Genomic DNA, 136980 nt, shown 5'->3' on the forward strand with positions numbered 1-136980 from the left:
TAGTCAGTTTTGATGACTTTGCAATATTGATAAAATATTAGAATATTAATAATGAAAAATGAGTAGGGCTACGCCAAAATGTGTAACATTTATGTAGCCTACAAAGGAATACAAAAGCCCCGACATAGAGTTTTGACGCAGCTTTAATCTCCCTTTTGGTTATTTCAATACTTAATTGACGACAGAACACGACGTTACATGCTAGTAGTTTATTTTGCGTGATACATGGCGCGCCGCATTTGCGCGTGATTGAAGAGTGCGCGCCGCGAGCAAACGGCTGACACGACAGAAAGTTAGCTTTTTCTGAGTTTTACTGACATATAGCCTGACAACATCTGGTCTGACAGAAGACTGTGCGGCGGTGCTGACTGCGTTATTTTTTTTAATTGCTGTGAGATTGTTTGCTGTTGCGCGCAAATCCTGGAGATGAACTTGGATAGCTAAATCGCTCACGTGGTGCGTCTCTGTGAGAGACAGATTTCAACAATCACCAGTCAGAGACAGCAGCAAAGCCATAGCACAATGAAATTAGGCAACATATGATTTCGGGGGTTTACTATTGTCCGGTTTCATATTTGTCAGTCAACTTTTCAAAATACATTAGGGGCTACACTCAAAACATTCGGGGCTGAAGCCCCGGCAAAATCGGCTGACGCCGCCTCTGATTAAATTAGTTTATTTTTTACAAAGAATACTAGTTTTTTTCTTGCCATATTTGACGGTGACTCCTGTTACGTCAGTTATTAAATTGATAAAGTAAAAGCGCCCTCTATGCTTCAACTCACATATCACACTTCAATACAGGTCTCTATCACACAGCAGTGGTTATGAAACGGAGGCAGTGTAAACCCAGCACGCTATAACAGATCCTTCCTGCGGCGAATGGGTATTGATAGTTTCTGCAGTTTGGACGGTTCTGATCCGTTTTGGGTAAGTAAATAACTATTCTGCCGTCATGAACTATGTTTTACCGACGATATTGTTTTCAACAGATTGCCAAGGTTTGCCGGGTTTGGGTCCACACAGCATGAGACCCTGGCTGTGTCTCAAAACATAGCGAACTGTCTACATAGACAGCATTTTTTGTGCGTCTTAGGCGCGTTTGAACGACCGTATCGAGGGCCAGATAATTTCTGGACCTCAAATGCACTCGTGAAGAGTTCACTTCGGATTGAATGCGCCTATAATGCCGAATAATGCTGTCAAGGTAGTAGGCACTAGGCAGCTCACTAACGTTAGGTTTTGAGACGCAGCCACTGTTGCTAAGCTAACCGGTTAGCCACACATCAAACTAACATACGCATAACTCTCCGGAGACTTCCATTCTGTAGTGTTGATATTCCTCTATGACAATCTAACCGTCGCATATAAGAGCGATTTATAACACTGACACCTACTCAATGTGTGTCTTTATCGCCATGTGAATCTTAAGAGTTGACTTGTCACTGCTCTGACTTGTTTTTGTTTAGCTTATTCCTCTCATACCAGACAGCATTCTTTTAACTAGATAACTTGTGTCATTATTTGTCATATTTATAAATGATTAAGCTTTGTTTTTTGTGTGTTCCAGTTTGTGGAAGGTCTGACTGGTCAGTGGATTAACAGTATTAATTGTAGTCTGACAGGTTTAGACAGTCAAGTTTGTCCTTCGCGATCAGAGGGCCAAAACATTAAATAATAAATCACTCTGACAGATAACATGCATGCCAAGAAAGCGTGTTGCTTCTTTTGAAATGCTCTCAGATGTTATGTTTACAAAGTCCTTTGTTTGCCCAAGGGGTTAATGCAATGAAAGATTTCCAAGTTTGTGAATGTATTACAACTTGTATTAAAATGTATTAAAACGATTTAAGTCATAGGGCGAAATAGTAGTAATAGAGGAATATATAATTACATATTTTACATACACAAATGAAAGAATTTTAGGAACAAATGATCACAACCATATTATGACATTATTTTAATGGCAAGTCAGCACATTTGAACTCTTTACTTGTTTTGTTTTACGTACAGCCCCCCCTCCTCCCCTCTCATTTTTGCATTTCGTAAGTTGATTTTTTATTTAATTTATTTTTACCATAATCGGAAAAAAATAATAGTACAACTAATACTGTTATGTGGTATTTAAATAATTTACAACTTAAATAACATATTATAATTTTTATTTTATTATTCATTTTTCACATTTTTCCTTGTCATATTATTAGGAAATTGAGGGGAAAATGTGTTTTTTTTGTTTTGGTTTTTTTTGCTTATTGTTTTTTCCATATTATTTATTCAGTAAAATTAATCTTTTTACTGTAGTTTAAGTGCATCAAATACTGCCATGACACACAATATAAAAAAAAAAAAAAACTTTCTTAATTTCTTAATGTTTTTTTCTTGTTAAAGTGCTGTGTTCAGTTCTTATTAAAGTATATTTATGTAGCTTTTTTTTGTTATACTTTCTGGAATAACTTTGCTATAATTCAGTAAATTCAAATATATTATCATTTACTTTAATCAAAAATATGTTTTTTTCCTGGTTACAGTAATGTGAATTTGGGGGTGAAATATGTTCTTGACAGGATTTGAAAGATTCGCATGATTGCTGTCATTAAAGATGATGATGGCAGTGCTGTTCAAATGCATTTAGTTCAATAGCTCAAATGTCAAGAAAATCACATTTCATGTCCTGTTCTTTTTATTTATTGATCTATTATTCTCTTGCACATATTGATCTATTTTTCCTCCTCAGAGACAGGTTTATGGGAAGAGATGCTCCCTACAGAGAACAAGATTAGATTTTCTTTGTAAGAAAAGGTTCAGTACATTTTTTTTAGGCATGTTTTGGATGTCACTTCTTAAAGGAGACTTTTTTTGTCAAGAGGCTGAAGACTTTCCTCCCTGCTCTATTGCGCAGAAAAGATCCTTGACTTTGGTTCTCTGAAAGATCTGCTCAAGAGTTCTAGAGTGTTTGTTCCTTGCACACATCATTGGGTCGTCTTTGTGTGCTTTACCATTCGGCCAAGAGCTCTTTGCCTACTCCAGTTGTTACTTTGTTTCTAAGTTCCGTCCAAAGAATCTCCAAAGATGTAGAATAGAATGAAACCCCCCCTTTATACTCTCATGTTTTCAGGATTGGAACCGGACATGGCAAACACACAATCCAGACCTGACACCATGTTTCCAGAACACACTGCTTGTTTGGATACCCTGCCTCTACCTCTGGCTGTTTGCACCGTTCTACATCCTATACATCAAAAGCCATGACCGTGGATACATATGCATGACCCACTTCAACAGAGCCAAAACAGTGAGTTTTAACAAACAGGATTCCAGTACAACAGTAAACAACTTGCTTTTATCTAGCAGCGTGCTTTATGACTGAGCTGTTTGAAGGTCATGTGACTCTCCTCCAACAGGTTATTGGGTTCACCCTATGGCTTATCTGCTGGGCAGATGTTTTCTACTCTTTCTGGGAAAGAAGCTGTGGGGCTACAATAGCCCCAGTCTACCTAGTCAGCCCCACAATGCTTGGCATTACAATGGTGAGATCCATATCCTTTTATTTTTCATATATTAAATTATAGTACTTTGCTTGTAATTTACTCTTTGCTTTGCATTTATTTCATATTCAGATGACATGAATGTGTTCCTCTTTTCTTGCCTCAAGGACTTTTATTTGCCTGATGTTTACAAAGTTGAAGTGTTGTGTAATTGAACGTGTTGTTATATGTTTTAGTTGCTGGCTACGTTCTTGATCCAGTATGAGCGGATGAAGGGGGTCCAGTCCTCAGGGGTGATGCTCAATTTTTGGCTGATCGCCATAGTGTGCGCTACAGTCACCTTTCGCTCCAAGATCATGCTTGCATTGAACGAAGTAAATATGACTTTTGTGTTAAAACTGACAGTTTCTGCAGTCAGTCCACATTCATATTGTGATATGTCAGATTTTTTTGGTAGTAGTTTCTTTTGTCATTCGAAATACAGTATGTGTTACATATGTAATATCACACAAATTGCGTAGCGTCTGAATACACTCATTTTGGTTAATTCTATCCTCATAAATTTCCTCATGTGATGTTCACTATGTCAAGAATTGTGCATGAGTGAATGAATCAGCAGTTTTGAGTCCAGTATATTCACAAATGTGTAAATGTGTTGCTTATGATCTCTCATGTGTCATATGGGTTCTGCACCGCAGCAGAGGCCAAATTTCCTGTTTCTTCCTACACACTCATCAGTTTCTGTAGAAGAAAGTCTCTCAGTATTACGCAGACTGTTACATCATTACTATAGCTACCAACACATGATTAATGATATACAGGATGTTGAATAAACTGGACAAATGGATCATAGTTCACCAATTTAAAAACCAAATCAGATTTGTCTGTAATGCGAGCAAAGCCTTAAAGTGTTGTTTGATCCAACAGTCTTTCTTTTCAGCCTGCCAGTGTGGATGTGTTCAAATATACCACATTCTACATATATTACACCATGCTGCTCATCTCTCTGATCCTGGCCTGCTTCTCCGACCAGCCTCCACTCTTTTCACAGGCTGTCAAAGATTCGGTTTGTGAACTTTACTTAATGAAGGTAAAGGAATGCTTCATTGTATGGATGTTGAATAGATGGCTAATACTGTGAATGTTTGTGTACAGAATCCATGTCCAGAGTTGGGAGCTTCGTTCCTGTCCAAAATCACTTTCTGGTGGATCACAGGGTAAATAAGTAAAAATAATAACAAACAAATTACTGCGCTTCTAGAATTGCCTAGTGGTTAGTGCATTGCCTCTGACGCATGGAGGTATCTAGAAGTTGTAGTCTGACTCATGTAATTACTTGATCCCATTTGTCCTATAATTTTCTGTATTATTATTCTTAGTATCAATATCAGAAAAATAATTTCTTCTGAGTAGGATCCTTCATTTTGCTGATGTTTTAAAGGGTTAGTTCACCCAAAAGTGAAATTTCTGTAATTAATTACTCACCCTCATGTCATTCCAAACCCGTAAAACCTTCGTTCATCTTCGGAACACAACTAATGAAGATATTTTTGATGAAATCCGAGAGATTTCTTGACCCTCCGTAGACTGCAATGTTATTACCACTTTCAAGGCTCAGAAAGGTAGTAAAGACATAGTTAAAATAGTTCATGTGACTACAGTGGTTCAACCTTAATGTTATGAAGCGACGTGAATACTTTTTGTGCGCAAAAAAACAAACAAAAATAACGACTTTATTCAACATTTTTTTCCGTGTCAGTATCTGATGCTGTTCACGTTGTAAACACAGTATAGCTCTTCTGGGTTCTACGTCAGAACGCTGGCTCAGTATTAGCTGGCTCCCTCGTCAGCATTACACACGTGTGTCATGGTGCTCACGTGAACAGCGTCAGACACTAACACAGAAGAAAAGATAATCTATAATTAGAAATTAAGTAGTTATTTTCGGGGGGGTTTGTGCACAAAAAGTATTCTCGTTGCTTCATAACATTAAGTTTGAACCACTGTAGTCACATGGACTATTTTAACAATGTCTTTACTACCTTTCTGGGCCTTGAAAGTGGCAAGTTGCAGTCTATGGAGGGGTCAGAATGCTCTTGGATTTCATAAAAAATATCTTAATATGTTCCGAAGATGAACAAAGGTCTCACGGGTTTGGAACGAAATGAGGGTGCGTAATTAATGACAGAAATTAATTTTTTTGGTGAACCAACCCTTTAAGCTTGTATTCAAGCTGGATGTTGTTTCTTGATAGTTAATTCATGTCCCATACTTTTCCTCACAGATTGATGGTGAAAGGTTATAAAAGGCCTCTGGAGGAGAAGGATCTGTGGTCGCTCAACGTGGAGGATAAATCTCAGAGAGTTGTGCCACAGCTAGTGCGGCGCTGGGACCAAGAATGCAACAAGGTCAAAAGGTTAGACTCAAGGAGTTACCTTTTTTTGTATTACCTCCTCAAGGAGGTACTTTTTAAATGAACTGTGTGGGTTTGCTGCTCAAATTACTAATCATCTGGTTTGTTTATGGTTTTTGTGCTAGGCCAGTAGATAAGACACTCTACTCCCCAAAACGAGCAGCAAGGGCAGAAAAGAAGGATGGACAACCAATAGAAGAGTCGGAGATTTTGCTTGCGAAAACCCTTCTGAAAACTGGCGATCCGTCCCTCTTCTGTGCTCTCTGCCGAACCTTTGGACCCTACTTTCTTGTCAGCTCTCTTTATAAGATTATTCATGACATCCTGATGTTTGTTGGACCAGAGATTCTCAGGTATGAATCTACAGCATCAAAATGAGCTATTTATGTTTTCCAGGTGTAATTATTCCCATCTGTGTTGTGTTCAGGAACAGTAGTACTCTGCAGGGGAAAGTGCAAGCCTTCCCCCTGTGTTTTCACAGTCATGTGGTTAGAAATGACTTTAACTCTGTGGGAACGACACAGTCAAAACAACAGCTGTGGCTCTTAAAAAGAGCTCCAGTGAAGAGTTAGTTTTGGCACGCTGGAAGTCGTGCCATCAGATTGTGCACTGGACCATGTTCAAATCCTCTCTAATCTTCTTAATATATCACCTGAACTCTTGGCAGTAAGCCTTTATCCAGTTTGCCCAGTTTCCTCACTTTCCTTTCGCTTGAATCCAGAAGAACTGCATTCTGCTGCATGAAACATAATTGACGTATCAATTTTTACTCACGTGAGTTCTGTCTTTCTTAGGCTGCTTATCCAGTTTGTGAATGATTCAAGTGCCCCTACTTGGCTTGGCTACTTCTACACCACCCTGCTGTTCGTTTGTACCTGTTTTCAAACCCTCATTCTGCAAAAATATTTTCACGTTTGCTTTGTGACTGGCATGAGGTTGCGTACGGCCATCGTTGGTGCCGTATATAGGAAAGTAAGTGGACTCTTATTTGATAAAATGTGCATAACATGGTGTAATAAGGTGTTTATGCACATTTGGTGTGTATTTGTTACATCACATTTAGACTTCAAATAATGCATTGTCCAATGTGAATGTGTCATACTTTAACTCTCAGAACACAAAACATTTTATTTATTGAAATAATAAAAAGAAAAAAAAGAAATGCAATACAAAATCTGACTTTTAAATTGCATATACACTGCAGTTCAGAAGTTTGGGATTGGCAAGATTTTTTTTTAAATGTTTTTGAAATAAGTCTCTTATGCTCACCAAGGCTGCATTTATTTGAACAAAAATACATGAAACAATTTATGCCTGTGGTGCAAAGCTGAATTTTTACTCCATTCTTCAGTGTCACATGATCCTTCAGAAATCATTCTAATATGATGATTTGCTGTTCAAGAAACATTTATTATTATTAAAGTTAAAAACATTTGTGCTGCTTAATATTTTTGTGGATGATTGTTTTTCAGGATTCTTTGGTAAATAGAAAATTCTAAACAGCATTTATTTGAATTAGAAATTGTTTATAACACCATATATGTCTTGAATGTTACTTTTGCTTTATCAATTCAATGCATCTTTGTTGAATACAATTTTCTTAAAATAAAAAGCTTTTTAATGGTAGTGTAGATTTATAATGTTCTCCTTCATTTTGTCTAGGCCTTGGTTATTACCAATGCTGCCCGTCGAACATCCACGGTCGGAGAGATAGTGAATCTGATGTCTGTAGATGCACAGCGGTTTATGGACCTCATCACCTATATCAACATGATTTGGTCGGCACCTTTGCAGGTTATCCTGGCCCTGTACTTCTTGTGGCAGGTATGTGCCCAAACAAAGGGGTATTTGCATGTTTAATTTGTGTGCTCATTTCATTAAACATCAGTAATACCTGTTTGTTTGTTGTTGTTTTTTGCTCTCTTTTTTTTATTATTAGAATCTGGGTCCTTCTGTGCTTGCTGGTGTTGCTGTGATGGTGCTGATGGTTCCCATAAATGCAGTCATTGCCATGAAAACTAAAACCTACCAGGTTTTTAACCTCTTTTCCTTTATTTGCTTCCATTTCATTAATCAAATCATCATTGTTTAATCTGATACACTCACCCACAGGTTGCCCAAATGAAAAGCAAAGACAATAGGATCAAGCTTATGAACGAGGTGCTAAATGGCATTAAAGTGCTTAAACTCTACGCATGGGAACTGGCGTTCAAAGACAAAGTGTCAGCCATCCGGGAGAGTGAATTGCAGGTGCTGAAGAAGACCGCTTACCTTGGTGCCGTGTCCACCTTTACTTGGGTCTGCGCACCATTTTTGGTAGGTGGTGCCTTTGAGTGAATCATTTGACCAGACTTCCAATCTTTCATTATACCCATTGTTTTTGATGCTACCTTATGGTTGTTAGACATTCACTCATGTGATCTTGTTTCTTTCACAAAGGTTGCCCTCTCCACATTCGCAGTATACGTGTTAGTGGATGAACATAATATTCTGGATGCACAGAAGGCTTTTGTTTCTCTGGCTCTGTTCAACATCCTGCGCTTCCCTCTTAATATGTTGCCCATGGTCATCAGCAGCATGGTGCAGGTATTCCTGTCTTTCTCCTTCTTTCTCTCTCTGTTACTCTGTTTTTTTTAAAGCTGCATGTAAACCTTATAATAAGAATGTGGTTTATGTTATGAGAACTCAAAAGGTTTTGGACCCCGAACACAGAGCACTTGTGATCTTCTCAAGCAAGACCCAGGAAATCGTTGTCTGCCTAATTTTGAATTATGACCACAAAATCTATTGTTTCTTTAGGCCAGTGTGTCTTTGAAACGTCTGCGTGTATTTCTGTCCCATGAAGAGCTGGATGAAGACAGTGTGGACCGGCCAGCCATCACTGGATGTAAGTTCAGTGATTCACAAGCAGTTCAAATCTACAAAAGACCCAATGTGCTGTGTCCTGTGTTGTGTTTTTTTTCTAGGATGCTGTGCATGTTTGACTCTCAAAGCTCTGCAGTCCCCAAACTGTTTCAACCGACAGGGGGGAAAAAGGATTGTATGAGAGAGTAGCACAGCTGTTCGATGAATCTGTGGGTTTAAAGTCATCTCATGTGTTTTGATGTTCACTTAAGAGACTTCATTGTTGTTTCCTGCTCATTCAGCTCCTGACTGCATTAGGATTGCGGACGGAGCTTTCAGCTGGTCTAAAGGCGACCCCCCTACTTTGAAGAGGTAACATCATTTTGCAAGTACTGTATGGTACAATGAATAGCATCTTGTTCAATGTTATAGAGTACTAGGGATGGGAATTGAATGGAATTTAAAAATCATGCTTCCGATGAACGATTCCATGAAATGTTTTTAAAATTATTTAAAAAAAGCACCACCCTCCCTCCACAATTAGTCCTAACTAAACAAATACAATATATTTTTATACTATTTGTTACAATAAAGAACTGTTAACGTAATAATGTCATGAAATTCATTTGATTTTGGTTCTTTTTATTTGGTTCTCAATTCCCAGCCCTATGTAGTACTCTACATAAATGTAGTTATACTATATTCAATGCATCAAAATGACTTTTAGCATTGACTTGAATATTGCGGTTACATAGAGCAGAACTGGTGAAACGGGCTTCTGAGGACATGACAGGCAAGTACATGTGCATGAACCCCGATACAGGAGAGCGTCAATCGGCAGAGGAATTGTAATCTGGTGAATCTCCATCGATATTAATGAGAATGATGAAATTTGGGTTGCCGAATTCCTTTTAATCTTAGCTTGATTTCTACCTCATCTACTTCAAATCATGCATTAAACGGTTTAATTTGTCTTGCATTATTGTTCACTGTAAATCCAGTTGTTAATATCAGTACACTAAAGGATTTGCCCATAATCTTCAATCAACAATGAAGTGAATTAAGAAATCCTAATGAATGAATGAATGAAACTCCTTTATACCGTTTTGACACAATGCCGCCTGTGTCCACATGATGTTTGAACTGTTTGTTGTTCATTGTATCTGCTCTTGTGTCAGCGTGTCTCTCTCTCTCTCTCTCTCTCTTCAGGATTAATGTGCGTATCCCTGAGGGGGCGCTGGTTGCTGTGGTAGGACATGTGGGTTCGGGTAAATCCTCTCTGCTTTCAGCTTTGCTGGGGGAGATGGAGAAGCAAGAAGGAAATGTGTCAATCAAGGTACAGACTCAAGCTACATATCTGAAAACAGTGGCTCTTTTAAATATATAGTGCAATGTTGTATTCAAGTTTAACAGAATATACACTGGGGCTCAAACATTTGAGACCCCTAGGGAAAATGCTTATAATTTTGCATTATTATTTTAATATGTATTAAATGTAATTTATTATATATTACATATATTAATGTTTTATATTAAATATATGATTATAATATTTTTCATAGTATTTTATTACTTTATTACATTAAATTAGCTTCACATAAATGTAATGAAAGTTGAACTTTATGTCTCAGTATTTAATTTTTTCCCTTCTAATGACAGCAGCACTTGAGCTGCATAAACTCCACATGATTTGAAAATGATCCAAAAAGCATCTTAACTTCAATGGAAGCAAGAACATCTGACCGTCACATAATCAATGTCCCAAATATACTTATTTGATTTAGAATGGTGCAGAATCTGAAATACTTGTTATTCATTGTATGTCATACATTTCTTTGTTTTGATTTCTTAAAGACAATGTCTTAATGACATTTAAGGTTTAAATAAAAGATAAGAGCCAAGGCTTTTGGAACCCTCTGTGTATTTGGATAACTGTAATAATGGGATAATAAAGAGACACATTGAGTGTCTGACTGTGTTTTTCAGGGCTCTGTGGCTTACGTGCCTCAGCAAGCATGGATCCAGAACGCCACCCTCAAAGACAACATCTTGTTTGGACGGGAAACCAAAGACAGCTGGTACCAGAAAGTGGTGGAGGCCTGTGCTCTCCTACCTGACCTGGAGGTCCTACCTGGAGGAGACACTACGGAGATTGGAGAGAAGGTAAACAGATTTTAGAATGATTCCTACAATTTTCTCTTAACCAAGTACGATAGAAAAGTGATTGAAGCTACATACCATCAAAGGCTGATTTTAATGCAACAGTCAAGATTCTATAGACAATACATGCAGTATGCACGTTTAAGTGTTCGTTTTATTACACCTCCTCTTCATCTTCTAGATTTAAATTACAACACATCATTTATAGGTCATTTTATCCACCTTATTCCAGACGAGCTTACTGCATTTTGAATTATGGGTGGAACTTCCATTCAAAAAGACTGAAACAAATCATTTTAAATCATAAGGTTGCCCTACAAATAAAGCTGATCCGTCAGTTTTCCTTCATGATTTATTTTCATACATAACACTTAGCATTTTAACATGACATGTTATAACAAGAATATTGGCAATAGCTCTTTTCAGTCACTGCATTCTTTTCCTCATGATTCTTTTCTTTTTTCCCTTTGCATTCCACTGTAATATGTAATGAATGAAAAATGACAACATCTACTGCACATTTGTGGTCTGTTCTCCCGATTTAATTTACGATATATCCCATTAATAATTCACTGGAATGCACAAAGAATCTCTCGTTTTTCAAAGCATTTTTCATGCAAAGGTCATTTTCTTCCTGCACCGAGCCGGAAATCTCCAGTTCATTAGCACTTGCATATCTGGTAACATTTTATTCCTAAAAACATTGTGAACATTGTGCCTGTTGACAGTATTTTCTGATTTATGGAGTGATAAAAATGGACATCCAAAATCAAAAACTTTTGCTTCTAATATTTCAGCAAAATGAAACGAATTTTAAACCTGGCTTTATACAAAGTTCAGATTTCTGTACTAGAAATATATGCAAATTAGTGCATATTTATTTAGATAATGCATCATATGCATATTAAAACAGAACATTTCATAAAACTTGGAAAACATAACAATTGTGTTAATGTATTGCGATTAATGAATTGGGAAGTATGGTGATTTTCTTTTAATTAACATTTTTACCCTATTGACCTGTGGTGTCTTGCCTTAAAAAAATAATGACAGATAATTGGGTTAATCGTGTGACACTGTGATCTTAGGGTGTGAATCTGTCTGGAGGTCAGAAACAGCGGGTGAGTGTGGCCAGGGCTGTGTACTGCAACTGTGCTGTGTATCTGTTGGATGACCCGCTCTCCGCCGTGGACGCTCATGTAGGAAAACACATCTTTGAGAAGGTCATCGGACCTCAGGGCTTGCTACAGGGCAGAGTAAGGCCATTTCCCATGCATTATCAAATATGTATACATCTCTTATAGACATTTCACATCACGCATGGTGCTTTTTTCAGACTCGGGTTCTGGTGACCCACGGGCTGAGCTTCTTGCCCCAGGCTGACCTGATCCTGGTGATGGTGGATGGAGAAATCACAGAGATGGGCTCTTATGCCGAGCTTTTGAGCAGACAGGGCGCCTTCGCTGAGTTCCTGCATATCTACTCCAACAAAGAGCAGGAGGAGGAGGAGTCGTCAGGGGGAGGTGAGGCTAGCCTCCTCATGTCTGAACTTTTATGCTTTCATGCATCTGTCCTTTCACAAAGCCATTTCCTCTGAATGATTACCATTGTTCACATTGTTGTGATCTTTTCCCCCCCTAAGTAATCCATGTCTAGAGATAAATCTCTTTTTGTCTGTGTGTATACATGTCTTCATCTCCTTGTGTTCCTATTTTTTGTGTCCCCTCTGTCGGCTCTTCAGAAGAGGCAGGGGAGGCAGAGGACGAAAAAGGGAAATCTGAAGGTTTGAGGGTGTAATTGGTCCCTGGGCCATATAAATTGAATAGGTTTGCACGTACTGCATGTTAGAGTAGGGCTTATTATGCAGGTCTGAAATATTTGAGGTTAGATTATAGCTCACAACCATTACATATTTGATTGAAAATAGAGGAAAAAACAGCAATATTGTGAGATGGTATTACAATTTTAAATGAATATTTTCTATTTTTAGATATTTTAAAATTTACAAAGCTGAATTAACATCCGTCTGAAATCATTCTAATACGCTGGTTTGTTGCTCAAGAAACATTTCTTATTATTATCAATGTTGAAAACAGTTGTGCGTCTTAATATTTTTGCGGAAAGTATGATAATGTATTTTTTGATGAATAGAAATAGAAATATTTTAATAATTTAAATATTTTGTAATTCTGTACTATCATTTTTGATCTATTTAATGTGTCCTTGCTGAATAAAAGTATTAATTTCTTTATAATCTATTTTTTATAATTTCTTTATAACCCCGAACATTTATACATTTGTATTTTAACATCAAAAGACATGTAATTCAACATCGTATTGCCTTCACATGCTGCTTTTAATGAAATGTTCGGAAGTAATTTAAATATATAAAATACAAAGTATACAAGTTACTATATTTGATGCACACGATATTTGTAAATAAGCTAATTTCATTTCAGACACACAGGGAAAGGTCTTATAGTATGTGTAGGACATTTACACTCATCACTCTGCTAGAATGGAGCACTGTGAATGTGCTTCAACCTTTGACCTTCACCAGTCTTGTGTCTGTCTGGTGTCTGAGATGCTCGGCACTGTTACAGCGCAACCTGCTGGTGATTCTTCTAACTGTGACCCACACCTCTGAGCCTAAAAACATTGCTTTAGCATTTGTGTTTTGGTTAGACGGTCTCTCGTTTCAACTGGCCTTAGAGATGTGGTTGCTTAGAAGCAAATTATTATAGTCTTTTACTGCTATTTTAAATATAGACATTTGTACTCAAGGGCACACTGATGCTCTAGTTGCTGCTTGATTACAAAAATTCTTGCAAACAATTGTGTTGTTGCATAGGTGCTTTTGAATTACATGACTTATAGATAATAGTGAGAAAGGTTGAGTTCTGTTAGTGGTATAGGTATGGACATGGAATGGCATGAAGCATGCAGGAAGATGTATGTAATTCTATCTGATTTAGTCAATATTTTCTCATCCACAGATGCAGTCCCACGGAAAGGACTCGAAAATGGGGGCCCTGCTGCCCTGTTGGGGTAAGGAATCGCTGATGTCTTTTCTAACTCATTTCTTTGTTCTGAATAAACTCTGTGTCCAGACCTGTTGCGACGGGACCTGCAGCGAGTCAATTTTACTGTCTTGATTTGTACGCTGCATTCTGTATATCCTCCTGGGACCCAGGAATAGACTTTTGTCCACTGTAGTGGCCATTACATTTTAGTGAATTTCTCTGACACCATACATGTCACATTGTATGTCTGGATGTCCTGTAAAGAGCACATTCAGGGCTTTTCAAAGATACCAAATGTTTGGAGGTTTTACCATGAAAACAACTTCTCTTTGGTCTTTAAAAATGACTGACAATAATTTAGTGATCAAAATTTTGTACTCCTATGGAAATATGAGAATATTTTGTAATTATCATTTAAATCTGACTAATTTTCAAATTGTTAGCCCATAACATTTTGCTGAAATGCTGATTTATGACAATGTCCACTGTAGAGGACATCAGGACTTAAAGCATGTTTATCAGGCATTTTTAGACACACAGCAAGTGAATAGGGAATGAAATTATACATCAATATTCCTATGAAGTATTAGACAATATTATGAAAATGTTGCCAATTATTACTCGCATTATTACACCTTTTTTATTACATGTTGCCCCAAGAACAGATTAATATGCAAATTAGATACAGTGTAAAGATACATTGTATTGAATGGCACTACACAATTATGCCCATTTTACTCACATATTGCATAAAGTAAAATGGTATATCAATTCATTCCATAATATCTTTCATAACATAGTTTAGAATCATCTTTATAAAAAGTTTGGTTAAAAAAAATCCTGAAACCTAAAAATTGATTGGTGAATGAAAAAAGAAATCCCATTGTTTTTGCCTATATACATGTCATTTCATGACTTTTTATTCCTGGTGGACATAGCATAACATATGAATAAAATATATATTTTTTTCTCCAATTGTTTCTTATGTTCTAAACAATGTAATGACGAAAAACTTTTTCTTTCCTTGGTCTCAGAAGAATAAGTCTTTTGAAGTCATATGACAGCTTTGTGTGGGAACTACTAGTTATTCACTGATAATTTCATTCTCCGTGAGAAGAACTGTTGTGGCCAAATCAGAGTCAGTGAATAAGTCGTTGCTATACCTCTCATGAATTCCAAATTCTGTCCATCAGAATGAAAACCAAGAACGAAACCATGTAAACCAATGTCAGATGTGTGCACTCGCTCATTTGTGCTAGATTCTAAAATGACTTGTGTTAAGGTTGATTAGGACACCGTCTAATATGTAACAACCATTTAACGTTTAAATCAAGTACTAATAATATTTTGACATTATTGACTAGCCTGGTGTTTCTCTGTGTCCTGTAGAGAGAGTCTGAACTCTCTAAGTGCAGCCGGGACAGGTAAAACACAGAAGACTGAACCAAACGATGCTGATGCTGCAAAGAAGACCAAATCTGCAGAATCTGCCCGACTGACCGAGGCAGACAAAGCCAACACTGGCAGGGTATGAATCCACCGTCTCTATGTCGGGATGTGAGAGCATGATTCCCTGAGGACATGTTATTTGTTTTTGGTTATGGTCAATAGTTTCTCTCAAAATCATGCAAAGCCTTAATTTGTGTCACTTGAGCTGACTGGTTCCTTTTGATTCTGAGATTTAGTGAATGATGTTTGTTGTGCAGGTGAAGCTATCTGTGTTTTGGGAGTACATGAAGGCTATCGGCTTGCCCCTGTCCATCTTCAGTATCTTTCTGTTCTTCTGTCATCATTTGTCCTCTCTGGGCTCAAACTACTGGCTCAGTCTCTGGACAGATGACCCTGTTATCAACAACACCCAGCCCAACAGAGAGATGCGTTTAGGGGTTTATGGAGGCCTGGGACTCTCACAAGGTGATTTTAAAAGAACTGACTTTTAGTTGATTGCATTTGATTGTATAAATTCACATTTTAAATTCCTGAAAACTGTTATTAATTTAGCTACTTGTACTCAAGGTCCAAGTGCATTACACAACTTCTTAAGAAGTTTTACCAAAGTAAAGCTTTTAGATGTAGATATATATGCATATATGGATATATGTATATACCATAGCTATTTGGAATACTAGGATAAAAGTCTTTTGAGACCAAAGACCATATTGAATTGCTCTAATTGAAATATATATATATATATATATATATATATATATATATATATATATATATATATATATATATATATATATATATATATATATATATATATATATATATATATATATATGAGACATTTAGCCAACCAATTTGGAAGTTGCAGTTTAACGTGAATATTTCAGGTCAAGAATTCCGTTTAAAAAGTCAATAAAAAATGTAAAATTTCTCTATTTCATCAGCACTGCCAATTAATAATGATAGTACAATTTTTGAATTCATTTTTAATGATAAAATTGTGTAAGAAATGTTTTCAATTAAATTTTTTACCAGTGGTCAAATTAAAAGTACAAACATGTTAAATTACAGCCCCTAATATTAATGTTAACACTAGAAGTGCCAGAATTCCATAACTACTAGAACTGCCGCAAGCGGTCATTTTGACCGCTAGATTCCAAACTCTATATCTTTAATTATAAATACCCAATTGAGAGATTAATGCATTTATTGTATTATGATATCTTTTAAAAACAAAACAACACCAAACTGTACATTTAAACAAGTTTACATTTATAAATAAATAATATCCGTAGATGTCCTGAACAAAATGACGGAGTAGCCTATGTTTTCATGTTTCCACTGTTCGATCGCGCCCGCGCCCGCCGACACACACACACACACACACACACCATATTCCAGCATTGCAATCTTGACATCGCAGCCTGTTCATTATAGCCATAATAAAATTTAATAATAAAATAGTCAACCTAACATATAAAAATTCCACTGCTCTGTTTATAGTCAGTAGCCTATAATTCGTAGCCTACCATTTTGCGCATGTGAAGAGGATGATTTTTTCCGTCGATATTGGACCGTGAATGAAGTACAAAGCCTATAATAAAGAATAGTTTACCATCCAAATACATCGCAAATGTTGAAACATTTTGCTTCTAATTAGAGAGTTACGTGAGCCCAACGCCGCTTACTTTCACTTTCGCTTATAAAGTATTTCATTTTGGCTTGTTTATAATTATTTTTTCATTATTGTTCTGTTCTGAATATCATTACATTTAAATGATTTGTTGTTGAATATGTTTTGTGTATTTTTTACCACATTTTATTGTTGTGTATATTGATAATAATACCGCGAAATTCAGTGCGGTCAATCTGACCGTCTATGGCCGAAATAGGTAAATATGTTCATTTGTTTTTTTGCCTTATGAGTAATTTATATGAAAAACATTTTAAATGAAAAAACACACACTTTTAGGAAAAGTCAGGTACCAGCAGGATTTTATTTATTTTTTCAACAAAGTTATTGCAGATATAAAATTCAAAACGGTCAAAATGACCGCCATGGCACTTCTAGGGCCCTATTTTAACGATCTGAAACGCAAGTGTCAAGCGCAAAGCGCAAGTAACTTTGTGGGCGGGTCTTGGGCGCTGTTGCTATTTTCCCGGCGGGATAAATGACTCTTGCGCCAGGCGCAAATCTAAAATGGGTTGGTCTGAAGTAGCTTCATTATTCATAGGTGTGGTTTGGGCGTAACGTGAAATAAACCAATCAGAGCGTCATCTCACATTCCCTTTAAGAGCAGACGAAAAGAATCTATCTATTGTAATAATGTATGATTTGCAAAAATGAAAACTGCTGCTTCTGTGTAGATTAGAGAATCAAAGTGTATGCGCGTCGTGCACACGCTACATTGATTATGGCCAAGCATGTGCCCTTAAAATAGTGCCCTTAAACTATTTTTTCCTGGTTAGTGGCGCAATTGTTTTCTAAACCTGCAAAATAGCATGAAGGAACGTTTGCGCCGGAACACGCCTCCTTTTTTGCGCTGAACCGCCCAGGGAGCGCAAGTTCATTCCCTAGTTTAGCGACGTGATTCTGTGGAGGGAAAAGCGGGTGCAAAATAGGAATGATACATGCGTCGGTGTACAAAGTCAATTGCGCTGGGTGCAAGATAGGGCCCCTAGTGTTAATGCAATGCGGGTTTTTTTTTTTCAGTAAATGCAATTAAACATCCTTATTGTATCCAAATTTTGTTTTGTTTTACTTCTATATAGCTGTATAGGTAATTTTTATGTAAATGTATATTTTATTGATTATTGTTTTAGTAAATTGGTCCAGAAACTAGTTTGATTCTGAAAAGTCAGCTTTTTATATGTTTTTTTTCTCTTCTTTTCTCTCTGTGGCAGGCATTGCAGTGTTCTGCTATTCTGTGTCAGTGTCTATTGGTGGGATCTTAGCCTCCCGCTACCTGCACCAGACAATGCTCTACAATGTCCTGAGATCGCCCATGTCTTTCTTTGAACGCACACCCAGCGGCAACCTGGTTAATCGATTTGCCAAAGAGACAGACACCATTGACTCGGTTATCCCTAGCATCATAAAAATGTTCATGGGCTCACTGTTTAATGTGCTGGGCTCATGTGCTGTCATCCTCATCGCCACGCCGCTGGTAGCCACCATCATCCCCCCACTGGGTCTGCTGTACTTCTTTGTACAGGTCAGTCAGTTATTTTACATTCTGAATGCTTGTTAGTATAGGCTTTACGGTAAAATACACTGTTGTAGCAGTAATATACATTTAAATAGAAAAGATTTGAGATAGAGAGTTGCTGCTCTAATGTGTCTTTCCATCTTTGTTAGCGTTTCTACGTGGCGTCTTCCCGGCAACTGAAACGACTGGAGTCTGTGAGCCGCTCTCCGGTCTACACACACTTCAATGAAACTCTGCTGGGCACCAGTGTGATCCGAGCGTTTGGAGAGCAGCAGCGCTTCATCAGGGAGAGTGACGGCAGAGTGGACCACAACCAAAAAGCTTATTTCCCCAGCATTGTAGCTAACCGGTGAGAACTCACAGAACCTCACTAGATTTTAGGTCTCTTTTACTTGCGTATATTAGTGTTTTGTTGTTTGGAAAGTTGAAGTTTTCTGTGTGTCCTTGTGCCTCTGTGTCTTGGAGATGGCTGGCGGTGAGGTTGGAGTTTGTGGGGAACTGTATTGTGACATTTGCAGCTCTTTTTGCTGTGATGGCCAGGGACAGTCTGAGTCCAGGAATCATGGGGCTTTCCATCTCCTATGCGCTGCAGGTCAGTCTGACATCTACAAATGCTGAGATACAAGGCAGATGAAGTTCTTACTACTCTTGTATTTCACACAGGTCACAGCATCTCTGAACTGGTTGGTGCGGATGTCCTCTGAGCTGGAGACTAACATAGTAGCGGTGGAGAGGGTGAAGGAATATGGAGACACAGAGAAAGAGGTCAGTGCACCAGCAGGCAGATTGTGTGTGATCATTCTGTACTTCTGTAGAGTCCAATCTGTGATTAGCCTGGTTTCCTTATCTCATACTGTACTAGAGAGATAAGGACAGTTAGCGCACTGGGAGGGGCGGGGACTAGTTTATGTCTACAAGATGAGCCACTCGTTTCCAGAAAGAATTTGGTCTCCATGGATTTTTTCTTTGCCATTATAAGGGTTTTAGGTTAAAATGTATGTGAATGTATAAAGGGAATGTGTATATCTGAGATTTTGTAACTGTTAATTTTTTTACCATTTGTCTTTTGCTATTTCTAAAAAATAATTTCTTCACTAGTTCATTATAAATGGACCTGCAGTGTGACAGATAATTTTTTTTTTTTTTAAGTACAAATATGCTATGTTCCTTTATAATTATTACATATAATTATTAAACGTTACATTAATTGTATACACTACCATTCAAAAGTTTGGGGTCAGTCATTTTTTGAAATTAATTTATTCAGCAAGGATGCATTAAATTGAGCAAAAGTGACAGTAAATACATCTAAATGTCACAAAAGCATTCTTTTTCAAATAAATACTAGTCTTTTGAACTTTCTATCAATCAAAGAATCCTGAAACAAAAATGTATCACGTTTCCCACAAAAAAAATTAAGCAGCACAACTGTTTTCAAAATTTGATAATAACAAATGTTTCTTGAGCATCAAATCGGCATATTATAATGATTTCTGAAAGATCATGTGACACTGAAGACTGGAGTAATGATGCAAAAAAAAAAAAAATCACAGGAATAAATTACATTTTAAAATATATTAAAATAGAAAAGGTATTTTAAATTGCAGTAATATTTCAAAATATTACTTTTTTACTGTAAAATAAAGGCAACCTTGGTGAGCATAAGAGACTTTAAAAAACATCAAAGAATCGTACCAACCCCAAATGTTCGAACGGTAGTGTAATTAGCAAAATTAGCAGATTAAAATAGTATTAGATGTCTGCTATGAAATGTTATAGTTCATGTCAACGTTAACTTTATTTACTTTCAATCATTTGTTTCAGTGTTAAAGATGGATTGTTGAGATGTGATTGGTCTGTGCTGTATTGATGTCCCTGTTCACAGGCTGAATGGAGGTTGGAGAATTCAACTCTTCCTGCTGGCTGGCCGACCGTTGGTCACATTGAAATCCGCAACTTTGGCTTGAGATACAGAGAGGACTTAGAGCTGGCTATTTGTGATATCTCGGTCAACATTGAGGGAGGAGAAAAAGTGTGTGAAACCATTTCAATATCCAAAATCTGTTCATACTTTGACTTTATCAGTAAACAATGTTCATTTAGGAATCTTTTCACCTACAAAGTCAATCATGTCTGTATGTTTTTGTGTGTTTTTCTTAGGTGGGAATTGTGGGTAGGACCGGAGCAGGAAAGTCCTCTCTGACATTAGGGCTCTTCCGCATCATTGAGGCAGCTCAGGGAGAGATGTGTATAGATGGAGTGAACATTGCTGAGCTGGGCTTGCATGAGCTACGATCCAGAATCACAATCATTCCTCAGGTATCGCGCTTGAATAGACCTGAACACTCATTTAAGTCACTCATTTGCTGTTATCAATAATACAGTTGTCACATTGTTGGTTTCCTTTCAGAATATATATTTTTTTTCCCTGTTTACTTGCCAGTGACAATTGAACTATGCTGTTTTTGTTTGTTTTTTGTTTTTTCTCAGGATCCAGTGCTGTTCTCAGGTTCCTTGCGTATGAATCTGGATCCCTTTGATGGCTACACTGATGAGGAGGTGTGGAGATCTCTGGAACTCGCACACCTCAAGAACTTTGTGTCTGGCCTTCCTGACAAACTCAACCATGAGTGTTCAGAGGGTGGAGAGAATCTCAGGTACAAACTCTTGACAAGATTCCTCCCTCTTTATCACTTGACTAATACCTGATCTGATTGTTTCTGACTGGATATTTTGGGCTTCAGTTTGGGTCAGCGGCAGCTGGTTTGCCTGGCTCGAGCTCTCCTCAGGAAAACCAAGATTCTGGTTTTGGATGAAGCCACTGCAGCTGTGGATCTGGAGACGGACAATCTGATACAGTCCACTATCCGAACTCAGTTTGAGGACTGCACCGTTCTGACCATCGCACATCGCCTCAACACCATCATGGACTACACAAGGTAATCTGCATACTTATTCTTTGTTTTTGTTCTATGAATCTGCAAAAATATCAAATAAAAAATACATAATATAAAACAACAACAATGTTTTATTATTATATAATAATATTTCATAAATATTTATGCAAATAAATACTTTTTTTTTTCTCAAGGGTGCTGGTTCTCGATAAAGGCAAGATGGCAGAGTTTGATTCTCCATCCAGTTTAATTGCAAAGAAGGGAATTTTCTACAAGATGGCCAAAGACTCAGGTTTGGTCTAATAATTAGAGGGGCTGAAGAGCCCTCTGTTCATCTAGGACATTTCACTGAGTAGAGCCCATGGAGAGTGGACCTGGTGAGATGTGGACTCTGAAAGGTACCTCTTCTGTGGGCCTGGAGCTCTTACACACACACACACACAGTGTGAATATGACACCACTCCCTTCTTCTGCTCCTCAGCTGCTGTAGCCCTCCGTTTTTTAATCGCAGAAAGGTTTTGCAGCTTTTGAAGTTTGTTTGATGCCAACATTTGGGATGTTTGAAACTAGTTTGATTTCCTCATCACTGTATTTGTTGTCAGTTTTCATTTGAAAGACTTGTAATTTGAACTCTAAATCATGCTTTTTCTGGTAGTTGTTTACTGATGGAAACCTTTGTTTGCAACATTGTTTCACTTGAAGGAGTAAAGAACAAAGTTTATCTGTGCAGTGTACCTTTGATGCAATGGTCAGTTGTATAATGACCAAACAGCTGCTGTGAAATCCCTCCATGAGCATCCTTGAGGGGCTTCATCCCACGCCAAAGTTCATATTTGAAGCTATTCTCATCATCAAAGTTAAGTTCTGTAAAAAGAGACATTTGAGTTTTTTCTCCAGATAGCCATTGTTTTCTCTCAATTAAACTTTATTTATACTTTAAGAATATCTGTTACAATATATTTCTTTTCTTTCATATAATATTATTTTATCATATAACATATTTATTACTGGGTATTACCCATTATCATGCAGTAGAGGCTACATTGGCCTACTGCTTTCATTCGTGAATGTATTTAGCTGCCGTATTTGATTTATGATCTTTGTTTACTGTTATTGTTTTTCAGTGGTCATTTTACCAAAAACAATGAATGCACTTATTGTTCTGTGTAAAAAGGTCAAAACCAATTTAAGGTCAGATACCCAAATTGTAGTAGTTCTGTAAGGACAGGTTGTCTTGCAGATTGCTGTACCTGCTGAGCTGTGTGCTGTGTGCTTCACTCGGTGTGCAGTATACCATATATCTGTTGAATGTACGCTTGAGTGCACCATGTTGTTTCATTCATCAGTTCCTCCACTCTAGATCATTTAAGCCTTTTGAGTTTTTTTCAAGGCCAATTTTGTTTTTTTTAAAAGAACTGATAAAGACAGACTTCAAATGAAAAAAAAAAAAATGTTACATACTTGTATGATTTGTATGTAAGCATAAAGGTAATTATTTGATATTTGTATACATGCACTAGTTTTAAGTGTACTTAGTTTCCTAAATCAAGCTATGTAAAGGGGAAATATGAATAAACTTTTGTAAAAAGCCCATAGTCTGTTTTTCTTATCTTTTATCTCATTGTACTTAACCGTTTAAGAACCTGTTCTTCTGAGAGAGAAAGAAAACAATTACTTTAATCAATACTACCAACATTTATTTTACTGAAGCGGTCCAGAGAATACAAATAGCATTTTCAAGTCTGACAATCACACATGAAGTGTGCATGGAAAGGTTATAAATATATAAAAATACAGTTATCATACAGTACAAAATACATAAATACTGACGTAAAGTTTTAGAGTATTGAAAACGTACTAGTATTAAAACAGACAAATTCTTTATAAGGATGACTGTTGCATTGTTTTTAACATAAATCGATGTTTCTCACATCATAAATAGCTTGCATCTTTCACCTCTATAAGAATTTAGGGTTTAATGTGCTGACATGATGATTAATAAACTCCTTCAAGTAGAATTGTGACTAGTTCTATAGCTGTGTCTTTTCAGGATCTTCTACAAAACTTCAATTTGACAGCAATGAGAGATGGTGGACATGGCTATGCATGCATACTGTCTGACCATCTGAAGTGTGCATTATTTTGACCTCTGCAGTACATTAATGTTACTCAAGTCTTAATTTTCTGAGATGAGAATGTTGACGACATGAGAGAATCAGTCTGTTCCTTTAGCATCTCAGACGTCAGTTAAAGATTCAGCAGGATAATGCTGAAGCACACCGCTTCTGTAATACTGGAGAAAGTGTGGACACCTGCTCTTGTAGAACGGCTATTACGGACAATACCTCTTCATCCTGAGCTTTGTGCTTCTCTTGATTGAGAAGGCAAGACATGCCCTTTGGTAAGTACTGTGATGAAAAGTTTCAGGTAGTCTCAGAAGGTGTATTGGTGAGATGTTCTGCACCATTATTTTCATAGTCTCTCACGAGTGAAGAGTTGATTCTGTCAAGAACCGGTGGTTCTTTTACAGGATCACACTAGCCCAGCCTCGCGGCACATTCGGTAGAACTGACCACGCTGAGAGATCAGATTGGATGGGGAGTCCATCTCTGTGATGTGCCCTCTGTCCATCACAATCACCCTGTTGGGAACAGTTGAATAGGACTGGGTTAGAACATTGTCATTAATCATAATAGTATTCTACTTAGAAATACACATGCACTTTTTTTGCACCTTGTGTAGTCCATGATGGTGTTGAGGCGATGTGCGATGGTCAGAACGGTGCAGTCCTCAAACTGAGTTCGGATAGTGGACTGTATCAGATTGTCCGTCTCCAGATCCACAGCTGCAGTGGCTTCATCCAAAACCAGAATCTTGGTTTTCCTGAGGAGAGCTCGAGCCAGGCAAACCAGCTGCCGCTGACCCAAACTGAAGCCCAGAATATCCAGTCAGAAACAATCAGATCAGGTATTAGTCAAGTGATAAAGAGGGAGGAATCTTGTCAAAAGTTTGTACCTGAGATTCTCTCCACCCTCTGAACACTCATGGTTGAGTTTGTCAGGAAGGCCAGACACAAAGTTCTTGAGGTGTGCGAGTTCCAGAGATCTCCACACCTCCTCATCAGTGTAGCCATCAAAGGGATCCAGATTCATACGCAAGGAACCTGAGAACAGCACTGGATCCTTGGGAAAAAAGGTGTGGTTGTAATTAAAGCACTCAATCATTGAATCTTTTTTTGAAAGTTTGTGTCATTGCTTTGCTATTAAATATTTTTCCAGTTTCAGATGTACCTGTGGGATGATGGTGATACGAGATCTCAGTTCATGCAATCCAATCTCTGCAATGTTTATCCCATCTATGTAGATCTTTCCTTTTGCTGCCTCAAGGATCCGGAATATTCCGAGAGCTAGGGATGATTTTCCAGCCCCTGTTCTTCCCACAATTCCAACCTGAGTGGATTAGATGAACGGCTTAGTACGTAATAAAAAGTAAAAACACAAAATGTGTTTATTTCCTCCAGATGTTATATTTACTTTTTCTCTCTCATTAACACTGAGGGAAATTTCTTTCAAGGCCCAGTCAAGACCCCTGCGGTACTGAAGTCCATATTCCTGGAATCCAATGGATCCTGATCTGGGCCAGTGTGACGGGAGTGGACTGTCCTCGAAGGTCCACGGTGCCTGCGACAACCCAAGACAGACTTAGTGACCTCAACAATGAATGTAAAAATATACTTTGGGGTCACTTTGCATAAAGGAATTTATGTGAAAAACAAAGCATTTAAACCAACATTACCTCCTTTTTTGTTTCGGCATATTCCTTCACTCGCTCAACAGACACAATGTTGTTTTCTACATCAGTCCATGCCCTCACAATCCAGCTCAGGATCCCAGTTACCTGAAATGTATTTTTCTTGAGAACTTCTTCCTTAATAGGCAGAAAATAGCATGCATGGCTTTTTGACTTGCTTAATGAGTTCCTTACCTGGAGAGAGTGGGACACAGCTAGCCCTACGATTCCAGGGCTTAAAGTCGCCCTTCCCAAAACAGAGAGGATAGCTGCAGCAAGGACCAGCAAGTTACCCAGAAACTCTAGATTTACTGCCAGCCACCTTTTGGAATAACATTGAGGATATTGTACAGAGTTAAATTGAAGGGCCAGGACTAGTAACAAAGAATGAATAAGACTGAATCTGACCTGGTGGCCACAAATCTTGGGAAATAAGACGTTTGATTGTGGTCCACTCGGCTGTTAGCCACTAGGATGAACCTAGGCTGTTCGCCAAAGGCCCGAATCACACTGGCTCCTTGAACTGTCTCGTTGAAATGAGTATAGATGGGTGAACGGCTCACCGACTCTAGTCTACGCAACTGACAGGACGTGGCCACGTAGAAGCTCTGAAAACACAGGAGAATAGATGTCAGATAAATGACTGGTGCTCCTTGTTATAATACTCTTGCCTGCTGAGCAATCTGTAGAAGCATACCTGAATAAAGACATAGAAGAGAGTCAGTGGCAGTATGATCACTCCTGCAAAAGGAGTTGCCATCAGCACGATAATGCAAACCTCCAGAAGTTTGAACACATAGCCCAGCATCATCTTTAGACCATCAGGGATCATGCAGTCAATGGCATCTATCTCTTTCGAGAAACGATTGAGAAGATTACCACTGGGTGTACTCTCAAAGAATGACATGGGAGAGTGAAGTACATTGTTGAGAAGGTCCAAATGAAGATGCCGGGAAGCAATTATTCCTCCAAGTGAAATAGCCACAGTAGTCCCAAAAATTGCAGTTCCTGCAATAAGACATCACAGTTAATGATCAAGAACAATACAAAGCCCAAGGATACTCCATGAAGGTTGAGAAATATAAAGGATATTTAACCTTGTGCAAAGCCGAGAGCTCCAAAAACACCAAGCTTCAGATCTGTGTTGACCTGAGTTCCATTCACAACCGGCTCATCTGCCCACAGGCTTAGCCAGTAGTTGTAGGCCAGGGAGGCAGCCTGCTGAAACGCATAGAGGAAGATGATGGGGATGATGAGGGCCAGGCCAATGGTCCTGAAGTACTCCACATACAGCTCCAGTTTCACCTGTGTGACCCATTATGAAGAATGTGTGAGGAACAGTCTGGATGATATAGTGCACTTTCAAGCTATATTATGGTGTTCGGAACAATGAAGGCCAAAGGCCTGTAATCAGGGGTTGAAATTAGATCTTTGTGGTGACACAAGAGCATCTGAAACGCTTGACGCTGTAGCTGAACTTTAAAATTGACCTTCCAATCCAATTCTCTGGCTTTTGGTTACATATGAAGGTATATTTTGATGTGTTTACCCATTGTTTGCAATGCCTGTGGATGTATCTCTATAACTTACTCGGCCTGTATGGGCTTTGTCAGCCTGGGTCAGTCTCCCAGTTTCCTCTTGGTCCTGCTCCTGTTCTGTGTCAGATATGGCCTCCATGGTTTGTATACTGGCACTTCCCATGTCTCCACTTCATTAAATAAAATTGACAAAAAGGTGAATATGTATTCTTCAACAACGGTTGCATTTGCATTTTCAAAACTTGGTTACCTGATGAGTTGCTCCTGGGAGAGGTCAATTGAGAAGTCTGTCATGCTGAGACGAGAGACTGATTTCCTGGTCCCTAAAACAAAGTGAATCTGCATTTTTAACCGTGTTAACATGAAAATAGTGTTGTAGTGTTTAGTCATTTGTTAAGCTGCACTCCATCTTTTTTTATCTTACCTCTGTGGGTGGCACTTTCCTTGCGTTCGCTAACAGAAAAGGCTTGAACGAAGTCAGCAAAGGCGTTTTGCCTGCTCAAAAGCTCGGCATAAGAGCCCATCTCTGTGATTTCTCCATCAGCCATCACCAGGATCAGGTCAGCCTGGGGCAAGAAGCTCAGCCCGTGGGTCACCAGGATACGAGTCTGTTTTAGGGAGCATTATTAAATAAGCTAGTTAGTTAGTTTGTTATTTTACGCCTGTTCATGTCTGTTGCAGGGTTGGACAAAATTCAGAATTGAAGAACATTCCCTTTTCATTTAAGAGTTGGAATTCAAGTTAAATTGTCCACATCCACATAAAGTTTAATTGGAATGACAGGATGAGAAATTGGCTAAACTGCAATTCAAAGAAATTCAGGACAGGTAATCCTATCTGTCTGTCTTTGTCTGTCTGGCATGTCAACCTTTAAAGGTTTTTATTTTATTTTATTTTTATCTAAACTTGCTTTTCTAGTTTAAATTCACACTTTGCATTTTGAATTTCAGTTTATTTTAATTCTACTTGCATTCAAATTCAAATTGCGATTCACCATATTTTCCTACTTCAATTTAGAATGTAACATTTCACATATTAGTTTTTAGGGTCACATATTTTGTTACTCATCTTACTCATATTATTTTAATTTTACCTTATTTTTAAGAACTCCATTAGGTCCAATGACCTTTTTGAAGATGTGCTGACCCACATGTGCATCCACAGCTGACAAGGGATCATCCATCAGATAGATATCAGCCTTCTTGTAGACTGCGCGTGCCAGACTCACTCTCTGTTTCTGACCTCCTGACAGATTCAGCCCCTGCGAACATTGTAGAAATGTAGTGGGAGTTTTACTCTGCTGGTATCCCTGCATATTTGAAATTTAAAATAAATGTCTTTTTTTTTTTTTATATATAGCTTTACACTTTATTATATCATGTCTGGTTCAGACACGGTGTAACAGTCATTCTCAATCTATGTTTACCTTCTCTCCAATCTCTGTCGAGTCTCCTCCGGGTAGGATCTCCAGGTCAGGTAGGAGAGCACAGGCCTCCACCACTTTCTGGTACCAGCTGTCTTTCCTTTCATGTCCAAACAAAATGTTGCCTTTCAGAGTGGCATTCTGGATCCATGCTTGCTGAGGCACGTAAGCCACAGAGCCCTGAAAGAAAGTGCTACTAAAATTATATGTGGAATATGTGAATGATGCCAATATATTTTTAATAATGTTCCTGAATGATTTACTGTTACTGTGACGTGGCCACTTTTCTTTTCCATCTCTCCCAACATCGCAGACAGAAGAGAGGATTTTCCACTGCCCACATGACCTACCACAGCCACCAGTGAACCACGTGGCACTTTGACATTGATCCTGCAGAAATTAATCGTTGCCAGATTATCGTCTTCATATGCTTAGAAATGGTGGATCTACAAATATGTATTCAAAGTCACCTACCTCCTGAGACATGGTGTACTATCTTTAGACCAGCTGAAAGTGCCGTTGTCAATAACAACACCATCGACATCTGACAAAAGAAGGAAATGAAAAGGTGAGCTCATGTTGTTCCAAACCTGTATGACTTTCTCTACTCTGCAGAATATTTGAATACATTTGGAAGATTTTTCCATGCTCTTTTCAGTGCAGTTGCAGTGAATGAGAGTTTTCAAGCTTCAAAATACCATTAAAAAAACATAATAAAAGTGTTCTATACAACTCTTGCACAATCACATTATATTTAAAATATTTTGAAGACATTTGAGCTTCATGGAAGCTTCATGGCTTGAAGTCTATGGAACTTTGTGAGAGACATAGACTAAAATTATTTTCACTGAAACCACGAAAATGTCTTGTTCATGAGAGAAAAAGACAAATTTATAATGCAATAAATATATTAAGTCAGGTCTTTTCTAAGAATCAGCTAACCCGTTAACCAGAAATGTACTGAATCTGAATTTTTATCACAAATCACACTGATTCGGTTTTCAAGTTCAACTCACTGATTAAAGAAGTTGATTCTTATGAAGCCTGTTGCAGAAGTTAACAGCTCACTGGCACATTATTCAGAATATTTCCTTTTGGTTATATGGAAGAAAGAAAGCTATACAAGCCATGAAGGTGAGTAAATTGACAAATTAAATTTTTGGGTAAACTATCCCATTGCATTTGAGGCTCATAAAACTATACCACAAGTTAATGAGGTAACAGGATGATGATAATTATTTTGCTTAATACATTTACATAATTCTTTTACCATCATCCATGGGATATTATTGGCTTGTCCCCAATATTCGGATGAAGTAGAGAGAAAGACACAAGCATTCTCACAAAAACTTCTCTTTGACCTTTGATATAAAAAAAGTTGCATTTTAAAATGTGTCTTTAACACACAAAAATGTGGAAAAAGTAATATAAATATAATTACAGCTCCAAAGCTGAAAATCCCCTTCCAGTGACCACTGCATGAAATCATCATACGCATTTCAGCCACTACCAACACCCACCTCCTAGCCGCATAATTTCCTTGTAGTGTTTGCTGAATTACAGCATTTAAATGAATGTTTCTGACTGACTGACTGCCTGCACAAATGGCCATGTCTTGTATTAGAACTGCAAAAATATTCTTCAAGGTGGGTCTTTTTGGCAGATCAGTAACTCATTATTTTTGTTTTTTGAATGTCGGGTTTTGTTATGGCTTCCTGCATTAGGATTCCACCATCACATTGATAGGGAAAAATCTCTTTACTGCTCAACATGTATAACAATGTTGGTCATCTAAGGCATATAAAGCATTTTATAAGCTTCAGGAAAGTTTGAAAACAATGACAAGCTAATGCACTCACCAGGATTGTAGGGAGCTCTCTCCACACTATCTGGTTTCAACTCGTCTTGACAGAGAAACTTTCCGAGACGTTTGAGAGAAACCACAGCCTAGGAAACAAAGATAACTTCTTTTTGGTAACTGACTTGAAAATACACAAATATATAAATACATAAGCGTTCAAATATTTGAACTGCAGTAATGCTGCTCACCTGCATGGTGGTGCTCATTGCGAAGGGCAGTTGACTGAGTGGAGCTTTGAGAATATTGATGAGAGCCATGGACACAAAGACCTTCTGAGCATCCAGAACATGCCTATCATCTATCAACACGTACACTCCAAACATGGCAAATGCAATCTGAAGGCAAATTGGTGTACAAGGTTACAATTTTTCAGTTGTTAGGACTATATTCATTTGTTAAGATGATGAAATCATCCAGGAATTATGAAATGTACCAAGAAAGTTGAGGAGTTGAAGGAGGCGATCGATATTGAGTAAAGGATCTGAGACTTCTTCAAAGCATTTAGCTCTTTTTCCCTGTAGCCAAGAACACGTTCTCTGAAAGCATTCTCCCAGGCATAAAACTTCAGGATCTTTATTCCGCTCAAAATCTCATTCATAAGCTTAATGCGGCCGTCCATGTACTTCATCTGGACCTCCTGAGAGCAGAAAACAGGTTAAAACGCATGTGAATTGAGAATCATGCAAGCCAAGTTGTTTACAAAACCAGAAAGAAACCAATATGGGCAAGTTTCAATTCTTTAGATGTTTCAGTCAAAGCTAATAAAGACATTTCAGTTTTACAACAAATACTGTGGTTTTTATGGACAGAACTGGACTGACTGGCCTCATGTTTTAAATTATCAGTAGACATGAAGTTCCTGGGATGACGCTGTGTAGCGACACGACCTCGCCACTGCCCGAATATTATGGAAATGTTATTTGACTCCATGGAAAAACATGGATGATACCTGGAGCTTGCTTCTCATTTTGGCAATTAACCCATTTAAAGGGAAGATGAGAATCACAGTGGCGATGCCAGCCAGCGCAGATGGGCCGAGATGCTGTACGGAGATGAGACATTGAAATGAATGAATTTTACATCTGCACTGTGCAAATATTTTAGGACATCTTAATACCTTATTTATCCCCAAAACATTAGTAGTAGCTTTCATATGAACACATCTTTATTGCTTCTCTTTGTAGAAGCATCACTTCTCACCTGCCAGAGGAAGAAAAGGCATAAGGCGATTTCAATCGGGGCCACCCACACTGCATTGAAGTACACCACGAAATCCATGAGTTTCTGGGTGTCAGCCGAAACCAAGTTCACTATCTCTCCGACTGTACATGTTCTACGGGCTGCGCTGTTGATGACCAGAGACTGTGGAGACAAAAATGAATGTGAGAACCATTATATGCATCTTTGCATTTCATAGTAAACAGTTCAAAAACCTACCTTCCTGTACACTAGTCCCATAACTGCAGTTTTAACCCTCATGCCCACCGTGAAGCAGGTATACATGTACTGATGGTTGAACAGGGACTGCAGACAAGACAACAGGAACATCAGAAAGGCAAAGAGGTAACCCTTCCACAAGGGGGCATCTTCATCCCTCACAAAGCCGAGCAGCAGGCTGAAGAACAAGAAACAGACATTGTTATGATTTACTGACACCCAAACAGTAGCATACCATTTTTGCATATATAAGTTACATTTATTTTAATTTTGTCTTTATTTAACTTGAGATACAACAAACCCAAGCCAAACCTTTAAAAAAAACTGGGACTGAACAAATATGGCTGAGCCTAAACAACAACCCCGGGCACATGCATCAAAGTTTCTCAGAGTGCACAATCACTGTAAAGAGGTGTTTTAATGGCCACGGCTCCTGTGGTTCTGGAGCAGTGAACCCGCCACACTGCTCTTGGCTAGTTATATGCCAGACGAAGTGGCTTAATTTGATGATCCAACTGCAGTTTCTTTGCATTTTTAGAGCTAAAGCTCAGCCACAAACAATATGATGCTGCAGAGAGTAGACTTTCTTTTGCGTCGTGGTGCATGGGACAAAATTAACAGTGTGTGGCTATACCGCAGCAGGATGTGGGGGGTGTTGGGGGGTTGGCTGAGTGTGAACTCAGTATTGAGTTCACACTCAATACTGAGAAAGGGCAACAAGTTCATAGACATTTAAGTTTCCCCTTACAAATTTCTGTTTTTGCTGCACAACACTTTAAAATGACGTGCCAAATTTCTTGCTCTACATTTTCACATTGGCCTTACATACTGTAGATGTTTTGGTTTTGCGCACAAAGAAATGAATAGCAATGAAAAATATTTTTAAAAGGATACAATTTGATGAGATTCTACATTTGAGCTCGTCTTGTGCAGTAAAGTTTTGTAGTAAAGAAGTCAACACATTCTAAACATTCACATTGTTTGTTTTTTTTAAATAAATGAATACTTTTATTCAGCAAGAATGCGTTAAATAGAATTTTTATGAATGTCTTTACTGTCACTTTTAATCTATTTCAAATAATGCTGTTCTTTTGAACTTTCTATCCATCAAAGAATCTTATAAAAATGGTTTCCACAAAAAAACTAAGCAGTACAACTATTTTCAACACTGATAATAATAAGAAATGTTTCCTGAGCATCAAATAATCAAATTAAAACTATTTCTGAAGGATCATGTGACACTGAAGACTGGAGTTATGATGCTTTGACTTCACAGCAATAAATTACATTTTAATATATATTATAATAGAAAACAGTTATTTTAAATTATAATAATATTTTTACAATGTTGCTGTTTTACTGTATTGATCAAATAAATGCAGCCTTGGTGTGCAGAAGAGACTTTTAAAAACATAAATAAAATCTTTCAGACCCCAAACATTTGTACAGTATATGTTTTGCACTATGTACAGTATCACTGTATATGCCATGACAGAATTACAGCCTCTCTCACCTTAACACTTGTGGTATGGAGAACATGAAAGCATCTTGAATGACCAAACAGAGAGTCCCAGTCAGAAAGTAGGGGCCAAAGTTTTTGGCTAGTGTGCGTAGCAGACAGAGGCCTGAGCTTTGTTCTGTATGGAGTTTTCTGAGCAGCTGCTTCTGCTCGCTCAGCTTATAACCAAGAGCTTGTGATCCTTTCAGAGAGCTCCCTTGCCTGTGTTTGAAGGAGAGAACACAACATTTGTAACCGTACTTTAGTCTCTGGAATGGCATTGCTATAGCATTGTTGCAACAGTAAAAAAGTTGCACTTTGTTAACTAATAATACAAATAAATCAGTAGTTATGAGCAGGCAAATTATGGATGTTACATATTTTACTGACTAAATCTCATACGTGTGCACAGTATAAATCATCATCCCAGGATGGAAAACATGCAGTTAAGGAAATAGCAGGTGTCTTACTGCTGCAGTTTGGCGCGTTGCTTGGCCCACTCTTTCTCTAGATCACAGATGATTTTTTCAGATGTGTCCTCTTCACGTAGAGACCAGAGGTCTTCAGCTTTTAAAGGTGAGCGGTAGCCCTTTACCACCAATCTGTGGAGCACAAATATGTGTGTTTCTCTATATCTCAGTGGGTTTTTATTCCCCAGACCTTCACAAGAATCTCAGAAGTTCATGTAATGAGAGACAAAAAGATGACTCTACCTGCCGTACCACCAGAAAAGTATTTTTGAAAGGAATGAAGCATCCTCAACTGGACATGGATTCTAGTGCAAAAAAGCAATATTTCCAGGTATTATTTTTTGACCGTTTTCCAAATAATAGTTTACTCATGAAAATAAAAGGAAATCAACATTGATGACACTCTACCTTTACATATACTGGTTTAGAAGTTGCTGGGCGTTTATCAGCAAAACAGCTGAGGATGAGCTGAGCCAGCTGGAGAGAGAAGAATGTGAAAAATGCCACGAATCTCATCGCATCCGCAGAGAAACCCTGAAACACACATGACTGGATATCAGTAGAATGTAGACAACAGTGTGGAGAACAATACGGTCGGTGCACTGATTTTAAGTTGGAGGCATAAATGTTTCTTTTTTCCATGCTTTTTTGTGTGGTGATTTTAGATAAACTAGTATAAAACATAACATTTCATAATGAAAACTTATATTTAATTTGTTGTGGTAAAAAGTATTTTTAATCAACTAATAATTCACCTGTAAAATAAGTACTTTTCATGCTAAGTATATATAATTGCTTATATTAATATATTATAATAATATATACATATTTTGTTTAATGCATGTTTTCATTTCTTCATAAAAAATTGATCAAACAATAATTTTTAGATCCCCTGTAGACCTGCCAGGCAGTACTGAACAAAAAACCCCACTTGATTTCTTAGCACAAATTGAATTATACCACGATACGATGAATTATTAAATAACCCTGCATTCTGTGGAGATGCCATACCCGGCACATAAGTGATGCATACACATTTGCCAGGGATTTCCCAAGGAGTCATTCACCACATAACCTGCATGCTTCCTGTGGGACTATAATCCGTATTTCCTCTTCTGCCTGCCCTAGTACCAGGGCTGATCTGAGATCAGCCGCCCACTTTGTCTCACCGCAGTGTGCAGAGGCGGGACTGGTGGCTGATGTGGGGGAGTGTTCTTTTGGGGATGATGCCTGCTGTTCCCCGCCCTTCCTTTCAAAGACCTCAGCTTATTATAATGACCTAAATGTTCCATCAAACTAGGATTAATGACACAACAAATCTATTTATGAACACCTCTAAATCATGGTATAAAAAATACAGACCACAGAAAGATCTTCATGCCAACAGACTGAGACTCTTCATTCACAACCTCTAATAGTAGAAAGTTATTGGTAATGGTGTTCAGTGAGTATTCAATCGCACACTGGCCTATGAAGCTATCTTGTCATTTTTCTCCTGGTATCCATGCTCTTGTCATATTTGTGCAGCCTATAGGAAAAATTGCACATTTTATTCAAATATTAACTTGTTAAAGATTTTGTTAGCATATTGCATAGTTGTGTTCACACAATGAAACATGCCAGATTGTGCAGACATAGTTTTTGGGCAGGCTATCATACAAAGAAATTATGAACAAGTATATTTATTTAATTAAAGGGGTGGTTGATTATGATTTAACTTTTTTAACTTTAGTTAGTGTGTAATGTTTCTGTTTGAGCATAAACAACATCTGCAAAGTTACAACACTCAAAGTTCAAAGCAAAGGCTGGTAGGGACTACATGACATTCCTCCCGGGTTAGTGACATCACCAACCCTAAAATTTACATAAACCCCGCCCCGGAACACAATTTATGGATTATCAAGACAGAATATGCTAATCAATGACTAGAAGATAACTACACATAAGCTACATAAATTCATCAACTAACCATTCAGAAATGTCCTGCTGCATTCTACATGTTGTCACTTCTTCTTGAGTCTCTCCATCATTGTCTGAATCCGGTTTGAACATAAAAGGCTAAAAGTTTTAGAAATTTTCAGTGCATGTCTGTATGAGTGCAAGCTGTTGAAGCTCTGCCCTCTGTGCCGGGAGCATCAGCTCATTTGCATTTAAAGGAACAGACACAAAACAGTGCGTTTGTGCTCACCCTCAAATATTTACAACTTTAACATGCTATATAAAAATATCTGTGGGGTATTTTGAGCTAAAACTTCACATACACACTCTGGGGATATCAGAGACTTCTTTTACATCTTGTGAAAAGGGCATTATACCACCCCTTTAAAGATAATATTTATGAATTATAAAACACTTTTGCTTATAGAGGAATAATGCTGATGTTTGTATCATTGTATTACAGTTTTCGCATTTGTTGTTTGGGACAAAGTTTTACCACCCAGCACTTGATCTATGTGTGTAGACAGTGCATAATACAAGGTTCAAGATTTGTTAGAGAGAAAATATGCTGAGGCCTGGGATCTGCTGCTGAAAGTTTTACAGGGGCCACAGAAGGCATTCATTCCCATGGACTTCTGACAGAAATGGTGTCAAATGGCCAAGCTACAAGAGAAAGTGGCAGCGCAGGCCTCTTAGAGTATGTAAACACAAGCTTCACTCAAACGGTCACAGTCCAAACTCTGGACACCACAATGCAGGATACTGTGATTATTTGCCTGCCCCACTTTATGCTTAAACAGTTTAGAGAAACTCAAGGGAACATATCCTCCCACAGTGTGGTATGAGAGGACCAAGCACCAGTTATTTTGCTGTTTCTTTTGGACCTGCTGCTCATTGCCAGAGGGCTCATTTGGGGCACAACAGATCCCACCACAAACCAAGCTTCAGTTCCTATGTAAACGATGTCATCACTGAGCTGTACGCGGCTTCATTACCTTTTTTTTTTACTTCCTTACAGTATGTTTACTTCCTTACTGTACTTAATTAGCCTAGATTTTTCAAGTTTCTGTTTTCAAAAGTCAGTATTTTAATTTTGGGAAACTCACTTTTACTACATGTAAAGAGGGAGACCTGATCTGGCGGCAGGATGACACACACATTCTAATTGCAGGTCTCCCTCTTTACACTACAATACATTCCAAAGCATAATATCTTTGAAAGCGTACATTTATTATATTTTAAAATCTTGCAGTTTTGGTCCATCAGACTGTTGTAAAGTGGCATATGGGTTGAGCCTGTTTTGTTGCCAACTTTTGTTGAGGGGGCCCCACGGTGAAACGGACCAAAGAGGACCCCACCCAAATTAACCCCACCCCGGAACGCAATCAGACCGAGGGAGGGCCCCTCTTCCGCTACCTCACACTGGGCCCCGCCCCATGCTTGGAATGGCCCTGCTGGTAGCCACATAAAAAATATAAATATATAACAAAATATAGCCCTAAAGATTATACATTCCAAACTCAATATACTGCCTCGGCATGTGAGCTACATATATATTTCCCCTTCCAGTGTCAAGCTATTTATTGTTAGTCTGTGACAAGATGCAGTGACATAATTATGGATCATCACAGCAGACGTGATACAGACAGACCGATGAACACAGTAACAGCATCCGCAGACGTATGCGGCTTCTCCTATCTGTCCCGGAAAAACACCAGCGGCGATTGTGGCTGCTCTCGCCACTGCCTCAGCTTCAGACAAAGAGGGCATTGAGGGAAGTGGAAAGGGAAAACCGACAGGCCTTCCCAGAGAAGAGCACCATCTGTAAGCACTCTGTTTACACACCGCTGTGTTAGGCTCTCAGACACAACACAGTTCAATTTAGAGAGTAAGATTGAGTAACATTCATTTGAAAAACCATTCGAGGGCCCGTGTTACGCATACGTAAAGGGTGAACAACAAAGTTTGACATGATTCCGGTCTTGTGTTCCCCTTGTCTTGTGTGGACTTTTATGTTACTTTCCTGTTCTGTGCCATGTTTTGTGGTCGTTTGTAGTTTTTCTTGTTGATTAGTTCCTGATTGTTCCCAGGTGTGTCTTGTTTGCCAATCTCCCCTTGAGTGTAAAAATACCCAAGTGTTTCTCATGTTCTTTGTCTGGTGTTGTCTTTAGTGGATGTTTTGTGTGAGTTCTGTTTTACGCCTTCTGTGTTTGGATTTACTCTGGTTTTTGCCTGCCCCCTGTTGCCTGGATGTTTTTGTGTTATTTTGTTAATAAACTGCCCTACTGCACTTGGATCCTCCTCTTCCTTGTTTCTGAAACACTCCGCGTTACAAAAGTATAGACATTTTGTATTGCCAGAAATTCAGAGATTAAGGCAACAAGTCAAATTAACTCATTTCTCAAAGCACCATTAATGGCTTTTATATTAGAAACCCTACAAAAAGGGATCCAAAAGTTTGTGACCACAAGTATAAATGCTTCTTTTTTTTTATTTAATCTGTTTTATTGCTTATTATTATTAGTAATACAATTATATTGTCAGCAGCACTCCTAAAATAGTGCAGAATCTTTTTTTAGATTCCTAAAACTTTCTGGGGTTTAAATTAGATTTCAAATTCGAGATTTTTAATGTACTATCAGACATTTGAGCCCCTTAGTACATATTGGATGAACTCAGGTTAACTGAGATGACAAAATATCTCTCAATTTTTATTTTCACTAAACTAAATTAGAATATATGCTTATAATACATATTTTTTACAGTAGTTTGGTATACTAGGGATATACAAACCTCGTCTATGATGGCTTGTATGTTGGCTCTGAGAGGCACAAGCGAGCAGACGATTGCCAGCGTCCAAAACAGGAAGAGAAAGACAGAGGACCGAAAGCCCCTCAGCCTCTCCAAATGAATCACCAACACTGCCAGTATCTGAGGACACAGTTTATTTCAGTCAGTGTGCAAGTTGAGGTCAATAGAGAAATCCAACACTCACTAGAAGAAGAGGACCATTAGGCAGTTTTTGTTGATACATTTTGTATTGATTCTATGCAGGTAAGCATAGACTACTGTGAATGTTTAGTCTGTGTCAGGACTTTAAAATGGACTTATCTTGGGGGGGGGAGGAATCATTTACTACAACCACTGTTGACACTGCTGTCTGCTGTGACCAGAGGTAAAAGAAGCTTATTTATCCTGATCCCTTCAGGAAACGTCTGGCAGACGTCTAGCCACAAAGAGATTTCTTCATTCAAGCTTAAATATAACAGATCATAAATCTTAACTATCCTCTATAAAAGAGTTCATTGAAAAAATAGAATTCCAAACATATATTTGGACCCTTATATTTCTGAAATCAACATGGTATTTCATAACAGTCCTTAATGGAAAGGGTATGTTCAGGAGAATATTAATATTGTGATTTACCATGGTAAGGCTGCGAATTATAGGGCTCAGGAGAAAGACCATGTGATGCTCGATATCTCTGCTCCTTTCCACCAGCAGATAGACCATCTCCAGGAAACCAAAGGAAGCCAGACAGAGACCCAAACCCTACAAGACATGAACACAGACTTGTAAGCATTAACTGCAACATTGTGGTGTCATGCATGCCCCCAAAAATTGTTATTAACTTGCATTACCGATCACAAGTTTTTAAAAGTCTCTTATGCTCATCTAGGCTGCATTTATTTTATTAAAACAGTATTATTGTTACAATTTAAAATAACTTTTCTACTTGAATCTATTTTAAAAGTAATTTATTGCTGGGATGTCAAAGCTGTATTTTCAGCATCATTAGATCGTGTCACACGATCCTTCAGAAATCATTCTAATATGAAGATTTGCTGCTCAAGAAACATTTCTAATTATCATCAATCTTGAACAGAGTTATGCTGCTTCATAGTTTTTGTAAAACAATCTTTTGTAATATTATAAATGTCTTTACGTTCACTTTTGATCGATTTAATGTGTCCTTGCTGAATAAAAGTTTTTTCTTAAAAAAAACAAAAAAGAACCTTACCCCAAACTTTTGAAATGTTTGTGTGCTCTATTAGAATTGATTTACATGTCAACTGGGTCGTATGAAATAATATGATCTGTTTTTCTTCCTGTAGAACCATTTTCCTGCCTTTTACATGCTCATTAATGATGTCACTTATTTCCAGTGTTGGGATAACTCATTACAAGTAACTTGAGTTACGTAATCAGATTACTTTTTCAAGTAACTAAAGTGACGCATTACTTTTAAAATTTACAACAAAATACCGAGTTACTTTTTCAAATAAGTAATGCAAGTTACTTTGTTTTCCCATTTAGTGACAGTTCTCTTGTCCCTCATGTTGAGACAAATCGAAGTGCAGAGGCGTTGTGTGTAAACATGATGGTTATTGTAGTAGACTAAATGTGAGCATGCATTTACTCATCTCACTTGCACAAAAAAAAGATTCAATATCCCTCAAAATGAATAAAATCATTGAAATGCAGAATCAGAATACTATGCAAACCTCCAATAACTAAATATGTTAAATAAAAAGTTTATTTTTGCTCAAGCTCACTTTATTGACCAATGTACCTCAATGCTGACCTTCGATGATTCAATTAAACCATAAGCAAAAATGACTATAGATTTTTTTGTTTTTATTGGTAAAGTAAGTGTTAAACTTTTTTAAAACTTGTGTGAAGGTGTGAAAGGGTCTTTACATTTGCCCAAAAATATAACTTTTTTGTTATAAAAAAACAAGCCCAGCCCAGGTGAAAAAAGTAACGCAAAAGTAACGTAACATGTTGCTTTTCTAAAAAAGTAACTTAGTAACGCAATTAGTTACTTTTTAAGGGAGTATAGGCTAACGCAATATTGTAATGCATTACCTTTCAAAGTAACTTTCCCCCAACACTGCTTATTTCTACATTGCCATGCACACAACAATAGCCTGTGGGTTTTTCAGGTGACTGATGCTATATTCAAGTCAGGGTCTTAGAGAGGTGGTAACTAGATTTTAGCCTCGATGACCGGTATGACTCACCGTCTTGGCACAGCAGAGGCTGGATATAGATATGCGTCCATTGTCGTAGAATTTGAGGTACAAGCAGTAGAAAGGGGCACAAACCCAGAGATAGAAACAGGGGAACCACACCAGTATTGTGTGCTGGAAACACTGGGTGAGATCTGGATGTAGTGTGTACCATGTGACGTTCCAGTCCTGAAAACACAATGTTAAACCATTAGTCCTCTTTAACTTGTTACATGAGTGATTCTATAATTATTAATAACTAGGTGCAGTTTACAACTTATTCGATTTTATTCACTCATAGTGAATTACTTGGTGAACAAACAATTCATCAGATTGCTGAACGTTCATTGATGTTCCCCAGTATTTGTTCAGTCCAAATGGCTCTGTGTATTTGTGATTTATATTAGTTGTCTTGCAGTGTTTGCAACAGACAAATTGTGTGAAATTGCAGAGAGGTGAAAGGTAAAGCTCCTGTAATAAATCTTCACTGTTTGCCAAGTGGGTTTATGATGAGCATAGCTGGATTTGTCTTGGTTGTTATAAGTCATGATAGGAAAAAAACCTCTATGAAAGTGCACTGATCCTTTTTGAGGCAGTGACTTGACATGTCGTTCAAATGTCTAGGTGCATTGAATATTTTTTTTCTTTGTTTTAGCCCTAGGAACTGAATATAACTTTTATGAAATATGTTTCAAATATTATAGTCATAACAGGATAAAAGCTGCTTTATATTACATCACAGTCAAATACAAATTTTGTAGATACCAACACAACCAGCACTTTTAATCTGCAGCATGTATTATCCTAGTTTTAGTTTCACAGCTTGTTTACCTGTAAAGATAATGAGGACAAAGTGAGGTACTATTAATTTTCCCATTTTCTGATTGTAGAAAACCACCAATTTCCACAAATGTAACGTACAAATAAACAAATTAATTTAAAGATTTCACTGTTGTAGGCAGATATTGTTTCCACTCAGAAGCATTGCAGCAGAACAAAAAGCATGTAGTGTGTACAAATATTGACATTGTAGAACAGTTTGTACAGTTTGTACACATTTGATAGATTGATAGTCTGAAGTGAGTGTTGCTTTCTTTAAACTGCATTATTTAAAGTAAATGCTATTTACTTAAAAGTTGGACAAACTCAGTTTGAAATCATTGCCAACACTTCTCTCTCAAGCTGAATTTCACAGGCTCGTTCTATTCAGACATCAGTAATTCACACAGTATCTCTTCAGTTATTTCTGGCTTTTCTATGTTGGAAAATAGGCTGATGTCCAAACGTAGCTGTAGAGCTGTTATGTTACGTTTGTTTTTGGTTTTTTTCTTCAAACTTTCTCTGGACTAATGAGAACTTGTTTGGCTGTGCCTTCTGCTGTGGTTATTCCAACAATGGCACAGCTCTGATAAATACTGCATGCTGGTTGGAAGGAGTCTTGTGGTATGGCAGTATATAAGAAGTGCACCTTTGACAAGCCACAATGTAAACCCCATATACACCATGAGAACGGCCATGAGCACCAGGCTCAGCTTTGTTTAAGCTTGTTTGCTCATGTACATACAATTGGCTGATGGAGAAGTTCAACAGATTTCTGTCCAATAGGTCTTATTTTTCTCCAGTGCATTATCTGAACATATTTTCTCTGCCTTATGTTGTTCCCAACCCCATTTTTCCATGAAACACAAAAAGAAGATTTTTGACTGATTAAAGCTTTTACACTTCGAAAAGGATGCAAAAGCACCATAAATATTCTGAAGTCATGCAAAAACTTTTTATGAGGAATAGACCAAAATTGAACTTGTTCTTATAATCTCTCCCTCCATTGATCTGTTCACTGTTGCAACCATATTTTTTGAGTTATTGAAGGCTCAAGAACTGGATCAGATTCATACTGGTTTTGTGAACTGGATGACCTGATTCTATTAAAGTCTGAATCAAAAGTATGATTCATTCACAAATAAAACGTCTTAAAAATTTTTGCTCATGAATGCACCAAGGAGAGTTGTCAAGATTTTCAGTTTTGGTCTTTATTTCACATCAAGTTTTGTATGATTTCAGGAATGTGGAATATAGTGCGAAAGTCAAATGGACCACTTTTATGATGCTTTCTTGGTGTATGATATGATACTCATTATACTCTTGTATGATATTTATTTAGACTAGTATCTATAACCCTGCAAGTGCAATCCAAACACATGCTGCAGGTTCAAGATGAGACACTCTGTTCATTACATTGTTGTTTTGGCCAGGATATGTCCTCATCTATGAGGGGGTGTACTGTGGTCTGGGCCCAGGAAGGGAAAGAGATTCTCATTCATGTGGCAGCGCACAGCACAGTCACAGTTTTCCACAGGGAGTTCAATGGACACCGTCTTCTACCCATCCTACATCCTCTAAGACTATGTTTGCACTGGTCTAAACCCAATGACAACCACATTCTCAGGAAGTGATTCAGAGTGGTGTGTGTACCCTTCCTGCAAGTGTAGGAGTACAGACTGCCAGTCTGCACAAAAAAACGTTTAAAAATTACACTGCTGATGTTTGGATTTATGTAGAGGAAATTTGTAAGGGTGGCTTGTAGTTCACAAATCTCAAGTTATTTCTTTTGGAAACGGCCATAAATAAATGTTATTTTGATTGTGCACAAGCAGGTCAAACAGTGATGCAGTCAGACATTCTTCAATAGACATGAGCTTACTCTTCATCTCATTTCACATGCTTTCCCAGCTAAAAATGTAATGTTCTAAGAATGTTGTTCTTATGTTCCCATTACATTATGAAAACGCTATTTCAAAAAGTTCTGAGAATGTTCACAATGTTGTTTTAGAAACAACAATTTTTTTCTAGGTTATATGAACGTTCTGAATAATGTTCCATTGGGTCAGGATTGCATAAAATTATATTCTAACAACAGTAAAACAAAATAAGTAATAGAACTAATGAAACGCTGTAGACTGTAAGGCAAAGTCCCATTCAAGGAAAGTCAGTTCATCTGCGGCCATAATTGCAACTCTTATCTACTTGAATGGGGAAATAATCACAAAATCTCACTGTTAGCGATCGCCCTCGCGATCAGAGGCATAATAAGACCAATGTGACAGGAAATCCCAATTAAGGTGAATTTATTGTGAAGACAGTGCAAATCCAACGGCAAAACCAAAAAAAAAACAAAGAAAAAGAAAAACTACAAAAATAACATAAATATTTACAAGTTTTTGTGGGAAGGTAGCCACAACAGCAGTTGTATCGTTTGGTTAACAAACTTTCTGGAACAAGTTTCTATGGATTTGCTTCCACTTCACACAACCAACCTGACCCTCCTGCACCATGCTTTCTGGCAGCCATTTATAGTCTAGGCCACACCCTGGAATGTACCATTCTACAGGTAAGTTTTACTTTCTAACATATGTACTTCCAACCACCTAATGCATATTAAACAACATCCATAATTAAATTACACAGTAACAAGAACATGCAACTATGATGCAAAACAATGAATTAACAATTATAAACCTTGCTTTACAGGAACATTTGGAAACCCTGCACCTTGGTACAGTATATATAGTCTTCTGATTACAGTTTTTCTCAGTCGCTTTGGTGCATTTCTCAGTTCAGAAATGAAATTCTCAGAATTGTTCAACCTCCACATCATCTAGTCACTTGTGCACATCATAAAAGCAGTTTCTCATTCTTTTGAACAAGTTGCGATTGCTTTGGTACATTCATGCAATTGATTATGTCCAATTGTCTGTGGTTTCCTACATTATCAGTTGCTAATGCCATGTTGCTCAAAATGTATTAAATAGTTCTCTGTGCAATAGTCTTACCCCTCAAAACATCTAGTCATTAGTTCATCGTATAAGTCATTAAATGCAAAATGGTTGATCTAGTTGTCATAAACTGTCAAGCATATTTTCTACACATTTCTATTAGACTTTTTGTAAATGTGCCATGAATTGATGAATTGTGCAGGTGAATCTTGACATTCACTAATGAAGAGAATGTAGATCAACCAATGAGAAACCAGTTCTCTGAAATAGCTCAGTTGCATCTCATGAACCTTCAATTGGCAAGCATATACCGTATGTGCTGCATTCAAAAGCAAAGTTCTGCCTAAGAGGTCTTTCCTGTGTTTGCCTTTCTAATGTTGTATTTTCGCCTTTGTGCCCCTATTTCTTTTTCTTTTCTATATCACAATAATATTGGAATGTTGTTGTTTTTTTGTCAGACCACTAGTAAAAGTTTAACTGTGAATCATATCCAGTCTCTTTCAATCAATAACTTTTTAAATGGATATATGGCATACAGAAGAAGCGCAGCTTTGTACATTTCAATACCAACGCTGTCATCCAAACTGTTGCCATTGTTTACATACTAACAGAGTGCAGTGTTTCATTGACAACACGCATTTTGACTATCTTGTTTGCGAACAATGACACAAGGACTTTTCATTCTGATGCCACTGATATGTTCATTGACATAAATACTTACTTTTGAGAGATGAACTAAAGATTTTGAGTAAGTTACAGGCTTTTGCAGGTAATCCAATGTGTGGTGCTGTTTGTACGAATTGTTTTGAGAATGCACATACTTCTTTGCAAATATTAAGGATGAATTGAGAAATGCACCAAAGCAACTGAGAAAAACTGTAAACTAAACTTGATTCATTAACTGTTGATTCGTTATTATAAAACAACAATGGTCAAACTTTTCCCGTAGTGACTTTGAAAGAACGGTGCACTAATAATGTATTAATAATGTATTAATAAAGCCCAATATAGCGTTAAAAGTTTGGTCTGTTAATGTTACTGCAAGAACGTTTTGTTTGTAAATTTTGGCAACTTTCTGAGATTGTTCCGTTAGCTGGGCTGCAACTCTAGAATTTTAAAATCATCTACAAAATGTGGCCTGTTACTTATTGAATGTACATAATCTGGTCCACAATCATTGGGCAATGGTAAATATTGCTTAATGATTAGTGTGTACCATGGAAGGCCCTTATAAACCCCCTCATCACAGGGCCTGGGACAAAATTCTCTTGATGGCGTCTCACACACACACACCAATATCATTACATCTGATTTTAAAAGTATAAAAAGTATCTGTATATTCATTAATCTTTTATTTATTAACCTGAATTTCAACACTGGACATCTGTAAACATTGTTAAAAATATAGTTTAAAGTCCAGTTACATCATGCACTGCACACTTGCTGATACCAGCTGTTTGAATGTAAACACACATTTAAAGCATGTCAAAAAAAAGCTGTAAAAATATTTTCACACATTTAACAAATGTTATGTGTGAGCGAGACAGAATAACCATGAAGATTAAAGTTTTGCATTCTGTCCTGCATTCAATCTCAGTCAATGAATGAAAAATTCCCGACTCACCCCAAATGTCTGTTACAGTGTCAAAAACAATGATTTTTCCAAGAATAAAGGGGCATAAATAGCAAAAACTGATGACTGGATACAGTTCTTTTTAAGCAACCTTCATATATTTGTATCTCTGTTTTCATTGGCTATTGAAGTGAGTGAGTTTATTATTCATCTGAGACTCACCCAGAGAGGGTCCAGGCCACTGAGACTGCAGAGGGTGTCCATCCAGGTTCCTCTCTTCTTCACTTCCTGTAGTAAATCCCTGCTCCCTGGACTCAGCAGTGTCCCACTCTCCTCTCTATGTAGTCTCTGTTGGCAGAGTAAGTGTTTTTGATAGTAACTGTGCCTGTGTGTGTGCCTGTTTCAGCCCCTTTTTTGTAAGCCAGCCTCCCTTCTCCTGACTTGCGTCTCGTCAGAACTACAGTCTGAGGCCAGGTTTGTGTAACTGTCCTGTTTATGAGTGCTGGCCTACGAGGTGGGTGGAAGATTTGGACTATCTTCCCTGCTCTCTTTCGTCGCTCTGGCCCACGTGTGCCGAGGCCACAGTACCACAAACACTCCCCTGGAGGAGATGAGAGCGCCGCAGACGTGGCCACACCCCGCTCTCCTTCAGGTCTTGCCTCTGTAAACTCCCCCAATCACACCCTCCACCCTGGTTTTCAATAGAAAGGGAAAATGTTTAATGGCAAGTGTGATTTGTATTCTTCAAGGAATGTGTGTAGTTTTTTAACAGGTGGTGTTAATTGCATTTTATGTGGGGTTTAGTGGGGCTACAGGTCTCCTTGAAGGAAAATGTGATTATTTATTTCTTTATTGTTATTATTCATTCGGGTGGCACAGTGGGTAGTACTGTCGCCTCACATCAAGAAGGTCCATGGTTTGAGTCACGGCTGAGCCAAGAGTCCTTTCTGTGTGGAGTTTGCATGTTCTCCCAGTCCAAATTTATTAGCTACATAAATCTGTATCGTTTAAAAAAAAGTATTATAATAAATTTTAAATAATTTTACCAAAAAAACTTAATTATCCATCATAAGGACTGCATAGTAACAAATAAGAATAGTGATTTTGGAGAAAATAAATTCAAAGGGCCTTTAAATGAATATGAAATTTCTGTCATTAATTACTCACCCTCATGTCGTTCCAAACCCGTAAGACCTTCGTTCATCTTTGGAACACAAATGAAGATATTTTTGATGAAATCCGAGAGCTTTCTGAACCAGCCATATTAGGCAGCAACGTCATTTTAACTTTCAAGGCCCAGAAAGGTAGTAAAGACATAGTTAAAATAGTCATGTGACTACAGTGGTTCAACCTCAATGTTATGAAGCGACGAGAATACTTTTTATGCGCAAAAAAACTAACAAAAATAACGACTTTATTCAACAATTTCTTCTCAGTGCAGCTCTTCTGTGTTCTACGTCAGAACGCCAGCTCATGCGTGTGATGCTGATGCAGGAGCCGGACAATACTGAGCCGGCGTTCTGACGTAGAACCCAGTAAAGCTGCACTGTGTTTACAATGCTATCAGCGTCGGAGACTAACAGGGACTAACAGGGACTAACCCTTTAAGGAAGTCTTTTCAATATTGTTGGCTGTTGGTGAAGATAAATAATGAATAAAGAATTTTTTTTGTGCTTATTATGTTGTGTATAGTGAACATGTGAAGTATTATATCTTCTCCAGCACAGAGATGAGAATGACTCAGATGAAGGTGTGTGTGTCCAGAGGTTCCCTACACACACAGACACACACACACACACACACACACACACACACACACACACACACACACACACACACACACACACACACAGAGAGTTCCCCTATTCCTGTACATATGGTGGAATTATGACATAAGCTTCTGTCTTTATTTTTCATTCAACTCCGACTTCACTGTACAGACAGTCATCAAAACAAACACAGGGATGTTAATGGTACGTTGGAAAAATCATAATTTACAAATGAGAATAGCGAACATTTGGTTGGTAGTAACATTTTATATTTGTCTAAACATGTTGATGTGGAGCAAATAACCACAAAAACATTTAATTTTCAGTGGAACTTATTGCTTATAAGTGTTTTTACAGTGAGACATTGCTCACTATTTCTGTATTCATTAATGGTTACTGTCACAGCCTGTTTCCACGCTTAATGAATGGTCATTTCAGATGACAATGGAAACTTTCTTTTGCAATCATTTTCAGAAAGCAATGGATTTATAGGCTAAAAATTTAAAATGTGTGAAACGATAATTCTTTCCAGAATGCCCAAAAAATATGCAGATTTTCATACACACGACTAGTCAGCGACTTTACATATGCAGTCACTGGAATTTTCCTCATGATTTATTGTGATGAATACTTAATTGTATGGCAGGGTAACTATACTGCGTTATGTTTATAGTCTGGGATGCATACATTTACAGCCAGCATTCTCCAAAGCTCGAGGAGATGATTGTTTGCTGAGGCACTGGCCCGTGCTTTTGGCATTGTCCACTGAAAATGAAAATCACAACAGTGAAATATGGCTGAAAAATTGCTTTGTGTCTTGAAGTAAACTGCAATTTCTCCTGCTGATTTTCTGTACAAGTAGAAACAGGGATAATTGCAGGCTTTCTGACAAGTTTTCAGGTCAAAAGAGTCAACAATAGGTTAGTCTATTTAGCTTTTTGTCTGGTTTTCTAGCTTTTCTGAACTGCTTGTAAAAGTCTATGCAGCCCCATACATCTGAAGACAATGTTGCACAACCTAATTTTTTTTAAACCATAAACAGGCCTGGAAAGTGTTGTATGGTTGTCAGCTGAATGGCATGCATTCTTAGGATGCTTGCTTTGAAAACCTCATTACTGAACATCCCTACAGGCCAGAGGGCAGTCACTTTACTTAAAGCTTGAATATTTAGTTATCGTAATTGATAATTTCTTGTTTTTTGCATTCACTATATGGAAAAGAGCAACTTCAAAGTAACACAAGTTTTGAATAACATGAAGGCGAGTAAATGATCTTCATTCTGTCCAAATTTTTGTTTTTGGCTGAACTATCCCTTTTAACACTTACAAGTCTTATTATGGTTATACAGTTTCAAAACAGTGTATTTCCATGTTTATTCTGGAGCAATGCCTTGCCTTAAAAATGTCCATTGTAAGTGGAATACTGTAAATATGTTTTTTGTTTATTTTTACAAACTGCAGGGCAAATCAAATGTGCGTATAAGAGCTTGTATCAGACATTTCTTCCAAAATACCTTTATAATGTACTATATATAAACATAATTCAGGCTTGAAGTAAAGTGTTACTAAATTAGTCTTCCCCCCACCCAGAATGAGCTCCATGACCCTCGTGCTCTTTCTGTCCTGTTGTTGGACCCCTCTAATGGAACATAATGCATGAGCACTTCCCAAACCAAAGCAGAAGGAGGGAGCAGACAGAGGAAGTGTCAGAAACATACAGACAACTGCCTCAGAGGCCTCAAACGCGAGCTCCGCAGCGGCCTGTTTGCATAAGATGCTGTGGGAGGACTCACTGACTCTGGGGATGCAATGAGGAGATAGACTGTTTGGATCCCTGCCACCTCCACATTTTCAATTACAGCGTTTGGCTGCGGCACTTCTGGCTGGCCGCGAAAAAAGCGGCCTCCGCCAGACGGTCTGGGAGCAGCAGCCATGCAGTGGTAAACCAGACGCAGATCACCTACACTTCCTCTGGCTTCTCGCGCTGCAGCAAACACTGTCTAGTCAAAATAATAGCGTATGTTTCTTTTTGAGTTCTCAGACAAAGTGTAAATATACTCACATCAGATAGAGACAGAAAGACAATAATTCTTCTCATGAACAGAAAAAATACTCATGTCAGAAAACATTGTGGTCTTTTAGACCTCCGTTACACGGAAGTCATTGTACTGCTGTATTGAACATTAGACTGCAAGTAATCAGCCAATATATTGATATTCACAGACCAACAGCACAATTGCTGTAAAATTTTGACAGTTCATTAAACAAACAAATTTATGTTGAGTGAATAGATCCGACAAAATTGGGCCAGTTTGTATATTTTTCTCTGGCCCACCACAATGAAAATAGTTAGGGGCCATTCTCACAAAAGACATTGCTTTTCTCTGTAAGCATGTGCTGTGTTTGTTTGACCATTACACTCCTCTTGTTGAGTGAAATTTCTCTAGACCTTGCGTTCTTCTTTTTTTTATTACACTTAAATGCAAAAATGCGTTCTGTGTGAATTGAACCTGAACCTGAATTTAATCTATTGGCCTGCTTGAGGACAAATGCTAAAAGTCACATAATGTAGGACAAAGCACATGAGATGATGAAATATAATGTTGCTCAACTAAACGAGCACATGAATGTAGTGTCTTTTATTATTCCCATTTGTGCTAGCTTACTGTAAGTACTCCAGAGTTCATTTCATTACTCATCCTGTGGTTTTCAGTGATTTGCCTGCCAGGAAGAGGTTTAAAGTGGGGGATGTAAAAAAAAAAAAAAAAAAACTTAAAATGTAAGTTGGACTTGAAGGATAAATTCTAATGTACTTCAAAAGATTTACTCTTTCATTTGGACCTATATTCATTTATTCTTGGTAAACAATAGTTACGTTTAACTCAAAATTCAGAGTAGTGGTCAACTGGTTTGTTTTTTAAATGTGGGTTCTTGAATTATTGCAATAGTTCCCCCTTCATTTTGAACATGATTCAATTATTGATATTAAACACTTCTGTTTCACTGCTCATTTCTGTCTCCAAATCTTTATATCATCATAGGACATTTTCTGCTTTCTGACAGATTGTTCCACTAACAAAATATGCCCTTAAGAGTAAATGTCCTCACAGTTCATGCTGTGGTGCATTTTATATAGTTTGACAACTGTTAAATGAGCTCTGAATGCTAAATGTGGAAAATTATTCTCTAGCTAATCAGTGGTCTTGAGACTTTGTTTCTCTCATTACTCCTAATGTAAGACAATCTCATCTCCTCAAAGAATACCAAAAGTATCTTTCATTCTCAGGAACTGGTGTGTAGATGATTTACAGGAATTTGGAGCCCAAAGGCAAAAGATGATAATGCTCTTGTTCTTTACAGAGGATTTCAGAGGTTCAGACTAAATTTCCCTTGAAACTTTTAAAGGAGAACTCCGGTCAATTTTAACATTGAGCTCATTTTTTTGTAAATTTGGAGTGCTGTCAATACAGAGAACAATGACAAAAATTGGTGTTGCCTACACCGTGTTATCCTCTTTTTAAAATCTGCACCCTGTTGACTTCAATGGAGCAAGTTTTAAACCTGCTTTTAGCCTCTTAACATCCTTGATGTGTCATTACAAGTGCACAGCCATGTGAGTGATTCCTTCAGAGTGAACGCGGGTCAATCTGACTGCAGTAGATGTGAAAGATATGAATAAAAATGATGTTATTTCAGCCAGCGCACATACCTGTATTTACATCCTGTTTTCGGTCGAAGTCCATAGTAATCGATTGTCGAGTTCACACGCATAGGTTTAGTTACCTATGATCACGCGCGTGAACTCGACAATCGATTACTATGGACTTCGACCGAAAACAGGATGTAAATACAGGTATGTGCGCTGGCTGAAATAATAATAATAATAATTATAATAATAATAATTAGTTAAATTTATATAGCGCTTTTTCTGAGACCTCAAAGCGCTTTACATAGAATGGGGAATCTCCTCAACCACCACCAATGTGCAGCATCCACTTGGATGATGTGACGGCAGCCATATTGCGCCAGAACGCCCACCACACACCAGCTTACTGGTGGAGAGGAGACAGTGATGAAGCCAATCAGTATATGGGGATGATTAGGCAGCCATGATGGACAGAGGCCAAGGGGCAAATTTGGCCAGGATGCCGGGGTTACATCCCTACTCTTTTCGAAGGACATCCTGGGATTTTTAATGACCACAGAGAGTCAGGACCTCGGTTTAACGTCTCATCCGAAGGAAAGAAATAACATCATTTTTATTCATAGAGATGTAATACTGCAGTCAGATTCACCCGTGTTCACTCTGCTCTCCTTTAAGACAGTGCCAGTAACTGACTACAACAAAAGCTATTTCATATGAATTTATGTCCAGTATTCTACACATTGTATTAAGCGGTACATTTATATGAGGTGTCGATGATTTGCTTCTTGTTAAATTAGTTCTTGTTTGACTGATTGGTCATTATTTTGAATTAAAAAAATATATATAACTAAGGTTATTATATTTATCTGCTATATGCTTTTGAGCTGGTATTTTAAAGGTAGGGTAGGCAATTTCGGGGAGGCTAGCAATAGCAAGTTAGCTTTGAAAGAATAAGATCCCACCGTCCCTTTAATTAGAGCACTCATAAATGCACATGGCATAGTCTGCAAAGCGTCACGAGACGAGAGACGGCATTAAATTACCTCATGTCTCAAAGCACATAAGATTACAATAGTAATGAACATAACAACTTACAGAGCTTTTACTTGTACCACCTGACTGCTGCAGTTTCATTTCGGCATTGATAGTACTGACATAGATGCACATAAATTCGAGTCTGAGGACGTGAACAGCTCCAGGTTGTCCCGAGAACATCACGGGTTGCCATCTTGTAATTACAGTTATGATATGGTGTGAACGCAGCATAAGGAGGAACTGTAAAATATTTTACTGTTTGTTTGTGGCGCTCACTGTGTGTCTACAAATCTGCATAGTCTCATGAAATGCGCTGATGATGTGTGATGTCTGTGTGAGCAGGGTGAGCAAACACAAACACAAACACATATGTTAAAAGGCAGGTAGGACATAGTATCATTGCATTTGGACCGAATGCAATGATTGGATGAAATTGTTTGGGTTTTTTTGTCCAAAGACTTCCACAGAAGATATATGCACATATTTTAATATTTAGACAACATCTATCATCAATTGCTATCAGGATGTGAAGAAAGTATCAACAAGTATAACTAAAAATGTGTTCATAAAAAAATTACCTACCCTACCTCTAACTAAACTCGTGTTTTATATGACAGCTGAAAAATTGTGTTAGTGGTGTGTGTAATTATATATAATTATTATAACAGCAAAATGACTGCAGGCATTTACGTGTTTTTACAGGTAACGCTCCACCACTCACGCACACCACAAGAAAATTGTGATAATGTATGTATTTAGCTCACTTTAGCAACTTGCAGAAGAAAAAGAACAATACTTTTGTAGTTTTAGACAAATTTCTGTTTATATATGAGTAGCTTTCATTGTTCAGCTAATCTTTTCATTCATATGTGCATACCTGTACTTCGTTATGTGCCTCTTCTGTTTGTTTTCTTGTGCTCTCACGTCATAAGAGTGGGAAGACATATTGTGTAACACCATGACCATCAACAAATAGTTCCTAGCATGCCATTGGTGAGAGACATTTTCGCGATGTGGCATCCCACACTCCCCCTCTGACCACTGCTGTCTGTCTGAAACCACCACGCCATGGTCATTGTCCAAATGAAATACACTGGCTGACCTCAAGCCAGACCACATTTCACACCAGCAAAGCCGACAACACTCTTGGCCTCTCAATGGGTAATTGCAAAAACAGTCTAGTTTAACACATTGAAACACTAAACACTCTGAGTGTCTTTATAGACCTTGGTCTGACATACAGAACTTGAGCATTCTTCCGCTTTTTAGTGTCTGAACTCTGACTGTGACAAAGTGTGATCCGGTTTTCTGCCAAATAATGCAACCTATGAGATTGTGCTACACCAACACACTATTTGCATTGAGATTGCTCTTCCACTTTTTGAATTAGAAATATAATTAGTTATACACTGAATACATATGGCTATAATTGGCTGCATATTTCTGTATTATTAAAACAACTATAACAACAAGCAAATGCAATATAGAGCTATAACAAAACTAAACACTAAACTAAAACTAATTTCTAAGTTGTGCTGCCATCTATTGGCACAATAGCTACATCCTAAGAATTAAAGAGCTGCTCAAAACCCCTAATGATTTTCAATCCTACAACTACTTCAGGAAAAACACTTAGTTGAATATTTTTCACAAACCTTCATATCTTTCAAACCATTTTATATAATCTATGCCATTTGGATATATTGAGGATGCTGTTTATAATAGCTTTTATTTACTGTTGTGTGTTGTTTTACTTTAATTTGACACAACAACTTTTTTTTAATGTCAATTGTAGTCCATTCCCAGGCTAGGGGTCAGCTTAGCCAGCCATGCAGAGGGGTAAGATGAACCATCAGCTCCTTGTTTTCCATATGTAGTAACCTTTAAAAAGTTTAGAAATGAAATGGGGATTGAGGATGGCAATAACAATTATTTCAAACAAATAAATTACCACTCTAAATTCATGCAAAACATTTTAAATGCCCATGCTGTCCATTTATACTCCTTGTCTTGACACAAGTTTAATGTGAGTTGGGTCAGTCCAGCAAACAACGGGTTGCTTCATCAGATACTAACAGCCACACAAATGTAACCTATGGCATTACTGTTATATATAACTGCAAATTTGTGGATAAACAATGAATCACATAAATTGGGTTAATATGAACAAACTGTTTCTATTTGCAGACCATAACATCCATGTTTGGACTATATAGGTTACACATACACACACACACACACACACACACACACACACACACACACACACACAAAGTCCACATCCTTTTTCATCTGTTCAGATATGTATGCTGAAATGGGAATGCAAGCAGGAGAACAAGAATGACAATTCCTCTGGTAAGTGTCAGAAAATGTATTTTCAAGATACTGTATCAGTGTGCCGTTTTAGGTGACATTGCAAAAAAAATACAACAGCACTTACAACACAACCATGCTGGGGATTCATCAATATATTCATCAATACACAACCTTTTTGAATTTAATTACATTTCAAATTCTTCTTCATTGTGTCTATCTTCACTTCATGTTTTTTGAGTATGCTTTAATCATTCTCTCCATTCCTCACTTTTTGTTTCATGTCTTTTTTCAAATCAATATACAATGTGTATATTGTATATAATCAATATGTTTAACTTTGAGTAGTCTACTTAAATAGTGTGAATGAACATTGTTAACATCTGTTGAGCTATGAAAGTTTTACGAAGAGCTCCCCAAATATCGAATACCACGGTAAAAAACAAGGCCCTAAAAATAATAATAGAAATAGAAATAAAAATCTGCTAATGCTAAACACGCTTTTAGATGGTCTTGCATCTCAGCAACATCAAACAGAAGACATCAGTTATTATTTTGGTTGTGACCTTGTGCCTTTAATAACAAAAATAGTGAAACAGTTTAGAAGTTACTCATTCAAATGAACACTTTTGGCGAGATAACATTTTGATATTGAACATAACTTTTTATTGGATTTGGATAGCTCCAGTTTAAACCACTGGGTGGCAGTAACGTCACATAAATCTTCTCTATTAACTCATTTTTAGAGACGTTTGTGTAAATGGAACAGAGAAACGAACAAACAAGTTAGGTCTTATTGTCCATAGCCGGTATTCAAATTTGATAGACATGTTTATTTTAATATGCATTCAAATTAACTGTATAAAAAAATAAACCGTAGCCTAATGTGAATCCTGTAGCCTATGTAAGGCCACTAACAGAATAAAACTGGTTAGCCAGAAACTCGTGAGTATGCACTGCAACTGTAAGATCGCTGGCCAGGGGAGGGTACAGATGTGAATCTGTGTTTTGGATCAGTGCCGGGGATCTGGCAGTAATGAAGGCCAGGAGCATCTGGTCGGCTGTGAATGGCTGATTGCTGGAGATGTGAGGTGTGTCCTCTCTCCCGAGACACGTGAGAGTGACGCCGGATTGGGTGATCTGTTTGCGGAGGGCGTGGCCTGTGCCTGATCTGAGCCGGAGGAGGACGAGGATGAGGAGCAGAGCCGAAGAACGAGACAGAGGAGGAGGAGGAGGGTGATTACTCTCGTTCCCACCACACCCTGCCAGGCCGAGTCCCGACAAACACATAATGTTTCACACAAGACTTTGAGTGTGTGTGTGTTTTTTTTTTTTTACAGTGGATTACTAACTGCTCTTACAAAACATTGTAGTGAGCAGCAATATACCTGCAGAAAAAACATCTTAAACTGGTTTGAGAGAGGTTTAGCAAAATTGTTTTTTAGGCTGACCAGGCTGGGAGACCATCTTAAACAAATAGGGGTGGTTTATGTTGTTTTTACAGCAGTGATTTCATCTTAAATTCAGTTGTTTATACTATGAACAAATAAGACCTTGTATTTTTAATTGACTTTAATAGAGTTCACTGGAACATGATGTAAGACTATAAACAGCTTCTTCTTTCTTTCTTTTTTTTTTAACTCTCTCATTCCAGCATTTTCCTCTCCAACATCAACCCTTCTGTCTGAAGTGTGAGGGTCATTTTGAATATTTGAGCTCTCTGTCACAAATCCTTTCCATGTGGAGGCAGCACAAAACATGATATATTATTAATATGGAAGGTTGCAAAAAGGACACTTTTACTAAAATCACAATGATAGACTCCAGGTAAAACATGTGGTTTAATTATAGAAAAACATTTTCAATCAAAGTAAAAGGTGAAGTATAAAATTATTCACAGGCTCTTAAAGTGGTTCTGCGAAGTACATTATGTCCATTAAGAACACATCTGTAGACATACACAAAAGAATTCTAGTATAAGTGATGTGAAAACATAGATTTAGAGAGAAAACATGCTCTCCTTCACTTAAAATAATCCATTATTGAAATAATTATAAAACACAAACAGAAATCTCATTCATGTGGCCACATTGATATAGTAATTATATTGCTAAGTAAATTACAATGCAGTTCTGTGTAAAGGGCATACAATTATAAAATTAGAAAAATTAATTGGACAATGCAAGTAGACATTACAATCTATATAAACCTCCCTTTTCTGACATCCCCTTCCCTCTCAGATGTTTCTTTATTTTTTATTTCCTCAGAGACATTTGTACGTCATTAACTTATATAAATAAACAGATATTCAATAAGCTGCCTGTTGAAATGGACACTTTCATTTGGCTTTGTTTTGTCATGCATTTGACTCATTTATGCTTAATTCTTCAATGATTGTCACAATAAATTTAAAAAGTCAATCTTTATGACTTGTGTCAAAATAGAAACGAAAAGACACTATGCTCAGAGTCAGCTAAACAGCTCTTGTCACCAAACTAACAACGGAATCTACATTAAAACATGGGTTAAATATTTCATACAGTGCATAAGGTGGACTCAAATCAGTTTATGTTCTGTGTTGTGATGTTTTGTTCACCTGGTTACGTATGCAGTGCATTTGACTGCTGCGAATGAACCTTTTTTCCATTGCCATTTCACATTTTATATTTCATTAGATTATGCATTTACATCCTGAAAACCTATATGTGCAGTTTGTAGATGTGATTGTCATAACAATGCCTTGAATAATCTGAAATGCACATAATCTGTAGGTTAATGATAAATATACGTTTCTAACCACCAGTTATTTCATTGAAGTACAGTAACATTTTCCAGTCAGAAGTCACCCCTAGAACAAATGCTCATCCTGCATGCTGGTTTATTTGAACCTGGAGTCGACCAGGTGCACATTCACTGCAGGGGAGTGTTGGGCCAGGACATTATCCCGAAGTGGGATACCACCCCGAATGAAGAAGAAACAAAGCAGAATAAGGAATAGGAACAAAATCTTCTTGCACCTGGAATCTTCTCTAGGACCTCCTGTCTCCATTTTTAGTCTTGAGAACAACTAGGACCACCATGGCAGGGATTAGGCATATGGGGGTCATGACAAGGGCAAGGATGATGCTGGGAGGGGGGTCCCTCAGTGCCTCTGTGGGGCATTCTTGAAAATAGGTGGCGTGGATATCCACAAATATGCTTTCAACAAACTTATTCGGCCAGGGAATCAGCAGACATTCAGCAACAACCTCAGTACACACAGTGAAATTGTTGTATGCACTGCCAGAGAAACAGACAAAAAGAAAGCCACCAATAACTATCAAGCACATACATTAATATATGGCATTTGATAATGAATCCTTACAAATTACCTTTTTACTCTCTCCAAAGAACACCAGTCAGTACTGTTCATAGAATTCATAGCCTCTTTAAAATTATGTCCACAAAAGTGTATTGCCAGCAATTCATAGCAGTATTGAGTTTCATTCGCCGGCAGGCTCACACAAATTGAACAGTATGTGTCACAGTTGCTCTTGTTAGCACAGCCTGTGATGTAAATGAAAAAAAAATAATAATAATGTGTGATATAAGTCACTTATAGTGAATTATCCTGTCATACATAATGTCGTTTTTGCATAATGTATCTTTTAGTTGTCACAGTCAGGTTGATATAAAAACAGTAGGCTATTTGACAAGTAATGTAGGCTACATACCAAATGTTCCTCCATCTCCACGGCCATGATCTAAAAAATATAAGTAAATCTTATATCATCATTAAGTTCATCCTATATCATATTCATCTTTATATATATATATTATATATCCGATTTGTGACATCTTCATCCTGCTGCAAGCATAGATTTCTCATGCACTGCTAGTGTCTAATTTAGGTTAAATGAAAGCTGAAGTTGTATATCGACGCACACAAAACTTACCACAGAGAAAAGACAGAAAGATGCCAAAGAAGCTGAAGGATACCCTCATATCAGAGCAAACGAGCGCTGGCGAGATGGTCGAAACCCGCCACTGAATGTGCCTGAACTTTTACACCAAAGAGCGCGAGGCATAACAGGAAACGCGACGGGTGGAAGCGTGATGCGCCGTATCCACATGTGGAACCGGGGTTACCAGATGTTCAGATTTAGAAAGCTGCTGACCGAAAACGCTTTAATTTTCCCACGTAATAATGCTCCACCTCTGGCCGCCTCTCTCTCTCTCTCTCTCTCTCTCTCTCTCTCTCTCTCTCTCTCTCTCTCTCTCTCTCTCAGACTTGAACAGAAAAATAACTAAAGAACTTGAACTAAAACTATTTAATGCATTTTCAATTACTTTTAAAGGAGGCATAAATAGGCCCTATACAATCCATTAATTAGCCATAACTAAATATTGAAATATTAAACAGACAAAAAACGTGAATGAGATTTCAGTCATAAATTTGTTCATTTTTAAAAAAATACTATACTTACAAAACTCTTAATGTCTATATTAACTATGTTTAGCTATGTAACTATAGGCTACCTGTCAGTTTCCATGTGTCTCACAACGAGCCTTCACAAGTAGGCCTATAGGCTGTTATAGCCTCTTGGTTCATTTGGAGTTGGACATAATATCTTGCGTTCGACAGCGATTGTAATTCTTAAATGTGTTTTTGATAAAGAACCGCTTCATATGAGTAATCAGCTCGGGAATCGGGACCACACGGCTCTACTGTATTTTTCTGATTCACTTAAACGAACCGTAAGGGCAGCTAGCTCACACAGGACTGAATGTGGTGCTCATTACACAGCAAGGTTTCTTCCTAGCTAGACTTGTTTTTTTCTCTAATGTTTTTAGTGGTAAATTTTGCTTTTGTTCCCAGAACGTTTGCCTAAAAGGTAGGATAACATTCTCTAACAACATTCTAGTGATAACATTCTAGTGATAACAAGCTTCACTTATTACAAACCAGTTTGACTTTATTTCTGTCACACATGCTCAAAAGTTCTAATTGAGAATTAACAGAGGTTTAGATGTTTATGTTTTATTGAAAATAACAGTCTGATGTCACCATTTTGGTGATCAGTGTTTGCTTTAGTTGGGCGACTCTTTACCTTTTAACTTGTTTTTGTTTTCTGGTTGCTGTAACTGTGTTTGTTATGGCCAGAACAATAAGAGAAAATGTGATCAGATGATGCTGGCTACTTATTGGTGATAGAGCTATAATCATCAATTCACTGATCTCATCCAAAAGCTAATCTTTGATTATGTAGATGTTATTAAAGGAACATGCCACCGTTTATTGAAATAGGGGTTATTCACCGTCTCCCCTACATTTAGATTTAGATTAGGTGGGCAAACGCATTTTTGTCTCAGTGCATGCATTGTCTTAGCCTGGCAGCGCCGCCACTAGCTTAGCTTAGCATAATGAATGAAATCCTTTGTTGCCGGATAGCATGTCATGAGTAAAGCACAGGTGTGATATCTCTGCGCCCAAGTAGCAGTGCTTCGCCTGTGCTTCACCTCAATATAGTCCCAAGTCAGTATCTGCCTATAGGAAATCGCCTAGTCTTAATCTGCATCGCTATTTGTACTCGTTGTGAATACGCAGGCCACAAGAAGTAATTAGTTTAGGGTGACCATACGTCCTGTTTAACCAGGACATGTCTGGCCAGGATTTCGAGATCGCCCAAAATGCCCGGGATTCGGCTTTTGCTTTCTACAGTCACCATTCATTATGTTTACATTATTACATTATTTGACACTGACACGTACGTGCCAGCTTTGCAGGTCATGCATTCTGCTTCACACGGATCCCGATCGAGACGAAAACAGGAATTTTCTTAGCAATGCTAAAACGCACATCAACCGATCACTTGTTTAGCGTTCATGTAAACACTACATTCAGATTCACCAATCGGAATTAATTCAGTCCTACTGAATCAAAAGGTGTGCATGTAAACAAAATGAATGGCGACGATAAAGCAAAAGCCGTATCCCGGATATTTTGGGCGATCTCGAAACCCCGGCCGGACATGTCCTGGAATATGGTCACCCTAAATTAGTTTTTTTTTAATCACTTTTACTCATGACATGCTATCCGGCAACAAAGGATTCTATTCATTATGCTAAGATAAGCTAGTGGCGGCGCTGCCAGACTAAGACAATGTATGCACTGAGACAAAAATGCGTTTGCCCACCTATCTAAATGTAGGGGAGACGGTGAATAACCCCTATTTCAATAAACGGGGGTGTGTTCCTTTAAATTCACGTGATTGATTATAATAAACTTGCGAAAGTAATCCAGCATGAGATCCAGCAGTTCTTTAATCATAATCTGAAGCATTAAAAAAAGCCTGGTTGTCATCTGTCGTCGTCTTTTCATAGCAGCACGCATACGCAAAACAATGCTGACAAGGTGCACAAACTACAAGATATTTGGTCAAGAGGCCAACAGCGCAAAAAACTCTTTCTCACATAAATTCACGAGAGAAATTCATGCGATTACGAGATTTTTTCGTTTATACCATCTGCACTGTGATTGGCTGGATTTGTTCCACCTTGTCGTTGTATAGAGTGGTGCAGGTATGAAATCACGCTGAATGCCAAAACACGGAAACGAGTTAGCATTTTAGATCTTCCGGTTCCATCGTCCCGAAGTCAGTGGGTTTTTTGGTTAAATGTCTGAAATAAGTTATGTGGTGAACACAAGCTCAAGACACTTTCACGTTTTATTCTATGACATAAAATACATCAGTATTACCCCACTCGTGATTTTTTGTTGCTAAGTGGCTAAATGGGACTGTCTAAATGGGACTGGCTGTCGAGGAGATTAAATGTCATCACGCCGAAAAGGTAAGCTCAGTCCGCTTTTACAGCATTATCATTGTGCTCTTACACTTGATCTGTTGATTGTGCAATACTACAAGTTGGAACTAATCTAGCCAATCACAGTGCAGATGGTATAAACAGAAAAACTTTGCTTTGGTCTGCCTCTTGACCAAGGCTAGCTGCATCTGAAATCACATACTTCCCTACTATACAGTTGGTGAAAAACAGTATGTCAAAAGAGAAAGATGTATGTCCAAATTCACAGTACTCATAAATGAGCCCTAATGTCTTGTAGTTTGTGCACCTTGCAGCGTTGTAGTATGCATGCGCACTGCTATGGTAAGATTACGACAGATGACAAGAATCCTTGTTGTGTAGCATGAGCTCCACAGCAATTCAGGTAGTCCACAGTCCTGTAGTGTGAGCTTGCTCTAGTTGTGCTGTGGTGAGTAGTAGAGGGAACTTTAAGAAAGAGGAAAAGTTAACTGAGCTTCATGAAAGTCCTTCTTGTTTTAATGGAAATGTTTCTGCATAAGAACTGGTTCTCAGTTCTAGTCTCGACTCATGATAAAGCACTGTTGTGTTAAAGGATAGCTGTTTCCCCGAGGCGCGGATCTTTTCTGAGCCGAGCACACCCAGGCCAGATGCACATCTGCAAACGGGTCTCCCCCTTTAAAAAAACCACTCTGTTTCTCTCAGGTTGATTCCTCGTCGGCTCAGTGGTTTTGATTTATTTGCATTTTTCGCATCTGTTTCCAAACAGGAAACATCAGAGCAGGGCGGCTTGATGGAACGGACACTTTTAAGAATAACTGGGTCATATTAAACAGATCGAGTTCGGGAAACGATATAATCAGAGTTTGCCATCTGTGCTTGAAGGGCCGCACTTTTGGTTTAAGACCAGCTGTGATTGAAACAAACTCTCAGCTCACTCACTTCAAAGTAAGAGAAAGAGGCGAATCCAGGGCCGAGGGAGGGCTGGAACAGTTTATGTAACACTTCTGTGTTTGTGGATCTCATGTTGACCATGTGAGTTTGTCTTCAATCGGTACCAATAGATTAAGTCTACAGGAAACCATTTAGTGTAGCACTGATTTTTTTAAAATAAAGTTTTGATCTTTCAGTTTTTTTTACCAACCCTATTAATTTCAGATTTTGGACGATATATCACCAATAATTTTTTTTAGCATCGATTTTTAACTCTTTTCCCTGCCATTGATGGAAATTTCCGTCATTTATGAGACAACGCTTCCCCGCCATTGACGGAATTTTCCAGCTTTCCGTGTTTTCACTGTTATACGGTAGGGGGCGCTATGAAACATCTTCTGAAAGAGTACTGAATGCATATGTCAATATATGAAGAGTTCAGATGCAAAAGCCTCTAAGTGCCATCTGAAATTTTCTTCTAGAATGATAATTTTTATATTTAAGTTAAGTAATTTCACTTAAATGACAATTAATAGATAATCTTCATTGCCATTTAAGTGAAATTACTGAACTTAAATATACGAGCTTGATAAAAATGATCATTCTAGAAGAAAATTTCAAATGGCACTTAGAGGCTTTTGCATCTGAACTCTTCATATAGATCGTCAACATTAAACAGCATAAATCAAAACTGCCTAACATTACTGAAGGAAATGTTGACCCAGTTTAAGAGGTGAGAATAAAGACCAAAAAAATTCCTTTGTATGTGTGTTAACAAAAGCAAACAACAGAGAAAGACAACATTTATTTATGTGAATATGCTTTATAGGTAGCATGCCGTATGCTGTATGTGTTGTTAAACGTCATATGTGTGCGACACTCACAGAACAATGCAGTCTTTGTTTCTGTTTTTGGATCCTTACAACAGGCCAATCTAAATCTCCCCTGAGCCCATGTGTTTATCCAAATATCAAACTGAAGCAGTTGGTTTATTCTTCGTTCCAGAGACTCTCCCATGAATATAAATATTAGGGGAAAAAATCTGATTGGAAGTGTCAACAAAATCTCTCACCGCAGTGTAGAATTGCGACACAATATTCTTTACACCATTATTATGCTGTTACCTTCCTAGCACTGATTGTCTGCTATATTCTTTGTTATACGTGCTTATATACCGTATACATTGCAGCACATCAGCTGCTCAAAATGGGCTCAATTCAATCCATACACTGAAAACAACTTCACAGTATGGTTTATTTGGACATACAACTCAGAAAAACAAAAAATTAGCCAACATGTCTGTCATATTTATACAGCTGTATCCCCCTCACCTGCTCTGGTGTAGGCAGTGGTTTGTACTTTGGTCGGTGGGGTTGATGCAGTTGGCCTCTATAGGGCACAGAAGAAAAATACATTTTAATGAGAGACAGAGCATGGGTTTACAAAAATAATGTTTTGATAGCCAATAGAATACTTAAATAGAACTTTTAAAATGTGCATATTTTTATCAGGAAAAATTTCAACACAACTCACCACAGCGTGTTTCTGTTCGTTTTGTACAAGGGTCTGCAGAGTTGAGACCATTAGACACAGACAGACTATCATGAAAAATAAACTTTGTATTATACACATGAATCACACTTAAATTCAGAAACACACTGGGATTTATTCGTCATTATAAGACAGTGAATTCCAGGGAATATTGACAGGCATGGAAAAAGATGCAGGAAGGGAGGAGGTGAAGGGAGATGAAGTGCACATCCTCCCTTTGTCGTGTCCAGTTGGATCATGACAGTCATTTCCTCAGAAGTGTTCTAATCCCTTATTTATCTATATCTACCCAAACAGAAACTTAAAACATAATTTTGAAGAGGTCAACAGTATAATTCATCTACATGATATTCCATTATATTTTCTTTATGGTCACAAGGGCAAAAATGTAAAATATGAATTGGCTATACAATTCAATATGATATTTTCCATTGAACTGTTTCTAATGAAAGATTTAGAACAATAATTCCAATGTGTTCTCTAGTGGAATATATTTCTGGCATCGCCACTGATGTACATTATATTTTCTTTACGGTCATGAGGGCAAAAAATGTTAAAATATTGACACATTTAGAATACAGTATAATATATATATATATATATATATATATATATATATATATATATTCCACTAGAGTTCACATCAGAATTGTTAAAAATATATTGAAGATAGCTACAGTACTTCTTTTTAAGACCATTTTCTCTTGGAGAATGCCTCTGATTTTAAGTTTCAAGCACATAAAACCAAACTTTTATTCTGAAGGTTCAGATCTTACCCCAAAACAGAAGAGTCCCGTGTGGTTTTGAAGTAGCTATAGATATGTGCGCCATTATGCTTTAATCCTGGGATAATTCTGTCTGTCTGTCCACCTCAGCTTGCACACATCACATGTATGAACTCTTCAACAGGAAGACTCTATTAAAACAACAGGATGTGCTCATTTCCTTAAAGGGGTGGTGGATTCATAGACATTACAGATAGAGTGGGCTGTCTAATATATCCCAATGTTGTCACCATTTGTCTCTCTGAATTTCTATCTCCACCAAACATTTCTGGCTCTTCCAAACATGTACTGATGTATATACTAAAATATGTATTATCATACTACATAAAGTCAGTGTGTTTGTCACTGCACACCTTTGTTTAACAGCATTTCTGTTGTTTGTGTACATTAATTTTAGGATGTTGTATGTTTTTTCTCTAACACTATACTCTCAATCAATTTGAGAAGGAGAGTGGAAGGACTGAAGCTTAGAAATCAACAAAGCATGAGCCTGATTTTGCTTTTACTTAAAGCATATTTATTTGTTTACCGTGTAGTTCAGAGTTCAGATGCAAAAGCCTCTAAGTGCCATCTGAAATTTTCTTCTAGAATGATCATTTTTATAAAGCTTGTATATTTAAGTTAAGTAATTTCACTTAAATGACAATTAATAGGTCATTTGCATTGCCATTTAAGTGAAATTACTGAACTTAAATATACGAGCTTGATAAAAATGATCATTCTAGAAGAAAATTTCAGATGGCACTTAGAGGCTTTTGCATCTGAACTCTTCATATATATATATATATATATATATATATATATATATTATGTGATGAATTATGTTTTGGTCAAAGACCACGGCATTTATTCAGAACTGAGGAAACAGTGCGGAAATGGAAGAATCTGGTGTACAGGATGCTTTACATATTGCTGTTTACACATATTTCACTTATTAGTTTCATTAAAAAGTTGTATTTATTAACAAACTCTCTCTCTCTCTCTCTCTCTCTCTCTCTCTCTCTATATATATATATATATATATACCTCTATCTACCTATATAGATATAGATATATATAACAATTGAGGAATTGCGTCCTGCTCGCCACAATATACAAAGCTTATATCTTCCTCATATTGCTTCTGTATGGACAACTACAGGCAACACATCATTACATTTTTATAATGACATTTCTTTCAAATGTTAAACCACAACTGGCTTCTGTGGTAGGTCTCACAGTGTTTATTATTGTAGAGTTGAGTAAGCAGCCTCAATCCAAACAGATTGTTTCTTTGAATGTTTCTGGCTGGGATTCGGTTAACCTCATCGGGCTCTACAGGGGGTCTTACCCCAGGTGCTTTGGAGAGTGAACTGTGCTTCAGTGAGGAGGGGAAAGATAAAGACTGATGACAAATCCACCCCCTGAGCATTGGCTCAGAGGAGTGTCTACCCTCGCTATTGACGTACATAGAGCTACACCACTGCCATTGACGCATGTACACTACGACCACCAGTGGCGTGCACTCGGTACAGCTCAGGAGTGATGCAAGAGGAGAAAGTATCATTCCCTTAGAGTTTATGCACACACACACACACACACACACACACACATAGCCACAGATGTACAAGTCAACGTCATCTGGCAATCCCCCCTCTCTCACTCAGCTGGACTTGGTCTGGTGCCTTGTGAAGTTCTGACGACCTAAATTACTTCCACATTTGATTCACATTAGTAAGGAGAGGCTTGTTTTTCACCCTTAATTGGTTTGCTCTGTTTGTAAAGCAGATTAAGTTAGAGGGACAGAAAACACAGGGTTTATTTACCAGTTCAGGACACTTACATTTCACAAAATTGGAGCTCCAAAAGGCAAAATCTGAAGACATACTTCCTGATGTATACAATAATGAATTTTACACATAAGAATAATTCGAATTCACGCAAATGAAGTTTAATAAATTCAAAAGTCATTTTTCCCCTATAGAAACACATGAAAATGCCCCTCAAGTCTACTGTCCTGCAATGGGATAAGTCAGTTGTTTTCAAACTATGGGTCACGACCCGTGTAGTCCGATACATGAGACAAATGACTCTTATTAGTCTGTTATTTTAATGAATCTTTCAAAAAGACAATCTCAGGAGTTTAGTTTGAATCCTTTACTGAATGAACTCTGAATCAGTGAATATTTAGAAACTATTTCCTCAATTGTTTTTTTTCCCCCCATCTGTATTTCAAAAGTTATTTGTTTGTTTGTCATTTACTTTGTTAAAAGTTTAAGTGGGTCCGATGAATCAGTTTGGGAACCTCTGTCTTAGGTCATTGAAGAGGAATTTAATGGTAATAATGCCACATTATTATAATATAAAATATGTGCCTTTTGTTTTCATATATCATTCTCATACAGAAAGCTTGTACACTTTTGCATGTACATGCTTTAAAGCCTCTGTATCTGGAGCTGTAAATGTCACAGCCCCTCTGATATTTCATCTCATCCTCTAAACTCCGACCTCAGAGCAAAGAGGCCATCCCTCACCCTCAGTACCTCACACACCGGCTGATACTAATCTTCATTTGACGAGCCAAAACCAACATCCAGGGTTTACACTGCACATAATTAAAAACTTTCCATAGATAAGACCTCCCTCTTATGTCTATCTTTCTGCCTGTGCTTGCTTCTGTTGTGAGGTCCAAGATAAACACCGGACTGGACTAAGAAAACCCTGTTAGGATGGGCCCATTACTGAGATAAGGGTGTGAGGAAAAATTGTGTTACCACTCTATTTATCATCACATACTGAACTGATGAGCAATTCCACCTCAACCCTACACCGACAAAAGAAGTTAAAACACCTGCACATTGCCAGTCTTTAGCCAAGTCTGCATAAGCTCAAACCAACACACACACAATGTCAGTATCAGAAAGTTTTAACTGTAAAAGAAAAGAAAAAAAATCTGTAAACAGTACAAAAACTAAAAGTTCATTACAAATGTTCAGAATGTATCCTTACTTAAAGGGACAGCTCACCCCAAAATGAAAATTCACTCCCCTTTATGTTCCAAACCTGCATGACTTTCTTCTGTGGAACACAAAATTAATTTTCTGAAGAAACAGTTTAGGCATTGACTTCCACTGTATGGACAAAAAACCCTGAGACAAAATCTCTTATGTTCCTCAAGAAAGAAAGTCATACATTTTTAGAAAGACATTTTTTTTTTTTTTTTTTTGTGAACTTGTCTACATCTACACTACGTCTTTTCTAGATGTAGGCCTATGAGTGTCACGGTATCATGTGCACTAAGCATGCAGTTTAAAGTGCATGCTCCACTACTGTCTATTTAAAAAAACTTTTTCCTAAAGCTATTGATCTGCGAAACCAAACCAAATACCAATTGTTCCTGCAACCATGACAACATTTTTTTTTTCTTAGTAGCCTAATGCTATATAGGCAGGGAACTTATACAGTCAATGGGATATTAAGCCAAAAAAAAATATTGAAAATAAAAATCTCTATGTTTCAAACTTGACTTTCGTGAAACACAAAAGGAGCCCCCATTCACTTTCATTGCATAGCCTATATGGCTATTTTTCCATGCAAAGAATGGTGAATGAGACCGTCCGTCTGCCTAACTTCTCCTTTTGTGTTTCACGAACGAAAGAAAGCCAGACAGGTTTGGAACAACTTGAACTTGAGTAAGACTTTTTATTTTTGGGTAAACTATCGCTTTAAAAAATAGGACCGAGATTTAACAATAAATGGCTATATGGCGACATCTAGCGGTATAAAAGTACAAATATCACAACATCTGTCTGTCGAAAGCATTCTTTTATGAATCACACGTGAGCCAACAAGAACGCCCTCGAGAGATAGCAACGCAGTTTAATAGTAGCCTAGATTGCTATATCCTATACATCCTATATTCTATATCCTATATCCTATACATCCTATATTGCTACTGCTATTAAACAATAAAATAAATAAATAAACAATAGTATAGTGAAAGCGTAGTAATGCAACAGCTACACATGCAACTAATAATAAAATAATGGATTTTATATATATATATATATATATATATATATATATATATATATATATATATATATATATATATATATACACACACACACACACACACACACACACACTCCTTATAAGTTGCATGTGTAGCAGTTTGCATTACTACGCTATCACTCTACTATTCACTATTCTTTTTTAATTTATTTTATTTTTTAATAGCAGTATATAGGGCCTAGCCTACTATTAAACTGCGTTGCTATCTTTCGAGCGCGTTCTCGCTGGCTCGCGTGTGACGTGCAGAGAAGGGCAGAGTCTTCAGTGTAGCGCGGCGGGCGGACCTCACGCAGTATGTATGGCAGGTGGTATTGGCATGTAAAACTATGGTTTGGTTAACCATAAACATATTTTAGATATTTACAATTGTATTTCGACAAGTCATAGTTATATTTTGACTAGTCGGAATGATAATTAGAGATATCAGCAATTATAATTGCACTATAAGAAATTAAATTTGAGATATAATTTGAGAAATGTCTTCCTAGTCAAAAATCAGATTGAGATATCCATAATTACATTGCTGATGTATTTAGATGAGATTTGACAAGGAAGAATTCCAATTCAAGATTATGCCTAATCAAAAATCCAATTCAAGATATCTACAATTTAGTGGCCTGCACCCTGCAGTAGCTCTGAAATGAGTAGGCAAAGTCCTCACAGTTAAATTAATTATTTTTTATAAATCAAATCATATCTAAATTCATGTCCCAGACACTTAATATTGTCACATTTTCCTGGTTAAATATTACTTTACATTACATTAAAAAGATACAATTCTATTTTGTATGTAATTCTTCTGATTAAAACCAAGTATAAATCTCATCAAGTTAGTGTTTTAAGCATTTTTATATTTATTCCAAAATAATAAAACAATATTTTTATTTGTGAACTGATGTTCAGCTGTTCTAAGACAACTTATTTTCAGATCATCAGTCATGCTCAGTAAACACTGGTCACAGACACGAAGATGTAGGCCTAATTTCCCCAAGCTGATTGCTCACTAAAAACCCGCACAGTCATCATGTTTTCAGACCATTTCAAGTTTGATTTCGGCATGATATAAAGCAGTGATATCTAAGTGAAAGAGCTGTTAACTTACTTTTTCATTAGCCTTCCCATTAACACCATCATTTTGTTCGTTCAGACTGATTCACGAACACAGAACACGCTCGAAAACAAGAGGCGTGGTTTATCGCGTGAACCAATCCAATCATAACGCTATGGAGGCATTGCCTCCTCTCACGTGACTTTCCCCCATTCATTCTCAATTACCCCCATCAAATCCACTGCAGGCTTTAGGGGGTCTGTTAAAAGTCAACGGGCTCAGGGGAATCAAGAGAGACGCCGGCTCCCGCTGTAACTTTACCTGCTGGTGTCGCTGTTAGACAGTGTTACTTTAGAAAAACAAGTGATTAAAACAGTCTTTAATGTCACACTTTGTTATATTTGCGTTGTTTTATTTTTGCAATATGGATTATTTTCTCATCCAATTTTTTGACTGTCTCCCTTGACTCTTCGGAGGAAACGCCCCTGCTACAATTGTAATTTGACTAGTAATACATTACTTTGAGATAAATTTGAGATATCTTTAAATTAGAATGATTCCTAGTAAAAAAAAAAACAATTATAGATATCTTTAATTACAATTTCTACTAGTTAAAACTAATTTCAGAAAATAGTTTCCAATGGAAGTCAATTGGAGAATATGACTATAGTGAGAATAACATTGTCGGTATTTCAAATGTAGGCCTATTATGACTTGTCAGAATCATGTTGTAGATATCTTAATTCCAATTACGACAAGTCAAAATTGCAGAATAGATATCTGGATTTGGAATTTTGCCTGAATTACAACTAGTAGAGCCAGGAATATTAGGGATATCTTAAAAATAAGATATTTTAAAGAATGTCAGTAACCTAACAGTTGATGGACCCCATTGACTTCCACAGTATGGGGAAAACACATCAACCGTCTGATTCTTCAAAATATCTTCATTGGTTTTCAGCAGAAGAAAGAAACTCATACAGGTTTGGAACAACTTGAAGGTGAGAAAATGATGACAGAATTTTCTTTTTTTGGGTGAAGTTGTGAACTATCCCTTTAATGCTAAAACAGCTTGCCATACTCGCTGCCCTCGCTCGCTCTCTGGAGGAAAACAGTACATGCTATGCTGCGGATCTCAAAGGAACCGTGTCAAAACAACAAGCATTGGATCCTCAAGCCAAGCCCCTTTGCGCGGAGACTTCTGTCTCTGCATATATTAACATCCACGTGTACATATCACGTCTATACATATTTGCTATAAAGCACATTACTTACTTAAATGGTTTATATGGCAGCCGTTTTTTTGTCACCAGCACTTTCATATTTAAAATACTTAAAAAAAAAAAAAAAGTATTGTAATAAAGCACGCTTTTAGGGTCTACTACTACTACTACTACTACTACTACTAATAATAATAATAATAATAAATATAAACATATATAATCATTATTATCATTCGGTTAATTATCATTTTAAATTCTGACAATTAAATGTCAGAGCTCATGCATATGTTTGTATTTAGTATCTTAATTATTCAGAAAATAAGTTGCATTATTAATTTCCTCCACAGTGCACTCGCAGCCTGTGGTCCAGCCAAAGAGAGCTGGAGTATGTTCATAATAAAGACGTCACCCTGTGCTTTGACCGTGCCAACCAAGTGCGCAGCTCTTAACTGTACAACTACAATCTCGACATGCTCACGGACGACCGAGGAATCCTCACATCCCCTGCGCTCGTCAACACAAACATTCTGGCACCGATATCTGCAGTGGGTCGGTAGCCAGGACACCGTTTTTCACTATAGGACGTTTGTTTTTGGGCACGCGGACTTCTTTGCTGCGCACTTGAAGCCGAAGCTGATTCGCGAGGATTTAAAGGAAGGAGAAGCCAGGGACTCTTAAGGTATTTCAAACTGCGACAGCGATAATAAGTATCGTTATCCAGCATGTGCGAGAGAGAAAGACCACGTGCGCACGACATGTTTAAATCGTCTCGGCGTGTATCGTTTGCTTCACAGCGTCTCGTGCAAATATTTTCAACGTGTGGCGTTGTTGACGCTTAGCGTCCTTCATTATGAACGCTTTCGCTCGTGGCCCGTGTAGCCTTACGTTATTAATTTTCAAACCTTTCATATTTCATTTTAGTTTCTCGAAAGTTCGAGAAAACAGTATTTGAAGGTTAAGAAATGGTGAAAAGTGTACTACGCACTTATCCGCACCGTGGTGAAATGAGCTCGCGAGAGAGACACGCCCACTTCCAGTGTGTACGCGCGAGGAGCGCGTGTTTTTTAGTGCAGTGTCACTTGGATGCTGTTTGCATAACCAGTTCTGCTCTCTGACAGCCAACGCGTTTTTGCCATTTAAATTAAGTGATTATCGAGTTTCGTCAATCTTAAGTACTAATCTGAATTGGAGACCTTTAAATGGTGTATAATGCGGAATGCTAGTTGTGTTTTGTGAACTGCAGGGGGCAGTGAGTGAGTCCTATGTCGAGTCACTACTGAATGATAAAGTTTGAGTCATGAATGCGATTTATAGGTCCCTTGAGTGTGTGTGTGTCTGTGAAAGAGAATGAGTCACTTCTGACGGGAACCCTTCTGGAAGGTGCTGTTTATCACATCCCAGAGAATATGTTTCACATGAAGATGAAGATATAGAATCATGCGAATAAATATGAATACATTTTATGCACAATTATTATATGTATTTACAATTTAAATATATATTTTTTGGACTGAAATTTCTGGTAACTTGGTTAGGGTCCAATTATCACTATTAACTGGTTGCTTATTTGCATAAATATTACTAGGATATTGGCTGTTTATTAGTACTTAAAAAGCACATATTAATGCCTTATTCTGCATGATCATATTCTACATCCCTTAATCCTACCCAATACCTAAATATAACAATTACCTTACTAACTATTAATAAGTGACCACATTTCAAATATATATATATATATTAATTAATTAAACACACACACACACACACACACACACACACACACACACACACACACACACACACATTGTGTAATGTATCATACATTTTGGACAGAAATTTTAGACAGTAATGAATTTTAAATATTTTATTTTACATCCTAACTTGTATTTGTTGTACATTTTATAAAATCCTTAAACATTCAGTTTTTTCCAGCTTTATGTCAGTGTTTTCTGAATGTGAGCTAAACTATATGTTTTTTTATTACATACATAAGCATTGCTCCTGCGATGGAGGAGGTGTCAGGTCCCCGGTCCTGCACTGCAAAGCCTCCCCGCAGTCTGCTGGAATGGAAGAAGAGAGTCAAGTCTGAGTACATGAGATTAAGACAGTTGAAACGCTTCCGCAAAGCTGAGGAGGTCAAGGTAGAAGGCCTTTTGCAGTTGCTTTTTTTTTTTTTACTCTTCTTACTTTTACTCTGTCAGACCTCTCACTATATTTTATTCTGTATTTTTCTTTTCTCACTTATCACAAAGTTTGTTATACACTACTGTTCAAAAAAATTTTTTTTAAAAGAAATTAATACTTTTTTCAGCATAGATGCATTAAATAGATAAAAAGTGACAGTAAAGACATCTATAATGTTACAAAAGATTTCTATTTCAATAAATTCCTTTAAAAAAAACAACATTCTATTCATCAAAGATTCTGAAAAAAAATTATACAGATTGTCACCATTCCATTCAGTTTATTTTGTTTCATGGACTTTCAGTTTGTTTTAATTTGTCACGTGTCTTTGTTCAGATTACCGCCATTACTCATCCATCTCCTTGGTTACCATCCTTATTAGTTCATATGCGTCAGCTGTGTTTGATTTATTATCCTCGTTTGAGTTTACTACTTAAGTTGTTCCTTTACCTGCACCTACCTGTTGGGGATTAGATGAAAAGTAAACTTTGTGTTGAAACCTCATTCTTCGGTGTCTTCTTCTTCCTGCCTACATACACCGTAACAGATGACCGGACCAAACATGGATTGGAACGCTAAGTTCCTCAAGGTGGCTCAGGAGAGCACAGGCTTTCTTTCTTTTTCTGCTCGGTTTTTTCGTCTTGCCGTCATCTGCCCTCTCGACGTCGAGAACCTGAAAACCACGGAGAATGCGTGAGAGCCCCCCGCAAACGTTGAGGGACCACCCGTCGTGACGTGTGAGCCAGAGCCTGAGGCTAAGAGGACAGAGTTCACCATCGCCTAGAAAGTTGAGTCCTCCAGCCCTATCACTGCTAGAAGCTTGCAGCCCTGCGCCATCTCTGGAGATGCCCTACCAGGACGTCAAGCCGCAGTTCGAGCAACCATCAGCAGCGCCAGCACTAGAGGATCCTGCGGCTCTGCCTCCGGCCTCAGATCCCTTCACTCCATCTCGGCTTGGTGACCTGTCGGCTCCATCCTGGCTCCTTCCACCTTCGGCTCCACTAGGGACCCTCGGCATAGTGACTCCACCGGGTTCCCTCGTCTCACCAGCTCCCCCTTGGTCAGTCATCGCCCTACCTACGCCACAGACATCCGTTGCGCTCCGTCCCTTCTCCCCTACGGCTGCAGTGGGCTCCTTCCTCCCATCAGCATCAGTCCTCAGTCTCAACGGCATCACCCCAGTCCTCGGGTACTCTGGCTCAACCTATGATGCTCGTCGCCGTGACATTGCCTGGGTCTCTAGCACCAGCGATGTCGCTCAGCTCCTCCAGCGGCCCTCCGTCTGCACCTTCGGATCCGGGGCACTCGTCTTCGTTGGTCATCGACAGCCACAACTCCCAGAAATCGACAGCCACAACTACCACATCTTGGCTCCTCCTGCCTTCGTCTCTGCCGTGGACTGTCGGCTATGTAGAACTCTGGCTCAGACTTCCTCCACATGTACCATCTGGGTCTCGTCGTCCTGCTATCATCAGCCCTTCGCCACATCCTCGCCCTCCTCTGGAACTCCCCATGCACCCCCCCATACCTCCCTCTGTCTTCGTTCTGTTATGGCGCAAAGTCGCACCTTGCCGGAGGGGGCTTTCTGTCACCATTCAGTTTAGTTTCGTTTTCATGGACTTTCAGTTTGTTTTTATTTGTCACGTGTCTTCCTTGTTCAGATTCCCGCCACTCATCCATCTCCTTGGTTACCGTCATTATTAGTTCAAATGCGTCAGCTGTGTTTGATTAATTATCCTCGTTTGAGTTTACTACTTAAGTTGTTCCTTCACCTACACTCCTTGTCCGGTCACCGTTATACTGAGTGTGAGTGTGAGTGTGAGTGTGAGTGTCCTGCTACCTGTTCTGATGTTACCTTTTGGGGATTAGATGAAAAGTGAACTTTTGTGTTGGAACCTTATTCTTCTGTGTCTTCGTCTTCCTGCCTACATACACCGTAACACAGATGTTTTCACCATTGATAATAATACTAAATGTTTCTTGAGCAGCAAATCCTCATATTTAGACTGATTTCTGAAGGATCATGTGACACTGAAGACTGGAGTAATGATGCTGAAAATTCAGCTTTGCCATCACAGGAATAAATTACATTTTAAAATATATTCAAATAGAAAACAGTTATTTTACATTGTAATAATATTACTGTTTTTTAATGTATTTTTGATTTAATAAATGCAGCTTTGATGAGCATAAGAGACTTCTTTCAAAAACAGAAACATTTTTACATACCACAAACTTGAACGGTAGTGCATATCTTTTAGATTTTTTCACCATTCTACTTTCTTTTATTTTTCTCAATATTTTTCTATGCCGTTCTAATTTCGTAAATGTATCTTCCAATGCATGTAATTCAGTCTTTGTAACTCTTAGGCTGAGTCTTTGTGTGTGTGTGTGTGTGTGTGTGTTTTTCTCAGGCTCTATTCCAGTCGAATCGCCTTAAGATTGAAGGAAGAACTGAGCTGCTGAATGAGGAATGGTCCAAGCTCCGAATCCAGTCCATTCCTCTGTCCACAACCTCTCTTCCCAACAAAAAGGCAAGAATGACACAGCCGGGGACCTTGACTACCACTAACCGCTGTCAGTCATCCTGCATCTGCTCTATGACACTAGATCGCTTTACAGTGAATTGAACCTGCTGCTAATTCAGCACAAGACTGTCCCCTGTAGCTGATTTATGAGCTGAATCAATACAATTTTCCAAACCTAATTTATTCAAACAAAATGCCAGTAATGACTCAAGATCAGGTGCCACAGTTTGCCTTCTTATTTCCTGCAGTACCCACTTTATCATATCCTACCTGACAAGTGTTTAGATCAACTTAATGATGTTATTAATGGACTGACTGTGGCACAGTTAACCTCTAATTAATTAGTCCAGGCAAATATTACCAGTAGACCGGTAAAAATGCAGCAAAGTGGGATTTTCTTTTCACTTTCTAAAATTGCTCTGTTGCCAAAAATGTATTTGTATGTTTGCCAAGTGAGCGCTCAATATCTAAAACTCCTGTGATATCCACAATAAAAGCAGTCGGCAGGCACCTCAAAGCTTAGTTCTGTGTGGAAAACAGAGAGACTGCTCCACATACCAGCACAGCTGGATCCTGCATGCAACAGCTCTGCAAAACAATACCATACTTTAAGTTCTTTAGATACACCAAACCCAATATTTTTTTGATTAGTGGATTATGATCACAAATCACAATTGCAAATGTATATCCACTAGTACACATTTGTACCCAGTTTGATTCTTCTATCTAGTAGTTTGTATCACTGATTTGGTGTAATATTTTAAAGGGATAGTTCACCCCCAAAATTTAAACTTTCATTATTTACTCACCTTCATGTCGTTCTAGTATGACCCCCCCCCTATAAAAGTTTTATAGGTATCATAAATGTTCTGTATGATTAGTGCATTATTTTTCTTCTGAAGCCATACAAGCTTTGAGTGATGAACAGACAAGTCTCTAACACTTTTGATATCCACCTTTGATCTCATTACCATGTTTATGAGAGAAACATTTATGAATTGTGAATCTTTTCAATGAATCAGTTGATCTAGTACACAAAACTGGTCTAATTACATAGTTAAGTCATGAATACCGTGCACTGATTTGTTCCTCTAGCGGACTAGCGCAGTGGCATCAGCCAACCAGGCGTACTTCCTAATCCACGTAACCACATATATTTCATACCCTAGCCTGCGATCTCGCTGCTGCACGATTATGAAGACTTCTGTTTACCCCTCCTCCTCCCCAGTGCCACCTGTAGAGATCTGCTATAGGGGTTTTAATATATTCTTGCAGCAACAATACTTTATGCATGTTATTTTGACTAAGGTGAACAAATTCTTGTATTTGCTCAGCAGCGTAGAATTTTAACATTTCTTTTTTTTGTTTTCCTGATAAAGTAAGTAATTTCGGTTTGCATTAGCATGATGGTAAATTATTACAGAATTAAAATTTTGGGGTGAAAATTTCCTTTAATAGTAGATCATTATTTATTTTTATTCAGTGATCTGTTTGTAATCTGAGAAAAATTCAAATTCAACTAATATAAAATTTATATTTTCAAATTACATTGGCTAATAAATATATATAACAGTATATAACAGTTCTCTAATAGTTTTGTGTGACACTTTGACTTATCATCTGTTTTCCTGTGTTTCTTTTCTTTTCCGATCACAGTTGTGCATGGTAGAGTTTGGCTTTCCGTCCTTTCCGAACCAGGCAGTTGCCATGCGTCCCTTGACAACTGTTGCTGGGATACCATTCATGTACTCCTGGTCCCCTTTGCAGCAGAACTTCATGGTACTGGATGTGGACAATAAACACACACACACACATTAACACATTAAAAGCACTCAATCGTGATCACCATTAGCAGCCTGCGTCTGCAGAATAAGAAGGAGAGAGAAAAGCATCATTTTATGGCACTGGTCATTTTGAAAGTAGGTCACCCTGCAGCAGCGCATTCACATGTTCTGACAGCCCTAAGCATGTGTTTTTGAAATCATCTCTCAGGTAGAGGAGGATGTGCGTCTTTAAACGCCTACACTCGCTTACAGGCACAAATATAGGCATATACAAAAACACCCACTCGCAATACACATTTACAATAGCGTGCATTTCTCTCTCATTTAAAAAACTCACTAATGCAGTGAAAAATCACAGCCTTCTTCCTAACGTCTTTTCCCCCTTTTTATTTCTGAGGTGGAAGATGAGACGTTTCTGCATAATATCCCCTACATGGGAGACGAGGTGTTGGAGCAGGATGAGGCTTTCCTGGAAGAGCTTATTGACAATTATGACGGGGTGCATGGTGACAGAGGTGAGCATCACAAAATACCGTACGTATTTACACCCATTACCAGAGGCGTCACTAGAACTGGACTGAATCTCTTCTAGAAAGACCTGAACGCAAGAAGTAAAGTTTAAAGACGCAAGAGTAAAGAAAGTGAATAAGTTTCAATAAAAATGGCTATAAAATGATTTGACAGTTATTACCATGTTATTCAACCACTTAATCCTAACATATACTACCATCAAAAGTTTGGGCTGCATTTTTTGATGGAAAATACAATAAAAACACTCATATTGTGAAATATTATTACAATTTAAATGAACTGTTTTCGATTAAAATACAGTTTATTCCTGTGAATCAAAGCTGAATTTTCAACATCATTACTCCAGTCATCAGTATCACATGATCCTTCAGAAATCAGTCTAATATTTCTTCTTATTATTAATTTTGAAAACGGTTGTGCTGCGTAACATTTTCTTTGATGAATAAAAAGTTCAGCATTTTTTTCAATAGTAACCTAAACTTTTCAGTAGTAATGTAATGCTGTTCCAGTTGTGATATCAATATTTCATATGTTTGTGAATGTTAGACCGGCAGTGTGGTGTACATAAGTATCTTGTACCTTGATAACAGAGGGAGGATTCATAAACGATGAGATCTTTAAGGAGCTGGTGGAGGCATTGAGCCAATACTCAGACCCAGAGGAAGAAGAGGAGGAAGAGCCCAGAGAGAGAGCAGAGAATAAGGAGGAGGAGGAGGATGAGCAAGGCATGCAGAAAAGTGCTGCAGAAGGACCAGAGGAGTCAATAGTTGGCTTCTTCAAGAGAAAGAGGAGCACTGCTGAAGGTGAGTTGGTTTTGAACAGAAAAAATAAATCAAATCAAATTGGATAAAGCTATTATTTGTTTGTTTAAATTATTTCATTTAGACAGTTTGCAGTTGAATTTCACTGGTTGAACAACAAATAGACTAGAACGCACATGTGTTGCCCATCAGTGTGTCTGTGTCTGCGTGCAATTGTTTGCTCTGAGCGTCACCTCTATTCCCTGTGAGAGCTGGGTAAACCTGTTTGTTCACTCAGTTTGTTTTAGGCCAGAATCCCAGTACACACTGACCCTTACGCCACAGCAGGGGAAACATGCACACACACACACTTCAACACTAATCTGCTTTTACTTTATAAGTCAAATTCCGGACAATGCTGATTTTATTAATGCTTTTCCATCACCAGGAAGAGAGCTGTCCACCAATAAGAAGATTCCTCACGACAAGATTTTCACAGCTATTGCGTCCATGTTTCCATACAAAGGCACCATGGAGGAGCTGAAGAACAAGTAGGCCACACTATTGAACATCTGAACTCTTTTTGTGTGTGTGTGTGTGTGTGTGTGTGTGTGTTTAGACTTCCCTTTTATAAAGTAATGAGTTTAGAATGTGAAGCAGGCCGGATTCAAACCTGCCTCTCCAAAATGTGCAACATGTAGAGCATGTGTGCCGATCCCACGACATGTGTCAACATCTGATCTCTTTAATAGTGAAACTTTAGTATATGTAAATGTGAACTGTGTATTTTAATAACTCTTTTCAAATGTTTCTTTCTTTTCTGATTCTGAACACTCCCCTGTCTTCCATTATTTGGACAAACAGGAGAGCTTGTTTTAGATGGATTTTCAGTTCAGTCCAGTTAAATCCAATTCATTTCAGTTTAACTTATTTTGATTTAATCTCAAAGTTGCACACAATGTGAACAATGCAGTCCCCCCAAATAAGCTTTATTCAACAAGCTTATACAACCATAATGGCAAACCTAACATGCATGCACATTCTTCACTTGAGTAGGAAAGAATATGTCATGCCAGTTTAAAGCCGTGGTAAATGAAGGTTCATGGGAAGCTCCTCTGGCTGTGCTGTCAGCTGGCTGTGCAGCCCTCGCAGCAGCAGTGGAAACAAAAACCCGTCACAGTCTGCATTATCATCCAACTGTTTACCGTTTCATGTCATCATTGTTCATTCCACCAGCTGTGCTCATTTTATTTCTTTCCGCTGGCTGGGGGAAATCTGTGGGCGAGAGTTGTATTAAATGCCCTGATTTGTTATTGTAGAACTAATTCAGTACTTTAAAGGGACAGGTCATCCATAACAGAATATTCTGTGATCATTTTATTCACCCCAAACATTATTTCTGTTTTTTTTCTTGGAACAAAAAATACATTGAATACACATACAAAATATAAATTACACACAAAATTACAGTTCATACTAGTGACCACGGCTGTTAATCATGTTTTTTGAACAACACGAGGGTCAGTAAGTAGGCTTTAAGGAAAGTGTTACCCTTAATTTTTTGGGTGAACTAATGCTAAAAGTATCTACTGATCTTTGACACCATAAAAATAGGACACTAGGACAAATTGATTCACAGACTCTAAATCCTCATATAATGCACTGTTCTCCCACATACACTACCATTCAAAGATTAGGGGTCAGTAAGTCTTTATTTCGTGAATACTTTTATTGTCAAATGATCAATGATGCATACAATTATCAAAAGTGACAGTAAAGACATTTATAATGATACAGATTTATACTTCAAATAAATGCTGTTCTTTTGAACTTGCTATTCATCAAATAATCCTTAAAATACGAATCATGGTTTCCATAATAATATTAAGCAGCACAACTGTTTTCAACATTGATGATAATAATAATAAAGGTTTTTTGAGTAATGATGCTGAAAATTCAAATATTCAATATATTCAAATATATTCAAATAGAAAACGGTTATCTTAAGTTGTAATAATATTTTACAATATTATTTACTGTATTTTTCAAATCAAATAAATGCAGCCTTAGTGAACATGAGACCCCAAACTTTTGAACAGTCTAAATGTAGATTAGCATTTCTCATTTCATGATACATTCTCAGTCAGGGCGAGAAAGGGACCCCACGTTTTCATATACAGCTCATGACGTCCTGATGCTCTGAATATCACGCGTTCATGCAGTTTTAGATTTGCAATTTTGTTTTGCTGCTATTGCAAGTAATAATGTAACTGTATTTTTCTCTCTTGCAGGTATAAGGATCTCCTGGAGCCGTCCAGCCCTGTGAAGTTACCTCCTCTCTGCACGCCCAGCATAGACGGTCCCTTTGCCAAATCTGTTCAGAGAGAGCAAAGTCTGCACTCTTTTCATACACTTTTCTGTCGCCGCTGCTTTAAATACGACTGCTTCTTGCACCGTAAGACATTATAATGTTCTTCTCTAGTCTGCAATGCAAATTATTTTGATGTTTTATTGTCATATTGTACAGTCTTGATCAGTGAATCAAACATACAGATAGCTGTTTAAAACAGCCATTAAAGTTAGTCTCAAATGATCTGATCACAAGTGGTCAGCCAAGATTTATACTACAAATGTGATGTAGTCACACATGTTTTTGCCTCCAAATGGGGTTTTGGGCCACTGTATTTAGTGCCGTCCACTTGTGATCGAATCTCTCAGAATGGACATAAATGAAACGTTCATGTTGTTTGTGCTCAGCTTTCCATGCATCTCCTAATGTATATAAGAGGAAGAATAAAGAGATCCGAATGGAGACAGAGCCCTGTGGACTGGACTGCTTCCTGCTGCAGGTACAGTTTTCTAACGATTTCATGACTTTACTGTCAATTTATAATTGAATTAGAACCTATTTACTGATTAATAATCTTTATCTTTCACCCTTCTTTGGTCACAGAAAGGGGCAAAAGAGTTTGCTGATCTAAACATACTGAGGTCTCAAAGGCCCCGGCATCGACGCCGACAGCCCCGCCCCTCAAGTTCATGTGGCCGCACAGGCTCCGGTGAGGAGGGAAAAGAAGGAGACAGCGACCACGATACCAGCTCCTCAGGTACACACACCAGTGTGCATAAACACAAACATACAAAACAAAATGTGCATATCCACACCTTAATGTACAGTCACAGTGGATAAAGGGTTAATAAAGACCAAAATAACAAACTTCCCATTGCTAAAAATAGAATTGCCATAATAAAAAAAAAGAACTCTTGTCCCATTGAGGTGAGTTGTAAATGGAAGCTTGTTTCCGCCATAGAATAAAAAAAGAAAAAAGGTTATTGCAACTTTTTATGTCACAATTCTGACATTTTTTCTCAGAATTGAGAGTTAATATCTCGCAATTCTGACTTTATAAGACACAATTGCGACTTTATATCACGCAATTCTGAATAAAGATGTAAACTCGCAATTGTGAGATGAAAAAGTCGCAGTTATCTTTTAAAATGTTTTATTCTGTGGCGGAAACAAGCTTCCATAGTTGTTTGACTGTATTGCACCAGAGCATTTATAATGATACAGATTTATACTTCAAATAATTGCTGGATAAAAACCTCACATTTACCTGTGTGAATGTTCGTGTGTCAGAGAGTAACTCTCAGTGTCCCAGTCCCACCAAACTGAGACCAGGAGAGGAAGGAGCAGAGGAGTCCAAGCCGCCTCCTCAGTGGGGCGGAGCAGAGGAGTCTCTGTTTAGAGTCCTGCGCGGCACATATTACAACAACTTCTGCTCTATTGCACGACTGATTGGCACCAAGACGTGTAGAGAGGTATGTTCAAAAATGACAAAGAACAGGTGGTCAAATATGTAACTTTTGCTATAAGTTTTATAAGCAAATCATGCTTGTTTGAGGATGTACCTTTGTAAAGGAGTACATTACTGCAGATTTAAAGTGAATGCAATTATATTGAAAGTGCAGAAAGTTCTACAGAATTTACTCAAAAGCAAAGACTGTTTAAATGTAGGGCTGTGTGCATGTGTGCCTGTGAGTTTTTCCCAGAAAGACATGTGGTTTGGCTAACTGGAAATGTGATTACCTCAAATCGTGTGTTTTTCTTTTATTTAGGGAATTCATAAATTCTTTTTCTAGAAGAGCCTTGTTTTGTGTGTGTGTGTGTGTGTGTGTGTGTGTGTGTGTGTGTGTGTGTGTGTGTGTGTGTGTGTGTGTGTGTGTGTGTGTGTGTGTGTGTGTGTGTGTGTGTGTGTGTGTGTGTGTGTGTGTGTGTGTGTGTGTGTGTGTGTGTGTGTGTGTGTGTGTGTGTGTGTGTGTGTGTGTGTGTGTGTGTGTGTGTGTGTGTGTGTGTGTGTGTGTGTGTGTGTGAGAGCTCATATGGCAAAGATCAACATGATAATGAGTGGTTACGTCTCAGTTGGGTTTCAAAGTACTGACTAACGCCCATTAAGTGTTGCGGTGTGTGTGGGGGAATGTACATGTTGCAATGCTCTGTCTGTGCTTATGTCTCTTGTGTGTTCGTGTCAGGTCTACGAGTTTGCAGTGAAAGAGATGCTGGTTCACCGTGTTCCCCTGGAGGATGGTGGGATCTCACCTCAGAAGAAAAAACGAAAGCACAGGCAAGATGTTCACACACTCTCCACCTTCACCTGCCAATCAGATTCATGCTGTAGTAAGATACGAACATACGAAGATACAAAATACGAACACTAGAGTTCAACAGTGTTTTTGTTTTTTTGATAGATTATGGGCAAAGATACAGCTGAAGAAAGGTAAGACTCTCAACTGAAACACCAGACTGAGACGTGGTTTCAGTGGCTTGGCAGGTTCAGGAATGGACAAACAGAAGGAAAAGTCATGGAGACTTCTATAGTTGGGGCGATTATGACATTATGCCCGGCGATTAGTAGTCAGACAAATTATTGCAATTATTAAATTAATGGTCTGTTTTGTTTATGTGCATTACATTGTAAGCTTATACAACATGGCAAAAGGCCTATTATCTGTAGTCAATATAATTCAGTTCTAAAATATTAAATTCTACTACATATACTTATTGAATATACAAAATTGCAGTAACGTTTTACAATAGGTTAAACAAATGTAACAGTTATTAGTTAATGCATTAGGTATTATGAAATAACAGTGAACAACAATTTGCAGCATTTATTTATCTCTGTTAATGTTAGAAATGTTTTTTATTTTTTTTATCTTTATGCAGAAATCACAAGTGACTGGAAACATAATGGAATATCTTTGTTCAAATTGCATGGAAGCCTTGGTTATTACTCTTCTTTATCTCCCTGTTTGTTGTGCAGACAACTCATCCAATCAAGTGTACAATTATCAGCCATGTGACCACCCCGAGCACCCGTGTGATAGCTCCTGTCCGTGTGTGGTGACACAAAACTTTTGTGAGAAATTCTGCCTGTGCAATCGAGAGTGTGAGTTCAACACAAATGAACATGCACACACATGCAAATACGTGAAGTATAGACATGAGTAATGAGTTCCTTAATATCTGCACACCACTAGGGGGCGACAACAAAACAACATCAGATCACTAGTGATGCATTGCGGTGAAGAAATTAAACACTTTCTTTAAAAAGTCCCCATAACATTTTGACCTTCGCTCAAATTATGTCATTTTGAACATTTATTTATTTTATTTTAGTTACATCTCAAACATTCACAGGTCACTCTGACCTAGTTTTGCTCTGTGTTTTGGTTCTAGGTCAGAATCGGTTTCCTGGCTGTCGCTGCAAGACTCAATGTAACACCAAGCAGTGTCCGTGTTACCTGGCGGTGCGGGAGTGTGACCCTGACCTCTGCATGACCTGTGGGGCCGCAGACCACTGGGACAGCAAACAGGTCTCCTGCAAGAACTGCAGCATCCAGAGAGGACTCAAGAAGGTATGAATGAACTACTTTTCAGTGACACTGAATAATCAACACGTGTGTCTTCTGACTAGTGCTGGCTAGAAAATATATGTGTGGTGCATCAATCAGTACTTTTTACTTTTACTTTTACTTTGTCCACCACTGCTATCTATCCATCTATCTATGTAGTTTTCATCCAGTATGGTATATGCTGACAATCAAAGTGAAATAACTGAATATGCTTTAGTCATGTGAATGTTGTTTAACCTGTTTGCCAGCACCTGCTCCTGGCCCCATCTGATGTTGCAGGGTGGGGTACATTTATCAAAGAGCCAGCCCAGAAGAACGAGTTAATCTCTGAGTACTGTGGAGAGGTGTGTGGAAATAAGCATTAGATTCTGTGATTCTTCTGTTACATTCTTAGTGATCTGATTAATGCATTGTGTGTGTGTGTGTGTGTGTGTGTGTGTGTGCGCGTGTGTAGCTTATTTCCCAGGATGAAGCAGACCGGAGGGGCAGAATCTATGACAAGTACATGTCCAGCTTTCTGTTCAACTTGAACAATGGTACTGGCTTGATTCATTATATTATATTATATTATATTATATTATATTATATTATATTATATTATATTATATTATATTATATTATAAATTGGTTTTCACAAGTGTTTTCATTTTATTCCAGACTTTGTAGTGGATGCCACTCGAAAGGGGAATAAAATACGATTCGCCAACCACTCTGTCAACCCCAACTGTTACGCAAAAGGTATTTTATTTCATCGTATAATTATCAAAGTGCAAAGACAACACTGAATTGAAGCTATCAATCATGTCTGACACTGGTTATTATTGCAGTTGTTATGGTTAACGGTGATCACCGCATCGGAATCTTTGCCAAGCGCTCCATACAACAAGGAGAAGAGCTCTTTTTTGATTACAGGTAGGTTTTGTTAAACACTCATATATGCAATCTAATGAGATTGATGATTTTGTGACGTTACTTTATTTTTCCTGTTTCTTAGGTACAGTCAAGCGGATGCATTGAAGTATGTGGGCATTGAGAGGGAAACCGACGTGTAGATATGCATCTTGAGCGTGTCAGCATTTAGCTGGTAACATGTTTGCCTACCCACAATGATTTGCACTTCACTGAGGGTGAGATTTAAGAATTCCCATGAGGCATGATTTTGTAACAACATCACAGATCTGATGATGCATTCAGAGGGTGATGTCACTATCTTAACCTGTGGTTTAACTGAATTGTCTGAACAAGCGTTTTTGTGTACTTTTTTTGTGATGATGTTTGTAATGACATTGAAGAAACCAAAAGGAGTCCTCAAATCGACAAATCCACTCCTCCACATTTGCACTATGTCACCAATTCCACAGGATATTGATAGGTGGCATCATTTTCTCTGTCATGGAAGGAAGAATGCCAGTTCAGACAATTGTCTTGAAGTTTTTTTGTAATACATTCAATCTCTCCGTTCAAAAGGCTCTGTAAACCGTTTTTTTTTTAAAAATAGCTATAACCTCTATATTCTCAATATATATTAACTGAAAACTGAATGCATCACACCTAGCCGTCGTTGTTGTTTCTGGTCAAAATATTCGGTAGTGCAAAACATCAAGCAATATTTCATTGTTACATTTGCACTTATAGTCAGTCAGGTCAGTATCTTCTCTTTCTAGAATAAACTTCAGTAAACTTGTCTGCAACCTGATGTCATTTGATGTTAGCCTGTTACTGTAATGTGCATTGCTCTTGCAGTCCCTATCTATCTATCTATCTATCTATCTATCTATCTATCTATCTATCTATCTATCTATCTATCTATCTATCTATCTATCTATCTATCTATCTATCTATCTATCTATCTATCTATCTATCTATCTATCTATCTATCTGCTGTAAGCTGCTTGCTGTATTGCACAAAGCTGGCTCATGTTGTCAGATTACTATTCTAACTAACATAGCACTAAGGCAGTTAATCTTCATTTCTGCTTAAACTGTATGAGGTTAAATATTGTTAATGTTGTGTAGAAATAAACAAAACAAGTAACCATATAAACCGACAGACTGAATGTGAACTGTGAGCTAAAGGATATTGTTTAGCAGGCTTTTTTAAGAGTGAGTGTACAAAATAGGCCTAACAAGGGTTAGGGTTTTGGTTTCATTGTACCATTTTATGTAAAATAAAGAGCTAAACCAAATTATCATATTTGTTTAATATGCCCTAGATTGTAACGGCACTTCACGTGTCCACTAAATGGAAATATGGACAACATGCTGAGAAAATAATTCCTAGTGTCTTGTAAATTTAGTTGCATTTTTATCTGAACTATTTTGTGCTTCATATTTATCCCAAAACATTGAAGCCCACAGAAAAGAGCTTTCTGAAAAAGTCGAGTGCAATCGAATTTACGGATGTGTTTAAAAGCAGGTATACATGTAGAATATGTAGTGATGTGTTTGAAACGTTTAACTCGCGTCTGTCTGAAATGATTCATTATAGAAAGAGTCCGTTTCCTTCAGACTTTTATTAAAGTGTCATTTGGGATGTGTTGTTTCTACAGTCATGGTCATTTACAGTGAGAATGACAATCAAAACCAGAACTAAAGAATGAAAAAAACTCAAAATGAACACCTTGTCACACCTGACCACAAAGCTGAAATTACCTCCTTGTAAGAATTTGAGGGATAGCATTATAATGTTTTTGTCTGATCTCATAAAGCTAGTTGATCTTTTGCCTTGGGCGTTATCACAGGAATAATTTCGGCAGATGTTTCACATTCACAGGACCTACAGTTACCCTGAATCAACCTCATGGGCACAGTGGTAATAAAAAATGATTGCGATCACCTCAGCATAAGACTGAATCTGCAACCTTTGTGTTAGTAGCTCTAAAGTCGAACGTAGCATGAATCCTAAAAAGGAAATAATATCAGAAGCATTCATTTACTCTCAGCAGATGCCATTTTCTCTATCCATCAAAAGTTCAGGGTCTTTGAGATTCAGAAGACTGCATTCATTTGATCCAAAATTCTGTAAAACAGTAATAATGTGAAATATTACATTAAAAATAACTTGCATTGTAAGATATTTTAAAATGACAAAGCTGAATTTTCACTCTTCAGTCTCACATGATCTGTCAGAAATCATTCTAACATGATGATTTGCTGCTCAACAAACATTTATTATTATCAATGTTCAAAACTATTGTGCTGCTTCGTGATGCACTTTTTCTTTTATGAATAGAAAGTTCAAAAGGGACATCATTCATTTAAAATATAAATCTTTTGTAACAATATAAATGTCTTTACTGTCACTTTAGATCAATTTAATGGATCCTTGAAAACACAATCTTACTGACCCTAAACTTTTGAATGGTAATGTACTGAAAAGTAAATAATGGTATATTCTGTTTGCGCCAAGTACAAATATCAACAAATATCATAATTTCCGATTTGGTCAAACAGGAGTGCATGTATGTATGTGCATTTGGAAAAGATGAGAAAGAAAATATTTCACAGTGAATTAGTGAAATGAAAAATGTATTACATGTAAAATGGATCCCTAAGGAGAATGTCACGAATTTAATGATACATTTCTCCAAATGAAACAAACAGACCTCCACATGCTGATCACTGATGTGGTTTTCTTCAAACATCCAGTTAAATGTATGTCAATGAGGTAACATTCATTTTAGCTGCAGCTGGTTAAAGCATTGACAGAGACCTCATTTACACAAACATACATCACACAATCTAGTGCTGAATACCAGCCGTTTACACCGGCCGCTGTCTACGCATATCACATGAACATTCATTTGAAAAATACCAGTCTGGTGTAATTATTTATACTCACTTTTTAAAGAAATATCAATTATGAGGAGACTTTGAAAAGTGTTCATCCCTGTGCAATTTAATAGCATTTCATTCTTCATTCAAGACTCTTTTCAAAGTAAAAATGAATTGAAAGTCTATATTCCACTGGTTTAGGGGATGATATAAGGGAAGTAGTAAAAGAATGAGGGATACATAAAGAAAAGAGATTAACAGAAGAGACGAAAGAGGTTTAGAAACCTGGCAGAGGTCATGAGGTTAAAGCTGAACTTATTCAACACTCATCTATTCAAAATAGTCTCACTTGCCTGCCTTTTTATACAAATTAGAATGATAAAAAGAGAAGTACACTTTATTTATACATATACATTAACAGCATAATCTGTGGGTGAATATTTAGCAATCTCTTTGATAAAAGCTCTTATGGCTCTGTTAAAGAAACAGACTAAAGAACATGTGCCTGGCACTGGAAGCAGCGGATTCTTCTTTTTCTTATTGCATTTCGATGAAAAGTGCAGTAGTCATGCAAAATGCATAGCTTCTAAAGATAATATGTGTTCTACCTTATTTGCTCTTTTTTTTTGTTTTAATAGCTCATTTTACGTCCTGAAAGACGATGAAAGTGATCTAAGCTCTGGGTAAGACCGCCATCAAAACAGCTAAGAAGCAGCAGCAGCAGCAGCCATAATGGTGTCCTACAGCAAATGCATGAATGAATTTATAATAAACCATGACTTTATACATGGGCGTCTTCCATCCACGGACTTCAGTCTGGGATGTGTGAAAGCCTCTCGAGCACAATAACCAGACTTGTGCTAAACTTGTCAGTGTTTCGATCATGACCTTGTGCAAACATCTCAGCTGTTTCTGTCCAAAATCTAGATCGTCTCGTTTATGATATTAGAACATCCACCATAACATATTAAATTTGCTGTTCCTCTATATTCTAAAGATGCAATTTTAGTGATTCTGTCACTCCATTATTGATCCAAAGCTAAAACAGGAACAGTCCGTTTACTTTGTTTTTTCCCCGGATCAATATATAGGCCCTATAGATTGTAGACTCCACAACTACAAGTAAACACATTCAGCCAGCAGAAGATCCACACTATAAAAGTGCAGTCTGTCCAGAAAAGTTCCCAAACTTTCGTCTTGTGTACCTGATAGGCCCATCAATAAGGCTAAAGTACCCCATTACCATTTTTACTGAAGAAAAAAAAGTTGGAAGAAAATACAAGTATTATGAATGCAAAACTGACCACATAAATATAAAACTTGCACGCATTACAAAATGTTTTCTTTCCTTGAAAAATAAACGGGCGAAAAAAGATTAATTCCAATAGTTTTTTTTTTATATAAATATCCCCCCTCCCCCTGTTTTTCCTGGTTGGGAATCACTGGTCTAAAATACTTGTTTTTAATCATGAATATTATGTAGACTGAACAGAATATGACATCTTGGTACACTAATATAAAAATCTATAGCAGATTGCTTTGGCCCACAGGAAGAATTCTCTTGAACAGACAGAGGACACGAGGAGGAAAACAGCTTAAACAATCTCTGATCGCTGAAAACTTATTCCTGCCTGCATTGGGTTTGTAAAATATAAAGATAGGTCATTTTGAAGAAGTTCAGTGCCGAAATGCCTATAGAATGGCTTGAAAAGGCTGGTGTGTGTTGCTGTAGCAGCAGTGAGAAGAACACGTAGCTCTCTATCCAATGCCATCATGATCAGTGTTACCAACATACAGTACAACACACCACGTTCATGTCTGACGCTTGGAAAGATGGCTAGACATCGCTCATTGGCCTTCAGTCAAGAAACTTTTCTTTGTAAACCTTTCAAGGATCCAATTTTACAAAAATGTCCTAATCTTTATGAATGTTATACCTCAATGTTGTTCGCAAGCAATATGCAATATGGCTACTATCACAAAAACACCTTTCTGCAGTTTTTGATATGCCACAGAAACAATATTTCCCCAGACAGATTATCGTTCAGCACATTAAAGTCATTGTGCTCTGAAGAAGCTGAAGCCATTCAATGCCATTTGACTCTCCATTTCTTATAAGCGCCGCAACCGAATTTAGGCAGTAGTATAACATATACTTAAATACCATTAGCATATTCCTCCATACTATATGATAAAGTAGTTTCAGTGATGATAAAACAGATATGTGTAAACATATCTACATCTTCAAAACTTTGTACTCTGAAGGTTGTTGTGCATTTTGTGTAGATTCTCTCATTAACACAACAGCATGACTATGAAACACTTAAATCTACACTACTTTTGCCAGTACACAATAATGAGCCAAAAAGATTTCACATAGAATATACAGGGCTCCCACATCATTAGACGAATGCACTTTACATTTTTCCAGTCATTTATGATATTATAATACAGATTTTTTATTATATTATTTATTTTAGTTGTATTATTTATTTTTAAATCATTGAAAAGTGAATTTTCAACCAATAAAATATTTTTGAAATGGACACAGCTAGAAAGATTTATAATGACTACAGAAATTTCCATAACCTTTTTTTGATATCGCACTCACAAAAAGTGAATTTTCTAACCAATAAAACTGTGTGAAATTGGCATAACTATACAGATTTACATTGGGTATACAGAAAGTTCTTTTTTTCTTTTTTTCTTCATTTTCATGACTTTTCCAGTCATTCTTGATTTTTAAAAATATGCATTTTGTAAAAATAATATTATCGAGATTGCATGCAAAAAATAATTTATAACCAATGAAATACTGCTGAGATGGGCATAATTATAAAGAATATTAATTTTCAACACAAATTTACATGATTGTATTCATTTCCAATACGTTTTTTTTATAGGCCTGGAAATCACAATTCTAAAATTCCCTGATATTTCCAAGTCTCTGTAACCGTGGGAACCCTGGATCAGTCTTTGAAAGTTTCCTGTAAAGTTGCTGAGGCACTTCAGTCGGCCTGCACTGCCAATGCTCATTGATCAGATGGTAAATTGACTCTAGCCTGCTTATTTTGAACCCTGCCAAAAGCACCAAATATCAGATTACACTGTAAAAATAATGGGACAGAAAAATAAATATACAGTAACATTACCATAAAGGCGAAAGCTACATTAAAAAAACAAAAAAACATTTGCAACTCATTCGTCAGTCTCCGCCATTTTACCTCCCTCGTAATCACCAGTACTTCTCTTTTTTCTTCCTGACATCCCTCAGTCTGTAGTTGTGTGTTATTCATTGGGACTTTCCTCCTGTATTTCCGGCATGTTCTTTCTATCCTTGCGCAGAGTGTCAGTGAGGGGCCGAGCGGAGCTGGGCGACTCGAGCTGCTTCGGTTCATTCGTGTGGTAACTGCCTTTATACCTGTACAGGTAAATGTAGAGGCCGTACAGGATCAGGAAGAGCAACATCAGAGACACGGTCACGATTACTGTGGAGAAACACACACACACAGAGAGAGAGAGCAGTCGTTAGCATTACGCTTAATACTCTTATGGTGCCCTAGCTGAGCTGTCTGCAAATGATGGATTAAACATAATTTGTATCATGTTGCAGAATTCACAGACTCAGAGCCCACATGTACTCACAAGCTTTAAAGGGATAGTTCACCCAAAAATTGTAATTCTATATATATGCTTTTCTGTGAAACACAAGTGGAGAATTTTTTTTTTTTTTTTTTTGGATTGTTCTAGTCACAGTGACATGGTTGTTATTATGGAAAAGAGCTGCATGAAGATTCTTCTATTTTTTCTTCTATTTCTATTTTTCTGTGAGATCTGGACCCGCTGGCAAAGAGGATTAAATATGTGTGTGTGTGTGTGTGTGTGTGGGAGAAACAAGTCTTGTTTATCCTGGAAAAGAGATGACAATCAGACAGTTAGAGAAGAAGAGGATTTGAGTTAAGCAACAAAGGGTGACTGCAAAAAAAGAGCGAGGATACTGATAAAACTTTTTATGAAAATTGAAGTGTTCAATTTGAAAAATGGTCTTGTTGCATTGTTCTGATGGGTCTTTAATCTCAAAATGATCTTGTTAGTATTATAAAAGAGGTTCTGTAACATTTACAGCAAAAAATGAATGTAACACATACTAAAGTAACAGTAGCATATTGTCCAGATTATAGTCATTTGTAAAGATCTGAAGCTTATTACACCGTCATTTATTCCATATACAGTATATTATCGTTTTATCACTGATGATACCAAGTTTCTGTCATTTGCCGAAGCTCGGCTTTATGCAGAAGCTTATATTCCCATGAATGTTCGCTAATCCTGTGTTCTGCAAATTAAGAGGATTTTAGCTTCCCAAACAGAGAAGATCAGCAAAAATTGCAGTTCTGGATGAAATGGAGTAAAAGACAAAAACAAAACAAGGAGAACAGAATGTAGAATTGTACTTACATTTAAAAAAAATAGTTTTTTTTGTCACTTTTATTGAGAGGATGGTGGAAATGTGACAGGAAGCATCAGGTATAAGAGGTGTTCGGGAAATAGCGCTAAATATTATTTAAAACGAAGTGTGACTGTAAACTTACATGTCATCCAAGGTGGGGTGACATCATCATGAATGTAATAAAAGACTAAAAAAAAAGAGAGAAATACATTACTTGAGGGTTAAAAACAACATTCAAAAGTTTTTTAAATAAATCTCTTATGCTCACCAAGGCAACATTTATTTGATCAAAATACAGTAATATTATGAAATATGAATAGAATTTTATCAATAGAACTGTTTTCTATTTGAATATATTTTAAAATGTAATGTATTCCTGTGATGGCAAAGCTGAATTTTCAGCAGTTTTGAAAACCATAAACTGACAGGATTATTTGATGACTCGAACGTTTAAAGGAACAGCACTTCTTTGAAATAATTTTTTTCTAAAAATATAAATGGCTTTATTGTTCCTTTTGATCAATTTAATGCATCCTAGCTGAATCCAAAAAAATATCTTACTGACCACAAACATGAATAGTATAGTGTATGTTAGGCATTCATGTGAATGTCAGAATATGTAGTCTTACACAGGCCAGTGAACCAGGGGTCATCCTCCCAAGGAACATATCCTAAGACGGGGGGAAACGCCCCACAGTTAGACTCCACCACATAGCCTTGAGTCGTAACCGGTGGATTGGTTACATTGGGTCGGAAGTAGGCCTTCAGTGGGGCAAAGATATTATAGCGGACCCCTGATATACAGCCCATAAAACCTGGACTGTTGTGCCTCTGAATTTCATAGTCTACACCTCCCACCTCTACGAAGAAGAGCAGAAAACAAATCAATGCACTGTTCATCTAGTAAATGCAACTTTTCATTCACATGCAAAGTTAAAGGTACACCATGTAACTTTTTTTTTCCTTCAAAATTGACAATACATGATCAATCCTTCTTCCAAAATGTGTATTTGTCTTACCCTAATTCACTATGGTAAGCTTATTATAAGTGTTTATATTTTATACCTGATACCTATATATATATATATATATATATATATATATATATATAAAAATATATATAAATATAAAAGTTGATCTGGCTTTGACGCGTGAATGGTGTGGTATAGGTTAGTTGTTAGAAAGGTTGACATGGAGCAGCTAAATGGCAGTTTTGTTTTCTAACAGCTACAGGGCCAAAAATTACATAATACCTTCAAGATAAAAATGCTTGTCTTACCCATGACTCTACCCAAGAATACAGACTTTGGTGAGTCAAATCTGGGAATCTCTCCTGGTATTAACTTCTCAATCCACGGATCCATGTAGTCCACCTAAATCCAGGTACAAATCCATATACAAACAGTGTGCTTTGGGTATGCTAATAACAGTGGAAAAACATGTCAGATCTAGTTTGAGATCCTACCTGTGTCCATACTGTGTAGTTGTGTCGGGTGATGTTGACAAAATGAGGAAAGCCATCGGCCATGTTTCTGTCAGTCAACTTAAATTTGTAGCTTATTATACCAAGCCGATATCTCAGTGACAGAGTACCTGCAAAGGAAGTGACATCAGTGCTAAAGCTAATGTTTTGTATGCTCTGGTGTGTGTGTGTGTGTGGGTGTGTGTTTACCATCTTTCTTGAGCAGGACGGCGATGTAATCATTGCCGAAGGAGCTGATATAGAGGAGCACAGCTGGAGCCTGTAAAGTGCTGAAGCTGAACTCTATGTCATCAGTTGTCGTGTTGTAGCCGAGGGTGAAGTTGTGCCAATGAGGCTCTATCCAGAAGTTCGCCCACCATGCGTCAAAGGAAATGGGCTCTTTGCGGATGTCATACCGCAGCCACGCTCCAACATCAAAGAACGCCCCGATATCTAAAAGGATGACACACAAGCAGAGATCATATTCTTGTTTATGGGTACCCCTCACACATGCTGATTTAACGTAAAAAAAAAAAATCGAATTGACATGATGGACAAATCTATATAAAACATCATAAGACTTGAATAGTATCCAGTCCTCGAATCTGATTGGTCAAGCCCATTCTAGTTCAACAGCCCTTTTTACTGTTTTACTTGTCAGACTATTAGTCTTTGCATTAAGCGATTTGGCCGTCTGAGACAATATTTGCAAATCCTAACAGATTCCTCTGATCCTTGGCTATCGTTAGTTTGGCATGTTCACCGACAGCCAATTAATGACCGTTGCAATCAAAATTTTACCACCGATGATTTGACTCACAGTCCTGCAAGTGTGACTTCTCCTACAACGACCGTCAAATTGTCTTCGTTTTTCAAGACAAGCCGTGACCAAAATGAACGTTAGAGATTTCTTTGTAGCCACCATTTCAATCCCGCGTGTAATGCAGCTCACTGTCACCGAACGTGTCACTGATGGATGATGTAAAACTCTGGGCAAGTTTTCTTGCGTGCGTCCGTATTTAATGCATCTTGACTGAGTTACAGTCTGAGTGACATTTATGACAACTGACATCTTACAGTGTGACATGGCTTACAGCGATGATCATGTTCGCACAGTCTGACAGGTAACAATTGTAAAGGACTATTATAAATTGTGCACCCAGCTTTAGTTGTGGGGATTTTACAGTGCTTCTTTCTGCAGGTTACAATTTTTTATGTTTTATGAGTCATTTAAACGATTCAATCAGTCGATTCAGACTCAATTGTTCTTCAGCAAAAAGTCATTGAATCATTTACTCAACCGGTTTCCTTCATTCATTCATTCATTTGCCAAATAAAAATGATTATGAATCCTGCTGGTGAGTATATTAGGTGTATAGATATAGGTTTGTCGTAAAACACAATTCAGCTCTATGCCAAAGTTTTAAATATTCTCACACAGATCATCAAAAAAGAGCAGTTTAATTCACAGATCAGACAAATCCCTTTTAGCCTAAATCAGCTCTGGATTTAGAGGCTTGAAAGTGGAAACTAAAGCCAAAGTCTGTCACTCTCTTCTCAGGCAGTGACTCTCACTTTAACAGGTTCTCAGAGGCATCAGTTTATTTGTTACTCCCATTTATTATCCTTAACTAGAATCTGTTTTAATCTTTTAAATCTCCTAAGTCTCCTAAAATTAAAATGCGTTTGTAATAATTAGTCTTTCCCCAGCTAAAGATGAAAAGATATCACTTTAAATTTGCATATGTTTATTAGGAAACAGCTGTAGTCTGTATTGCACCATGTCAGTTTGAGTCAGCGTGAGTGTGAGAGAGCATATGCATATGCAAATGTGTGTTAACTCACCTAAATGACAGTAATAGCCATCGAAGGCTGTGTTATTGCAGTCACAGGCGTATGAAGCGTATCCATCAATGCACTGGCCTCCGTTTCGACACGGTATAGAGGCATTCAGACATGCTCCAGTGCAGTTCCTACGTATCCCAGCTCTCTCGTCAACCTTCCCCTCCAAATCCACAGGCACCCCGTTCATCCTCAGCCCACGCAGACATCCCAGGAAAGGCCTTAAGGTGTGATTGGCCGCACCTGAATTCAGATGCATGGTATGTTTTTGTATCAACTGCTTGAAGCAATGTTTTCATATTATCTCTGCTCGAAACTCCAGCTCTATGATTCTTACCTACGAGCAGGGGTTGTGTAAACTTCATTGTGATGTAGGTCTGGCCTGGGAACTTGTGTAAGGCCGGAGGAAGGAAATCAACTTTGAGCCGAGCCATTTTTACATTGATTTCAGCTTCTACATAGTGCCATTCATTATCATTGAGAGGTTTAGGTGAGCGGAGGGTGACGTTTCTAATTCCATCACCCACCATGAAAATAAATACCACTTCAGTTGTAGCTGTGAAAATTTAAGGAGAAACTGATGAAGGAGGTATCAGAATCACTATATATATGGCATATATTTTTAAGATTTACAATGGTATTCACAATGCCACTGCCATGGAAACGACACTCACAATTGAGTTCAATTCGTAAGAAATTACGGAGGTGGTCATCTGAGCTCTCTACAAACACTCCGTTGGTGCGGTAGGTCCTGAAGTGGAATGTAATGTCGGCACTGGTGCCGGGCTTGAAGGTGGGGAACGTCAGATAGGTGGGCTTGGTGAAAGCTATGGTGTTCCAGATACTCCCTAAGAGAAGGATTTCTCATGAACAAATAACAATAACATTATATGGTAAAAGTAAATATGTGTATTATGGAGGAAAATGTACAGTCAGCCATCAAAATAAACTCTTTCATGGTCATAGGCCGCTCTGCTTTGTGTTTATTTTGTTATAATTAACCAAAAGACTGTATATTTCCCTTTACGTACATGTCAGGAAGGATCTTCTTATCATATAAGAAAAACTTTTCCTCCATTGTATCTTTAATGTTCATTACTCACTGTCTCCATGACAGTACAGCGCGCCAACACTGTAGCGAACTTCTGAACTGGTGCGGTTAGTGTCCCCTATGACAATCCTCCTGACAGGCAGATGATCACGGAACGACAGGTAGCCTTTATCTGAGTGCCTAGTAAATGTGAAGAGTGAAGTGTGAAGAGTGAAACTAGCCTTTAAAATAAATCAATGAATGTTTAGCTTGTGGTTATACTGCATATATATTGTACTACCGTTCAAAAGTTTGAGGTCGGTAAAATTGTTTTAATGCTCACCAAAAGATTAAAACTACTGTTTTCTATTAATATAGTGTATATTATAAAATGTCAAAGCTGATTTTTCAGCATCATTACTCTAGTCTTCAGTGTCACATGATCCTTCAGAAATCATTCTAATATGATGATTTGGTGCTCAGAAATAAAAATGTCTTACTATTATCAGTGTTGAAAAGAACAGCATTTTTTAAATAGTAAACATTTTTAACATTATAAATGGCTTTTCTATCTTGATCAATGCATTCTCACTGAATAATTTATTATATAAATTACAAAACTCACTGAATAAAATGTATTTCTTTTAAACAAATCTGACCCCAAACTTTTGAACAGCAGTGTATATATACCCAGTTTTTGTCCCGAGTTCATATTTAAGTGTCTGCCATTTGCTTTGTATGTATTTATATATTTTTCTGTCTTTAATAACATCAAACACTATCATTCAGACAAAGTTTAAAAGGTATATTTAGATGACATAAAATTGTTTTTATTTATTCATTCTTTCTCATCTCAGTCTCACCATTGGCGGTAGTCGGCGTCACAGTTGCACCAGTACTTGGAGTCGGTGCAGGTTTGATTGACAGCACATCCACATTTTCCACTTTCAGGAAAAGCTCCTCCCCAGTATCCATGACTCTCATTATGCCGACCAATCCAGTAAGTGTAAGGCCTTCCATCTGTTAACAAGAATAAGTAAAATCAAAGAAAGACTCAATGGGGTGCAGTGGCAAACTACTGGTAGTGTAGACAAGCCAGTCTCATTGGGGTCAACAGAGCAGGGGGCCATAATGACTGGGCCTTACTATAGCTTTGCAAAAATACTCAGTGGTAAATGGTGACTGAGAAGATTCCTATAAGTGTTACTCAGCAGAGAAAAAGGCTGAGAAGGACATTGACACTAATTATACTCAAGCTCTGGACAGTTCAGCTGAGTCAGACTAGTCAGACTCTTCTAGTGCGCTGAGATCAATGCTTCAACAGCCATTTAAAAACTCACAGCTGAGGTTCCTTTACACACGATTTTTTTTCCTATGCTGTACAATTCAGATACACAGTGATGGCTGCAGATATATACCACACAGTAAAAGAACATTCAGACAGGTTAAATTATTTGAAGGGATTGTTCACTCAAAAATGAAAATCCCAAACCTGTGTGACCTTCTTTCTTCTGTGAATTTTTGAAGAACACCTTTCCACATTTTGTATATAATAAAAGTGAATGAGAATCGGGGACATCAAGCACCAAAAAAAACAAAAAAAAAACGTCATAATGGATAATAAAAGGATTTTATTCCCTGTCTTCTCAAAGCACAAGTCATTAATAACTCAAATACTCTACCATATATAATGAGCCGTTAACTGCTGTGACTATCTTTGATTAGTGAGCTGAAATCAAGAACTGGATCAGTTTGATTTGTGAACAAATCATTCAGACCAGTTTTGTGAACTGAATCAACCGATTCATTGAAAAGATCCAGCTCAAAGTAGGATTTGTTCATGAATTTGGTCATTGCGGATTGCCTCATGTCTTAAAAAATTAACATTTTGAGTTAAAGTCATACAGTCATTCAGGTTTGGAACAACATGAAGGTAAATAAATGATGACAAAATTTTAATTTTTGGGTGAACTATCCCTTTAACTTCATTCATGCATTAAATGACCAAGAATATTCAATGTACTAAGTTCCACACATCATTGTGAAACCTAACTTACGCGGAGTATTGAGGAGGCGTGCCTTGTAGCATGAGAACTCAATCCACTGTTCGCAGTATAAGGAGGTGTTTGCTAGAGCAGTGACTTCATCCCAGGATGCGTTTACATACTGGACGTCCCCGATATACGGTTGATCCACAGTGGAGCCGCTCACCTTGGTGCTTTTCATGCGGTCGTGCTCGATGACGGTCCATGATTTTTGCACTAAAATGTGACGTGATCAATCTTAACTCACCAAAATCATGTAAAACCCATTCGAAATTGATTTCAACATGTCAATCTCTTCCACATCATACATACACATATTGCAGTAGACCGTGAAAGGTTTCAGTGGTCCGCTCAGATCTGGATCTATGGTGTAGTTGCCTGACCAGTACTTCCCATTCAGTCTGTAGGCCTCGCATGACTCCCTGTAGACGGCTGGGATGGAGGGAGAGAGACTTAAAATAGAGTGATTCTCATATTTCACCAACAAAAAGTCAATATAGAGGAATCTCCTCGGTGAAAGACACTTACAGTTATGACAAACCTCCCCCTTGTAGCCAGTGTTGTTACACACACACAAGAAGTCATTCCAGGACTGTATACACCTGCCTTCATGTTCACATGGGTTTGGAGAGCACCTGAAAAAAATAAGAGAAGGCTGACACTTTAATAATGCACGTCTCAAGATATTACATTCTTGGGCATGTCTTGTTTTTCTCCTTTGAGAGGCTTTGTTTCTCCTTCATGAGCTTTATATGATTATATATTTATGTTATATTATTGATGTTTTTGACAATAATATTTTTACTGGAAAACAAGACAAAAATCTGCAGTGCATTTTTCCAATTTTTTGTTCGTCCTGATTACAGACTATGACATTAGACTTTAAGCTAATAAATGAACACTACACTTGTATCCCACACACACGTTAGTTTATATATCACGGTGGTAACTTTCCGTTGACTTTTATTCTTTTTATAGAGCTGAGCTCATATGTTTTATCTCCTTTCACATTTTCATTTTCATTAAGATTTTTAATCATTTTCAGTTTATTAAGCAGTTTTCCTGATGAAGACTGTTTGCTTGGATACTATCATTGTGAGGACATTTAGTCCTTCAGTGCTGGCAAAAACCCACACACACAAACTCAATGAGTTGCACACACACACACACACACACACCTATCAGTGATACCGCAGGTGCCCAGCAGGATTTCGGCGTATCTACCCCATTTCCTCTGCAGCATGACATCTATATCCACCGGCTCATCATCTATAAAGATCTGCTGCATGCAGCCGTGGAAGCGAGACAGCTTGGTCACACAGCGAGCCGTGTTATTGGTCTTAGGACAACCTGCAACACAGCAGATATTAAATATTCCTCTAATTATCTGCTATACAACTATAAGGCACTAAATATATCTCATTTAGCATAGATTATGAACATTAAGGTAGCATTTATGGCATTAGATGTGCCATAAATGTATGAATAATAGATAAACAACATGCATTGTACTGTAAAGCATTCTTGTTTACATTAACACTGATTTACAGACATTTTTGTGGCAGTTTTAGAGAAGAGTGGCACTCAGTTTTAGCCATGAGGACCTTGAACATTACAGACTACTTCTCCTCATATTCTGTGATCTGTTACTTACCCCCGAAGAAGTAGCGATCTCCTGTACGAACCGTGAAGGGGTTGGTGATCTTCAGTGGTGAGCTTTCATCTTCATCTATAGTGATAGTTAGTAAGTTGTCTTTGGCGGTCAGGTCTACTGTGTGCCAGAAGCCGTCATTGAGACGGTACCCTTAAACACACAAAAAAAGTCACAATATTTACTGTATATAATCTTAGACTGGACCAGTTTTGGTCCTGCTAAACTCTTGGTCTATAGGTGTTCCATTCAGTCCTCTCTTACAGGAATAGAGTTCAAAATGTCATAACTTATGTTACGGACACAATCCTTAATCATACCATACCTGCAGCAAAGCGTAATCTCTTGTTTCCAGGCTGCATGAGAGTGACGTTGACCTGTCCTTCACTGAGGCCAAGCTCCAGAGAGCCCAAATCATCTGCAAACCTGGTGAACATCAGTAACCCTGTGTAGTCCCATGAGCGGAACTTAAACTTTACCGCCAGACGGTTCTTCCGGAAAAACCCAGGCAGCTGCAGGTAGTTGTTGGGTCCTGCAAAGGTCATGGGCTTCCAGAGGAGGTCACGGCAGGTATAATGCATCTTTTTCTGAAATATACAAATAATATCTCAAATATTTTGCAATACAATGAACATCCAAATGTGATTTCATAAGTGATTATAAGTGTCATATTAATTCACCCCACACTACATTCTTGCAAAACTCTACATACCTTTTTAGGAGCTAGTCGAATTTCAGGCTCCTGGTATTGTGTCATGTAGATGACATTGATTCCATTGATAAAGACGTTCTCCATGCAGCCACGGAAGTTCACCTTACCAGGCAGGTGGGGTGTGTCTTTCTCAATCACACCGCCAACATAAATCTAAAGAGAATTGGATAATTGTTATGGTCAGATTGCAGGGAACATTCACCAATGGCATGAGTTTGGGGCGGGACTATCTTATTGACTGACCAATGGCAGACAGGAGTAGTGTTTGTGATACCTGCTTGAAAACTGTAATTATTTTACTCCATTTGGTGATCCTAATGGCACAGAAATTACACCCTTCACTTTTAAGAGAGGCACCAATTATTTTTGTGTTTTTCTTTTTTTCAGAACAAATGTGAGTCATATGCAATTTATCACTGAAGTGTGATACAGTGTGCGTTTATAGTTTGTGTGTTTGATCTAACATGTCACCTGTTTGTCCAGATCAAGGTACTTGAACTCTCCGTTGAGGATAGCAGTCTCAGTCTGGCCATCCAAGGTGAAGTTAACCTCTCGCCCGTAACGCTTGATGGTGACGTAGTGCCAGTGCTGGGTGTCCAGTAGGTTTCCCAGCATCATTGTGGTCATCCCATTGGTGTTATGGACTGTGCTGCTCCCTTAAATAGATAATGCAAACATGTCCTCATGATTATAGATAGAAGGTTAGACAGACAGACAGACAGACAGATAGATAGATAGATAGATTACCCAGGCTGATATGAAAGTAGAGGCGTCCAGTCTTTAGTTCCAGAGTGACAGAGTCTCCCTGCAGACCCTCACTGTGCAGGAGAATACCGTCCTTCTCCAACGTCTTAAAATTCAAAGCGTAGTGGTCCTGAAGTGTCCTCATCCTGCCCCGTGGGAAGGAGTATGCCACCATGTCATCCGCATCAAACTGCATCACATATGAATCTGTTAGGGTCAAAGGTCAAGAGTATGGAGAGGATTGTTAAAAACTATATTACAAGATTTTATTTATGCTAAACCAAACACAACACAGACATGCCACTTTGTCTATCTGTTTTCTTTCTAGCCTCGAAATCAATGACCTTGGCCTACACTGATGCCCAGATCATCAAGGAGTTCACATTGTTCATAGTTATTGAATTTACACATACGTTTTACAGGCAGTATGTGTTGTACCTGGAAAAAGTATTGGTATTTTTTGCAATGCAAAAACTTGAATGATACACTGCATGCAAACTGCAAAACTCAGTATTTTTCTTTTGATTTACACTATCAGTATTTAAAAATCCTTGTAACAAGATACAAAGCACTTGAGAAGAAAATATATATATTAAGTCTAATTACTTCATTTTCACTTCATTTAGAGGTAAAAATGTTCCTTGTTGTAACCATAAACCTCATTTTTTTATTTCTCTGAAAACAACTTATCGTTGAGGTATATTTACTGGAAAACAAGATCAAAATACTGATTAAAAACAGATTTTCTGCAGTGCAACTCAAAGGACCGGTTAACATTACAAGGCACTGAGGAGATTTTCCGTATCATGATATGCTAAAGTTCTTGGCTGCTGATAAAACACAAACAGTTGGCAGTGCCTCAGTCCAGACATGCGCCGTTTACCGTAAGGACAGCCGTAGAGCTCTACTCGAAGGCCAATTTTGCCTCCGTTCTCAGTATTCCAGCCCATGGGATAGATGCGCAGATGTTTGGCAGTGATCGCATAATGAAAGACGTTCCTCTTCACCTGGTAGTAATTCCAGTTGCCAGGCAACGTCTGAGAGAAGCAAAAATCTGATATTAAATCTGATATTAAAGGCTCTATGAATGTTCCACACCATTTACCAAATCAACAACTTCTCTCACCTACAACTAATCATACATCAACAATGTATTTATAAAAGGTTGAACTCAAATTCTGATTGAATGAGTCATGTTCAAGGTCAAATAAGATTAAAAAAAAGATGCCTGTCCTGAACCTCTGCTTCAAAACATCAGGACTTGATCAACACAAATTATACTTATTAGTGGGCTTTCCAAACACTAATAAAACATAGATCATTTTTACCATATTGCCTCCTGTCATGACATATGGAGTCCATGCGTCAAATCGATCCCCGTACAGCAGCATGTATTTGGTGACCCAGTCATAAGAGTTGAAGGTACCCTGAGTAGCAATGGCCATGATACGATACTTCCTCCCCAGGTCAATCTGCATCCATGGCTGCCTGTCCCGAGGGGACGGAGACCAGCCACTGCTCCCTACATCAGCACACACACATTTGAAAATCAGCTGAGAAAATACATGCATGTAGACATTTAGTGCTTCAGATTTCTTGTCATGGGCTAGCCAGCAGTCCTACTTATTTTGGCCATATGTAAAATGACAGATATTGTCATAAAAATCCAAATAATCTACATTATTAAAAATGGAAAATTAAGAGGCACCTCTGAAAGATTTGTGATATTTTTTTAAAGAACATGGCTTGTGTGATTATTTATTTAGTTATATATAAATTTATGTTTTCTCCACCAAGGTAAAATAACCTGAAAAAGTATAAAACAAAACAAAACAAAATAAAATAAAATAAAATAAAATAAAATAAAATAAAATAAAATAAAATAAAATAAAATAAAATAAAATAAAATAAAATTGAATTAAACATTTGGTTCAATGTGATTGTTTCTCCACCACAGTTATGTTCCAGACTCTTCTAATGGATATAAAATATAATAAATCATTTTGATAGCATAATTTAACACTAGAGAACAATATGCACTATACTGAACCATAAAAAAAACAAAAGTGCAGCATTTCAATGGAACAATGGAATGGAATTGCGTTTCAATGGAACAAAGTAATTTTGTGACTTTTACAAATTATTTCTCATATTTTTATTGAAATTTTGTATCCGTGGCTCAGTTGTCACATCCACTTTTATTCACAAAATCAAGACTTTTTTTGCTTCAAAAGGGCAAATGTATTGGCTAAATCAAAAATGGGAATAGGAGGTCGATATTGTTTCTCATTAGTATTCTCAGCCAGAGACCTATTCAAAATGCAAAGTGCAACCCATAGCTCTTGTGGCCAAGTCACTTACCATACAGTTTGGCAAAGTGTGCAGAGTAAAAAAAGTTATATCTGGAAGAAGCATGGAAAGAGGATGCATAGAGAGGAGAAATCAGCGGATCTAAGCATGGCCCTGAACAGAGAGAAAGAAAAAGAGAATTATAGAGAAATATTCAATGACATTTTCATAAAAGCAAGATGACTTTTTTTTTTTTTTTTACATTTGACAAGATTTATTTTGCAGTTTATTGAAAATAGGATAACACAATGAAACTGTCAATTCATGGGAAAAGTTATGTACATACATTATCTGATATAAATACTTTTAGTTACTGTTATTATGTGTAATATTTCCAACCAAAATTGCAGCTCTTAAAATGATAAATTGTGCTTTAAAGGTATACTATGTAACTTTTGGGCTTTAGCGGTTAATAAACAAAACGACTGTATATGCGTCTTGCGGAAGAGCATTGTAGCCAGAGCTATACTTCTCTTTGTTTATGTATATGACTGGGCTATTTCTCAGCGGCTGTCTAACATTGCCAAAATATAAACCTGTCGTGATTCAGGATAAGACAAAAACATGGTTTGGAAGACGGATTCATGATGAACTCTTTCATTGTATAACTTTTGGAAAAAAAAGTTACATAGTGCACCTTTAACTGGTATATGATATACACAAACAGTATAATAATAATTCGTTACATTTATATAGCGCTTTTCTAGGTACTCAAAGCGCTTTAGATAGAAGAGGGAATCTCCTCAACCACCACCAATGTGTAGCATCCACCTGGATGATGCGACGGCAGCCATATTGCGCCAGAACGCCCACCACACACCAGCTTACTGGTGGAGAGGAGACAGTGATGAAGCCAATCAGTATGGAGATGATTAGGAGGCCATGATGGACAGAGGCCAAGGGGCAAATTTGGCCAGGATGCCGAGGTTACATCCCTACTCTTTTCGAAGGACATCCTGGGATTTTTAATGACCACAGAGAGTCAGGACCTCGGTTTAACGTCTCATCCGAAGGACGGTTCGTAGTTCGTAGTTTGTAGTTTATCCAGTTCATTGAACCACCACAAATGCAATTAAACCCATCATGTGTTCTAAGTACCTGTGATTTCAAATATCCATTTTTCCAAAGTGTAAATATTATTTAATGGAACATCCATTGGTCAACATAAAGGACTACTGTGGCTGTTCTAGCTGAGATTATTACTAGGCCGAATAAACAACAATAACATTTGACACGGCACTAAAACATGCATCTAATCTACCATGGCAAAGCAAACAACAAAACATTTACATCTGTCAGAGCAAATTCCAGTATGTTCAGATCTTTAGTTCTCATTTATACTTTATCAAACATTACCAAACAAAACGAGGCTCTACAGGCACATTTTGTGGGTTGATGTTGTTAGAGTCTCATTTACACAATGAGCATATGAACGGATCATGTGCGAAACGAGCCTTACAGTTGTATATTATATACTGTACAAAATGTATGTCGTAGTGGATCTGGGACGCAATATAAAACAGGCCCATTTAGCAAGTCTTGCCATGGTATTTCATCAGTACCTCTGTTACACAAATCCCTGCTTCAATTAGACCTGGCAACATTTCAGCCTAATCTAAATGGCAGAGTCAGATAAACCCACCTCAATCTCACCCTCTCACAGAGCTCTAATAAAGCCATCTGCCCAAATGGCATCACATCTCACAGCCCATCCACATCACCTCTCTAACTACAGCCGACACACTTTCACACAGCCGGTTCATTTCAGAAATACTGAATGCGCCTTTTTGAAGATGATTCTGAAGTGCCTTCGGGTCTTTTTTTGAAGATTGTGAGGGACAGAATTGATAGAATGGAGTTGTAACAGAAGGTGTTAAGGATCTGGAAAGTGACTTTGTACATTGTTGTGATACCGAAAAAAGTGTTTGCAAGCAAGGATTGTGGTCCTATGCCTCATAGGTCCTATATGTGTTTGAGAAATCATCTTGTAACTGTGATATAAATCACTGAATTTTTACTTTATATCTTAAAATGATGCCTTGCTTCATAAGCAAGCAGCTGATATATATATATATATATATATATATATATATATGTCACAATTACATTGCAACAATGACAACAACAAACTGCTAAAAATGTTCCCAGACGTTTGATAGATCTTAAAAAAACAACACTGGGGATGTCCTCAAAAGGATGGTTCGTACTGTAAATAAACTAAATAAAGCCTTCTTTTGGAGGTAAGGTTACTGATTGGGTAAGTTACATTTTTAGTATTTAAGTTGGCTTGGGAAAGCTAACTTACTGAAATCCTATTTAAACTTATTGTTCTTTTTTTTTTTTCTGACCGCAAATTTTTAGACACTAACTCTTACTAGACCATTCAAGCTACATACTCCAAACTCGGGTCAGACCTTCATACTGTTCTGACTTTTGAGTTGCTATATCTTTTCAGACTGATTTGACTTTCAGTTTTCTTAAAAATGTATATTAAAAATCATAAAAACCCCATTGACTTTCATTGAAGACTGCTCAAATTGAGCCAAGACTACGGTGGCCCATTAGTGTACAACCCAAAAACTCAAATCTAAATTCTCTGAAGCCCTAGACTCAATTAAATTACCATTCAATGTACTTATAAACTTATCTATCTATCTATCTATCTATCTATCTATCTATCTATCTATCTATCTATCTATCTATCTATCTATCTATCTATCTATCTATCTAGTATCTATCTATCTAATCCATCTTTCTTTCTTTCTAACTAATCTATCTTTCTAACTAATCTATCTATTTATCCTTCTATCTAATCTTTATTTCTAACTAATCTATCTTTCCTTCTTTCTAACTAATCCATCTTTCTTTCTTTCTAACTAATCCATCTTTCTTTCTAACTAATATATCTTTCTTTCTTTCATTATAACTAATCTTTCTTTCTTTCTTTCTTTCTTTCTTTCTTTCTTTCTTTCTTTCTTTCTTTCTTTCTTTCTTTCTTCTTTCATTCATTCTTTCTTTCTGTCTTTCTTTCTAACTAATCTATCTTTCTATCTAATCTATCTTTCTTTCTTTCTAACTAATATATCTTTCTTTCTTTCTTTCTAACTAATCTATCTTTCTATCTAATCTCTTTCTTTCTAAATAATCTATCTATCTTTCTTTTTAACTAATCCATCTTTCTTTCTAACTATTCCATCTTTCTTTCTAACTAACCAATCCATCTTTCTTTCTTTCTTTCTTTCTTTCTTTCTTTCTTTCTTTCTAACTAATCTATCTTTCTATCTAATCCATCTTTCTTTCTAACTAATATATCTTTCTTTCTTTCATTCTAACTAATCTATCTTCCTTTCTTTCTAACTATTCTATCTTTCTATCTAATCTATCTTTCTTTCTAACTAATCTCTTTCTTTCTTTTTAACTAATCCATCTTTCTTTCTTTCTAACTAATCATCTTTCTTTCTTTCTAACTAATCCATCTTTCATTCTTTCTAACTAACCAATCCATTGTTCTTTCTTTCTAACTAATCCATCTTTCTTTATTTCATTCTAACTAATCTATCTTTCTTTCTAACTAATCTATCTATCATTCTTTCTAACTAACTAATCCATCGTTCTTTCTTTCTAACTAATCCATCTTTCTTTATTTCATTCTAACTAATCTTTCTTTCTTTCTTTCTTTCTAGCTAATCTATCTTTCTTTCTAACTAATCCATCTTTCTTTCTTTCTTTCTTTCTTTCATTCTATCTAATCTATCTTTCTTTCTAACTAATCCATCTTTCTTTCTATCTTTTTTCTAAATAATCTTTCTTTCTTTCTTTCTTTCTTTCTAACTAATCAATTTTTCTTTCTTTCATTCTAACTAATCTATTTTTGTTTCTTTTTAACTAATCCATCTTTCTTTCTTTCTTTCTAACTAATCCATCTTTCTTTCTTTCTAAATAACTAATCCACCTTTCTTTCTTTCTTTCTTTCTTTCTTTCTTTCTTTCTTTCTTTCTTTCTTTCTTTCTTTCTACCTAATCTTTCTTTCTTTCTTTCTTTCTTTCTTTCTTTCTTTCTTTCTTTCTTTCTTTCTACCTAATCTTTCTTTCTTTCTTTCTTTCTTTCTTTCTTTCTTTCTTTCTTTCTTTCTTTCTTTCTAACTAATCTTTTTCTTTTTTCTTTCTTTCTAACTTTTCTTTCTTTCTAACTAATCTTTCTTTCTTTCTTTCTAACTATTCTTTCTTTCTAACTAATTTATAAATCAAAATTAAAACTTCAACAATCAATCAAAACTACTTTAAATTTCAAACTACTTAAAACTTCTAACTACTTTTAACTTATTCAAACTCTCTGGTCCGGCTTTCTCAAGCCAACTTAAAGTTTGTCTCAACAAACTTTTTTTTTCTAGTTATAATTTGCTTTCTTTAAAAACAACAGAAGTCCACTATGTTATATTCTCAATTGTATTTCTCAATGAAGCATTAACATGTCCTGTAGCTGCCTCAAAGAGACTGCAGGGGTCAGACACAGCAGAGGTCATTAGTATTCTGACCACTGCAACTGCCAGTGAGGGAACAGAGGGGAAAAAGAAACCGTTTGAAGGAGAGAGAGAGAGAGAGAGAGAGAGAGAGAGAAAGCAAGGAATGTAACAGAATATTGCATGAGTCATCAAGCTGATTCTCAAGTGATTTCAATTCCCATCTGATTCACAGTTCTCTGCTCAGTCATCTTATATAGCTGGATTTATCAAGCCATGAACTCCATTATGAAAGTCTTCTGAAAGAAATGTCTTTTTGGTGGAAACAGGTCGCCGTAATTTTGACAAGTTAGACATGTTCCCGGATCAACATCTTCTGTTGATGCTGGAACAACATTCCTGTCCTCTAACCCTATCCCTACCCATAAACCTAATACAACCTGTAAATTATCCCTAAAATCAGAGGGAAATGATGGATGAATAACACTAATGTAGAAGCCCCTAATCCTTGATTTAAGCCTAAAATTGACATTAACTGTAAGCCTATCCCTCAAATCTGATTGGTTAATTGGAATGTTGTTGCAGGATCAACAAGGATGTTTACCCAGGAACATGTTCTACTTAGTGAAATCACATTCACTGGTGGAAATGTCCTGTGAGTATTCCTTTATTACAGGTGATTCCAAGGGAGAAACTGCACGTCTGTTCACTGAGATATCACTCAGTGAAAGACATGCCGACCGAAATTGAACTTGGCTGGTCAAAGGAGAGGTTGGTGTGTGTGCGCGTGTGTGTGTGTGGAACCACCACCAGCTGCCTGAACCATTGATATAAGGCAGGATGGATCCATGCGTTCCTGTTGTTTACGCCAAATCCTGACCCTACCATTCTATACTCGGTTGTAAGTGGTTATTTGAGTTACTGTTGCCTTTCTATCAGCTTGAACCAGTCTGGCCATTCTCCCCTGACCTCTGGCATCAGCAAGGCCTTTTCGCCCACAAAACTTGCCCCTCACTGGATATTTTCTCATTTTCTGAACATTCTCTGTAAACCCTAGAGATTATGAGGCTATGAAAATCCCAGTAAATCATCTTGACCATGTCTACATGCCAAACTGAATTGAGTTGCTGCTATGTGATTGGGTGATTAGATATTTGCATTAACAAGCAGTTGAACAGGTATAGGTGTGTGTGTGTGTGTGTACAAGTGTACAGATACCTACATCTTTAGGAATCCATTATTAATGCATTTTTATTAATTAATAATACATTATTAATGAGTATTTGAATGGATTTGCTAATTAAGCATCATAATAAGTAAATACATGAATATGGTACTATAAGCGTAAGCTTGAAGATTCATGCAACACAGGGTCCATGCTCAGTAAAGTCCAAAAGTGGTCCTTTTCCTGAAAAGGGTTGACGACCCTCGTCTAAGATTAGAAATCCACATTATCCCGTTAGCAACAGCTGCAGTGCAATATTCTGATTCACATTAGGCAGATAAATGAATCGATTGAATGTGACCCAGCCTTATCTATCTTTGTAAAATATAAGCTGCAGAGATTGTCTGTCTCTCTTCACCAGCTCTGAGATAAATGATTTTCACCCTGTGCTGTAATGTTCTCTTAGCAGCTGTGCAGAGCAGAGAGGAGTTCCTGCCCTGCAGGAGAAGCATTACAGTTATTAAAGCACTCAGTGCAGAAGAGCTGCAGGGGAAACTGGGTATAAGCAATGAAAGCCTCATGAAGATGAATGCAGAGACTTACATATACGTCCGGGCAAAACATGTCCATCTAAATTCAAAAGTTCTGTTCCAAAACCTACCAGTGAGCTTCCTTGCTTTCCACAGCCCACATAGGCATAACTGTTATAATAAGTGACAGATTCTGAATTCTCAACTGTGAAATAGCACAGGAGACTCATCTTACAGTTGGTTTCAGTAGTGTTAGATGCATAGACAGTAAAAGAAATGGACACAGCGACCCCATTGGATTCAACGGAGAAAAGTGAAGTCAATTATAAGCACTCACTTCCTGATGGCTGAGCGTACTGCGCAGACTCAAACTGAGCTTGACGACGTAGATGTGATGTGAGTAACCCGTCTGTCTTCTAGTAGCTGTGCCAAGAGAAATCTGAATCATTCCCTTCCGAAACTTGCAGAGACGGAGAGTGTGAGTAGGAGCTGTCCATGAGCTAGGAGCAGGAGCAACTTTTGCTAAGTATTCTGATTAATTATTTTGTCATTTTGCCTCCATGTCCCCCCGATTGCCCGCGAGCTTCTCCTCCTATACGGTAATCTCTCTACTGTGCGACAGAGAGTCGCGTGGTTATGATGCAATCGTTAGCCTATTTTTACAAAAACGTCTTCTACGGGGCCAATAACGTAAGATACAAGGTAATAGAGCCTTTTATACATTTTCGTGTTTCTTTAGAAATAAATAATGGACAAATGGAGTCTTTAAACGCCTCAGATATGAAGTTATTCGCTGTCAAAGTGACGCCAAAATGAATGGGAGTCAATGGAATTGCTAACAGCAGGTGATGGTCTGCTAATCAATGGCGGCGCCCGGGGAAGCTTCAGTTTTCAGCTAATGGATTACCCCCTTGGTTAGATGTTAGCATGTAGCTAAGCTAACAGCACAATCCTTTAATAAGCATAAAAACAGCATACATAAATATTGTGTGAACACTATTTTTAATTGATAATTTCCAGTATTTTATAAAATATTACATCCCTATCTTGCTTTGTTTATTATCTTTTTGCATTCTGGGATTGTCTTCTCTGTGAAGGACACAAGAAATTCTATGGAAGCCTGTTTCCGCCACAGAGTAAAAAAAATGTAAAAAAAAAAAAAAATGCGGCATTTTATCTCACAATTCGGTCTTTTTTTCTCACAATTGCGAGTTTATATGATACAATTGTCACGGTGTCAGGTTGTGTTCTCCAGGTGTCCACTAGATGTCCTCCTTCCCCACGGTGTCTGTCACATTTTGAACTACATTCCCCACGATCCTTGTCTCTTCATTGCACTCAGCTGTCCCTTGTCACTAATTATTGCACTCAGCCAATTCCCCATTAGCATTGTCATTTCCCTGTGTATATAACCCTGTCTGTTTTAGTATGTGTCACAGAGTCCTTGTTGTATGTATCATGCCACTTCAGAGTTCTGTTCTTGTCTGTTTGTATTGTTCTTGTTGGATTGCTACTTTGGTTTTGACCCCTGCCTGGACTGTTTATTAGATTGGATTACCCTATTAAATAATACTTATTGCATTTGGATCCTATCCTTGTTTTTGTGTGTGGAACGTGACAACAATTCTGAGGAAAAAAATCTATAGGACATAGGAGAATATGGAGCTCACACACAAAAATATGTCATTTGTTGCAGTTGATGATATTTATATAGCCAAAAAGTAAGATGAAATTCAGGTAGCATTTCCAATTTTTGCAAAATACCCAATTTCATTCCCCTTTGACTTTTTTCGCTCTCTTTTTGTCCAATGCCTTCAATGTCCTTGGCTGCTTTCCACTCACAGATAAGGGAGAACAGTGACACATATGAAGGAGCACCTTGAACACTCTCTCTCTCTCTCTCTCTCTCTCTCTCTCTCTAACACATGTGTTGAATTACAGGCACTCCCCCAGTCTCTGCAGGCTGACACAGCACTTCTGCTCAAGGAGAATTGAGTGCATATCATGTGAGCTATCTTTCATAGGAGAAAGCAGCGGTGCGCTCGAGTCTAGAGTAAGACTGCTAGTCAGATCAATCTCTTTGGGCTGGTTAGGATTTTAACTATCATCTAGGGGGAGAGGCTGTGGTTAGCATTTTTAGCATGGACGAATGCAGAATAGAGGGTCACATTGGTATCAATTATTTAGAACAGGACTGCAGGCACAGTAGGTGGCTGTCTTTGAATGAAACAAAAGATAAGCTCAAAAGGGACTTTAAAATACAGAGCCAATGCAAGACGCCACAGCACGTCATAGACAAGCATACACACAAGCATCATCTCTTAATCTTTCACACCTTCCTCGACAGGATCTAATTTTTAACAGACAGACAGGGCATCGTAAATCTCACTAAAATGACATTTTCAAACAGTTTTTCTGTATCGTCAGAGCACCCATTTTCAGTTTGGATGCAGGTTTCCACTCCTTCCCAAAGATTTATGCTAAATGAATTCTTAAAGCGAGAGTGCTGTGTTCATGCTGTCTCATTTCTCTTCTCAGAGCTGAGAACTGGATTATCTTCTTTACACAATACATCTTCAGCTCTCATTGTTGTCAAAGAATTTGTAGTGAAGTGGGAGCCTAGAAAAACCCCTCTTTTGGGATTCCACAAAACCTCATTGTTTCAAGAGACAATGTGCTATTATGGTTTCAACATTACACTGCATTGACAAACAATCACTAATTAATACTATTTAGTAATAGAGCTCACACTTATTAATATAAATAGAGATATCCAGACAGGACCTAAATATGTCATTCAGTATTTGTTAAGTATTTACATTTTCGAAATTTAATATAGATATTGACTGTATTCATTATTTATTCATTATTTTGAACTTGAGACCCACTCACTTCAAAAAGAGACACTGCAAAACTGTGCAATTTCAAACATAGTGTGCACATAATATTTGTGAGAGATTATTATATGCTTTGCCTTAATAGATAAAACAATATTTTTCTGAAGAAAATTGTTAGAAAAATGATCATCATCATGAGTGGACCTTGTACAGTAGGCTACCTTGAATTATAGAATGACTCATACGCACTTGTCAGAACAAAATAATTTAAAAATCATGGCACACAATCAGATTATTTTAAGTAGATTAAGCTTTCTTCCAGCATCTTATTTACTTGAATGAGCAGTGTTTTGTAGATATTTATTAGTAATAAGAATATCGATTTCGTTAGGATATATTTTGTATCATTTTGATGTTTTGAAGATTGCAGTACAGTCTTAAAGGTAACCTTACGTCAGGATTCGCATGCAGTGTTCTACGTCACATGAATTTGGGAGTTCGGTGAGTTAATGCGCCCGCCCTCCATCTCCGCATAGGGCTGCTCCCACAAGCAACTTCATGGAATAGGATTTTTTCACCACGCCATTTCAAATACACCGACAATCTCAACTTTTCACCCTTAAGACACTAAAGACACGGCTAAATCTGCAAAAAGATGCTTTCAGCAGTCTCTGTTTAACAGCAGGAGAGTGTGTCCTTCCCGCGTGTCCCCTGCGCAAGACGCACCTTTCCATGCAGAAACTTGCCCAAGTGAGCGCGCGGAAGCACTGCAATGCAGAAAGAGCCCGTAGACACACAGGCACAGTGGCGAGTGCAGAATCAAGACTATATTAGCGCTTTACTTTTAGCTCAAACCTTCTAGACTGAATACTCTAAATATAGAATAACAAAAGCATTTAACAAATTCGCGCTGATTTAAAACAATGCAAGCTTATAAATATCGCAATTTTGAGATTAAAATCATAATGTCATAGCTTTGCTGATGCACTTGTTCTGATGAAGAATAACAGTCACCTATATGGAAAATAAGTATACATTGCATTTTCATTGCATCTTGCATCTGCAGTTTCACTTACGTGACGAGCAATGTTGAAAGGCGAGAAAGAGTAAAAGGCTTGGGGCAAGAATTTTGATAGCCATCCTCTCCGGGAGACGGAGTCGCTTTTAGATTAGTAAATCAAATGTTATCCTCTCCTCGTCATCGGACAGTACAGCATCGTTTAGCCGTCCTTTCGGCCAACTTTAACTCTCTCGGCCGGGATGGTGATAGACTCGCTCGCTAGAGGCGCGCGCGCGCGACATAGTGGTGCTGATGCTGCGTTTTGGCGGGAGCGCGCATACTTTCATTAAACCAGATTCCTTGAAATTTGGAAGGTTGTGACAATCTGGTTGAAATAATACATAAACTCTATTTTATTTGATATAGAGGGAGAGTGGAGTCCTATGGTTTGGGTAGACAGTGGACAGCCTCGACTTTAGTGTAAGGGTTCTCAGTCAGGGAGGGGGCGCAAGATGAGAACAGGAAAAAAAAGTTTTGGACTCGTCATAATGATGGGAAGTGCGAATCATTTCCGCGAATCGGTTCTTTCGAACATTATGTTAAAGAACCGGTTAATACGATTCTTTTACGTAGGCCTATAGTGACGCGCTCACGTTGTTCCTGACAACCTGGTGTAGAGTAGGCACATACTGTAGATGTTTGTCATGTATCGAAGTTCAGTTTGTTGCAGACTTGATATGTAATTTAAAGCTTAAATATATATATATATATATATATATATATATATATATATATATATATATATATATATATATATATATATATATATATTTTAATTTAAAATAACTTTTTACCCAATCAGACAAATCCGCGGTTCACTCCAAATGCTCAAATCGACTTACGCATTATCAGGTTATTGTGACAAGACGTTTTAATGAATTGGTGAGATGTTAAGTTGATGATCATAGTAAGTTGAACATGTCTGAAAGAGTCGGTTCTCGATTCAGTCAGTTCAGAATAGTAAGAGTATGATATTTTTTATTCTGAAAGTGAGTTGTTAACTAGAGAAATGATCTATCCGATTCATTCGTTCACTATCCAGATATCACTCACTGTGAAGTATATGCAATGTTTCAACTATATATATTTTTTATTTGTGTAGTGAGAAATATAATAGTTCAGCCCAGTTACCCTAATACCAATGCATAAATCTAACATTATGCCCTTTAAAATTCACAAGTCTGCATTTCTGGTGCCTCCCTTCCCTGGTTTGCCCAGAGAGCACCAGTTCATTACTACAATCAATCCAACTGGATACAATCAGATTTGTTTGTGGGGGTCGTTTGTACAAGGTGGGTGGAAAAGCCGGATTTATGTTGGAAGAGGCGGTCTGTCCATGATTCTGTGATATAAAAAGGCTTTGGGATTAAGAAGTGGGTTTGTAGGGCAGCCGCAAAGCAGGGTGGGAGAAGGGGCTACAGGGTCAGAGAGGGATTTGCAGTGTTTCAAATTAGATTGAAGTTCCATGGTCTTACAATCATCTTGCACACATCAATACTCATTCACCGGGACGAAATCTCTTAAGATGCCTTTTTATTTAAGAAAGATCACTATCCTCATGCACACACACAATTCAAGCCAAAATCACTCCACTTTTGAGGAAAGTTTATAAGTAACATGGTTTGTGACTATATATAATAGTTATAGTTATCTGGTCATCTGAGTGGGCAGAAGAAAGGTGAAAGAAATCATGATAACAACTCTCAAAATAGTTTTAGTATGTTAATGAATATTGCAATGTTGAGCTTGGCAGACTAGATGAGCTACGCTGCTGCTGTTGATTATTGCTACTGCTGCTGCAGAGTGGTGGATGAAGTACACAAAAAAGTACTTGAGTAAAAGTACAGATAGCCTACTCTTAAAGTACACAGCTGCGCACACAGCGCACACAGCTGCTCATAAACATGGCTACTATTAATTTGACCTGCCACAAGATGGCGCTGTTTTCGACAGTCTTGATGCTTCGAATCTTTTCCCGAAACATTCCAGGGAAAGCCTCAGTGCTTCATGAGGCTTAATTTGCCCATCCCTAGTATGCGCATTCATTTGCTTAATTTAATGTTATTATCATGTCTTGGTTGCAGCAGAGAAGAAACAGGATCTAGATGCAGCAGTCTTTATTAATCACAAACTAAAAATAACAGAAATACTCAAGATACTCAGAATTCTAATACACGGAACAAAACTACGGAACAGACAAGACAGGATTAAATACACAGGCAGGATTAAATACACTTGTTACTGAGACTGATTAACAAGACACACCTGAACTCAATTAACACAATCAGTAACCATAGAAACAAACAGGGAGAGAACAAAGGAGACCTGAAGTAATTAACAGATTAGAAGATTAACTGAGAAACTCAAACATGAAAAGAACTTAAAGGAACACTCAGCCGTTTTTTGAAATATGGCTTATTCACCGTCTTTCCTACATTTAGATAGGTGGGCAAACGCATTTTTGTCTCAGTGCATGCATTGTTTTAGTTTGGAAGCGCCACCGCTAGCTTAGCTTAGCATAATGAATGGAATCCTTTGTTGCCAGCTAGCATGTCACAAGTAAAAGTGATAAAAAATTTAAAAAACGAATTACTTCTTGTGGCCTGCGTATTCACAACAAGTACAAATAGCAATGCAGATTAAGAATAGGCGATTTCCTAGGCAGATATTGACTTGGGACTATATTGAGGTGAAGCACAGGCGAAGCACTGCCACTTGGGAGCAGAGATATCACACTCACCACCAGTTCGTGTTGACTCTCATCCTCACGTCCTCAGGCTGTTGAGCGATCGCAACCTCCTCCTCCTGTCGTTCTATTTCCAAAGCACGCAGCTCGTCTTCTGAAAACTCTGGTTCATAGAGGTATGGTTCTGGCTCTTGACTGTCTGAGAAGTCACCCTCCTCGTCTCTCACAAAATCCGCCATGTTCATCGCCATTCATTATGTCTACTGTAGGGAAAATAGCCTATTCACGCTGGTATGTTGACGGAAGTTGGGGGATTTCAGGTGTTGTGTGATATCTCTGCGCCCAAGTAGCAGTGCTTCGCCTGTGCTTCCCCCCCAATATAGTCCCAAGTCAATATCTGCCTAGGAAATCGCCTAGTCTTAATCTGCATTGCTATTTGTACTCGCTGTGAATACGCAGGCCACAAGAAGTAATTTGTTTTTATTTATTTATTTTATTTTTTAATCACTTTTACTCATGACATGCTAGCTGGCAACAAAGGATTCCATTCATTATGCTAAGCTAAGCTATCGGCGGCGCTGCCAAACTAAAACAATGCATGCACTGAGACAAAAATGCGTTTGCCCACCTATCTAAATGTAGGAAAGACGGTGAATAAGCCCTATTTCAATAAACGGTGGAGTGGTCCTTTAAAACATGACAGTTGTTTAATTTTTTCAGATGGTAATACAATGGTCTTAAACAGCTCACACTTTTACAGCAGATTTAGTTCACATTCACAAACAACTGACAGTCGTGACCTAGGCTATACAGTAAATAGGATTTTCATTTCATACATCCTAAAATTCCGCATTAGTAACTTACTTTTCACGCCATCAGTCACACACACACAAGCTCCCAGAGGCCTGTTTCAATAAGGAGGTTCAACCAACCCTGAGTTAAAACTTGAACTCTGAGTTGACTTACCCTGTTTTCGATTACAGAACAGCTGAAATGAGTTAGTTCAATCAACTCTGAGTTGACTGACTCTGAGTTAAGCGCGTGCACCACAACTATAAAAAGCCATTATCTATGGAGCGCAGATATTATGAGTCACCATGGCAACAGCGCCAGACAAAAAGAGGTATTTCTCTTATTATTTTATATTTTTCACCACTAGAACTGGATGTGCTTCTGCAAGCATATGGAGAGTACGAACACATATTATTTTTATTATTTAAATATCGGCTGCAGCAGCGAAGGACAGAGAGTTAGCTAGGGAGAAACTAGTTGCTCGAGTCAATGCGTAAGTTTACATTTTAATTAGTGTTATACAGTGATGGGTATTAATTACCAAGTAATCTAAATACTGTAATTTAATTAAAGGGATTACTCTTAATTCTTATGTAATTTAAAGTAAAATCTGATGTTATTGCATTAGACTATAGAACAATTCTGTATATTTAACATACATTTTTAAAAGGTATATTTTTAATGTAACCTTCTCCCTCTACACACTTTGGTCAATTCAAGAATAATTCATGCAATTGTATATTGTTTATTTGAAAGCATTAAAAGTGCAGTTTCTTGTCTCTCCTTGTATTGTTCAAGTGGTTGAGGTTGATATGGGATTTAGTAATTAGTAAGTTGACCAATACTTTCTAAAGATAGTCATTATTACATTAATCTAATTACACTGTTGAAGATGTCATTTGTAGTTAGTAATAATAACTATTTTAGAGTAACTTACCCAACTGTTATAATATCAGAGGTGAAACTGGAAGAACAGTATGTTATTCAACCTAATTCTAATTTTCATGTAGGTGCAATCCTGCAGGCATTAAAAGAACATGGCAGCAGCTGAAAATTAAATATAAAAACATAATTCAATCAGGTAAGGCTTGAGCATATCATGGGTGTAGGCTACCTGACTTTACAAACATTTGACATATTAAATAACTATCCAGTGTCTAGCAGTACAGCAGCATTTTTGGCTGAGGGAATTCCTGGAGGGACTTCATCAGAGCCAGTCACTCCCGAAGATCCAAGAGCCTTCATAAAATGTAAGAGGTTTACATATGTGTTATTTTTTATATAGGCTATTTTTGTTCACTGATTTTCAGTAAATGCCACAGTTTAATTCTGTAGAATTTGTTTATAACTACATTATATTTTCAGTTGCCAGTTAGAGTTATACAGACTTCATCTTATTAAAAAAATAGAAAAAAACAGCAGTAAAAATAGCATTATTTTATTTATTAATAAAAGATTAATTGGTAACACTTTACAATAAGGTTCCTTTATTAAACATTAGTAAATGTATTAACTAACATGAACTAACAATGAGCAATACATTTACTACTGTTTTTGTTAATCTTTGTTAATGTTAGTTAATGAAAATAAAGCTGTTCATTGTTTGTTCATGTTAGTTCACAGTGCATTACCTAATGTTAACAAGATTTTAATAAAGTATTAGTAAATGTTGAAATTAACATTAACAAAGATGAACAAATGCTGCATAAGTGCAGTTCATTATTAGTTAATGTTAACTAATGTAGTGAACTAATGAACCTTATTGTAAAGTGTTACCGATTAATTTTATTAATAAAAATGTACTGAAAGAATGAATGAGGTGTTTAAACACCGCTTCCTCTTTAAAAAAGGGGAGGAGACCGAAAGAAACTGAGTTTACCGAAGAAAACCTGCTCACGACCAGGTTAGGTTCACAGAGTTAGTTACCATGGTAACTGACTCTGAGTATAAGTTACCTCTCTTTCAGAAACGGGCTTGACTTACTCTGCTATCTCAGGTTTGACATACCTCCCATTCTGAAACAGAAAACCCAGAGTTTCCCTCATTTCAGGGTTAACATACTCAGAGTTTTCACTTAACCTCCTTTCTGAAACAGGCCCCAGGATCTACCATTGTTGGTCAGACAGACTTGTGGATTCAATTAACTGTTAACCTGCTCTGATCGGATCAGTTCAATCAGTGAGTTGTTGACTCGAGAAAAGATGCAGTCGTGTTGGTCCAATTCACAAATTAATCGTTCAGTGCGATTTGCGAACCGATTTAACAGGTTAATTGAAAAGAATCAGCTCATTCACGAATCGGACGTGCTATCGCGTCTTGGACTGGATGACAATTTCTTCTGTTGGAACAACATGTTTTTATTAAATGTAGTGGAGTAAAAAGTATGATATTATGCTTTGGAATTTAGTGAAGTAAAAGTTTCCCCAAAATAACTCCACCACTGCTTGCTACTGCTAATAGATATACAGATGTGCATAAAGCCCTTAGCATATGTGGAGCTGGGGAAGTGGAGGGTTAATGAATGGAATAGATTCAGTAAAGGATTAAGTGATAAAACCATGCATACTGTAAAACCTCCATTGATTTCTTTCCCTGAGTTTCACTTATACACACAGACAACATCTAGGCTACTATCTTTGTAATACTAACCTCTTTCCTAAATTAAGTCCATCTAATCACCGTTTCAACTAAGTCCAAAACACAACGTGTCGATTTGTAACAATTTATTTAATGGTTCTCAGAACAAGGTCCTGAATTTATCACATACAGTAAACTATAAAAACACTGCCAGTTAACCTAAAAGGTTGATTATCTAAGTCATCTCTTACAGCAATAAAAATATGGGTCAGATCAGGTAGTTCACCAAAAAATGAACATTCTGTCATCATTTACTCACCCTAATGTCGTTCCAAACCTAGGGCTTTGTTTCTTCTGTGAAATATAAAAGAAGATATTTTGAGATGTCTTTTTTGTCCATACAGTGGAAGTCAAGGGTAACCAAAACAGTTTGGTAACCAACAATTTTTTCAAAATATCTTCGTTTGAAAAGAGGTTTTCTATTATCCTTCCTGCATTTAGACTTTGTTTATAGTCTCTGTGTATCTACAGTAAAGAGTAGTGCTACAAAATAAACTGATAAAATGCCTCATGTGAGCACCAGATGGCGCAAACAAGTCATTGCGTGAGGTTTCCAGTGTAACAAATGCCAGTGAGCAACCTCAAAACATATCGAAAAAAGGCACTGGTCTAACAAACAGTTGGGATTGGCCATTAGATCCACTTCCCTTTTCTGTTCCAACCAGTGACTTTTCCAAAAAAGAGGAAATAATGCTGTTCGTGTGACTCAGTGAGGAACAGAGCTTTGTCTTTGGATCTCTACACGTGAGGGAAGTTTCACGTTGAGACATACGCACAGCTGTCTGGTTTTCTTTGGTCTCAAGGTAGTCATTCGTCAGGTTAAAGCTTAGCTGGTTCTGATTCAGTTCTCCTTCTCAGGCTGTGAAACACCGTATGGCTAGACAGTGAAACCACTGATCGAACAAATTGTGCTGCTTTATCTCAGGTTAAAGAATCATGCAAATAGTGACAGTAGGAACTATACATTCAAATGTAAATGCACTTCTTCTTCATCTCTTCCCCTTTGTCAAGTGTTTCCCTTGTCTCTGTATTGCTCAGACACAAACTCTGTACTCAGAAATGCACATAAATATAAAACATAAAACCACACATGGGATGCCCCTAAAGATTTATCTTCTATACTGTTTCCTCCATTCAACGGGATTTTCTTTTGATCTGATGGTTAGCCTACTTCTGTGTTTATCAGACGATCTGTGTACTTATGCATATTTGTGTGGTTGTCACTACCCAGCATGTGAATTTTCCACATGGGTATTTGCATTTTTATCTCTTGGTTATTCTCTAAACATTTTCAAGATAGTTTTGCTGATGTGGTCTTGTCTGTCAGAGTTAAGATAAATCAGCAACAACTTGCATTATTTGACATCTAAAACTAATTTTGTTCATTAAAACGCAGTTTAGCATGCTAGTTGGCATGTAGGCCCTACTTGTCAAAAACGTTTAGAGAGATCCAGAACAGACTTGCTTAAGGTCTTTAGGCCAAAAACACAAATAACAGGAATTTATGCCGATAATACAAATTCTGTGCTTTTATGTAGAGAATTGGGTCATATAAGAGTGTCCAGTGTCCACTATAATGAATGGAAAAGGAGGGAAAATGTAGTTTAAAATAAATGTAGCATTCTTAAATTCCTAATTCATAAATATGTTTTTGGAAAGTCAAGCCACATGTCAACCTGAACTATCTTTGCCTTGTCTTAAGAAGGTCAGATCTGATATTTTAAGAGACTAGTTGACCTTGACCTATGGGCTTTCAGGCATCCTCTGAAGGCCCACCCCCCCACCCCCCAAATATTATTAAGCTGTGAAGCGGTTTTGTTAAAACATTGTTATCTATGAAAGAATAAGTTTAAAAAAATAATAATAATAATTAAAAGTGTGATTTCTAGACCTGGGTAAGTCAAGTAAATGAATAAAATATTAGAATGGCCATTTTTTTTTATAATGACTAACCATTTTTCTAGTTATGGCAAGCTCTAAAATATTTATCAGGTGTGAGTAAACAAATAAATCACAAATAAGTAGAAAAGTCATAGTGATTAATATTCTTGTAAAAAAATGCGGGCCTTGGAGTCAAAAAGGTTGAGAACCACTTCCATAGAAGAGGTGTATTCAAGTCATTATATGTATGAATTACATTTTTAATGTCAAGTCACCTTTATTTTCATAACGCATTTAAAGCGCTCTATACAAAAGAAATTGTTTTAAAGCAGCATTTCATCCACTATTTTTTGTTTTTGTCAGATCCTCGAACCCTTCAGCTGCTTCGCCACTCTGCAGGGACAAACAGAGTCTTAGGGGTGTTGGTGGGGGGCACCTGCAGCCTCTCCATGGCTCATCATCCCCTGACAGGACAGCTGCTACAACAAGATGGCGGTGGTGGAGTTTATTAGGCAAATAAACAAATAAATACCCTGACCGCAAGCACTGGCCAGCTGCCTGACACCATCCACCAAAGACAATAAAGAGAAATCTTAAAATAAAATGATCAATTATAACCTCCTAAATCTTTGAATTCCCTTTATTTTTCCTTTAAAGCTGCAGTCCGTAGTTTTTCCTCTTTGTCGCCATCTCTGTTCGAAATCTGAAATTGCAGTTATTCGTGGAATTATCCACTTTACGTGCGTTGTGCCTCGGCACGGCACAGAGCGGATGAATCCAATGTTTTGAGGAGAATGTGCGGCTGTCAGTCGCCACGCCGGTGTGGATACTGTCATTCACAATCACAGATTCTACTTTTTTAAGTATGACCAACATAAGAATTTTCACTGGAATATGTGTCTGAACGATTAAATAACATCCACTTTTGTTCTGACCAACTAAGGGGAAAAAAAGCATTGCGGTAAATCGCGCCGATTAAATCTAACGATCGCTTATTATAACCGTGCTTACAAACCGTGCAAATTATACTTTGTTCTCAAATTGTTAATGTTAACAACAGCAGCATTGCGTGGCTACATTTAATGTGTATAATGTTGTAGTTCAGTTTCCATTTCTGTGCAGTCTAATTTCTAATTGTCCTACCAACAAATGAATGTTCCTTAGAACTGGTTCTTACCTGTCCAGCAGAAAAAATGCCGTTTTTGCGTCTGATTTGAACCCCTTCAAAACACGGAGTTCACGCCACCTTTCAAAAGCCCTTCCGATATTTATCCTTGTTTTGCATGGGCCCGGTTGCAGTCTCTTTTTTTCTGTATAGCCACTTCGAAGTCCGAAGTCTTTTGCATTTTACAACGGGTAAATCTCCAGTTGTCACTGGTGATTGTCGTTTGAACCTTTCTGGATCCGCCATCAAACTGATAAGTTTAATTATATCAAGTGCTGTGAGAAAAGGCTATAAATCTTCACCTCCAACATCCTCACGCACAATATAGCCTACTAGCCGAGACTCCTTCTTTATGTGCACAGATGTGACGTAATGACGCAAAGACATGCTCGAATTTCCCGCGGAAATCCACCAGTACCACTGGAATTAAAAACATTATACAAGCTTACCGTTTTGAATCGAGCTAAGGCAAGCAGATAGTTTTGAACACTGGCTGGTTATGTACTTGCTCAAAATGTATTTTGGATAATTTTTAACCCCAAAAAGTTACGGACTGCAGCTTTAAGTAATAACTTGTTAGACAGTTTTGGTCACTGCATGCGGACACTGCAGAGGTTAGCGTGCTAGCTCTGTCAGCAAGAGTTTCAATAGCAGACGCATTAGTGTGCAAGCGGTGTAAGCAAGTATTGTATTTTACAGAGCCCAGACTAGTCCTGTCATCAAGTTCCACTTTACAGTTTTAAATAACCATGACTGCAGCTCAGCTCACAGGCTAGAATAGTGTTTGCCTTATCAGGGTATCAATGGCCATCAACCAACACCTTTGAAATGAAATTAGCACCCGTCCATTCTCTCTATGATTTTACAGAAGTCACTTCACAAGCCTGTAGAGAGTATTAGTAAATTATGTGGGGAAAAAATGCAAACATTTGCAATTCCATATGGAAGAATGCAAAATGCTATCTGCACACTTGCAGACTCAGAGACACAAGCACACGTTGGACTCTGAAACACAATCCTGGTAACTGCTGCCAATAGTCAGCATGCTGTCAATATCAAACAAACACTTTGGCATGCAAACAAACGGGCAGACCAAACATGCAAGGCCTGTCATACCTGTGTGTGTGTGTGTGTAGTCTATATGTGGCTGTTGCTGCTATACTGTATGTAAAGAGTAGAGATCAATGTTCTTTGTACATGTTTAAAAAGAATACCAAAATGCCAAAGATTTACTATGTAGTTTTTTAGTTAAAATAGGGTACAACGGGGCTAAAGGCACACCCTAAGAAAAATGTGCTTTTCACTACTCCTATGGTTTATGATTGCAGAAAAAACAAATGTTTTTAATTGTACATTGATGGAGCAACAGATTTTGTGTGAAAAAAAATCATATAAATGTATAAAAGAGGTGGCAAGGTGGGCCTTTTACTACACACACACAGGGTAAAAGGCACAAAGTATTGATACAAATACTTTAGCTAAAATAATATGTTTGAAGTATGTCAAAATATGTCATTAAAGTACAGTATATTCATTTTAAAAATACAGAAACAAAATTATTTTAAAAAGTAAAAATCCCATAATAATTTAATATAGCTTTGTTGTATCAAACCTCTTTGATTTATTTTTTCTTCTGCTGAACACAAAAGAAGATATTTTAAAGAATATGGGTTACCAAACAGTTGATGGGCCAAGTCAATATGGTCCATAAACTGTTTTGTTACCGACATTCTTCAAAATATCTTCTTTTGTGTTCAGCAGAAGTTTCACACAACAACTTGAGGATGAGTAAATGATGACAGAATAAAAAAATTTGGGTGAACTACCCCTTTAAGTAAGCTACTGTCTCGTGTCATGATGAAATGTTTTAAGATATATGATTTAAGATTTAAGTTTTAGATTAACTATGGAAACATAGTTGCTATCTGTTTTTAGATAGCATCCGCATAAATCCTTATGATTTTGCTTTGATAAGGGACAAAGAAAATAAATCGAATTAAATAACATTAATTAATGCAGTACATTAAAGACACTATATCGCTATTTATTAAAGGAGAACTCCGATCAATTTTAACATTGAGCTCATTTTTTTGTAAATTTGGAGTGCTGTCAGTACAGAGAACAACGACAAAAATCGGTGTTGCCTACACCGTGTTATCCTCTTTTTAAAATATGCACCCTGTTGACTTAAATGGGGCAAGTTTTAAACCTGCTTTTAGCCTCTTAACATCCTTGATGTGTCATTACAAGTGCACAGCCAATGTGAGTGATTCCTTCAGAGTGAACACGGGTGAATCTGACTGCAGTAGATGTGAAAGATATGAATAAAAATGAAGTTAATTCGGCCAGCGCTCATACCTGTATTTATTTCCTGTTTTCGGTCGAAGTCCACAGTAGTCGATTGTCGAGTTCTCCACTGTTGCTTAGTTACCTATGATCACACGCCTCAACCTATGATCACACGCCTTACTTATAATTCAGCCTCAATTATCACCCCTCAAGAACAATTACAATGCTTTACAACTATAGAACAAAAAGAGTTAAATAAACTTATCACTTCATTTAAAACAACAACATGTTTATTAGATCCTATACCAACTAAATTACTGAAAGAAGTGTTACCTGTAGTGGAAGAGCCTCTCCTCAATATTATTAACTCATCTTTATCTTTAGGTCATGTTCCAAGAACATTTAAACTGGCAGTTATAAAACCTCTCATTAAGAAACCACAATTAGACCCGCATATCAAATCTTCCTTTTATGTCTAAAATATTAGAAAAAGTGGTGGCTCTTTCTTACAAGAAAATGATATCTATGAAAAGTTTCAGTCTGGATTCAGACCGCATCACAGCACTGAAACTGCGCTCGTTAAAATTACAAATGATTTACTTTTAGGATCTGACCAAGGCTGTATCTCAATACTAGTTTTACTTGATCTTAGTGTTGCGTTCAATACTATAGATCACACAATACTCTTAGATCGACTACAAAATTATACTGGTGTTCAAGGACAAGCATTAAGTTGGTTCAGATCATACTTATCTGACCGCTACCATTTTGTCTCTTTAAATGGAGAAAAATCGATCATAACTCCAGTAAACTATGGAGTGCCGCAGGGATCTGTGTTAGGCCCTCTGTTATTCTCAATATATATGCTGCCACTTGGAAATATTATAAGGAAACATGGAATTAGTTTCCATTGTTATGCTGATGACACTCAAATATATATTTCATCACGGCCGGATGAAAACGCTAAATTATCCAAATTGACAGAATGTGTTAAAGATATAAAAGATTGGATGACGTGTAATTTTCTTTTATTAAATCCAGACAAGACAGAGGTAATACTTATCGGTTCAAAAAACCGCCCACAAAACCTCTCACAATACAATTTTAACATAGTAGGATGTCCTGTTACTTTATCCTCTACAGTAAAAGACCTGGGTGTTATACTCGATTGCAACCTGTCTTTTGAAAATCATATTTCATATGTTACAAGAACAGCCTTTTTCCACCTTAGAAACATTGCTAAGCTACGTAACATGCTATCAGTTTCCGATGCAGAAAAGTTAGTTCATGCATTCATGACCTCGAGACTAGATTACTGTAATGCTTTATTAGCCGGTTGTCCTGCATCCTCAATAAACAAGCTACAGTTAGTCCAAAATGCAGCTGCTAGAGTTCTTACTAGATCAAGAAAATATGATCATATAACACCGATTTTATCATCACTGCATTGGTTACCTATAAAGTTCCGTATCAATTACAAGGTATTGCTACTGACTTATAAAGCCCTAAACGGCTTAGCTCCAGTCTATTTAACGGATCTTCTATCGCCCTATAATCCATTGCGCTCTTTAAGATCACTAAATTCGAGGCTTTTGGTCATACCTAGGATATCCAGATCCACCAAAGGAGGGAGAGCATTTTCACATTTAGCTCCGAAACTCTGGAATAGTCTTCCTGATACTGTTCGTTGCTCAGACTCGCTCTCCCAGTTTAAAACTAGATTAAAGACGCATCTTTTCAGCCAGGCATTCATATAACATTTTAAATCTTACTGTTCAAACTACAATCCGGCCTCTAGTTCATAAATGCCAGAGGAGAACTGGCTCCCGACTGAGCCTGGGTTCTCCCAAGGTTTTTTTTCTCCATTAGGTCACCTGATGGAGTTTTAGGACACCATTAGGTCACTTGATGGAGTTTTCGGTTCCTTGCCACTGTTGCCTTTGGCTTGCTCAGTTGGGGATATTTTGGGGATATTAATTTAATTTTATCAATCAATAAATTTACACTAGAAACAACCTTGTTGTGTTATTTTGGTTTAATGCTGTGAAGCTGCTTTGATGCAATCTGTATTGTGAAAAGCGCTATATAAATACACTTGACTTGACTTGACACGCGTGAACTCGACAATCGACTACTATGGACTTCGACCAAAAACAGGATGTAAATACAGGTATGTGCGCTGGCCGAATTAACTTCATTTTTATTCATATCTTTCACATCTACTGCAGTCAGATTCACCGTGTTCACTCTGAAGGAATCACTTTACATGGCTGTGCACTTGTAATGACACATCAAGGATGTTAAGAGGCTAAAAGCAGGTTCAAAACTTGCCCCATTTAAGTCAACAGGGTGCATATTTTAAAAAGAGGATAACACGGTGTAGGCAACACCGATTTTTGTCGTTGTTCTCTGTACTGACAGCACTCCAAATTTACAAAAAAATGAGCTCAATGTTAAAATTGACCGGAGTTCTCCTTTAAGCATCTTATGTTCTAACTGGTCTGTTGTCTACTAACTGTACTGAAATCACTTTAATTGCAAGTACTCTACGCTTTAGAGTTCACCTAATAATCTTCAAAGCTGCAAGTACTTGTGAGCCAAGAAATGTTAAAGATTTATGCTGACATTCTCCATATACTCCACTTTGAAACATTTTTATAGAGCAGTGTTTCTTGGGTGTTTTTTGTCTGATAAATGTGGTCATATGACACATATAACTAGCACTTTGCACTCTAAAGCAGATTTCATTTGTTCAGATAGGTTGATATTAATTATATTGCCTAATGAAATATACTGTAATAAACTGTAAAATATACAGATGACAAAGTTTTTTTAAATCTGTGTTCTCACATTGCTATGCACATTATGTACACATAAAAAACTTGAGATGAAGCACTATAATATTTATAACAATTTAAAACCATTTAAACAAAAGGAAAAATTTGCATACTGCAACTTTGCAACTTCCGAAATCTTCTTGGACCCACTTCTAAATGGGTAATTCTAACAGCTGTAATAGCTGATTTTAAGTCATGACAACTTGACACTTAATGTACAGTCAAAAACATTTACTTAATTACATGAGTGAATTCAACAAAAAAAACAAAAAAAAACTGTTGCCCTTTGTTCTGAAGTTTCTCTGAAGTTCTAAAAACACCTCATTTTTTCAGTGCATGCAAATTAAATATAAGAGAGAATGTGTGTAAATGATGTATGTGGTGTGACATGCTGAGTAAATATTTGAAATATAAGGGGTCTGAGCTTTAATCCACAATCCAGCCACCAGTGCCAGAATTCATTCCAGCTGCTTAAGGCTTTGTAAAAGTGTCAATATGACAAATGGACTGTATATTGTGTGTGCAGTGTGATTGTCTGTGTGTACTGGAAGCTTTCCTGAACTCTCTAAGCACAAACTGATCCAGCAAGCATGTGGACGGCCTGCCAACCCTCTGACCCACATTCTCTTATTCTTGGCCGTTCTGTCCGTATCTTTGCGAAAGACTGCTAGACAGCTACACATGTGAACTTGCGTTTACAGTACGCTGATTATATGTCCGTGTACGTCCCCTTGTGTGCGTGTCTGCAGGCTAAGCAGCAAGCTAATGTCTTTCATTAACAGTCATAATAGCTCAGGCTTTTGACCACAATAGCTTGTAAATTCGACACACTGGTCCGATGGTTAACAGTTCGGTCCAACCTCAATACCAAAATAGGTTTCCTTCACCCATATTTTTTAATGCAAGTATTCGGGGTGAAATTGCAGGTTTCTATGATTGTTCACGGCAACTTCCACCCTACCCTTAAGCAAAGTAAGCCATGGTTCTTCTGAGGGCTTATGCATAAGAAATCACAGCACAGCTCTATGAGATCTGGGAACATGTACAGATTTCCACTCAGTTTAACAGACCTTCGGTTATTTACCCTAGATGTTCCAAAAAAATGTTCCCTTTTATTTTCTTTACCCCTACAGCACACAGATTGAAGTTGAATTTTTTTTTAAAGATTAACATGGTGTAATACTCTGTCACATGTATAAAGATGCATGCAAAACACACACACACGCACGCACACACGCACACACACACACACACACACACACACACAGAGAGAGAGAGAGGTTCAGGGATTTTGGCAGCTCTGTACGAGTTCTGAGTACTTTCACACAGTCTGGAGGCTATAAATAGAGCAAGGCCTCTGGATGACTGCCCACCCTTCCTTAACTCTTAATAACCATTGGGTCTACCCTACAGTTACGGGCCGTGCACTTCTGCTCACACGCAAACCTGTAAGAAAGCCTCTTTTAAGAGGGTATATGCCACGAACATGAACATAAACACATGCTCATAAATATACTGGATTTTGGGTGCTTTTAGAAACATTAGATGGGTAATTCATTGTTTTGTGAAGCTTGGGTGAAAAAGAAAATAAGCCTGCATTTTCACTCTAGTTCACAATGCTCTATTCAAAACAGGCTCTCTCACACAGACTTATTAAAGTTATGAAATAAAATGTCATTATATCAGAGGCATAAAGGTGACTTGACTTGGCTATTACATATTGTGGCTAATTTGATAATGTTTTTAGCAGGGAATGCACAATATAAAAATATGGTAAAATATTGAAAAGTTTTTTATTTTAAAATGGTAAAATATTGATTATTGGCCGGTATTAGAGATTTTAAAAAAATTATTAGATTAGTCGATATTGGATATACATATACTGTATAAAGAAGATTGTGGATTGTGCATGCCCAATTTTTACATATAACGCTCAGTTAAAATTAACCTTTAAAAACATGAATAATTTAACTCTGTATGTAAAAATGCTAATTTATATTTAGCAGATAAAGATACATTTAAAATGTCCATTTAAAAGTATCCTACATTTTTATTTTTTATATTAATTTACACAACAAAATAGCAAAGAATTTTAATATCACTTATCACCCATGACATGAAAATAATTATCGTTATATTGGCTAGAATTTTAAAATCAGCACTTACTTTTAGCTACTAAGAGTTTAGTACTATCAGCTTAATTTAACCTATTTTACCATGTTTAAGTCCATTCTACAGAATTCAACAGATTCTTCCCAAAATCAGCACTGAAGTGCAGCTAAGTGCAGAAGGGTCTGTAGTTAAAAAGAGAGTTAATAAAAAAGAGAGATCCAGACAAATTAAAATAGAGAAGTGTAAATAATTAGGAAGAGAAGAGAAGAGAAGAGAAGAGAAGAGAAGAGAAGAGAAGAGAAGAGAAGAGAAGAGAAGAGAAGAGAAGAGAAGAGAAGAGAAGAGAAGAGAAGAGAAGAGAAGAGAAGAGAAGAGAAGAGGAGTAGTAAGAGAGTACCAGTTGGTCTTATCTTCCTCCCTCTTTAGTGTGCACATACCGTGCAGTATGAGGGCGTCTGGATGCTGGTTCTCTCTCGCTGCTTGTTTTGCTTAGCTACTGTTTTGTCTTACTCCTCCTGTGCTCCAACCAACCCTATATGAATATATGTGTCTGTGTTTGCGTATGCATTCACAGATCTGCGTGTTTCTTCCTGGGTATTGTTAGTACGACTCAGATGCAAGATATGATATGGTCTGCTTTTGTTTATGTCCTCCTTTCTCCTTTAATTTTCTAGGCCAGTTCACAATGGACAGAAATCAGCTACTATCAGATAACAGAGAAGTGTCTCAGATCCTGTTCTCCCACCATGAGAGAAATATTTTGCAGAAGGAAATACCAGGACGTTCACTCTGAATGGCGTTAACATGAAGCCAAAGAGTGGCACTCGCTTCATATCTGCAGAGTAAAACAAAAACTTTCTGTAAAGGAGCAGAATGTGTCCACAAGGGAGACGGTTATGAGGGACACATATAGTGCACGGAAATTAAATGGGCTGTGAGCAGGTTTTTGTGCAAGGAGGAGAGGGAGAAAAGAGGTGAGGGAACCAGGGTTAAAGATAGAGTAATGGAGACCATGAAGGGAGGTGAGAGGGGGTTGGGAAGAGGTCATAAGTTTATGGAGAGAATATTTTTTTCTCCTATGTGCCCTCTCCCTGACACCCCTCCTTACAGAGAGATTTGGAGAGGAGAAAAGGTACACACACACACACACACACACACATTCTTGTACATCTTTATGAGGACATTCATTGGCACAATGCAATCTCTAGCCGCTTACCCTAACCTTACCCATCACAACTAAGCGCCTTACCTGAACCCTGACCCTAAACCTACCCTTAACCTAATTATAACCTTATCCCTAAAACCAAGTCTTGACCCTCAAACAGGCCTTTAAAGGGGTCTCAGAAAGTGAAGACCAGCCAAAATGTCCTTACTTTACTCTCTTTGTCCTCACTCCAGTGGTCTAAAACTCAAACTGGTCCTCACAAAGATAGTTGTACAAGTACACACACACAAAGAAAAACAAAGAAGAGATAGCCGTTTACAAATACACTGATTCTCCTAAAGCAGACATGTGCAAACTACACCCCACGGCCCGGATCCAGCCTTCCGCGCGGCTTAATCAAGCCTACAGGTCATTCATAATGAAATCATTTTTTCATTTAAATAGCTCCATTATCTTACTGTAGGACCTTACAAGCCTTCATGCGCATTTTAACAAGCTCAGTGTTGCCAGATTTCGAAATCCAAACCACCCAATCTAGCAACCATGAACATGTGCTCTCTCCTTCCACTTCAGAGTAAAATAATAGGTTATTGTGACTTTTATCTCAGAATTTTGACTTCCATTTCTCAAGATTTTGACTTAATATCTCACGTGACTTTTTATCTTGCAATTGTGATTAATTTCTCTAAGTTGCAACATTATGAGACTTTGACTTTATATCTCACAACGTGACTGTATATATTACAATGTGACTTTATATCTCATAATGTGACTTCATATCTGACAATGTTACTGTATCTCACTGTATGTTACTCTATCTCACAATGTGAATTTTTATCTTGCAATGTGACTCATTTCTCCTAATTGCAAACTTTATATCTGAGAGATTGACTTTTTATTTTATAATGTAACTTTTTATCAGGCAATGTAACTGTATATCTCACAATGTGACTTTATATCTCTCATAATGCAACTATATATCTAACAATTACCTTTTATTACTTTTTACTCTGAGGCACTTGAAACAGGTTTCCAAACTCTTTATTGCAAAAAGGCACGGCTAAGCACAATATTCTGCACAGAAAAGTTTAATAAAGTTCATGTGTTCATTGCTGAGGCAGCTTGCTCTGTTTGGTGCCATTTATGAGAGCAAACCTTCTCAGTGATAACCTTTAAGAAACCAAACACATGATATTGTATTTAAAGCCCAATGTGGCCCCTGTGCCAAAAAAGAACTAAATAAAGGCATTACTATATCTTCCAAGCACATCTACCATGACACAGTATAGTAAATGTTTGTGTGGTGGTCATTTGCGATGTCTTAGACTTAGATTTACAAGGCCTGAGATGACCTCTGACATCTACAGCTTCTGAGCTATTCAGACACATTTCAGACAAGCCATTAGGACGAATAAACAAAGATAGAAACACGTCTGGAGAATAAGACTGTGTGCTAACAAAACAAGAGAAAAAGTGTATTCATGAACAAGCAGTTCAAGGTGGAAGAGCTTTATAGGATGAATATTTTGAGTTTGGTGTCTGTCTAATGTCAGGCTGACTCAGGGCTCGACTCCATCCCATTTCTCAAGTAGCATCAACACCTTAAGGCCTTAAACGACCTTGCAGACAGGAAATGTCAATCACACCAAGTTGGGACCTGAATGCAAGGCATGAAGGGAGAGGGAAAAAGTGAAGCACATGCAAAAGACCATGAATCACTTTCCCATAAACTATAACACAACATCATCACGCTTTTATTTTAAATCATGCAGATTAAACATAAATAATGCCACAGAATTCTGCTTATGACCAATGACAATGAAGTATTACATAAAATAAAGCCAAAATGAAGATTAGGGTTTGTTTTGTGAAAATGACACAGAAAACTGAAAACATCAGTGTGGTCAAATTCCGCTCACACCCTTGTCTTCAGAGACAAAAGATGGGTGTGATAATGACAGTCTGTTTTTTCTTTTAAAAAAAAACTCACTCTCTCACAAGCCATATATAGACACAAGACTCCCTTTTTCTGCTTAGCGTGGGCAGAGAGAGTGAAAAAGAGGGAGAAAGAGAGAGAGCGCTCTAAAAATAAACCATCTGTTCCAGGAGCAGGTCAGGTGGGAGGCAGGTCTGACGCGGCATGACAAGGAAGATGAGAAGAGAGAAAAGCAGAATTATAAGCCGTGAGGAAAATGATACGGTGATCTGTTAGAGAGAGAAAGGACGAGGGAGAGACTGAAAGAGAGAGATGCCAAGAAGGGGGTTTTCACTGGACAGCTCGCTATACCCCTGCGCGAGTGTGTGCGTGCGTGTTTGGTAAAGCCACAGGCAGACTTAAAGACAAACACCAGGGCCAGCTTGTGGAATGATGAATGTGTGGAGAGAGTCAGCAGAGAGCAGAGCAGAGCAAACGAGAGGAAATGAAGGCATGGAGAGAGAGAGAGTGAGAGCGAAGGGAGCACAGAGGGGCCCTGAAAAATATCATGTGTCATCGGTGTGCTTGTGCTTGAGCAAAAGTTTGTTTGGTGTGCTTTTTGAAAGTGTGATTTATGGGTGTAGATGAGTGTGTGAGTGAGTGAGTGAGTGAGTGAGTGAGTGAGTGAGTGAGCCGGGGTCTGCATGAGACTTCAGGGAAAGAAGGATTAGAGTGGAAAGACGGACAATGTGTATAATGGAAAAATTAAGCTTTAAAAATTATGAGCACATTGAGGAAATGATCAAATTATCAAAAAGTTTGCCAACTGGATTTTTATGGATAAATTAAGCAATTTTTCAATGTTAAGGTACAGTTAGACAACTATGCAAGCCATTCATACTCTACCATTTTAAAGTTTAGGAGCAGGGATTTTTAAGGGATATAAATTAATTTCATACAGCAAAGATACATTAAATTGATCTAAAGTGAAGATATTTTGTCACAAAAAAAAAATCTATTTCAAATAAATGCTGTTCTTTTGTACTTTTTAATTCATCAAAGAATAATGAAAAATATTAATTAGCACAACTATTTTCAACACTGATAATAATAATAAATATTTCTTGAGCTGCAAATCTGCATATTATACAAATTTCTGAAGGATCATGTGACACTGAAGACTGGACTAATGATGCTGAAAATTCAACTTTGCATCACAGGAATAAACTATATTTTAAAATACATTAAAATAGAAAACAGACATTTTCAATTGTAATAATATTTCATAGCATTACTGTTTTTACTGTATTTTTGAAGAAATAAATGCAGCCTTGGTGAGCAGAAGAGACCCCAAACATTTGAAAAGTAGTTTAGGTTGATTTCCCCAAAAGTTTTTTGAGCATTTCCAATTAGGGTTGCACCGATATGAACATTTTGGCCAATACCGATAACCGATAATTCTTTATATTTGAAATCCAATAACCGATATATTGGCCGATAAATCTAAATCCAAATTTTTATATAATTTTTGAGAGTCTGATTACAAAAAGAAAAGTCTCACCATTAAAAGCCATGTCCCAAGCACACAATTATAATGTTCTCATTACAATTTTATGTAGCCTATATGACAGCCTGCACTTGTTGCAGTTAACCGTACTTTCCTTTTTTGAAGGGATTCCAATATTCATATTCAAGCAATTCAAAAGCATCATGGCGAACAGTGCACATCTGAAGCATCTCAGCTGAAGGAAATAATCCATTATTTATCGGCTTTAATATATCAGCCAAATTTTCTTATCGGGCCGATAACGATAAGATTAAAAATGGACATATATCGGCCAATACTGATATGGTGGCTGTTATATATCGTGCATCCTTAATTCCCAATCAACACACAGCAACAATGGTACAACCATTATGAATTTGGGGCGGGACTATCTATTTGTCTGACCAATGGATGATAGGGTTTGCTGGTTTTAGAGGGGTTTTACCCACTTTTAAGTGGTTAGGCTTGGAGACTGCCCACTGGGAGACCACCTTAAATCAGCTAAGACCAGCAAATCAGTGTAGTTTAGCAGGATAAGGAACCCTTTTATGAACCAATACACAACTCATGGTCACTTTTATTTATAATATGTCAGCTATTTGAATTCAGTTTTCAGATTGATTCATTTGAGTAATGCTAGCTGACCAGTTATTTCCTAAGATGGGTACAATAAAACAAAATTTAAATTAGTGATGTTTGTTTGCTGCCACAAGGAGCCATTTACTTCGCAAGCCATAAAAATGTAATGACTGACAGGAAAAATGTAGAAAACAGACAATAAAGGGGAAGGGGGATCATCAGACCTTTTGGAAGTCTCACAAAAAAAAAGTCTTTCTGGTACTCTTACCCTCTCCCTTCTTTCTCTGTCTGTCTCCCTCTCTTCAGAGCCTCTCGTGACAGGAGTTTCCTGGAATAAAGGAGTCCATCTGCTTTTCATTCAGGCACATAATGCGTTTCAGGAGACTACATTACCCCCCCCAACACACACACACACACAAAACACAGAGTGCTCATTCACCCCTTTACCCAGAACTTCACACTTACTTGTTAATGTCGAATTTCACTTTGCCATTCAAAGTAGATAACCCTTCTGTGATTACATCATAGTTTGGACAAGGACAGATTGGGGTAAACCTTGAAAATAACCCATTAATAATTACTAGGAAAACCGAGCACAGAGTGAAGTTAGTAAAAAGGTAAAATTTCCT

General features: G+C 37.5%; 5 protein-coding genes across 6 annotated transcripts; 2 read left to right on the forward strand and 3 right to left on the reverse strand.

Annotated features, from left to right (window-relative positions):
- The first annotated feature begins 801 nt into the window (after nt 1-801).
- abcc1 (ATP binding cassette subfamily C member 1 (ABCC1 blood group)) lies at nt 802-23074 on the forward strand. 2 transcript variants are annotated; one of them, XM_084089239.1, is made up of 32 exons: nt 802-930; nt 3119-3295; nt 3405-3530; nt 3725-3862; nt 4429-4554; nt 4644-4705; nt 5773-5904; nt 6027-6254; nt 6696-6873; nt 7564-7725; nt 7841-7933; nt 8014-8217; nt 8341-8487; nt 8701-8788; nt 9048-9117; nt 9955-10081; nt 10732-10908; nt 11994-12161; nt 12242-12428; nt 12647-12688; nt 13902-13953; nt 15318-15456; nt 15635-15842; nt 18282-18592; nt 18736-18935; nt 19052-19178; nt 19250-19351; nt 20472-20618; nt 20747-20905; nt 21077-21243; nt 21331-21525; nt 21678-23074. In XM_084089239.1, exons 1-32 carry the CDS (start codon nt 883-885, stop codon nt 21784-21786), a joined length of 4596 nt encoding a protein of 1531 aa, XP_083945365.1. In that variant the 5' UTR covers nt 802-882; the 3' UTR covers nt 21787-23074. The 2 variants fall into 2 exon arrangements, with proteins under 2 accessions (XP_083945365.1, XP_083945366.1); XM_084089240.1 differs by lacking the exon at nt 12647-12688.
- An 87-nt stretch (nt 23075-23161) lies between these two features.
- LOC311090170 (multidrug resistance-associated protein 1-like) lies at nt 23162-46193 on the reverse strand. Its single transcript, XM_084125317.1, has 31 exons — nt 46018-46193; nt 40462-40638; nt 38864-38989; nt 38231-38368; nt 33908-34033; nt 33743-33804; nt 33500-33631; nt 33045-33251; nt 31532-31709; nt 31295-31456; nt 31044-31136; nt 30528-30731; nt 30283-30429; nt 30093-30180; nt 28708-28777; nt 28497-28623; nt 28237-28413; nt 27904-28071; nt 27235-27418; nt 27061-27133; nt 26863-26980; nt 26370-26577; nt 25970-26280; nt 25681-25880; nt 25468-25594; nt 25279-25380; nt 25017-25163; nt 24774-24932; nt 24499-24665; nt 24217-24411; nt 23162-24124 (listed from the first exon to the last, which is right to left on the reverse strand). Exons 1-31 carry the CDS (start codon nt 46057-46059, stop codon nt 24016-24018), a joined length of 4524 nt encoding a protein of 1507 aa, XP_083981443.1. The 5' UTR covers nt 46060-46193; the 3' UTR covers nt 23162-24015.
- A 10186-nt stretch (nt 46194-56379) lies between these two features.
- On the reverse strand, nt 56380-64774 carry ramp2 (receptor (G protein-coupled) activity modifying protein 2). The gene is made up of 6 exons (XM_084120492.1): nt 64619-64774; nt 63825-63889; nt 63623-63680; nt 58271-58300; nt 57929-58103; nt 56380-57836 (listed from the first exon to the last, which is right to left on the reverse strand). Exons 1-6 carry the CDS (start codon nt 64671-64673, stop codon nt 57587-57589), a joined length of 633 nt encoding a protein of 210 aa, XP_083976618.1. The 5' UTR covers nt 64674-64774; the 3' UTR covers nt 56380-57586.
- A 6515-nt stretch (nt 64775-71289) lies between these two features.
- On the forward strand, nt 71290-87477 carry ezh1 (enhancer of zeste 1 polycomb repressive complex 2 subunit). The gene is made up of 20 exons (XM_084120706.1): nt 71290-71630; nt 72948-73095; nt 75553-75672; nt 77323-77445; nt 77848-77965; nt 78572-78784; nt 79170-79272; nt 81013-81176; nt 81479-81570; nt 81675-81828; nt 82362-82543; nt 83255-83346; nt 83471-83499; nt 84046-84171; nt 84462-84640; nt 84886-84981; nt 85092-85173; nt 85295-85375; nt 85465-85549; nt 85632-87477. Exons 2-20 carry the CDS (start codon nt 72961-72963, stop codon nt 85687-85689), a joined length of 2232 nt encoding a protein of 743 aa, XP_083976832.1. The 5' UTR covers nt 71290-71630; nt 72948-72960; the 3' UTR covers nt 85690-87477.
- Nucleotides 87478-91126: 3649 nt separating this feature from the next.
- On the reverse strand, nt 91127-115163 carry cntnap1 (contactin associated protein 1). Its single transcript, XM_084120603.1, has 24 exons — nt 114764-115163; nt 104709-104810; nt 103676-103869; nt 103231-103384; nt 102351-102554; nt 102075-102259; nt 101604-101756; nt 101217-101478; nt 100895-101044; nt 100419-100590; nt 99769-99875; nt 99553-99672; nt 99253-99456; nt 98059-98215; nt 97269-97396; nt 96840-97013; nt 96503-96721; nt 96169-96408; nt 94534-94776; nt 94327-94454; nt 94141-94234; nt 93491-93721; nt 93004-93048; nt 91127-91899 (listed from the first exon to the last, which is right to left on the reverse strand). The coding sequence occupies exons 1-24, from the start codon at nt 114825-114827 to the stop codon at nt 91700-91702; spliced, it is 3930 nt and encodes a 1309-aa protein (XP_083976729.1). The 5' UTR covers nt 114828-115163; the 3' UTR covers nt 91127-91699.
- Between the last annotated feature and the right edge of the window lie 21817 nt (nt 115164-136980).

Source organism: Abramis brama (assembly GCF_963993115.1).
Source record: "Abramis brama genome assembly, chromosome: 1".
NCBI lineage: Eukaryota > Metazoa > Chordata > Actinopteri > Cypriniformes > Leuciscidae > Abramis > Abramis brama.

Excerpts from the sequence above, each read along its gene's own strand:
- ramp2 (XM_084120492.1), bottom strand. The coding sequence starts at position 64,673 with ATGGCGCACATATCTATAGCTACTTCAAAACCACACGGGACTCTTCTG. Across the intron at positions 63,890-64,618 it reads CGGGACTCTTCTGTTTTGGG|TCTGTCTGTGTCTAATGGTC; the intron begins GTAAGATCTGAA and ends TTTTCATGATAG. Across the intron at positions 57,837-57,928 it reads TCTTTGGAGAGAGTAAAAAG|TGCATACAACAATTTCACTG; the intron begins GTAATTTGTAAG and ends TTTCTCTGGCAG.
- abcc1 (XM_084089239.1), top strand. The coding sequence starts at position 883 with ATGGGTATTGATAGTTTCTGCAGTTTGGACGGTTCTGATCCGTTTTGG. Across the intron at positions 9,118-9,954 it reads GACCCCCCTACTTTGAAGAG|GATTAATGTGCGTATCCCTG; the intron begins GTAACATCATTT and ends CTCTCTCTTCAG. Across the intron at positions 12,429-12,646 it reads GGAGGAGTCGTCAGGGGGAG|AAGAGGCAGGGGAGGCAGAG; the intron begins GTGAGGCTAGCC and ends TCGGCTCTTCAG.
- cntnap1 (XM_084120603.1), bottom strand. The coding sequence starts at position 114,827 with ATGGCTATCAAAATTCTTGCCCCAAGCCTTTTACTCTTTCTCGCCTTT. Across the intron at positions 101,757-102,074 it reads ACCTTGATCTGGACAAACAG|ATTTATGTTGGCGGTGTGAT; the intron begins GTGACATGTTAG and ends AATTCTCTTTAG. Across the intron at positions 99,876-100,418 it reads ACCTGCGGTATCACTGATAG|GTGCTCTCCAAACCCATGTG; the intron begins GTGTGTGTGTGT and ends TATTTTTTTCAG.
- LOC311090170 (XM_084125317.1), bottom strand. The coding sequence starts at position 46,059 with ATGGACACCCTCTGCAGTCTCAGTGGCCTGGACCCTCTCTGG. Across the intron at positions 40,639-46,017 it reads GTGGCCTGGACCCTCTCTGG|GACTGGAACGTCACATGGTA; the intron begins GTGAGTCTCAGA and ends TTGTGTTTTCAG. Across the intron at positions 28,624-28,707 it reads AGTACACCATGTCTCAGGAG|GATCAATGTCAAAGTGCCAC; the intron begins GTAGGTGACTTT and ends TAATTTCTGCAG.
- ezh1 (XM_084120706.1), top strand. The coding sequence starts at position 72,961 with ATGGAGGAGGTGTCAGGTCCCCGGTCCTGCACTGCAAAGCCTCCCCGC. Across the intron at positions 77,966-78,571 it reads CGGGGTGCATGGTGACAGAG|AGGGAGGATTCATAAACGAT; the intron begins GTGAGCATCACA and ends CCTTGATAACAG. Across the intron at positions 83,500-84,045 it reads AAAGATACAGCTGAAGAAAG|ACAACTCATCCAATCAAGTG; the intron begins GTAAGACTCTCA and ends TTTGTTGTGCAG.